Source organism: Triplophysa rosa, linkage group LG15 (assembly GCF_024868665.1).
Source record: "Triplophysa rosa linkage group LG15, Trosa_1v2, whole genome shotgun sequence".
Lineage (NCBI taxonomy): Eukaryota > Metazoa > Chordata > Actinopteri > Cypriniformes > Nemacheilidae > Triplophysa > Triplophysa rosa.
The window spans coordinates 13966168-14096711 of NC_079904.1; the positions used below are offsets into that span (position 1 = coordinate 13966168).

Genomic DNA, 130544 nt, shown 5'->3' on the forward strand with positions numbered 1-130544 from the left:
CTTTTTAAGATTGCCGCTACTGTAATGGGCGGAGTCTTAGTGTAATGCATGGAATGCGATAAGCGTGACGAGTACAATTGTTTTACATCAATGGGTTCAAAAGTTACAGCCGTTTGAAAAGTGCATTTTTGAACTGCTGGTGGCGCTATAGAGTGAGTGCTAGAGACCCCATACTTGGTCACATGACTAATGAGTACCACCTCTACGAGTGTGCCAATTTTCACTATTTTCACAACTCAAAATTAATCTCTCTCATCGATTTACTATTGTACTGTCAGCGGTAGCCTCATCGAAGGCCCCCAGCGTAAGCACGCGTTCGACTTCTTGCAGCATGCGCAGGCAGCGTAGGACATCACAGAACTGCGACCGCTCCGTGATCTTGAATTACTCTCGTGAGACTTGGAAATCTCAGTCTGCATCGATCCAGGAAGTCAAATATACATATCTAATAGGGAAAATCGTCCGACTTTTATTTGAAAATAATAATTTAAAGTTTTTAAATATAATTTTTTAAGATAGTTTAGGTCATCACAGAGGACCTATAGGGCCCTGGGGGTTCGCTACTGATGCAGTGTGAAGCTAATGCCGAAAAAAACATTGTGTTTAAACTTTAAGCACTATACTATTAAGCTCTCCAACAATACTGCAAAGCATACAAAATGTTAGACACAACGTTAAATACGTTTTATCTGTTGTTAGTAGTTATGGATAAAAGATAAATATATGTATCAATGCAGCTTTCATGGAGAAAAAGGACTAAAATCCTTCAGTTCCCGTGCGTTGTTTGAGATATGTGCTCGCCCAGAGAGTCAGAGCTAAACTGAGTTCTCTATACTATATACTAAACTGAGTTCTCTTTCACATCTTCTTACTCTGAAACGGCCATATAAACACAAAATTATGTCAAAATTCCCATATTAGCAAGTATCCTTGTAAAAATAGTAATTCATTTCATGAACGTTTGTGTCACAGTATATTAGATCCGTATACTCGCTCTTAAAGGGGCAGCAGCTAAAGATCTTGTAATGTTCATCAAACAACAAAGAACGGGCCCAAAAACACTCACCGATATTAAAGGAATTGTGCACTCCTTATATGAGTTGTTCGTAATAAAGGAAAAAAAATTGCATACACTAATTTAGTTGTTAAAGATGTGCTTTAAACATGGTAAAGTGTTGAGTGAGTTTATACACAATAATGATTTGTATTAATTTCTAATTGATTTATTAATGTATTAAACACGTTTGGATGTAGTTTTAGTGTTTCTTTTTTCTTGCCTCACCCCCAACTCTAGTGCTACCAAATTAAGGGCTGGTGCCGCCAACTGTATGACTTGGTAGCACCAGCACCACCTCTCTCAAATGTTAGTCTAGAGAGCCCTGTCAGTATTTCCAAATGTATTATGGCCATTCTAGTCAGTGTCTGTTAAATTTAAACAAAATTAAACCTCAGGAGTGGCAAAGTCATCCAACAGCAATGTGAAAGACTGACAGCAAGACACATGAAAACTGTGATAAAAATAGAGGTTATCACATAAAAATTATAATTATCACAATAAAATATTTTTGAGCTTTTTCTAAATACATGTTCAAATATCACTGTTCTATTGCTTAAAAGTGAATATGAACTTGTTTTCTTTGCAGTATTTGAGATCTGAGAAAATCTTTTCTGTTATTGTGACCCGCTTTTTTGGGAGAAATATTGTTAGTAGTTCACTGAATGAAACAAAAATGATCATTTTACCTAAACACATACCTATCAATAGAAAATTCAGAAAAAATAATTTTAAAATGGTCTCTTAATTTTCTCTGTGGCTGTATATAATAATCTCAATAATCTTTATTATATAATCAATATAAAAATTGACACTGACAGATTTGACAGAAATTGACAGATTTGACTTTGTTACCATTAGTAACGAGCAATATAGTTTGTCATTGTCAGCATTTATTAAATTCTATGATTTATTCAATATTGATTGATTAAATGGTAGTTAACCAATATAATTGTTAGTTAAGAGTTATATGTTTTCAGTTTTATTTATATTTTTAATTAGCTTTTATTTGTTTATTTGTTCATTTAATTGTTAGATTAATTTGGGGATTTTTATTTTTTATTGTACATTTACTTTTATTTTAGTTTTTGCTAGTAATTTTAGTGCCACATCTTAAACTTATTTTAGTTTATTCTTAAGGACACGCTTCAAATAATATTTAGGCCAATATTTTAATTGATTATAATAAACAGATATGTTTCAATAGTTTTAGTTTTAGTAAACTGCAACAGTAAACTTTTTTGACCAAATCTCTTTTTTGATCAAATCTCATTTACCTGCCTGTAAAAGGTTGCTGTTGCCCCTGGCACACTGTACTGCTTATCATACAAAAAGCATGTGACTTATAACACAGATAAAGGGCGCAATTATTCACATGCAGTTTTCCGCATTAGCGCACCAGAACACACGTTACGTTTTGCGAGATGCGAGAGCTGATATTTAAATGGTCTGAGGATTTAGAGAGATGCAAATGAATGTTGATGCATAATCCTCATAGCTCTAAAGGGACTTCCGTTGACACTACACTAAAAAGCAAGTGCCCTAATTGAGGTGGCATTCACGACCAGCTTGATTGGTTCCCAAAGCCCTTGGAAGAGCTCTGGGGGGGAGGGTTGACAGGATATTAGCACCGTTGCGAGAATTTCTGCACGTCGAGCCTCCACTCAGATATGGAGAAGTAAGGAAAGCTTATAAGGCTGATTAGAAGGAAGTGAGCAGAAGTATTTAATTAAACATGCACCCAGAACACCATTTCCTGTCAGAATAAGAGTTTGAGTGACAAGAGCAAGATCAGAGCAACACAAAAATCGGGGTTAGTGAATAAAAAAACCTAAAATCCCCTCTTTACAATAAAGAGACAATAAATAGAGCATGCAACCGCATGCATCGCCATTAAATGATAATGTGCCCAATTGTCTCCCTTTCTCCTAATGGGAGCCATTTGGAAAGGCGTATTCAGCTAATATCATCTATAATGAGAGCATTGTTTAATTGCACATCTAATGTATCATTTAGTGCTCAAGACTTTGACAGCAGAAGCTGGCAGCGAGTGTTTCGGTGCCTCTGTTGTCCCTGTGAGAGAAATCTGTGCTCATTCAAAACCTCCGCCAGGATAAGCCTTCTAAAGCCCGGCAAAATTATCTCCCTCCTCCTCCCAAAAGGTAAAGCGAGGCAGCTGTATCTCACCAGTGAACAAAGACAGCAGGAGAACACAGAGACATCTCCAAACCTTGTGAGGATCTTCCATGTTGGGATTATGTAAATTTCCATCGACTATGATTAAATGTTCAAATGTTCATAGCGTGTTTCATATCCAGTGTAGGGAAAACACTAAATGTAGGCATTTTACTTTTTAAATCGCATAGTACTGACACACACATCATTTAATAATTACAAAAGTTGAAAGTACCACGTTAGGCCATGTGGCACCAATGTAATTGCATTTAAAACCAACCACAGACACTAGAAGAGAGAGACCGAAAGAAAAAGACAGACAAAGGCAAAAGTGACAGACAGCTAAAAGGAGATCAGAGGGAGTCGGGGTCGACATGTTCACAGATGGGGATTACTGGTGCAATCAGAGCCAATTTTTTTCAACGCCAAATCGTATTCAGCATGACGTTTCACTAATATCTTTTATTTAACACTACCAGGACTGATACAGCTGATTACCAAAGAGCCACATCTGCAATTTGGATGTAAAATGTACAATGCACAAATGCACACGATATGATGTCTGGTTCAGAAACACACGTTCACCAAATCTATGTGTGAACGAGGCCAAGAAAATGGTCAGATCTGGTTTGCAGCTGAGCTTTTGAGTGGATTGCTGGTTTAGAAAGTGGCTTATAATTTAAACAGGTTGGATCAGACTGCAGAAAAGCAAACACTGTGTTTGCAGTGTTTGTTTACACAGGTTCACGTTGTAATTAAATTAGTAACGCTACATAGATGATAAATGATCGTAAAGAGATCTTTTTCATTAAAGATACTGTATATAAAAATAAAAACTCTGCCATTTACTGCATTCATCATCATCTTCAAAGATGTACTGTACAGCCCATAGACTGTATAAAATATGGACGTAGTGCCCGTGACGTCACCTGTAGGTTTCTGAGGAGCCGGCCGTCGCCACTCGCAGCACACCTCTCCCAGATAACAGAAAATGGGCAAAGAGACGGGACGTGGTTGGAGCTGAGCCGCCTGGTTGCGGAAACCACTTATCACTCAAGTGGCCACGCACCTTATTTGCAGAATTTTAAGGCTTAATATAAGTTAAACGGGTGAGATATAAAAAAATTCACCCTCACATGAAGGATAAAATTAGCTATCTAGACCAAAATTGTTTTTTTTGTACCAGGCTGTAAACATGTTTTTTTTCTGCTGTTAAGTTGCCCATTTTAACATGGGGCTCAATGAGATTCTGCTATCTTTTGGAGCCAGTCTCTAGCGGCCAGTTGATGAATTGCAGTTTAAGTCACTTCCGTGTTGGCTTCACTAGAGAGATCGGAAGGTTGCTGCTTGGTATAACCATAATAGGTCATGTAGCCCCCTATGTGACTTCACTAACAGTCTCAATCACCATTCACATGCATTGCATTTTTTTCATACAATGTGAATGGTGACTGAGGTGACATTGTTTGTTTCACAGAAGTTGGTCATACAGTATACACATCTGTTTAAAGGTTCTGAAACTTATTTATACATTTCCAGATTTTACACGGTAGTAACTCAATTAAACTATTGAATGACACAATTGTAAATATTAGAATTGTGTTGTGACTAAAAGCATACAAAAGAAATCAAAACTGCTATATTGTAGCGTCTTAAAGCAAACAACCCTTTGCAGATGTTTTGTAAAATTGTACTCTTGGCATTTTATCAGACATCTTCGAGGTCTCATCCTGGGATACTTATTGGCTGCTTTTTTGTCATTACTTGGTCCAAGTTATTCGCAAAAAAAATATGAAAGAAATTTGTCACAATTCTATTTTTTGTACAAAGTAAAATCAAACATACCATTAAAATATAACATTAAACATAAATTAGATGTTAAGGTCATTAGAAATATTTCTGTGAAGTATAGTATACATTTCCTTGTTGAAAAAAACAGCATATGCTGGTTTTTTCAACAGGGTTATTCATTTAGCAGACACTTTTATCCAAGGAAAACGAGAAAGTGTTTCAAAATGTTTGAACAGCAGTGTACACATTTACATTTACTTACATTAAGCATTATATCTGTGGCTAATAAAACATATATTTTCCATAACTCAAAAACTGTCTTGCACATAATGAAAGCTTAAGGACACATAAAGGACATAAGTCATCAACATAACGCTGCTCAAACTGTTATATAAATCTGTTGCTGTGGCAGGAAAAGCAATGTAATATGTCATTCACATTCTAAACCTTTCCCGCTGACATGCCTATGTGTCATGTGCCACAGGTTTTGTGGCGTTGAGGCTGTTTTTGTTGACCCAGTGTCAACATAGCCTCACAACGACATATACTGATGACATCATCGGTTCCATCACATTATTCAGCATTGTCATCCTCCTCTCTGCATTGAGGTCAGCTACACACAACAAAAGATTGTAAAGCGAGCTCATCTCTTCTAAGGGGGGCTTGAGATGGCCCGAGTGTTGATGGATGCTGGGATTCTGTGTGATTTCTGAAAGAGCAGCAAACCGAACACACCCACTATCCATCGAAAGGCACATATCATCCCCATCACACACAGATGCACACGTTCACTTGGTCATCAGGGTTTCAGCCAATTAAAAAGAAACCCGATAGGGCGAGTAGCATTGTCAGGAGTTTACTCACCTCTAACACGCACACATCACCAGCTGTGTGAAGCTGGCCCTCTGAGCCAGGTGTCAGTTTTCACACGGATAAATCAGTGTGTAATGGAGAGAACTTGTCCCGTGCAGCACGTAGAGGGTAAAAAGAATGAAGGCCATGCCCAGGGCAGAAGCCGTTCTCAACCATAGATCTGCTGTCTGACTTTGATCAAAAGCCTGACTCAAACATGTGCCCTCCATCTTTCACAGGGACTGTGAACACAGCCACAAGAGTCCAGAACAAAGCATTTTTGAGAGAAAAACTGCGCTTTTGAACATTTTAGCCTGACTTGAAACAGAAGTATTTGCACAGTAATGCTTAAGCTTTTGCTCTGCAATAAATGGACAATACAATAAGGTGACCGATCTGTGGAAAACATTAAGCAGGACATTAAGGATCATGAGGAGAATTTTATATCTCAGCGTTACGGGAATCAATAACCTGTTCTTGCTCAAACCGGTTTAAATCTGGCGGTCTGTCTGTATTGTGAAGAACTCAGACAAGAATGATTCTTATATCAATTTCTTCAATGTCTGCATTCTTCTGCAGATGCGGAAAAAAAGATGGAACAGTGTATTAAAACACTCTGACTTTGTTGTCTTCACATGAATTTACAGAATAAAATAAAACTACAAATATTTTTGAGCTGTGAATATGCATTCCTGTAGCTGAGCTGGGTTTGATTCTGATTACACATTGTACACCTTGAATACAATGTATGTAATTAAAAAATCTATACATGTAAATTATTGTAATTAGAGAGAATAACAACAGACAAACGTTGCTTAAAAAGTACTAAAAGAATCATTAATGGAACGATTAAGTGATAAGTGGAGTAAGATTTTCAGTCCCTCAAGTGTCCCTAAAAATATTGTTGTGAGGTTTCATTTCTTACAGCCAACAGACGTCCATTGTGTAGACACAATATCACTGAGACATTTCCAAAATATTTCCTTTTGTGATTCACATATGAAAGAGTCATATACAGTAGAGGTTCTGAATGACATAAGGGGATAAATGATGACAAAAGTTTCTTTAAAGCTCACAAGAAAGCTTTTTAAAGGGATCATAATAGATGAGGTCTGGAGATTAAAATGTGGAATATGTCACATTTGAAAATCCATTCTGAATGACATTTAATCTTACAGTCAGCTTAAGGCCGTGTTCACACTTGACTTCTTCTATGACAAGAAAAAGTTGACAATGGCGCTATTTTAGTAAAAAACAAACGTTGTGATTACAAATAGCAGCCGGCAATGTTCAAGATAGCATTTGTGCACGAAGGCAGCTCAGAGAGACAGGCTTCATAGGCAGCGTAACGGAAGTCTATTTGAATTATAAACAGAGAGCATCTTTGCAATAACTAATCACATATTTAAAAACTATTCTCGCTAGAAATGCAATCAGAAGTTATTGAAAGTGGAAATTAAACTTACATTTATACAAAACTATGCTCCAATGGGCGTTTCAGCCGGCATTTTATTTTTTTGAGCAAAATCATTTCGTTTTTTTTTTCAGAAAAGTTGAACTTGTTTCAACCTCAAAAGACGCTCTGAGCTGCAGAAAAAGATGCTGCCGCTTGTGTTTAAAAAAGCGCTCAGGACTTTTTTGAAAACACGGTTTACTCCATAGGATTATAATTTAAAACAGACGCTAGCACCATCAAAAAAGAAGTCAAGTGTGAACATGGCCTAAGAGCACTTTTTTAATCATTTGACTATCAATACTTTATTGGCCTAACATAAATTTAACCATTTTAATCCATGCAGGAACTACAAAGAACGTCCATAAACAGTAAGTGTGACCTTATTACTTCAATCGTTCTATTAATTGCATACCTAGTATGGGGTAAACTAAAACTAATTAGAATGTCAACAGCATGTTCAATATTTTTTCTAGCGATTAACCTTCCGCTAACCTCTATGAGCGGTGTCAGACCCGATAATGTCTGTGAACATGGAAAGACTGCATTTTTCTCCTGTATGCTGAGGTGGGCCAATGGTGACAGCCCTGACAAATGGGGCAATGTTTCAAGATCCACAGAGACTGGTGTGCAATACTGCAAACGCCAAATGAGTTAACCACAAACACAACATAGCCTGAGTTTTCTATTACAGTAAATGTATGGAGAGGCACACAGTTTCGACGGTCAGAACTGCAGGGATGAAATAATTAGTCTCCGTGTGTTGAAAGTCTTCTGAAAGTCCTAAATGACTGACTGATATGATCTGTTTACAGTAATCATACTGACAGAATCTGGTTTTCTGATGTTAGGTGCTAATCCCTTCTGACGGCCTTTCTATTTCATATTTAATGAAATATTTTCAGATTTTAGAAGTGCACTCAATACTTTTCCCTCATTAAAAAAGTTTTGCCCCCAAAGAAATGAATTGTACTTTTCAACAACATGTTTTAAATCAAGACACACACATGGGATTAAAAATCCAGTCAAATCAGTAGCGTAAAAAATGTCGATTTATTTTACATTAAATTGGGCTGCACATTTGGGTTGCCATGTTGAGATCACACGAGCAGAGACTTCATTTTCAATAACCCTTCAATATTTGGACACTTTCAATTACCAAATAAATCCTGTCTGACTGATAATAAAGCATATCTGCAATGGTACTAATAATAATTAAAGAAATTCTTTTTTATTTTTGTTCATGCCTGATGCTGCAAAATATCAAATGGTGTTACTTTAAGTCCAATGTGGCTGCAATATCAACCAACTCAAAATAAAAAAGACTATATGAGATTGTGCCACTAAAAAGTCAACAGTTCAGACTATAGGTGACAAATGAAACTGAATACTATTCTATGACAGCTATCACAAATGTATAATAATTCATCAGCACCCCCATCCTCGGAATCCCTGCGTCTTCTCTCTTTCTTCTTGTCCATCTGCAGGTGTTCTCATGCTGTTCCTCACAGATGTCAGCTCTCATGGCCTAAGATGAATGAGGTTTTCACCCTGTCTCTCTGCCTTTCTCGCTTATTCCCTTTCACTCACACACAAACACAAAATACACACAAACTCTCCTACTGGGAGTATGTGGGTGACTATCATTGTGCTGTGGTGGGATGATTCACAGAGCTCTCCCACATATCCTGATTTGCTAAAATGATCATAAAAGAGATTTAAAGAAGAGGCCAAAAGACAAACATCTGCTCTGCCGAGGCACAGCTTCTCAGAATATGTCTAAAGGAGGATACATGGCCCCCGGGGTCTACTATATCTATGACTGTGTTTGTTCCTAATGATGATGTCACCTCAATATTTCACCCAACCAGTCAGATTCTTGGATCTGGAAGTTGAGATTTTAATCATGTCACAATTCTTACTTTGCGGTTTTAATCTGTTCCAAGACAGAAGACACATTTAGAAGACACAAATGACCTCACATGGGTCAGGAAGTTCATAGACACTGGCTTACCAGCGGTGACTGGCCTTGAGTTATAACTGAACTACCATGTAACAATATTATTTGATTCAATTTATTTCTGTACAGCTTTTTACAATTTTGCATTGTTGCATAGCAGCTTCACCATTCGGACCTTATTGCTTATATCCCCCAGAGGGCTTTATTGTAATGTAATATATATATATATATTATACAGACAGGTGAGCTGTGGGGGACAGTGCCCATTCATCTCCCAAACAAAATGCAGCAGACATGACAGCCAGCAGAGCTCCCATTTGCTGACAGCTCTGACCTTCTTCGATTAGACATTTCTATTTTCCTACCATCCCCGTCTCTTTCTCTCTTGGGGATGGGTGGCAGTCTCGGGGTATAATGCGCAGTGTTGACAGTGAAGTATGGCAGTTAAGAGTTCGACCTTGGAGCTAGAGTCACACACACCCAAAGTGGCCGATGTTCTGATGACCTTTATATCATATTTCAAACCTCCAGCGCTCTGCAGATGAGCATGAGAGAAGATTTCATTTCCCGTGGACAGACTCGATTTTTCAGTGTCAGTGGTCACGCGCGCCATATGACACTGCGCTAACGCGAGGCAACATTTACCAGAACAGACAGTGTGTGGAACTTCTGGGACCTTTTATTTGAATACTGAACTGTCACAACACAGAGAACGGTCACTTGAGCTTCGGTCCCTGTGAGCTACCAACAGAAAGAGTAGCTAGGGGTGCAACAATCTATTGTGGAGCGATATAGCACATTACAAACAATTTGCAAAATTGTTTTTACCATACTTTTTTAATCCTACTGGTTAAAGGTATACAGTAGTTCTTCCATTATTTACTCACCCTCTTGTCGTTTTAAACCTGTATGACTACTGCGTACCAATTACGTGTGTGCATGGAGACACTCGACACATGCCGGCACGGGGCCATCCCCGTGGTCTTGGGCCGCGACTGGCCTGGATTTGAGCGGCTGTTGGCCACCCTCGGCTGGCCGAGGGAGGGGTCTGGGGGCCGCCGAAGACCTGACCTCCAAGACCAAAGAAGCGCCAACCGGTCCTGCTGGCCACGGGAAGCGAGAGAGAGGGTGAGTACCAACCATCCTCCGCTAATCTTTATATCGACCCCTTCCAACAGATCACCGGAGGTGGAGCGTTTGGACAGGAACAGCGGGAGGACGAACGTCTCAAACATTGTTGGAGCCAGGTCCGGGTGGTCGAAGACGAAGACCGAGTTCCCACACCTCACCCTCTCCCGCACTTCGTGGTCAAGAACGGCCTACTTTACTGCGCGGCACAGCGGCGGGGGGAGAAGAAACTTCTCCTAGTGGTCCCAAAGACAAAGACCGAAACTGTGTTGGAGTTGGCTCATTCCCACCCGATGGCCGGACACCTCGGGGCGCAAAACACCCTCCAGAGGATACGGGACCGGTTCCACTGGCCTGGAATCGACGGCGAGGTCAAGCGGTACTGCCAGAGCTGTCCTCCCCCTAACCCGCTCATCCCGATGCCCATCATCGAGGTACCCTTCGGTCGCATCGGCATGGATCTGGTGGGACCATTGCCAAAGTCTGCCCGGGGGCATGAGCATATTCTCGTCGTCGTGGATTACGCCACCCGCTATCCGGAGGCCATACCTCTCCAGAAGGCCACCGCGAAGAACATCGCCCGGGAGCTTTTCATGATGTTCAGCCAGGTCGGCATTCCCACCGAGATTCTGACGGATCAGGGCACCCCGTTCATGTCCCTGCTGATGGCGGACCTCTGCCGGCTCCTCCAAGTAAAACAACTCAGAACTTCCGTTTACCACCCGCAGACCGACGGCCTGGTGGGAGAGGTTTAACCAGACCTTAAAACGGATGCTGCGCCGGGTGGTGGCCGAAGATGGGCGAGATTGGGACCTGATGCTCCCCTACGTGATGTTCGGGATCCGGGATGTGCCCCAGGCATCCACAGGTTTCACCCCATTCGAGCTGCTCTTTGGTCGGCAACCGCGAGGGCTACTGGACGTCGCCAAAGAAGCTTGGGAACAGCAACCGGCTCCTCATCGCACCGTGATTGAGCATGTTCGGGAGATGAGAGAACGGATAGACCGCGTCATACCACTCGTCCAGGAGCATATGGCAGAGGCCAGAGGCTTGTCCTCATTCCCACCGCCACGTCCAAGTTCCTGGCCTCCTGGTACGGCCCCTACACCATCACGGAACGGGTGGGGCCGGTCACGTACCGAGTCCATCAGCCGGGCCGGAAGAAGGAAGACCAGATCTACCACATCAACCTACTGAAGCGGTGGGTCGCTCCCCGGGATCAGCTGGTCGCCTACACCCAGGACCCAGTCGTTGATGTGGGAGAGCAGTTATCCGGCCCCCAGAAGACCGAACTGAACGCCCTGGTCCGTCAGTACGCCGACGTGTTCACAGAGCTCCCCGGGCGGACTAACATCATCCAGCACGACGTCCGCACACCCCCAGGAGTCATTGTACGGCAACGGCCCTACCGAGTCCCTGAGGCCCGCCGGCAAGCTATCAAGGAGGAGATACAACGGATGCTCCAGCTAGTGGTTATTGAAGCCTCCCGTAGCCTGTGGTCCAGCCCCGTGGTGATGGTTCCCAAGCAAGATGGCACCCTCCAGTTCTGCAACGACTTCCGGGAAGCTCAACGAGGTATCCACCTTCGACGGGTACCCCATGCCCCGGGTCGACGAGCTCCTGGACCGGCTGGGCCGGGCCCGGTACATCACCACGCTGGACCTAACCAAGGGCTACTGGCAAGTCCCTCTGACCCCGACATCCAGAGAGAAGACGGCGTTCAGCACTCCCAGTGGCCATTGGCAGTACCGGGTCCTCCCCTTCGGCCTGCATGGGTTTCCTGCGACATTCCAGCGAATGATGGATATCCTGTTGGGGTCCCATCAACCCTATGCCGCCGCCTATCTAGACGACGTGATCATCCATGCAGAGACGTGGGAGGACCATCTTGAGCGGCTCCGGTGCTGGACGAGCTACGAAGGGCTGGACTCATGGCCAACCCCAGGAAGTGTCACCTAGGACTATCAGAGGCCAAGTACCTGGGGTACCAGATCGGCCGGGGCCTAATCAGACCCCAGCCGAAGAAGGTGGAAGCCGTCCGGACGGCAGCCCGACCTATCACCAAAACGCAGGTACGAGCATTCCTGGGGTTGGCGGGCTATTACCGATGTTTCATCCCCCATTTCTCCTCGATAGCTAGCCCCCTGACAGACCTCACCAAGAAGGGGCGGCCGGAGAAGGTGTGCTGGACTGCGGAGACCGAAGAGGCGTTCCAGACCTTGAAGCAAGCCCTGATCACGTCTCCGGTCCTACACGCTCCAGATTTTAGCTGCCCCTTTATTCTGCAGACAGACGCCTCCGGGGCCGGGTTGGGAGCCGTTCTTTCCCAGATCCACGAGGGGGAAGAGCACCCGGTCACCTACATCAGCCGTAAGCTCACGCCAGCGGTATGCCGCTGTTGAGAAGGAGGCTCTGGCGGTGAAATGGGCAATCCTGGAGCTGCGGTACTACCTGCTTGGGTGCCGGTTTACCCTCCTCACGGACCACGCGCCACTGCAGTGGATGGCCAGAACCAAAGACACCAACGCGCGGGTGACGAGGTGGTTCCTCGCCCTCCAGGATTTCCATTTCACCATCCAACATCGCGCCGGAGCCTCCAACGGCAACGCCGACGGGTTGTCCCGGATGTGGTCTGGCTGGGCAGGTCTGTCAGGTAACACTCCCCTCCCACCCTTATGTTCTCCCCTATGTTCCCGCAGGAGCGACTGAAGATCCAGGACGACGCTGGGGGGGGGGGGGTGTGGCGGAGGGACAGATCCAGGATCAGCGTCGCCGTGACAACCAGCCCGGCTGATGGCAATGAGCTGCCGGGCATAAAACACACACAGACACAGAACACTGTGAGCTTGTTCTCCAAGAGCTAACTACATGTTTTCTCCATCTGAACAGATACCAGCGAGGACTAAAAGACTGGGAAAAGGGGAAACACTAATCAGCACTGTCACCACAGCACCATCACCAGACACCGGAGATCTCCCACGTGCACGTTTTCACACAGTTGTCAATAAACTGCCCTCCGGGGATCTAAATATCTGCTGTCTTGTGTCTGTGCTTTCTCTTACCACCCCACAATATATATATATATACACACATGTATATACTGCTGTCCTTCCAAAACCGTGATTTTTTTGCCATAAATCATTATTTTTGCAAATATCAAAGCAATAAAAAGTATTTTTAAAGTCCTTGTCAACATTGACAAAACAGTGTTTAATCATGTAAAAAGTGCAGTGTCTTTCTATTATCTGAAAAACAGCAAATTTAGACATCCAAGGTTTCAGAAGGACAATGACAATACGATTTTTGGGGGGGAGCTTTAACCAATATTAAATGTTCTCTCTTTCTTAATTCTTGCCTTAATTTTATGTTCATATTCCTTTTCATGTTTCAGTTTTTCTTTATTTAAATTACAGAAGGCTAAAACAGTTGTCAGTTTCAGTTGTACAGCCTGTAGCACAAAAAATGTAATTGAAAATCATTCCCTGTTTCTAAATAAGTCTGTTATTTGAATTACAGTCTTATTTTTTCAATCTTGTTCAAAATATTACTGTGATCTTATTGTAAACCCTGTATCAAGCATTTTATTGAATTATAAGCCAAGTGTATTGTTATACTAGCACTGCATTATCAACCAACTGTATTTCTGCTTGATCTGACCACTTAATGTTCACAAAATGTTTCTGCCAATATTAAACTCCGGTGCCATTTAAAATCCTTCACCATTTGAGAACCACTCTGAAAAATCAAAAAGGAAATATGAAAGTAATGATTGTGTTTCCCACAAGCAAAGAAATCATATTTTCTCTCTAAAAAAACACTCATATTCAGCAGGGGGTCAAAGTCAAAGTCACTCAAGCATCTATAAACGTTTTTCATATTTTTCCCCATTTGTGTTGATTTGCTTTCCGTGCTTTGTTTCTTCCCGAGATTGCAGTCAAGCAGAGGCGGCTCGTAATTAGACAGTCAGCTCACTCTTCATCTGAACTGTGTGTGGCCCTCCCACAGGGGTCCGTCAGCGCAATGAAAGTGAAGAGACTGGAGAAAGAGACCTTTTGAGTGACAGCAGCTCAGCCATCCCCCCAAAAGACATTCTTCTTCTGGATCGGTTAATGAGGCTTTTATTAGATTCATCACACGAGAGAGGAAGGGCCCACAGATGCCTCTCCAGAGGCTGGGGAGGGAATGAAAAGCAAAAGGTTGCTTTTATTTATATAGAGAATGTGATTCAGTAGAACAACAGAGCTGTTGTTGTAATAACAATGCAGAATTATTTCAGCATTCAGAGGTTATTTGGGTCTTTCATACTATTTACACACACAGAGGAATATTTTATTGTCTAGTGGTTGCTACTATTAGGGCTGGAAGATGAAACGTTATCAGTATTAATCAATGGTACACCTTTATCAATAACGATGGAAAATAACTTGATAAAGCTTAAAAGTATACCATTTAAATTCATAAACACACATAAACGTTGGTTACGCGAACAACCCTCAAGCATGCACTGTCTCTGGATCATAAACAGATCATAAATCTTTTTTTGAGAGTACAGAACAAAGCACTTTTTTCACATCTTATTGCTCTTAAACTGTTCATTTTACAAGGTTGTGTCAAAAACACAAATCCACATCAACCCAGTTGGTTGTCTTAAGTACATGTTAACGGCATGTGAATGTGTCTCGAGTGAATGCGGATCAGCATTAGGTCTTAAAGGGATAGTTCACCCAAAAATGGAAATTCTGTCATCATTTACTCACTATCAAGTTGTTTCAAACCTGTATAAATTTCTGTGTTCTGTTAAACACAAAGAAAGACATTTGGAAGAATGTTAGCAATTTTAAGTTCTGGGACATCGTCCACTCCCATAGAAGAAAAAAATGATTGTGTATTTTTGTTCTGTTGAACACAAAATTGGATATTTTGAAGAATTTAGGAAAACAAACAGTTCTGCACTGTAAAACACGATTCTGGAGCGTGTTAAATACAACCCATTAAAATCAGTTAAATTTTACCTAAAAATATTGGTTAGCGAATAAAATATATAATAATGGGTACATTCTACCTACACTACTTTTTATGAGTAATAATGGCAACTTAAAAAAACAAGGTAGAATTTACCCGAAAATATTTGCTATGACACTGCGAAGTGCGCGCGCATGCATCAACGCTCCGGCGGGAAATTAGGAATCATGAGACGCATCCTCTTCAGATTCGCTGACAGGATTTGTGGAGCAGCCGGTAAGTTTTTGTTCAACTTCTTTATATCATCATGAATGCAAATGTTGACTTACTTAAATGTGAGCTCTACCGTTATATTCTCCTTTGGGTTAAAAGAAGTTACGCTGTTTTGTTATCAGTACAAGTGAGGCGAGTCGCAGATATTAGATAATATAGGTGGTGAATGTCGTGGATTTGTCACAGAGACAGCCCTCACAACATAAGAGGATATGTGAATAATGTTTATTTAACTAATGTAAAAACTGACATGCATTTTATTTTTAACAGGTAGGAGAACTTGAAAGGCAAACAAAGTGAAAGTGCTGCTGATGCATAATCCCACAGCTGAGCGGGACTTGTATGTCAATTGAAATTGATGTTAAGAATAAGAAAATAGCTTTGAGTGTATATTTTGACATTCAGCGAAGACATTGGTTTGTTTTTAAATAGAAAATGTTCAAGAATTTGTAATGTGAGCAATAGTTGTATTTGAACTTGAATAGAAGGGCTCTTTTGTACTTGCATTAGGGTTTAATATTTTAAAGATGAAATGTTTGTGTCAGCAGTCCATGTTTATTTTAAAATGGAAGATGTTCAAGAAGTGATTTGTAAAAGTGAAGTGGTATGTCACTTGAAATTGAATGTAAGAGGATTTAAGTGTTTAAAAAATAAAGTGTGTTCATTGGAAAAATGTAATTACAGTCTCCTTTCACCATTTTTAAGTAAATTCAACCATCTTTGAATAAGTGACATTTAACTATATATTACTAATAACAATTAGGTAGATGAACAATACCTGCTGTCAAAGGGTAAAAATTACCCAATTTTATTAAGTAATTACTTGTATAATATATAAGGTAAAATTTACCCAATTTAATTTAGTTTGTTATAACTTATAAATTTAGGTGCTCTTTACTCAAAAACATGGGGTAGAATATACTCCTTTAAAGTGAGTGCAAACTGTTACCTCAATTTTATCGAGTAGATTTTATAGGTTGTTTTTTACAGTGTGGGGCACTTTTGACTACCATTAATTTTTTCTACTATATTAGTCAATGATGTTCCAGAACTGAACATTCTTCCAAATAGCTTTCTCTATCATCAAAACAAAGTAATTTATACAGGTAAGAAATTACATGAGGGTGAGTAAATAATGACAGAATTTTCATTTTTGGGTGAACTATCCCTTTAAAGTGACAGTAACGTGAAAAAGAATGAATGAATTTCAAAATGAATGAATATCATTATAATTGTTCAACGTATGTGATGATTATGATGAGTCTATTTATGACCAAAGCATTTGAAAGTAATGCAGTTTTGGGGAATGATAAAGTGCTTAAAGTGCTTCATAAAATACCAGCTCCAAATTCCCAAGAAAAACAACAAAAACATCTTCCTTTTCCATGAGATGTGCACAAATAAGATCAAAACACAACAGAATTCAGAGATAGGCTTCAAATAAGTAGATATCCAACTGTGAGAGGCCACCATTGCATGCATCTAATCAATCCCATCCCAGCATCCCACGCCATCTGATTCTCTCCGATTCTCTCTCTCTCTCTCTCTCTCTCTCTCTCAGAAACTGCCTCGCACACTCAATTAAGAAGATTAACATCAACCAAAAGAGGAAGTGTGTATCTAGTCTTTCTGACTGACTGGATGGGAAAAGAGAGAGAAGAAGCCAGGCCAAGCATCCACTTTGGAGAAAATCAATGCACAAACACTCTGAGCCATGGACGCCACACAGTGATTTCTATCGGCCAACGCGGCGGCTACGCATTACAAAAAGATAACACTAATCTTTCCCAGCAAATTGTTGCAAATGTAGGCTTTTGGAGAAAAGACACCCAGGAGTAATAAGGAAATAAGTGTGTTTTCCAGAACATTTGAAATAAAGACGTCATCTAAGATGCACGGCCATTCTGAATGCATTTCCAGGAGGAATTATAGTGTTCATAAGAGCGTTGAGTTGAAAAGCTGTCACAGACACTTTGTTTGGTGTTTGCTTGTCCTATAGCTTCCTCAAACAGTTCAGACATTAGGGATGCAGTCCCAGGTTTCCCAAACAAACTGAAAGTACCTGTAGCATCACGCTCTTCACCAATACATTCATCAATTTCATGTTAACAGCAGGAAGATACGTGCTTAACAGAGCTAGTTTGTTTTTGTTTTGATATGCGTGCTCATCGCCCCCTCTCATTCGTGAGTATCACAGGCGTGTGTGTGCTGAGAGCAGGGGCTAATTGCAAATCAATAGGCTGCAGTTGTTTCGTACGATTAGAGAGTGAAAAACAAGCTTTGCGTCCTCGCCACACGGCAGCTGGCATGTGAAACAGCCATAATCATCTCCACCCTTCCTCATCATGAGCAATTACGCTTGGGATCATGGAGAGATTCTTATCATCCACAGACAGGCTGGCCTATGAGGCCAGGGGCAGTGATACACACACACAGTCTTTTTAGGCTATTACTGTAACAACATTTAAATGGAAATTGTAAGATGTGATTTTAATGGATAGCTAAAGGGATGATAGGGATATAAAGGGTGACCCTCAGTCCATTTCATATGTCATGTGACATATTACCTACTTTTGCACGATGCATGCTGAGAATCTGTTAAAATGGCCTTTTCTAAACCTTATATCAAATGATGACAAATTGACATTTTCTGCATAATTTTACATCATTTTAATTCATTATTATAATCTTATTATTGCAAAAAGGGGACTAAAACACAGACATATGACTCAATTTCACTTATCGCGTGCGGTTCATGTCCGGCATCTTTTAGCGCTGGGACAGCTCCATCTATAAGTTTCAAACGATCTCCAAATCCAGCGTTATATCCACCGTTTATTTAACACCCATCACTAAAATGCCGTGAACAAACAAACACACACCTCTCATTATGCAAGAGTAACGAGCTGCAGCTGCAGGCCCACAGTGCAGCCAATCTTGACGCAGCGCAGCCAATCTTGATGGTAAGCGGGTCTCACTCATCGGTTGACACGTGGGCGAGCTATTTCTTTCTCCTTGCCGAGAATTGCCCAATAAGAGACAAAGAAAAGTTGTTACGAAACGGATTTTCATGTTCAAAAAAAACTTTCCGAAACCTATACGAGTGTATCGAGCACAGAAATACTACGTCAGACGTCCAAGTCATTTTTTTGACAAGTTGACCATGTCAAGCATAGGAAAACATCACGTTTAACATTGTAAATAAGTCAGAATGTATGAAACACCGTTGCATGCCCCCTTTAACGGTTTCCTGTTGTATACTAGGGATGCCACAATACTCAATATAATAATTGAACTGTTCGGTACGACCTCCATGGTTCAATACGTGTAAGTGAACTGCGGTTTTCCGGTTTTGCTTTAAATTATTTCCGTGCGCTCAATTACACTCTGAACTGGCTCTGTCTGTGTTTGTCTGTATCTAATAGCGAGTGGTGGTCGGGCGGTGAAGCGAGGCTGCCTGAAACACGAGAAGCAATGTGCTGTTGAGAGACGCGGGCTGTCTTTTTGTCTAGTAGGGGTCTCTGCAGGCTGGAGAAATGGGCGTGTCGAAAGGTGGGGGCGTGTCGAAAGGTAGGGGAGTGCCGAAAGGTCTTTTCAATTGGACACGAATGCTGCCTGTTCAACATCATCTTAAACGCTATTGGCCTACATCTAAAGCCACTTGTTCACTGTGGTGTTTTTGTATCGAAGATTTTAAATATGAAACGATAATCTGCAGATGATTTATAAAGATACTAGTGCCTATTTTAAAATTGGCCTCGACGCGAATCTAATGTGTGAGTTCTCCGTGATCACCGGGCTGTTAGCGCCGCCAAGAACATCTTGATGGCGGCAAATACACCTCAAATTGGCCGCTGTCTCTAATATCACTTAAGTGGTAATAGGATTATTAGCCTAGTTTTGGTTACATTTCATAATGGGCAATCGTTGGTCTGATGAATCTTTCGAGACTAATCATTTTGACTGAGGTCAGTCAGAGTTTCATAACTATACACAGCCTGGCTGTATGTATTTGGAGCACTGCCTGTGTACTTTTGACTGAATGTTTTTCTCTATTCCCTATACTTATACTTTACAATAAAATGTGTTTTGTATTTGATTAAAATGAAAGTAATCAAATTACCTTAACTATTTAAAATGAAAACGAAAAAAAGCAGGTGTTAATGTCATATTGCGTTTTATTGTAAATGTAAAATGAAGGTACAGGGGGTGCACATATTTGATTTGAACTATTTAGAAATAACTGATATTTAAGGAACAGCTGATAAGTGTCACAATCAAATGTGAATTACAATTATTATTTAAAGGGTGGTACAAGCTCTCTAAAATAATAACACTTACAGCTGCACTAGCGTTTTATATAAGTTCATAATAATTTACTTTCCTTGATGTCATGATAGAATAACAACATGTCATACTGTAAAAGGCATTTCTACCGTTTTACTACAACTATGATTTAGTATATGTAAACAAAAACATGCGGAAAAAGACTGAAATACTCATAAAACATAACGACAGCTGCTTCTAGATGAGTAAGAGCTATTTACTTAGGCCTACCTTCTGTAATTTATTATTAAGCAATTTAGCAAAAACACAGACTTGTCTGATAAAATTTTATTTCGTTTTTAAGGGCTTATGATCACAAATTCACAATTTGAAACCTTTGCATTACACACCTTATTGCGATCTTCTTCCTGTTTAAAAGAAATGACGTATGTGTGTGGTTAACGCTGATTGGTCAACTAAGTTGGGAAGAAAGAGCACTTTTGACCAATGAAAAACCTTTCGACACGCCCAGTTCTCTGACCTGCAGTTACTCCTGTCTCTTTATTGTATGCAGTACTAAAGTGATAATCTCCTAATTTGGCACACCAAGAATGTATTTTTACACTGCATACGAAAACAGCACGATCACGTTGCATCTCACCCAGCACATGCAGAAAGAGCGTATACAGAACCATGCCAAAGTACGTTTAATGAAAGTCATGCCACTCGGCGGCCTTTCGGACAGCTATTTACGTCATAGCAAGAGCACCTCCAGGAAGCTATTTAGCATTGCATTTCTTCCAATTTATTGCAATCGCAGTGGCGCACCTTGTTAATATATTATCTTTGACCTTTCCCATTGAGCGCTAATGTTTGCAGTGTTAACCGCATGTTTACTTCCATTACAGCAATCGCAAGTTTTGTATTACGTTATTTTAAATACTCTGATGTACAAAACCTCTTCAAGAAGCTTATTTTACTGGCATGTTGATGAACAGTAAACCAAAAACTGCTGTGAGCCAGGAATTTGTACAAGTTGATTTTTGCTTAAAGATAATCAAATAAGTAAAGTTAAATAAAGAGAATTTCAGCAAAATAGTTCTTAACTTTTTACTGTTCCTATCACATAAGCATAGAACAATGAAAAAACACTTTAATGTGCCAAGCCATCAGAACCAAACCGAACCGATAACCGCGGGTGAAAACCGAGGTTCGTATTGAACCGTGGGTGAGCTGTATTGTTGCATCCCTTACTGTACTCTGTTTTTAAAGCGGCCCTAACACATGCGGTTTCTGCCAATCTCATGTTAATCTTGAGTACCTATAGAGTAGTATTGCATAATTCTTATCTTCGAAGAGTATTTAGTTTGATCACATTTATAAAAGACAGATACAGCTGTACGATTATTTCCGAAAGCATACGGCGCGCGCGGGGGGGGGGGATGCGAGGTGTGGGCTGAACTAAAGCACGTGCGCATCCATTGCCAACAAAACACAGACATCAGTTTCACTCACCACATGCGGTTCATGTCCGGCATCTTTTAGCGCTGGGACGGCTCCATATATCAGTTTCAAGTTGACCATGTTAAGCATGAGAAGACAACACGTTTAACATTGTAAAGAAGTCAGAATACATGACACACCGTTGCACCACCCCTTTAAAGCTGTATATTTTAACAAAAATAACTTGACTAAGAAGAGGTAGTACTAAATAAGCAGAAAGGTGAGTGACAGGGTGTGACGGATCATGTGTGATGACTGGTGTTAGCCGTGAAACCAATAATGTTGTTGCGGCATCACTTTACTGTTTTGCATCACCACACCACAGTAACCATTAAAGAACCAGAGTTCTTCTCTGGACCATTATTGATTTAAATATGTCTCATCCCATTAGATCCAAGGTCAGGAATGATCGTACAGAATCTGTATATTCACTATATAGAGTACATACGAGCTCCCATGAAAGACCAGGGATGTCACTATGACTACTATCTTGCCTTAGTAGATGCTAATGAAAGGCTTCTCTATCACTCAATGCCTAAGAACCAATCCATTTACTATTAATCACAGTGTTTTATGGGACAGAGTGGACAGGAGCGGTAATCTATCTGACTGTTGCGTAAACAGAAGCCCTCCTACACCATGGAGGAGAAGGACATGTGCATTTTAACAAGGCCTTTAAGTTTATGGGCGATAAAATGTAGCATAAATTATGATGTTTTCTAAAAAATAAAAAAATGAAAAATATTCAAGATAATTCTGAATAAACTATTTAGGTCAAGTTGGTTTAATGAATATATTGGCCACTCCTTTCCATATGAAAGTGAATGGACTCTATGTCTGTTGTCAAGCTCACATTTACATTTATGCATTTGACAGACGCTTTTATCCAAAGCGACTTACATTGCATTGTACTATAAATTTGTTTCTGACTATGTGCAAACCCCTGGGATCGAACCCATGACCTTGCTAGCGCCATGCTCTAACCACTGAGCCACAAGATAGCCTATTTTTTTGACAAAAAAAAAAAAATGTATCAAATTCATTCAAGCTGGAAGTAATGTATGTACCTAATAAATGGACTGTAATTGTTTTTATTTAATTTCCGATTGAGATACCCGTATAGAACCCGTATAGCGTCTCATTTGTGTTGGAATATTGCTAGCCTTATTTATCCATTTCGGACTATGCTGAATGTCCAGCACAAGGTCCTTATCACAGGACATGATTACATCATCTATTCTTATTATCAATGCATGACAGAGATAACACATGACAGCAGCTGCATCTGTAAACACTGTAAGCTGACATCAGGCATAATAAAATATTGGCAGTGACATGATGACACACCCACATTCATATTTTATATCAGACAGTTGTCCGGTGTCCTTTTTAACAGAGGCTGACAATCCTACACAATAAAAAGGTCTATGCATATTTAGGTATTTGTGTAAAAAAACGGTTGTTATTTTTTTTTAGATGTGTTGTTCATCAATGACATATTAAATTGAAATGTTTTTTAGTCTTAACAGATTCCCTCCCGGGTCCACTCAAAAACACAGCTTTTCTCAGGGAAAATGACTCATTTCCTCAGCTAAATCCATTTAATAATGGAAGTGAACCTATAAGTTGGCAAGGGAATACAGTTACTGGCCAAACAATCAAATAAGGAATAGCATCAGCAAAGTCCTGCCCACAGGCTTTCAGGATGGCCAATACCTCATAATCTGATTGCTGTGGGAGCAATCTAACAAATTCAATGTTGCTGCAAGATTCAAAACACTGACAGAATCCCTCCAACATGAAGACTGTGGGCCACAACGAAAAACAATTATTCCACCAGAGCGTTTAAAAGTAAACTGAGTTGGGATTGCTATCATGTTAAGATCACATGACCAGTCAAATAATATAATTAAAACTTATGCCCGTTCACACTATAAAACGACATGATGCCATTCATTTCAATGGAGAGGCGACATCCGGTGACATGAGCACTAGCAACCGTTGGCGACCAGATGGGGCGTGTCTAGCGACACGACAAGGTTAAGAAATGTTTCACTTTAGAAATGCTGATTAAATTCAAATTTGAAATGGGCTCTTAATTGTTTCCGTGGTAACTACTATGGTAGTCAATGGGTCCAAGAACTGTTTGGTTACAAGCATTCGTCCAAATACCTTTCTCTGTTTTCAACCAAACAAAGAAATGTATACAGGTTTGGAACAGCTAGAGAGTGAGTAATTCATGACAGAATATTCATTTTTGGGTGAACTATCCCTTTAACCTCCTCTGTGTAAAAGACGTATTTCCTTTCATCGTCACAAACAGGTCATCTCTTCGTTTTTCTCCCCCATGATCAATCAATGAATATTTTATACACCACGTGAAGCAACACATTAATTATTGACACGGCCTCTCTTGCATAATGTCTCAAACTAAACACGGCATTTGTTGTGTTGCGCTAACTTCCTGTGCCGAAAAAGGTTCTTTTATCACCAATGCAGAATCAATAACATACCGTACATGACAGATGTGCTTCATATTATATTTATCAGGTTGCTCTATACTTAATTCACATCAGGGTACTGTACATTTGTCTAAATATTGTATATTTAACAAAAAACACGTCAAATCTACAAATGCCTAGAAGGGAGAACATTTTTGAATGGGCTGATTTCACGATCGGAAAGGTTTATAAACATGTCAAATATAAGATCACAGCTTATGCTTAAGTTTATTTCATCTAACAAGCTCAGACACATCACACAACCCTTATCCTTGTGAGAGTAGTAAACGTCTGAGTCTTTCCCCATTGAAGCCAGATTGATTGGTTTAAAGATAGAGTAAGTGTGACTGCTTTCCTCATTATAAGTGTATAGTACATGTTAGACACACTGACACATGCCAATTCTCTGCTTCTGTCAAACCAGGCTGCGGCCCCAGGGCAGCCGATTTTCAGCTTTGGTGCACTTACCCACCTAAAGCTCATCTTGCCTCTGGGTATTTTTTTTTCTCAATTATTGCAGACATCAGTCAACTTCTAAACCACCTGAACCCCACATCTTTACCCAGCACCACCTCACATGTAAGACCATCGCAATCCCACCCATACACATCCAAACCTATTAAGTGCTGAGGAACATTTACACGCCAAATTACACGTCAGGTGTAATATATTCATATTTTAATACAAATATTCAGATTGCGCCTCAAATAATAACTTAAAGTGATAGTTCACCTAAAAAAATTTGAATTTCAAACTTGTATGACTTTTTTCATCAGTAGAACACAAAAGAAGATTTTTGAAGAATGTTGTTAACCGAACAGCGACGGCACCCATTCAATTGGTTTTGTGTTCATATTTGACACATTGAATTTGCATTCGCCTGGGACCCTGCTTCGACTTCCGATTCCGAATAGTAAAACTAGTAAAACCCAGCTAGTATTCCATTTGATTCCATATTCATATACATAGTTTAAGTGCATAGTGTATAGTATGTGATTTGGGACGCAAGTTCAGTGTCATGAACAAACGTTTATCACGTCAATATTTATGTGATAGTTCACCCAAAAATGAAAATTCTGTCATTTACTCACCCTCTTGTAATGTCAAACCTGTATGAGTTTCTTTCTTCTGCAGAACACAAAAGAAGATATTTTGAAAACTGTTGTTGACCGAACAGCGATGACATGCATTTGTTTTGTGTCCATACAATAGAAGTCAATGGCTGCCACCGCTGTTCGGTTATCAACATTCTTCAAAATATCTTCTTTTGTGTTCTGCAGAAGAAAGAAAGTCATACAGGTTTGAAATGACAAGAGGGTGAGTAAATGACAGAATTTTCATTTTGGGGTGAACTATCCCTTTAATGTCAGTATGAACAGCTACTCCTACAGATCAGATTGGAAACACAGCTACGTTAACAAAGTCATAGAGATAAATGATGTAGTAAAGGTACATCATAAGATAGTGAAAGATGACCAAACAGCAGCCCTAGGGGCTTCGCACCCGCTGGAGCGACAGTTTTTCAACACCATCAAGCTGCAGATTCATCATTTTTGGCTGTGTGACAGTCAGCACATCTCGGGAAACAGGAAGTCATGTCTGTGCTTATGAAAGACATAAACCTGTGTGAGAGGAACAAACAATAGAGATATATTAAAGGTATATTCTCGAAAATAACTGAAGATTTAATCATGGTTATATGACACGTAAAACCCAAATTTATTAAAGGCTATGGCCTATGGAAAGCAAATTTTTCATGCCTCAAGAGTTATCTATTTATATTAACCTTCATTTGTTTAATTCAAAACGATGTACAGTTTGACCCATGAAAATAGATAAAGCAATAAAGGTACCTTGAAACAGGTTTTTTGTTTACTTTTATGCTAGACAACCCAATTAATTAAGTACTACAAAGTGTAATACAGTTTCTAGTCCCCTCCAATCTTCTGTTTATTTTTTATAACAGGATAAGCGCTATTTACCATTATTATTTGAGTAACTTCCATCTTTTTTTGCAATAACAAACAATTCAAGTACAAAGTTTCATATTTTAACGCTTTTACTTTTTGCTTGTTGTTCAGTTAACTTGCATTTACATCAACAAATGCTAATTAAACAGCGCAGGTGTAATGATGACGCCAAACGCACCTTAAGTTTAGTTGTTTGGCTGCTAAACTGACAGAGAAAATCTAGTTCAATTTGACTCCGATGTGACCAACGGGTAGTCCATCGACCGATTCAGGCCGATTTACGGATTTGTAAAAATGAAATGCGCGGCGGACACATGAGCACGAGCCGGGGTGACTTGAGAACCCAGGAGGCCTGTGCTGAACCTTAAAGGCACAGCGACCGCAATTTTTTTCCTCGCAAGGTGAACGAAACGAAAAAAATCGTGGGAATATTTTTTTATAATGTTATAATGGTTGCAGTGCAGAAAACAAAAATGAATTGTTTATAAGCATTGTTGCCGCTCATGCGCACAGCGAACACCAGCGTTTGTTTGTTTGTTTGTTTGTTTGTTTGTTTGTTTGTTTGTTTGTTTGTTTGTTTGTTTGTTTGTTTGTTTGTTTGAACAGGGCATGCAAGTTTTCATTGTATTGTTAGATGTCTGAATTTAATGTTATACGTAAACACACTAATAAACACATCCATCTCGTGTAGCGAATTGAGTTTGTTTAATTTAAGTCCACAGATGTGTTTTGCGTTTTATATATATTGTTTGAAAAATAGCTGCAGTCTTTTTTACATGGCTTCAATGTGAGGCTGTATGTTACGATACAAAACAAATCACATACATGTATGACAATCTGTAACTTTAGTGCTGTGATGATGTGTTGTCATCATAATTCAGCTGTTCACTTCTAAGACCATAAATATTGTGATTAACAGTTTGTTTTTTCTTCTTGTTGTTTTTTTCTAATTTTATATTGTGACCGTTTTCAGTATACTTGCATGTGGGTTACAAAGGTTGTAATGCTGTGTTTTATATAGGACCGAAATGCTTTAACATGCACAAGGAGATGAATCATGGTTTTATTGGGATACAGAGAGCAAGGCTTTATCACAGCAGGGTGCATACTGTATAAAGACTCATTGTGCATGTTCTGTATGATGTAGCAGTTGAGATGTTTTCAGTGTTCTCCAATACTGTGCAGAAAAAAACATTGATTGAGTTTATTCTTGTGGCTGTGTAGTATCCGGTGAATGTAATAATTCACTGCGTTTGATAATCTCGGATTGCTCTTTTTTTTATATGACATAAATAAATGGTTTCCTCATTTACCATGTATTGCAACAGGGTGACAAGTTCCTTAAAAAATATATATTATTTTAAAAGACATTACAAATTTCTTATATCTTCTACAGTGTATATAAGAAGGGCAAACATTCAAACCAACATTTTCAAAGGTTGACAAGGCATCCGACAGGCTTTTGGGGTTCAGCAGCAAGCAAAGTGTTTGTGTTGAGTCTCATTTCTGCCAAATTATCTATTCAGCCAGATCACAAATTCAAAGTTGCACTGCAGACAGCTCTGATAATTATAATGGGAGAGTTTTGTGTTACAATAACACACATGAAAATGTTACCATAAATATAATGTTTTTTCTTTTATTTGAAAAATGAGAGTTGCTCATAGAATACAGTACAGAATACAGTAATGCGTATAAAAACATTTTGGAGGCCAACAAAATATTATCTAATGCCTTGTGGAGTCATGGGATTGTTATGTTATGTATTCGCATATTAATCAAAACAAAGGTTGATACTTATCAACTCACAAACAGAAAGAAAACTGTAATCTCACTTGACTACATAGCACAAATCTACACGACATTTGGTACCACAACGTAATCACAAGGTCTAGAATTTCATTTGGTCCGGCTGAAATGTGATTTTCAGCTCTACATTATTTATCAGCATTGTTTGGCTTCTATACATGCCACTCACATTTACTTCATCAAAACGTCTGCGCACACAAATCTCTGCCGGTCTCCCTGCCGTGGGCAGGATCCGTCTCGCGCTCCGTCATCTGTCGTATGCGGCATCCTGGCATGCTTCTCACTCCATCCTCAAAGCCAGAGGGAGGGACAGCGGACATCTCAGCTCAGGCGTATCGTGGTTACTGTCACATGCACTGCTGCGGCACGCCTTGCAGATTTTGACAGAGAACGGGGAGAGAGAGTTCGAGAGGATGAGTGGAAAAAAGAGAGAGAGATAAGTGCCGGCTTAGCGGATTCTGGGGAGGTCTGGCATCCCCAGCATGGGCACATGTCCCTGTAGCTGACAGCTTGCCGGCGTTCAGCGTAACCTTAGCAGCTTCACTCAGATTTGTTCTCTACAGGGTTCAGCTTCATTCATACACTTCATTCAACACACCTCTTATTCCGCTGTAAAGGGGATGAGACTGCAACACATAGTGGAACAAATGGTGAAACACATCAATGATAACTGCACATCATGAGTCGTGACTCACATGTGCGTTAGGAGACACTGGCTTGTTTTGGTGTGAGTGTTTCATAACAAAAGTGTTCACACACCCTGCTTGAATAAAATGATTTAAATTGGTTTAAATGATAATTATTAAGTATATATTAAGAATAAAATTATTATTTTAGACTAAATTAGACAGTATTAAGATCTGCTGTAATCTACTCGAGCTCTAATACTGGTTTGATACGTTGCCTTAAGAGTAACCAAAACTGTTCTCTACGTAAAAAGCTTAATCAAAGAAAAAGAAAATGGCATTATGTTTTTAAGACTTGTAGGCAATGATGTCATTTTAAGATTATGTATTTCAGGCGATAGAAATATACACTAGGTGGATCTCGATTCATATCTGAACTAAAACAGATGTGACCAATCATGGACAGACGTTGTCATGGCTCTGCTTCCTTATTCATGTTTTTCTTGGTCCTGTAGCAGAGCCATGGCAAAGTCTTTGGTTATGTGTGGAGAGAAACATATTATTGTCCGTTTGACAATAATATACGTTCTCTCCAGTGTCTTGTCATTGGCCCCATTCCTCTCGTTTCCTCGTTATCTTTCCCTGAGTGTTTAATGTCCCACACCTGCCCCATGTCGTTATCCCTCGTTTGTCTTCCCTATATATACCCTCTTGTTTCTTTGTCCTGTGCTCTTGTATTGCGTGTACTACGTTGTGTATGGTTTATGTGCCTTGTCCAGTGTTCCTGTTCTCAGCCTTGTCCTTGTTCCTGTTCTCTGCCTTGTCCTTGTTCCTGTTCTCTGCCTTGTCTTTGTTCCTGTTCTCAGCCTTGTCCTTGTTCCGTGAGTCTTGTGGTCTACCCTGTTGTGTTTTGATTTAAGACGTTTTGTCGTGTTCTTGAGTTTAGTTTATTTGTCTTGTTTTTGTTTTGCCCCCTCGTGGGAAGTCTTTTGTTTTATTTATATTTCTTAGTTCTGTTTTCCCCCATTGTGGGTGTTTCTGTTCTGTTTTGTATTAAATAAATATATTTGTTAACCCCTTCACTGCCTGCCTGCGCTTGGGTTCTTTCTGCCGTCCGTGACAGAATACAAGAGCAAATTCAGAACCCAGCGGGCAGCAAGATGGACGGCACGGCGTCGTCCTCACGGTCCGCTCAAGCCCGCTTGCTGCTAGGTTTCCGCCAGGGGAACTACGGGAATCGGGAGTTCGCCGGGGCATTCTCGGCGGTGGCTGAGAGGGCTGAGTTCAACGAGGCAGAGTTGAAGACGATCTTCAACTGCTGCCTCACTCAGCGCCTCACCCCGTCTGAGAAGAGGCTGCTGGGTCCCCTAGGGTTCGCTGGCAATGGTCAGGTTCGTGGCCAACCGGGACGATCCCGGGGGTGGGGTTCCACGTGGGACTTCCACTTCGCGGTCGATCACGCCGGAGGGCCTCGACCTGACTGCCGCTGCCGGGGGGTGACTCGGTACCCTCCGGCTTGAGCTCCACGGTCCCCGTTCACTCTGGTGGCGCCGGTAGCGAGCGGGAGGGAGGGGATCCGGGGATGACGTCGGCTGATTCCTCCGCTGCGGAACTCCCTCCGGTCCCCACGGATTCGCCAAGGTCGGCTATGGATCCGGTGGTGCGGAGAAGGAGGGAGAGGGCAGGGAGGAGCGTCCACGTCCGGTGCAGCCGGCGTCCAGTCCGGTGCAGCCGGCGTCCAGTCCGGTGCAGCCGGCGTCCAGTCGTTCCAGTCGTGTCCAGTCGTGTCCAGTCGTGTCCAGTCTGTGTCCCGTCGTGTCCAGTCTTGTGTCCAGTCTGTGTCCAGTCTGTGTCCAGTCTTGTGTCCAGTCTGTGTCCAGTCCGGTGATCCAGCCGGCGTCCAGTCCGGTGATCCAGCCGGCGTCCAGTCGGCGTCCAGCCGGCCATCCAGCCGGCCATCCAGCCGGCGTCCAGCCGGCGTCCAGCCGGCCGTCCAGCCGGCCTTCCAGCCGGCGTCAAGCCCTGTCCAGCCGGCCTTCCAGCCGGCGTCAAGCCCTGTCCAGCCGGTCCCTGGGAGACTCCCAGGGCCAAAGACTGTTCCCCCCGGGACTCCTCCTAAGTCCCCCAGGACTCAGCGCCCTCGAGCGCAGCCGGGGACTGGGACTGTTCCCCCCAACCCTTTTGGTTTTCCCCCCGTGAACTCTTGTTTTGCCCCACCCCCCCTCCCATGTTTGTTGTTCTTGTTATCCCACCCCAATCCTGTAGTCTTGTTGTCCTGTCTACCCCTTGTCATGTTCACCATGTTTGTCTGGTTTTTGTCTTTGTCTCGGTCTGCCTTGTCTTGTCCGTCTACCCCTTGGTGAGCACCTGGAGGTGCTCATTAAAGGGGGGGCTTCTGTCATGGCTCTGCTTCCTTAGTTATGTTTTTCTTGGTCCTGTAGCAGAGCCATGGCAAAGTCTTTGGTTATGTGTGGAGAGAAACGTATTATTGTCCGTTTGACAATAATATACGTTCTCTCCAGTGTCTTGTCATTGGCCCCATTCCTCTCGTTTCCTCGTTATCTTTCCCTGAGTGTTTAATGTCCCACACCTGCCCCATGTCGTTATCCCTCGTTTGTCTTCCCTATATATACCCTCTTGTTTCTTTGTCCTGTGCTCTTGTATTGCGTGTACTACGTTGTGTATGGTTTATGTGCCTTGTCCAGTGTTCCTGTTCTCAGCCTTGTCCTTGTTCCGTGAGTCTTGTGGTCTACCCTGTTGTTTTGATTTAAGACGTTTTGTCGTGTTCTTGAGTTTAGTTTATTTGTCTTGTTTTTGTTTTGCCCCCTCGTGGGATAACCCCTTCACTGCCTGCCTGCGCTTGGGTTCTTTCTGCCAGTGCGTGACAGACCTTGGATCTCCTATGGAAAAACCATACATTTAAATGTTTTATTGTTTAAGTTTGAAAATCAATGGTGCCATCAAATGGGCTTTTAAAGGGACCCTTTTATTCAACTGCATATATTTTTCTTGCCTGTCTATGTCGTCTATACTTGACAAAAAATATCACCAAACCAGTGAAAAGCTTCCTAGAGTAATTCATTTATAGGCTAAATTTAAACTAAAACTAGTAGCAGAGACAGTATAAGGAAGTAGATGGACTATTTTTATAAAACATTAACGGGAGAAATTGCAGTGACAATAAATAACATTATGAATGGAAGTCCCGCCTTTCAGTTAAAAGAGGCCACGACATTTCTATTCACTTTTGAATGTAATGTGTGCTAGCTGGACAAGCCTAAGATATATTTGAGCTAAAATCTGAGCAAGGAAGCCTAAAAATTATGAAGTTGTTGTCCGATTTTATTACTTTTGAAATATAATCATGATGTTCTTAGAGATGTTGGTGTTTTCCTATTGAAATACAAAGGGCCTACCTTGTATGCTTGAGTGTTACTATGGAGACTGCTGTAAACTCATTTTAAAGAAACAAATGAACTGGCAAATAAAATATTAGCATAATATTAAAAACATGGGGGGATAAGATTAGATCAGAATTCAGAGAGATTCTTGCCAAATATGCTTTGCTTTAGGAACCATCTGAGTATTCCAATTACAACTTTTCTTTCCAACATCACCTCTTCTAAAATACTTTTTTGAAAGACGATTTTGTCTGGTAATATAGAGACATGCTTTTTTTCTGCAAAGCTGCAAATACTAATACTGTATTGTAAAAAGAAGCTATATAAATAAATGTGAATTGAATCTGAGTTTTACTTGACTGTTGGGTTTTTCTGCCCATCTGTGCCTGACCAATACTAACAAAAAGTAATGAATTAAGTGAAGTCTCTTGTCCACAGGAAGTCACATGAAACAGATTTCCTTCCGACCTGCGCACCCTTCCATCTAAATCCTCCATGAAAAGAAAACAAACAAACACATTGGCCATGCCACAAGCTGAATAAACAATGCATTGTCAGAGCAAAACTGCTGTTTATCACCTCAAAGGAAGAGTTTGTCGGTGTAAACCTACTTTTCATCAGTGCTGTGTGGTGGGGCTGTTCCAGGAGATTCACCTTTCCTGCAGGCTGAGCTCGAGGAGGCAGGCAGGAGGCGGTATGAGGAGGGAGCACTGGAGGGCACTGCTGGCATTATACAGGGAGGCTGATTCAAGTCTGCAGGGCTCAGTGCCCAAATGCTACCCCATATTGTCGCCTGGCAGCCGAGCGGCAGCAGAAGGCCACGTGCGAACGTAAAAGCGTTTGACGCCACTCTGCTCCTCACAAAGCAGACAGATGTCTTCATTATCGTAAGGAATAATGATGAAGGATTTGGATTATGATCTGGCAAATAACTTCGAAAATACAGATGGATTTGAAACTGCGACACACATAACACACATGCTCTCGCACACACACTACGATTCAATAATGCCATGTGGTTATGATCTATCTAAAAGGATCTTCAGAATTTCATGGCTCACTGGCTGCAACAGAGAGATAAGAATTAGTCTACAAATAAACTCTCATTCTCATGGACTGTAACAAGAAAAAATGCGCCTGAAATTGCAATAAAATGCACTATAGTCATCTTCCATGTGTCTACTTGAGTTGAGAAGAGATGTCAACAATGCCTCAGCTCAGACAAATACCAAATTTAAAATGAAGTGGATTGGGCTGTTAATCAAATCCAAATGGCCCCATGACAACAGCTGAGTTGAGACTGCGCATATACCTGAAACAATAAAGCAGAGAGCAATTGATATTCAAAAGATTCTCAGTATTGCTTCCCATGTAAGCGTCAGAGAGGCAGTGCAGATAACCAAGTTCCCAAATCAAAAAGAAAACCCTTAAGTAGAGCCTATGCTATGACTCATCAAAACAACCACAACCATGTCTTGTTTCCATCCTTCAGCTACAATGCGGAAGGAATCAACATTGATGAGATTCTTTCAAAGAAAATAAAACATCAGAGAATGCACAGACTTACTAAATTGAAATGAAACGTGTGGCGTGTGATGAAAAAGTCATTCCGCTTTATACTTTGTGACCTCTGTATCTGGACATTTGTAAGAAAAACAAAAACATATTTCCAATGTACTCTGAATACAAATTTGTACTGGTCAATAACATCGGAGGCCTATGTAGATACACAAAACTCCTATTATTAACTTCACACAAGCTGTTTAAAGTTAATGTCATATTTCAAATGATAACGATGCCTGGTTTATAGTAGTATGCTAAATTTGATCATAAGTTTTATTTTAGCTAAAATCAGACTAAAACAGTGTTCAAGACACATACAGTTTCTAAAATAAACTGTTTTATTTGTTCACCAAAACAAGACATTTTCTCACCCCAATGCTATTTCCAGTCATATGACTTTGTTTTTTAGTTGAACATGTCATCAAGCTATCTTCTTAAACGGGACCCTCGTATTGCCATGGATACACAGCATATGGACTGAAAAAGCTCAGAATATTATTTTTTTTCTAACAAATGTATCATTCCACTTGAGAAGACATTTATTAACCCACTAAAGTCATTGAAATAAATTGAATGATGGATGTATTTTCTTTCTGTATGTGCTTTGTCATGTTGAACCCCAAGATATTTTATTATCATTTTTTTGGTTTTGTTGAAATGGAAAAACGAAGTGAGTAAATTATTTGAGAATTTTCATGTTTCGGCGAACTTTTCCTTTAAAGTCTGGACTTCTAAACTTAAATCTGTTATACTGAGTGTTGCAATTCCTACCATTCAGGAAGTGTGAGTGGTTTGCCTCCTCCCCAATACGCTCTGTTATGTACAGTATACAGCCATTATTTCTACTGTAGAGAGCACCATGTAATGTGGAACCGTGTTAAGAGATCTACAGACTGCATTATATGGGGAGAGACCATCTGCCTCTCTGCCCCCCGTCTCCATCCTCAATTAAACACTAGCCAATACAGACGCATTTACAGAAACCCGATGAAATCTGACCTTAGTCAGGATGCCATTCCGTGCAATTAATGTCAATTAGTCCAATTCCATGTGTTCCCCGTGAGCCACATCGACCAATAATGAACTATATCATTTGGCAGGAGAGTGACTTGTGCTGAATACAGAAATGACCTTTGTGACCCTGGATGTTCATATTCGACACCAATTATTCCCAGTGCTGAAGTACACCAGTGCTGTTATTGGGATTGTGCCGTTGCCTCCTAAAACTGTACAGTACGTGAGCGATCTTGTGCAGTCTTTCAATCTCTGTAAACTAAGATCACAGCAGATGGTGGTAGAACTAAGCGGACAGCTGGTACATCACATACTCTCAAATGTTAAATAAAGTCATAAATACATTGAAAATAAGTAATGAAAAAATACTATAATACTAAGTTGTATTATAATACTTAAAGGGATATGAGATTTATTTATCAACGCCAAACTTGACATACTTTGTATTCTTTACAGCATAAACAATGCTTGTGATTCTTTGAAGAAGAAGAATATCATTCCATATGAATTTAGTACAACACGTTCAAATTAAGGGAAACTCCCTCTGTGATTAAAAAGAAAAAATAGTGGCACACAAAGCTGCTGTCTTTGTAGCTAAATAACATCTGCCGTTCGTGCCAATACTGAAAATCTGTTCACTTATTGTTCATGTGTGTTCAAAGGTGATCTATGCATTTTTCTGTGAAGATAATCAGTTGGCGTCTCAGCAATTAAAGGGACAATTACGTCGCCACAGACTTGCTCTCATCTGAAAATGGCACGTTGAAGCGATGATGTAGGGTGTGGAAATAAATCTGATGCCAAGGACTTTTATGTCCTACTAATTATTGGTACCAATGAAACATCACATATCTGTGATGCTGTGTGCTGACGGATATGTAATAACAGAACATAGGCTATGTAAAAGACAGATTATGTAAAACTATAAATGGCTATCACAACATAGAGAAAGTGAGCACAGCATTAAATAGATATGATTTAACAGCCTCATCTACGTCATAAACTCACAGTGTAATGATGTGTGACATGATGGATGAGTAAATCTGCCACTATTAAGGGTCATTCTTTCATATACTTTAAATGTACTGTACCTGGATTCTAAAACGCACAAATTTTACGAGGTGGGATAACGATAAAGGGAAAATTGGCGAATCAACAGTTTTAAAAACTTTCAAACCTTATGCACCTTGAGCATTTCCTAATCTTGTTTCATGCATAGCGTGATGTTTTAGTGTGTAGTGTGATGTTCTAACTAAGAAGAGTTGATAGATTAATACCAACAGCATCCAGAGCAGTGGCGTCGCTAGGCCCTTTTTAGGTGGGCTTTAGCCACCCTAAAGTTCTAGCTTAGCCCCCCTAAAAATTGTGAGTAATTATGTCATCTGTACAGGAATTCGAGATCGCTTTAGTCCTCTTTAAAACTCTTATTATGAAAACAGTGGCAGGGTGAGTTATTTATTCGTCAGTTCACAGCGGCACAGAGTGGAGTGAACGTCATAAGCAGAGTACAAGGTGTGTGCATTAACATGACATCTGCATCTGTGCTATAAATGCAGGTTACATAATATGATGCGGGAGCGATACGAGACCCTTTCCCATCCACTGTAAAAAGTTTTGTCTGCGTTCACCCCTCGTCACACTGTTAACTTGTCGTTTACCTCCAGCAAAATGAAAGCACTTCACACCAATGGCGGCATACTTTAGAAAACGACCATGATGATATTGTAGCACACAGAAATGTGTAATTCATGATGATTTTATTTTTCTACACCTAGTTGTAGAGAGCTGATGGTAGGAAAGACGACGGGCAGATAGAGTCAGTTCAGACTGGCGCGGCTGTGTTATTCATTGTTACGAGTTCCGAGTAAACAAAAGTGTACCTTGAAGCTCTTTGTCGTTTTTCAGACGCTTCAGTATTTTTGTTATGAATTTAAAACATTTGTGGATGTGATAGATGAGCACGCGTCATGCACAGGAGTGACAGCGCTCGTGCAGGGAAACATCATATCAAGTTATTCCTCCTACTAAATAATAACTCAGCACAGCAGTTGATTGTGACATTTATTATAAGGCTGCTGTTGTCACTTTGAATTATAAATGTTGCAGATTGGTCGATTAATGTGATATTAATTTTAATAACAATAACTTGTCTTTGTTCTGCATATTCTTTCTTAATTATTTATTTTAGTAATGTATACAGTATGTGGTGCTTAGAGAGTGGCTATTTATATATATAATGTATATATATTTTTTTTTCCTCAGTGGAGGCTGAGCCCCCCTAATATTGAGAGTCACAATGTGGCAATTTTTGTTATGTCTCCTTCTTTGTTGCTATCTACAGTAGAAAAATAGCAAGCTACTCTATCTGCAAAACTTCAAAGGTCAAAGCACATGGTGCTTGTGTAGAGCAGCAGACAGAAATCCTCATGTGACTTGAACCTCACATGAAAGGGCCATAAAACTACATAGAGTGTGGGCTACATTAAAAATGAATTTAAATGTCTATGAAATAATTCCATGCATACCTTTCAGAATTTTATTTCCCCCTGATTTCCCTATATTTTTCCTACTTTGGATGTCTGTAAATAATTGAATGTTAGGACATATATGATATCCTGCCGGACCCCTGTGGGGCGTGTCCATCTGTTGCGTTCTGCCCTCTCCAGCCTCTCTGATCCTGCCAGTGCTTTCCTGTCCACCTGCACTTCATAAAAACACTCCATCTGACCCCTATTGTTAATTTCATGTCAACACAGGGCCGAGGGTCAAAGTTCACCTTGGGTCACTGACCCTTCATCTCAGGAGACACCGAGGCCGAGTCTGAGAGGCCCCACATGGAGTTGCCATGGAGCTAGACTGATCAAAACACACTTCAGTTTTCAGTAGGGAATATGTTTGGAGCCTCAGGTCTGGATCTGACTGCCTCACCCCAACCGTTTCTGCTCACCAGGATCTGGCGACCAAAGAGACACTGTGAAGTCAGTTGCCTCGGGCCGTTTCTGCTGTTGGCCCCTTAATCTATTAATGAATTCAATTACAGCAACCCCAGCATGTGGCGCAGAGGACTGAGGCATTTCTAAAGTAGTCAAGAACTTCACCAGCGAGGCTGAAGAACAGTCAGCATTCTCATACCTCAACAACCAACAAGGGTCAGAGATTTTGGTTAGTGACCGAAAACACAACAGTTGTGTTTTTGAGACTTACATTAAAAACTCCAAATGCAAACTGCACAGCGCAATTTCCGAAACTAAGGACTGCTAATTCACAAGTCTGACTCTTTAAAATGCTGAAAGTGTTTTCACCGCATGTTGTTAAAATGAACGGAAGTAAATGAAAACTGGTGCTACGATCAATGTGAACTGTACATACTATAAACATCTCCGAAATTCTGTTTGGTAACAGCATGACATTAGTTTCGCCAACCCAATAGACCAAAACCTCTGTAATGAGCTTAATTTACATGGAAGAGAAGCTGTACAAAATCGCTTCATTTAAACTGATGAAATACAATTTGAGCATATTTAACACTTGGTTAGGCTGGATTGGTGCTTAGAGAATTTGTAGGATTTTGAACAAAAATATTACACGCAACTCTAAGTGAATTCACCTTCGAATCAAACTTTTCTCACGCCATTCGTTTCGACAAAGACCATGTTTCTATCTTAAAAATATAACAGCAGCTCTGCAGCACCAAGAAATCAGGCCGACACAGATTTGATTCAGTTGTAAATATGTCACAGACTCAGGGTGGCATTGAGAAAGGGTCATTTTAAGAGTGACAGTGCAAAATGGATGAGAGCTGATCCATGGAGATGCCCTCATGGCCCTGGAGAGGTCCTGATTTATAGTACTTTGGGAGGAGGGGGTGTTGGCTGGAATCGATGCTGAGCTCGGCCAAACCTCCCTACTGACACCCCAACCTCCCTCTGGCCTTGAGCTCTCACCCTGCGGCTGGCCCTGCTGTAACAGTGCTGAGAAAGACATGATGGGAAGAGAAAAGGACAGCCCTGAGGGAAGGAAGGGAAGGTTTGGAGCCTGTGTTGATGTGAAGGTGATGTCTCTTTCACCTGGTTCTCCTCCCACATTATTCTATCTCTGCTTCTAAACACCCACACAGACTCAAGCTGGAACACATTTTCAACATGCACAAACGCTATTACAAACACCCCGTACAAAAAAATAAAAATATGACATGCACAGGATTACCAAGTGTCTTTTTTTTGGCACGGTGTAGGAAGCAGAAAACTAAGTTCACTTTTTAAACAGACAACAACATTGACGTGACTTTCTCCCAGTTGGTTTTGAGGCAGAGAAGAAGTGTATATTTTTGACAACATGAGTGTGTTATGTAATGTTAGGCGCATCAATACACAACTAAAACACAGAACTAAAATCCATTGCATGTTTGTGAAGAACCGCATTTACACGTCATAATATTCAAGCTTGTCTGTTAATCACACAAAGCATGCAGCTTCAGGGCATTTGGAATATAGGGCAACTGTTATTATGTGGTTTTGGCTGGTTTTTCATGCTTTTAAAATGGTGACAACCCTTCACTGCATGCTTCAGACACTGAAGGAACTTCAAAGCCACAATCCGTAACTTCTGCCTCACTTTTGACGCTATCTCTGTTTAAAGCTATATTTACATGGTTTAATGTCAAATGACTGAGATTTTCTGCAAAATCAAAAGTTAATAAATAATTTCATGCTTACATTACATGCAAATTGGGGTAAGGAGATTGCTTTGAGTGCTATTTTTTTAAAGTAACTGTTTTTTATTTTTAACCCCAAAAATTACAGATTGCAGCTTTAACTGTAATTTTTTACCATATATGCCGGGCTGGAAATGGAGGAATATGCGGAGAAGAAGTCACGGGAGTGAATTTCAAGGGGGAACAGAGTTTCACTTCAAAATGTAGAGAATATCCAACTTTTATATAAGTTATAGCCGAACTTCCAAATGCAATGCAAATTTTATACATAAATATAGTGAAATTATCTGTATCTGTATAAAATATCTCCCAAACTAGAGTCCTCCCAGTGAGTCTCGGCCATTTCCAGCACGGTATACAGACTGTATATTCCCTTCATACCAGACACCTACCAGCAACCGTTTTGATGTGTTTTCCTATTTCTATTGAATAAAGAATTAATTCACACTCACCGATGCAGATAAATTTGGACAAGAACATGACAGATCACAGAGCTTGAGTATCTTGGTTGCCTAGTAGTTCAAAATTGGTCGCCTCGAACAAGAACAAACCAAATGACAACAGCTATTTCATACCTCTGCTGCTGTCTTCCGTTATTTTCTCACATCTTCACTGAACCGTGAAAACAGCTCGAGCAATTGCCTCGGACAGAATAAACCATAACAAGCCGGTTATTTGCGATCATCACCATTTACTGTAGGAACAAGCAGACAGGCGGTAGCGCTTTTATTGAACATAAGAGATGTTCCTTTCAACAGACAAATTGAAAAAGGCCATGAGTGATTTGTTCCTGATTAGACTCTTTTGGGACAGTGGAGAGGGTAATAAATAAACGTCATGAGAAACAGCGTCAATCACGTTTAACCGCATCTACTGTTACACCTATGGCTATCATTTACATCTACTTATCAGCATTTGGGTGTGGACATATATGGCAGCTTTTCTGACTGCTTTGGATACATGAGCACATTATTGTAGGTTTCTTTTTCGGACACATTGAGCCTTTATGCTGAGATCTATTCTATTGAAATTTGCCATATTTGTATTTTTATTAAGACATCTATTAAGCTGTAGGCAACGTAGGCAAAATCTGAATCACACACAGTTAGACACCTCTGCCAACACCCTCACTGATTCATCAGACTGTTTAATTTAAGTTGGAAGCTTGTTTGTGTTTTCCAATTTCATGTCTGGCTCCAGTTCACCATAGAAATGAGCTTCATTACTGTTTGTCCTTTAGGTCCAAAGAACAAGTCTGTTTAAAGTCTAGTGTAGCCAATTCTTGATGTTTTGCAGCATAAAATGGCCAATAGCTGCTCTTTTGGAAAGAAAGACAACTGTTAAGAGATCAGGGAGGTGTTATCACAATTTTAACTTAAAACCTTTGGTTCAAAAGCTGCCTTAAAGGGGTCATATTGCACGGCTAAAACGAATATTATTGTTTGTTTTAGATGTAACGCAATGTGTATACACCATTTAAAGTTTAAAAAACGTTGTATTTCCACATACCGTGCATGTGTGTATCTCCTCTTTGCCCCGCCTCTCTGAAACGCACGGATTTTTTACAAAGCTCATCGCTCTGAAAAGCGAGGTGTGCTATGATTGGCCAGTTCACCAGTGCGTAGTGATTGGTCGAATACTGCAAGCATTTCACGGAAATGTAACGCCTCTTACCATATTCGGAACATCAGGTTCCAAAGCAATTGTACTGACAGGCGATACAATGAGATTTACAATTACGCCCACCTTAACTACGTGTAGATTTGGGCGGTCTTAGTCAAATCATACCACGAACTGACGTAGATTTGTGGGGGTGTGGTTACATGAGGCGTTTCAGGCCAGTCTGGTTGAGCATTCGCTTTTAGATAGAATGCATCTTTTGTTCCCACACTTTCATTTGTGCAATTTTACGTGTCTAATACATGCATGGGCAACTTATAACACACCAAAAACACAGAAAAACACGTACTTCCGCCATATGAGTTAAATCAGATTGCCTTTACAAGTCACTATTAAATTATTATAAAATAAAGTAGAAATAAGATTTCTTGGGATTTTTTAGGTTATGCAAAATGCAAGTAGATTTTTAAGTCAGACAGACCCCATTGACCTCCATGGACACAAAACCACAGACTTACTAAAAAAATCATCTTTTGTCTTCCGCAGAAAAAAAGAGTCAGAGTCATAGTCAAGGGTGAATAATTGATGACAGCTGTTTTGGGTGAAATATTCCTTTAAGTAAATCTGTTCTGAAGAAACTTGTTCTCCGTTTAAAACGTTTTCTCAGTCTAGTGTGTCAGGCATGTATTGCCATGTCCTGTCATGGTTACCACATCTTGTTTATCACACCACTGTATCCTTTACAGACTTCAAGTGAAGTGTTTGATGGTGATGTGATTGCAGTATACGCTCTGATGATCAAAAGCAACATTTGTTATTATTACCTATAAATAAGGCAAAATGTTTTCTACACAGATGGTGCTGCTGACGACAATAATGCACTAAAGGTAACCGAGTTGCCCATTGCTCATAAGACTTTGATGCGAGGTTAACCATAGTTCAACAGAACCCAACAGACTGTGAGGGTACAAGAACAAACAAGTGCATGTTTAATAAGAATGAAATGCATGACAAACCAACCAACTCATGCAATAGGTGAAAAAGGTTGAGGAAGTCTTTGCTGATATCATTTACAGGCAGCTATAATGACAAGAAGGAAACTTTCCTTTGTCTATGGAAAATCACAGAGCCATTGAGAGAGAGAGTTCTGCCAACGGATGTCCAAAACGCTGGAGCGTCACGTGATTCATGGAGCCTTCAGATAGTTCCAGGAAGTTGTTTTCTCTTTAAATGCTTTATTTCTTTCATTTTTTATTCATTAAATGGCTTTTGTCTTTAAAAGGGTTAGAAGTTTACATCAGTTGGTCTGTTTAGTCGCAGCTCCATGCGTTACTAGTAACTTCCGGGAACTATTGAGAGCCTCCATTGCTGCGAAAAAACTGTTCCATTGGAGTCAACGGAGTTGACGCGACTCTCTCTTTTAATGGCTCTGGAAAATCACTAATGAGATCTCTTAAAGGAGTAGTTCACTTCAAAATGTGCCCCCATTCACTTTCCATAGTAATTTTTACTATGGAAAGTCAATGGGGGCCAAAGTGAACTACTCCTTCAAGTTTTTTATTTGTTTCCCAGCACTATGATTAAATGGTGATTAAGTCTCTTTCTGTTTCCACTCTTTAGTTTCTCTGAATTTTCTAATGTTAAAGCCACCATAAAATCAAAACAGAGAATTCTTATTTTTATGGAGTATTGCATTTTTATTATAAATAATATCTCTGCATGTCATTTTTTAAAATCTATGTGCCCTCATAATGTTTCATCAAAAACATTAACCTCTCATCTCTGGCATGTCTCGGGCTGTGGGCAGGACCAAGGGCGGTGCTAGGGGTGGGCTAAAGGGCTGAAGCCCTGAATGTTTTCAGTAAAGCCCTGAATGGTTTTATTACCATGCCTTGTACGAATCACTCTGGGACCGTTAACATTTTAGATCTTTTGCGTGCACAAACTACTTCATAGAATGCAACACGGACGAGGTGCTCATGTTCGACGCTCTTTTTTCCAGGCGTGTTGGTGCTGAAAAAACATTTATCCTTTGCTGGAACCTTCACATCTTCACGGCTCATGGTTGCTTAGCAGCGGCAGACACCCGACAGCGCAAGCTTACGAGCACTTTAAAAAAAATGAGAAAATTGATGTTTTCAAACGTTTTTTAGATGAGAAGTGTATATTCTAACTCATAAGTGAATGCCTCTGGGTTAAGCCCAGATATCCCCTTACCCTAGAAACGTTCCCTGGGCGGGACTACACTTCCAACGATCCAATGAATTCCCAAAGGACAAATTTGTACACAATTTGAAAGAAATGCACAACTTTCGTTCATGCGACTTTAAAAAGACCCAAGTACACTGGAAATAATGAATTCCTTAAGCATTTTTGTCTTGTTTTCAAGTACAAATATCAAAACAGGAGTACAAAACAAAAGTATTCTATTCTATTCTAGGTCACTTCCTTATTAGGTAGATGTAGGCTTGATTTAAGATGTTGATTTAAGATTTATTTTTTAAGATATATATTTGTATAAGTACAAAATGTATTTCTCCAGTATCTCACATGTCTGGTTTAGTTTTAGAAGACATCTTAACAATGTCTAAAACAGCACTCACATTTGCCAAAATACAAAGGTGTGCCATTGTTTAAACATTTCACATTATATTTTGTGATCTGGACTTCTATTATCACTAGGCTGTATCTACTATTATTGCACCTTTACACTCTTACTGTCAATAAAGTCACCAATTGTCTCATTTGCATTTGTTAGATTTCTTCTAAAAATTTTAGAAGATACAGCTGTGAAAAAGTTATGAAACTGTTCAGATTTATAATGTTTCTAATTAATATGCTCAATAATGCAATATTGCACAAGTAGGAGTGATAGTGCTCTATATCAGCATGGCTAATATTAGGCCAGAGACACGAGGCCAAAGACTGAGTGCTGGATTGTTTGAGACCCTCGCGTCCCAGTGGGAATTTTTTAAGAGACACTGCCAATGTGCGTGTGTTACTTTCAGTTTCACTTTCATAAGTCCAATTTAGCTTAGTGGTGATACTGGTACTGATACTGGTGGAATATCACATGACTCTCAGCCAATCGGATTCGAGAACCAGAAAGAACTGTTGTTTAAAACGCAATAACCATGTATCATTGTGCATTGACATTTGTTATTGAACTACCCCTCACCTCTTGCATTGTAAATGAGAAAGTAATTAGCCACCAATATTAAAAAAAAGTGGAATAAAATAAATGACTGGGCTTAAGCCAGGGGAATGCACAAGTGGCTGAGCAGCAGATGGCTTAGAGGGGGGTGGGCTCTGGCATGTCAGGTTTAAGTAGATCACTTGAATGAGGCCCCGGCGAGTTTGTCTCCTCACGGTTACGGTGTGTTTACCTCATAATGTGCATGTTGCACTCTATTGTCTGCACGGTTGGGGTTTAGTGCGTAATTAAGAAGCATGCGGGACATGGGGGTTCACGATGGAATTTGTAGGTACAGAGAATGGGGGTGTTTTTCAGCTAAACCGTTTCCCAGGAGAACCGAAGTGGATGCGCTTTAGAAAACATGGCGAGGTGCCCCATCATGCTGGCATGACAAATTTGGCAGACAACAGCACAAGACAACACTGCAGGGAAGGAAACGTGTGGAGGATGTTCTATACATCCTCAGTTCGGTTAGTGTGCTGTGATCGTTGGGGGACACGACAGGCTCGCTATGTGCCTGCGTGGGACAATATCTGAACGGTTACATAATTGGTGCACTGCAGGAAAAGAGAGCGAAAGAAGGGTCATGCGTAACACTGGTTTGGTCTGCAGAAATGCAGAGATGCTGAGAGACGTGAAGATGAAGACAGAGTCAGTGACGGGGAAATGAGAGAGAGAGAACATGAGGGGGAACTTTACAAGAGAAATGCAAAACCGTGAGACCTGAACTCATAGGTCTGATGAAATAAAAAAATACAACGTTGCTTCACACGATAGACAAAATGTATTGCTCAGAGGTTGCTTGATGCTTTTGAGACATTATGGGGTTCTTTGATACTGTACGTTTTTAGATATGTCTCATATGTGCAGTGTTGGGTAAGTTACTCTGGAAAAGTAATGAATTACTAGTTACTAATTACATATTCAATAGTGTAATTAGATTACTGTACAAATGACTCTCTCCAAAAAGTATTTAATTACTTATTTCTAATTACTTTCTATATCAGACACGAAACGACTCTTAATTCATTCATATAAATAATATAAAACTATATAACGTACTCTTATTAACTGACTAAAGTATTGCAAATGTGAGAAAGATACATTAATTTGTGCATTTTAAACTTTGAATTTTAATGTCAATTCCACTATTGTATACATTACACAGTATTTAGTTCAATTACATCCGAAGTAACTGTTATTAAATTACAGAAAATAAGAGTAATCCCTTACTTTACTTTTTTAAGGGAAAAGTAATGAAATTACAGTCACTAATTACTTAGTAACTAGTTACACCCAACACTGCATATGTGTTTGGGATGGTTCACTCAAAAAAATATATAAAATATATATACTGTGACTCTCAGTGGTTTAGTGTCCATACAATGGAAGTCAATGGGGGCCAGTGTTGTTTACTTACCAACATTCTTCAAAATGTCTTCTTTTGTGATCTGCAGAAGAAAGAAAATCATACAGGTTTGGAATGACATGAGAGTGAGTAAATGAAGAAAGAATTTTCATTTTAGTGTGAACTATCCCTTTAAGCAAAACACTCTGTCCTCCATTTTAAACAAATCTTGCGATTTTTCCTGTTCTCTATAATCTGCACACACAACCTATATATAGACCTATATATAAATACATATTTAGATTGTCCCTGACCACAGTGAGGTTTAGGGAGGTCATGTTAGCTTTGGCCAGGACGTTTGTGTGTGCTCACCTGAGCCCAGTGGAGTGTGTTTATTCAGATTGGACAGATGAGCTATCTGCCAGCACACAGCATACGTGAGAACAGTCAACCTGTATAAATCACCCAGCCATCTAGCCTTAACCTCCAGGACACATCTTGCCTGCGGCTCACATGCAGATGATTATGCGTTGCTGGCTTTACTGTAGCTCAGAGCAGTCTGATCATAACAGAAGACTTGAGAGGATGCAAACAGCACTGACAATTTTAGCATAAACGTTTAGGGGTTGTAATAATCACTTACTCATTACAAACTTCATCATTATCATCAGTGTGTCTAATGAGTGCCATAAGACATTATCATCCATTATGTTCCACTTATTGTCTATGGACAGCATCTGCAGCATGATGTCCATTATCACAGGCAGTGAATTCAATTAACCCCTTAGTTACAAATGACGAGGAACGAAGGATGTATTTTTGGTGGAAAATGTGTACTGTACATGAATTTGTGCATTTGTGTCCTGAGACTGATTGACAGTTTTATAAGTGGCTAAAAAAGGTGATTTTTCTATATGAAAACTATACATTAAAAGTATAGTTTACCCGAAAATGAAAATTCGTTCATCTTTTACTCACCCTCGTGTCATTTCAAACCTGTATGACAAGATATTTGGGTATCTCGGGAACTAAATAATACTGGCTCCCATTGACTTCCATTGTATAGACACAAAACCACTGAGACATGTCTCATGTTTTGAATGACATGATGGTGAATAAATGATATTTTTTTGTGTGTGAACTATCCCTTTAATATCACAAGACTGGCGGATAAAACCTAACCACTTTATCTAAGCACCCCCAGTTTTAGTAAATGGATCATGGCTTACTGTGAATAAGGGCATTTTCACAATAGTGTTGGTAACTAAAAACCTTTAAGCTAACGTGACGTTGCATCCAATCTGACAAGTGACAGTACCTACTGTACTATAACTCAAAGACCACAGTCATATGACTTAAAGACCATCCATACTTTTAGCATGAATCATGAAGGATAAATCGCTTCAATACTTGAGGCTACAGTTTAAGAAAAATCAAATAATGGAATACTTAAAGGTCCAGTGTATGAATTGTAGCTGTGTCATCTAGTGGTGAGGTTGTGAATTGCAACCAACAATTGTTTTTGCTCATCATGTTTTTGCTTCTTTGCCGAATGAGATAACGTATTTATGAAACGCGCTCTGTAGAGCAGTTTGTCCCTTTAGGGCTACTGTAGAAACAACATGGCTAATTTCATGCAAGGGGACCCTCGGTGTATGTAGATTGGAATGGCTTTCTAAGGTAATGAAAACAAAACACTTCATTATGGAAGGTCTTTATACACCTCTGAACACATAGTTCACCAAGTATGTCACATGGACGGATGTTGGTTGTTGGCTTTGTTCCGAGAGGTCCTTGTAATTAATATAACAGCCCGGCTGAAACCAGACTACTGCAGGTCTATAGTCAGACAGAGTGGGTAGAAATTAGACCTCAATGCTTTGAAGAACTGAACCTGATACAGTTGAAGTATAAGCACGTTGAACCTGCATCGGTGGACGAATCAAATCAAATGAGAGTGACGGGCTGCAGCGCTGCACAACCGAATCATTATGGTATCCTCTTACTCTTCAGTGTGATCACTAGAGCGCTTAAATGGCCCAAAACAAGTGCTTTGAAAAGCAAACACTGGACCTGCGTTCAGGAATTTCCCACTTTAAGGGATACTGCTCTGCTGCGCATGAATTCAGCCTTTCACACAGTTTGACTACTAGTTATTTGGTTATTTAGAGGCAAGCGGTTGAGTTACATCTCTTTGGAGTCTCATCATAATGAGCAATCTGTTGATGAGCTGTGTCATGGCATACGAGATCCATCGCATTCATCTGACCTCGGGCTTATAAAAATCCAATATCATTGGCCATTAAGTTAGTCACAAATTGGAAAAAGTTACTCCAGGTTGCAGTGGTTGCTTTGCGGTTCGTGCTTTGTGCACAAAGGCATCAAGCTCGATTCTGATAATGAAATTCCGGCTGATGAATGTCAGTCTTGAAGCACCTTGACCATGTCTCCGGAAGAAATCTGATTTGAGACATTAGCGACGGTATCAGTAACAGTCGCATGACGTGCTGTTAAGAAAGCAGAAGCTGGCATCATACATTAGCCACATACATCTGAGAGTGTGTATGAGACTGTACAGTAGCAGATTGGAAAAGAGAAAAAAGAACATGTAGGGAATACATAAAAAGCAGTCATGAAAATGAAGTTATAAATTAAGTTGTAACAGCCTGCTGGGAAGTGAAATATTAACTCGAGCCTTGAAAACCAAACCAAAACATCAAAAGGGAAATGGTTGAGAGAGACTAACTATTTTATAGTCAAACACATTCACACAGAGCTGTTATGTTTGCAACTATTATGGGTCAATCGATAAATCCAGACCGCTCACACCCACAAAAGCTTTTGAGGAGCTTAAGGAAGCCGACATCGTGGAGACGATGTGAATTTATTTACATACATTTAAAAGTTCAAATCACGTTTCTCCCATTACAGAAGCTGGTGTTTACTCTGAAATCTGATGATGCTGACTGATTATTCAAATGACAATAAATCTACACTGAGAAAAACATAATTACATTACAGTACAACACAGAGGATCATTTACTTTTACACAGACTGACGAAATATAACACTTGACAAAATACTGTTTTATATACAAATATACAGACGTACACATCATTTGGTCCCAGCAGATAAATACAGCATACAAAGTAAACTAAAATCATACTATTGTACTAAAATAGTAAAAATAAAAAAACTATAAAATGTACAAGTTAAGCAATAGAAAAACTGTGTGGTAAAAGTTAAATTGAAGAAATAGCCTTCTTGTCAGAAGAATATGTCATGAGTTTTGGTGCACTAGTTGTAAATGTAAAATACACATTGCTTTCCATTGGTTACTACTTGTTTTTCAGTCTGAAGCTGCCAGTTGTTCTTCTCACACAATGACTCACTCATCACACAGATACCGCAGTTCAAGCAGGCACATAATAAATATTGAGAAAGGGTGACCTTTTGTAAACGGGCGTCGTGTTATAGCTTTGTCACATGTGCTTCAAACGCTTTCCTCTTGCTCTCTTTGCAAGGCAGACAAAGCACTAAAAGACATCGCTGGACAGACTAGAAGACCTCTTCTTCTTCAACTTCACAGCCATAGTCTGTAAAAAGACAAAGATGTGAATGAATTCTGGGGTTTCTGGATAAATGGTGAATGCGGCAGATTAGATTAGATGGTAGAGTGCAACCCGGACACTTCTGTGATAAGCGAGTATTTGTAGATGTATGACTTTTAGAGGAGAAGAGATAGATGCCGTTTATCAAGATGATAAACACTCCAAATGCAGTCTGCCACAAAGTGCTAGAGAGTTGCGGCCCACTTAACATTAAACAATTTGTCAAAATGAAGAGCCAGACCTTAGAGCTAATCTAGAAAACCCTTGATCGTCCAACCCTTGAACCGCGACTTCATTATCCACAGCTATGATGCGCTGTGACATACTGACCGTGTCCACCTATCAGCTGCACGGCGCTAACACAAGACTCCTCTGGCTCTTCTTCGTTCTCCTCCTCTTCCTCAGCTGGTTCCTCGTACGCCACGGGGCCACTTTCAACCACAGGGGGAGGGGTTGGGGCAACTGAGGGCTCGGGGGTGGCGGGAGGCAACATCATGTGGATGTTGGGGGTGACCTAAAAGAAATAATGGTAATATTTTATAATAAGGTTGCATTTGTTAACAATTAGGTGGGTCATTCTCACGAAACCACTGAAACACCATGGTAGTAAAGATTTGAATTATAAAACATTATAATTCTATAACACAAAACATGATCATAAAAATCATAATTGTGTTCTCTACCTTGCAAAAAGCTTAATTTTAACATAGAAATGATTTTTTTATGTATTTTATTGCTTTTTCTGCTAGCTCTTGACTCTAGTGCACTGCATGTTGTAATTATAACACATCCTGATTTGTCTGGAGTATTTTGTAATTTAAACAACGTAAAATTAAAATATTCTTACAAAACCATTGGATGTTCTACTAGATGTTCTCAAATGACAAAAAAATCACTGACAGAATATTAACGTATATTAAAATTGAGGAAATAGTGAAAAAAAGAAGTGTCCACAACTGATGTTCTCACCCTCCGTAACATTTTTAAAGGGCTGTTTAAACATACACATAGATATTTAAATAAAAGTTCGATTTTATGTGAAGGAACACATCTACCAGTACGTTTCAAATGGCATACAGGTTAACCGATTACTTTTTAATTTTTTCATGGTTAAAAGCTTCATATTCTCTTGTCACGCTGTGTAAATGACTTTTCATTCTCATTACCAATACAGGTTGTTTTCCGCATTTAATTGTTAACCGCAAAGAAAATATATTTTCTATTAAAATATAATTAATTAATGTCTTATTATGTATGATTAATAAAAACGTGCTTGGCCATCATGGCTTCGCTTTTTTTAGCAACACATGCCATGGCATTGACATTTTTAACTAGTTATGGTAATGAGAATTTTTAGGGCCTTTTTATGAAAAGAAAAATGTTCAAAATTGTGTTAAACTGTCAGTATAAGTTTTGAAATAGTGCTTTTAGACATGTCATACCTTGTTTAAAATGAATTACAAGGAAATGTGTTGATGCGAGTGTTTTTAACAAAATCATTTTTGACCTATTGAAACCAAGATTTTGTGAGAATCACCCAGGTAATTAGTTAGCAAACATGAACAAACAATGAACAATACTTCTGCAGCATTTATTAATCTTAGTTCATTTTAATTTTAGCATCATAATTATGTAACTGTTAACATTAGTTAAAGGAGCAATTTTAGCGTGTCACTCAACTCCTCCCCCCTCCCTTTCGAAGCACTACGTCAACTGACAAACGAGGACAAACATTTCGCCAGATTTTTGCTTCTTAGCTGAACGAGAAAATGTATTTACAAAACGCCCTCTGTGGGGCTACTATAGAAACAACACGGCGAATTCCATGTAAGGGGACCTGCGTATATGTAGATAGAAATAGCTTATTCTAAGATAGTAATAACATAACGCTTCATTATGTAAGGTCTTTATACACCTCTGAAAACATAGTTATGTATATTACATTGCATTTCTGTCAATAGACCCTCTAAAAAATTACACACTGGACCTTAATGCACCATGAACTAACATAAATAATTGTATTGACATTAACAAACATTAATAAATGCTGAAACTGCTCCTTGTTTGTTCATGTTAACATATAAAATCATATTGTAAAGTGTGTAAAATGTTACAGAAATAATTATCTAACGAAAACAGCAAAAACCACAAAAATAATGGTATACACTGTGGTGACTTAATCTAATTGTTCACAAACAGAAACAAAAACAGAACATCAAAAGTTGCAATATATTAAACACATATATTGGTATCGGTTGGCACTGTGATGCACTGATATGTGTATGTTGAAATGTGGTACCCATGTTGGTGATGCAGGTTTGAATCTGGCCTGCAACATGATCCATTTCACCTTATTGTAGTAAAAGAAAAACCGAGTAAATCACAAAGAAGTCCGAATAATTCAGGGCAACGTTTCCCAGCAGGCATCTGAGGAAGGAAGTACTGCTCAGGGGAAGCAGAGGCCTAAATCAATTATCGTGTTGTGAAAATCTGAGGAAGTGCATGAGTCTCAGTGGTAATTATAGCACAGACGTGCTGCTGTACCGTGAGGCCACTCTTCAGGCGTTGCCAGTGAAAGGGAAACAGCAGCAGTGGGGTTTTAGTAATAGCAGGAGGCCTGCAGCTCACCTGTGGGTTACACCCTGAGCCGGTCACCCGGGCTGGTGCGCTAATGATCTTCTTAAGAACATGACATGCACTTGCAATCTGTTTAGTTCAGCTATAAAGTAAAAATATGTAATTATAGCAACATCAGTTTTTTTTTTCATAGCTCTTCTGTGTAATATACAGAAACTAAGAGCCCCTTATGCACGTCTCGAACAAAGTATGAAATCGTGCCCTTTTGTTCTTTCTTTGCAGGAAATAAGAGAGCACTGCTAATGATTCCTTGTTAAGAATGACTCTCTGTGAAATGCATAATACATTATGTAACACTTATTAATTTCAGAATGTCCCAGCAGCCAATGACAAAAGCAATTCGGCACCAACCTGTATGAGACGGCAGGGCTGTTGCGTAGCGACAGGGAAAGCTGACCGCCACGATCTTTTCTCCTTACTCGAAAAACCCACTTTGTGAATAAATACAAGCCACATTGTTCTCTGACTGATGAAGTGGGGCAGTAAGCACATCACCAAAACATCAAATGATGCAGCTTTAACATTATCATCACATATATCGACTTCGGATTAAACGTGCTGAAATGTACTATATATACCATATTTACGCTGTGTACCAATTAGCTGGTCTAATATTAGCCACCATGATATTTAGTTTATTATCATGACAGATTTAGAGCGAAGGGTTAAGCAGGGTTAGCATGCTTGGGCCAAGCGATTTTATTTTGGTCTCTAAGTAGATAGTCATGAAATATTGCTCATTAGGTCAATGAGAAAATAGACCACGAGCGCTTACTGATGCAGTAATCACATTAGCTCTTGGGTTATGAAATGAGGTGCATACAAGAACACTGTTGATTTAATCTTTGTAATTGCATTAAGTATTTGAAGATAAGAGCCTGCTAATATTTTTACGCACTGCACTGCTTTTAAAAAGGGACGTGGAGAGCAACAAGTATGGCTTTGCATGTACACCATGAGTATACTCTCATGTCATTCCAAATCTGTATGACTTTCATTCTTCTGCAGAACACAAAAGAAGATATTTTAAAGAACGTTGGTAACCAAACAACATCGGACCCCATTGACTACCATTGCATGGACACAAAACCACCGACACATTTCTCAAAATATCTTCTTTTGTTCCACATAAGAACAAGTCATATACAGGTTTTGAATGACATGAGGGTAAATAAACGATGACAGACTTAAATTTTTTGCATGAACTTTCCCTTTAAAAGTGATAATAAAGTGCTGTCATTTAACCTACCGGTTTGGCTTCTGTCCTCTTCTTCTTGGGTACTGATGATATCAAAGGGCGGAGCCTAAAGAAAGCAAGAAGAAAGAAAAAAATCTGTGAATCATTTTCCACATCACCTCATATAGATGATTTAAAGAGAGCATTAATGAGCTCACGACCGACCTAATTTGCCTTCTAAAAATATGAAAATATGAAGCATACATTTTACTGCAGATTACTGAGGCATATCTAAAGCTCTGGATTCACACTGAGACCTGCACTATTGGGGCTAAAGAAGCCCTGTGGCATTGATGAAATGCTTAGCTTACATTTCCCAGCGAATGGATTTAAACATCAAACACCGGCACTATTTAGGGCTAATATTAAAGAGACTGGCATAAAACATTAATTCGTTTTATGGGGGAAGGGAAAAGAGGAAGTGAAGAACATTCTGAAATTAAGGAGGTTTTGGTTAGGCTACATGTTAGTGTTATTTGAACCTTAAAGGTGCTGTGTGTAATTTTCTGGAGGATCTATTAATATAATTGCTATAAATATAAATGTAATATACATAACTATGTGCTCAGAGGTGTATAAAGACCTTCCATAATGATGTGTTATGTTTTTATGACATTAGAATGAGAGATTTCTATCGACATACACTGCGGGTCCCCTTGCACGGAATTCGCCATGTTGTTTCTACAGTAGCCCTAAATGGACAAACTGCTCTACAGAACGTGCTTCATAAATATGTTATCTCCTTCGGCAAAGAAGTGAATCTTAGTCCATCTTAATCTTAAAAATCTTAGTGCTTATCAGCCGCTGTTGTGCGTTGAATGGGAGGAATGGAGTGAGCCGTTGGTTGCAATTCACAACCTCACCACTAGACACCGGTAAATTTCATACACTGGACCTTTAAAGACAAGAAATGTTATTATTATTTATGATGGGCTAGACGTTTAAAATAGCCTTCAAAAGATTAGAGTTAAATTTAGACACTTGTATTTTTATTGTTGTAACTTACAGACCACTTCGCAAGATGTGAACGTTGGACCAGAAGCACTTCTGATTTCAGTTTTTATTGATTTTCTTTTTTTTATCTGTCCTTCTGAAAACCTTGTATCTCCATATTTTGTGATTTTTATTTTTTGCCATAAATCATCATTATTAGTCGCCCCTATTGTTCGTCACTGGGTTTTGCAAATATCTAACCAATAAAAAGTATTAAAAAGTGCTTGTCAACTTTGACAACACTGTATTACATTTTTGAAAAAGTACAGTGAAAAACAGCGAATTTGGACATCCAAGGTTTTGGAAGGACAGCAACGATATATAATAAAATCTTAGATGTTTGTTTAACATTTTGATTCAGTTATAATTGTTCAGTTGGTTGTATGTGATGGTATTTTAATAACTTGAAGTGCTACAATAATAATAAAAATGTGTAAACAGGTGTAAACAAAGTCTCGCCACTGACATATCCCCTGTGAGGGATCTTAAAGGAACAGTGCACCCAAAAATGAAAATTCTGTCTTCATTTACTCACCCTCATGCTTTTCCAAATCTGTATACATTTATACCATTGACTACCGTATTGGGGGAAAAATACTTTTGAAGAATTTTTTGAAAAAATTACTATTTTGAAGAATGTAGAAAAGCAAACAGTTCTGGGGCACTTTTGACTATTGTCATTTTTCCTACTGTGATAATCAATGGTGGCCAAGAACTGTTTGGTTACAAGCATTCTTCCAAATATCTTTCTCTGTGTTCATCACAACAAAGAAATTTATACAGATTTGGAACAACTCGATGGTGAGTAAATGATGACAGAATTTCCATTTTTGGGTGAAATTTTCCTTTAATACATAAATTCATTTATTATTCATTTGAAACTTGTTAGAAAGCTTGACCAACACAGTCAAAACATAAAAACAGAGTGAATTCTTCATTCTGTGCTACGAGTGAGTTCTGTTGTAACAAGATGTCTTCATTTATTGTATAGCCTCCTTGCAAATATATTGTTGTATTATACTACGCAAAATGCAGCTTCGCAACCAAAGCATTGTGTAAGCATACGCAACAACTTACAGGAAGTGGCACACAAATGCACATACACCAGGAATACAAACACAAGATAAAGTGCAGGAAAACTGGGCAGCAACTGCTGCTCCCTGCTGAGATCTCCCCGGGGACTCTGGGTGAATGCTTTGATAAGGGAGCATGCTTCTAATTAATCTGCTTAAGGAAGTAAGAGACAGAGAGAGAGACTTTCAGGCGAAGACACATTGGGGCTTCCTTTGTCATAATTCTTTGGGGGTGGCGACCTACATTAGCCATCTGCTGTCCAATCAGAGTTGAGTTTTGTCTGTTTTGGCCAGATCTGCTCTGTGCACCAGTGTCCTGGGCCTGATACACACCCTCAACATCACTCTAGCATTAGGATTATCCAACACATTACTGAAAAACACAATCACCCCCGAGCGGTCTCGTAAAGTGAATAGTCTCTGGAAGAGGTGCAGATCCAACAACCCAAGTGTGACTAATACACTTACAAATCTTCAGCCGTAGAAGTGGAATGGCCTCCAGCTGAATCTACAACACAGACTGTGTATTGGATTGAAAAATGTAGCTAATCTTACAACAACAAATGCACGAGAGCCTGAACGGAACTGGAGACGCCTCGTCAAAAGAAAAGAACAGAAGTCCTTGGTAGGAAGTTCAAGCGATTGTTTTCTGTTCTTCAAAGGCAGTCAAGGGCGAAGCGAGTCGAACGACGGCAGAAATCACTGAGATGTAATAAGGACCTCAAAACACTGACATAGAATAAAAGTGTCTGATATTAATTCACATTCAAGTAAGTGTTATTTAAACTATTGGACCACCCCTTCTCCAAAATCCCACCCTTATGTCAGCAAACTGGACCTCTCAAAATGATTGACAGATGATGAGCACCTCAACGTTGTCTGATTGTCACGGATAGCGTGGAGAAGAACCCAATTGCAGGCAGGCAGTGAAGGGGTTAACAAGGAAGACTTTAATGTACACAAAAACAGAAACCAAAACACCCACAATGGGGAAAAAACTAAACTGAGGCTAATACAATAAAACAAAAACTTCCCACGACGGGGCAAGACAAAACAAGGTCCAAATAATAAGAATAATATAATAACAAAATACAAACGCTAGACGGGGAGCAGGAACAGGAGCAAGGCACGAGACTGGGTAAGAACAGCACGTACACGACACAAAGCACACATCGAACGAAATACACGAGCAACAAGACATTGAAACAAGAGGGCATTTTAAAGGAGAGACAATCGAAGGATAACGACACAGGGCAGGTGAGGGTAATCAGACACGGCCGGGAAACAATACAGGAAACGAGAGGAGCGGGGCCAATGACAAGACACGAGAAAACACATGAGAAGTAAAAACATAGACAACTCATGGTTTTCTCAAATAAAACATAAGGCTTTGTCATGGCTCTGCCACAGGACCAAGAAAAACATGACTAAATGAAGCAGAGCCATGACACTGATTGGTTAATCAATAGACCGTCACACAGTTTACAATGCTGTGTGTGATTTCTCAGTGTCATCTGTAATGTAGAAGACATAAAAAAATAAGCTTGCCACACCTTTAAGATTTCGAAATGCATCTTATTTAAAACTAACTACACAATAAACTTACAACACCACTCCTTTCAATACAGCAAGGCACTATAATTCAAATAGCAACCCAATTCTACTTTTTTTTTACAATTATAAGTACATACAATTATATTTTTTGCAGCACTAAACAAGCACTATATTTTAATATAATATAACAATCTAACATATAATAATATAATAACTTATAATAATATAATAAAACAACATATCAATATAATAATATAACAACAGTTTTGAAAAAGTGATTTTTTTTCACTTTACTAGGATCTGGATTTTCATTGGTTGAAATAAAACATTTTCTTGTAAGACACAATTAAAACAACATTGTCAGCATCAAAACCGCTCCTTTCCTAAAAAATATAAACTTCATTTTCAAAACTTCATTTTTAGTGTTGTGTAAACCTTTTTATTATTTATGATGGGCTATATGTTTAGAGTAGCCTATCAAATTAGCTTTACAAGTCATTTTTTCAATTCACTCTTTTAAATTTTGTCCAGGGGTAAGTGTTGTTGTAACTTATAAAAATGAGTTAAGTTAATCTTTTAACGTATTTTAATACCTTGATGTAAAGCAAAAAAAGAATCTAAAAAATTTAACGTAGTTAGTTGAAAAGCCAATTTGATTGCACTTGAAAATTTTCACTTGTTTAAATAAAAGATTTAGTTATTCTATTCTATTCTATTCAATAAAATTGAATTGAGTTATAAAACCACATCGTCAGCATCCTAAACAATTTTAACTTCCGTCTCTGAGTAACATAATTTTTTATTCCACAAAATAAACTTATTTCTGTAAAAAAAGTGTAATGAACGATGCAAAAAGCATTTAAAATGTCTACATCATGTTTTATAATTACCCAAAAATCAAATATGTCTGTCAATTTGGAATATTAAGAACTAAACCGTGACACACCAGTCACTTCACTGAATACATGCTGGCTAAAAAATAAATAATAATTCCTTTACAAACCATCTGTTTTAAAATCCACATCATCTGAATATCATGACATTGATGTCTTTCAAAAAAGAATGTGAAAAAGACACGGAAATATTTACTGTACATGCATTTCCTTCTCAGTTGTTATATAATCTATAATATTTATAAAATTATAATATTTTAATATCTCATCTCCTTCATGGACGGCTGTTTATGATACAGTGTTAGGATGCAGCTTCCTATGTAGACAGTCAGGCAGCTGAACAGGGTTTGGAACGGAGCCCTTATCTCACAGTTTGATGAAAATGTTCAGACATTCTCACTTTGACGCAAACACACTTACACCGGCTCCTACTACTGTAACTACTGACCATCCCCGTGGGTATTCTGTATAAATCACTGATGCAATTTATGACAGACCGTCTGCTGTTCTCTAAACCCATTACAATCAGTCTGCTCGGCACGCGGGCGGCACGGAGGCCCTTTAACTGGACCAAATTTAACAGTAAAATCTCCAGTGTCAGATGGGCAAAGCACTGTAAACACATCTAAGTATTCTACAAGAGCTCTTTCATGTTTTTAATAGTAGGCATCTGTGACATCAGAGAGAGAAAAAGAGAAGAGGACAGTTTAGATACATGTATCTCAGGGACAAGCTCTAAATGTGACTGTTGAACTCTTGTTTTCCCATCTCTGTCTCCACTACACTGCCCTTTATGCCCGGTAGAGGCTGACCACATCACAACACAACCCCCCATGAACCCCTGGGCACCACACTCACATATTACACACACGACTGAGAGTGACACTGAGCTGAACGGCCTCTGACATGTGACCCGGGCCACTGAACAGTGAGGGCTATGTATGTGTACAGAGGTCAAAGGTCAAGATATTGTATATTGAGATCCCAAAGTCTGAGAAATCTGTGATTTCTTTTACTGACCTGAAAACCAACTGAATTACTGAGTCGCTACTCAAATGTACGCATGGAGCATGTTAACCAAGGTCAGGTCTTCTTTCTTCCAATGAAGCACACAAAACGTTTGAAATGCTTTTCAAATGATAATCAAACTGGGAAAACATGGTTCATTTACTTGTGCGTGTTGTTTTCATTAAAAAGATTGTGCACCATATATAAACTTCTTGTATTAGCAAGAGCTGCTGAGTTTGACTATAACTTGACCACTGTTATGCATATAATAATTCTAGAGTAATTCTAGAACGACAATGTTTAGATGATTGGTAAAAAAGTTATATTTGATTGTGTTACCATGACCGAGGAAGAAGTCATTTTCAGTTTTGGTTTTAAGCCAAGTGCATCCTGAATTTTCGGTATCCGCCCAGAATTTTCATTTTGGTGCATCAGTAGTTTATTCATTACTATCAAGTACATGTAAGTATTTCTAACATAAGCCATAACTTATCTTAAACTATCGAGCTGGTGAGGGTGATCTTTTGGTGGGACCTACAGGTTTAAATCAGTATTGAATATGCAACAAAATTCAACTTAATTTTGCTATTAAGACCTAAGACTATCTTTAAATTTAGAGGAAGGATCGGCACATTCACACGTTGAAACATGAGGTTTGCGTCAGCAGCTGTGCACTGTTTCCCCTCTGAGGACTTTCACAGGTGTCTGGAATCAGGAGAAAGTGTGACGTCAAAACCAGTGGATCTGCTGTGGATCTGGAACATAACTGTGACATCTTTACTGTATAATAAATTACAGTAACCAGATGGGTAACCTGCATTATTGAACAGAGTGCTACATTTTGGGTGTCCCTTTTGTGACCTCCCAAAGAGAGGTAAAACAAGGCAATCCACAGGTCAGACGGGGTGCCCTCAGGGCTGAGAGGGTGAGGCTGGTGAGGGCGCCTGGACTCTATGCCAAGCTCCGGACCCCCACTCCCTCGGCTGCTGCTCACGCCCGGGGCCAGATGGTGGATGAGCTGGCTAATGGAGCGAATTCATGCAAGACAAATTTGCCCACTTAACAATCAATCCCAACGCTGCTCTGTCATCAATAATTTCTCAGGATCTCTCCGAACTCTTTCAAAGGCAGACTGAAATACTGATGCCGGCATCATCTTTCAGGATTTTGACTGATAAATAAAGATTTAAACAAGGTTGCAAAGAATCAAATGCATGTAGGATCATTCAATATGTAGTGTAAAACATGCATTCAAGAAATTCCAACCCGGTCTCATGAATTGCGTATAAATAACACGCTGTTGCATTATCGTGAAATACGTACGCCAAAGTTAGATTTTGCGTGCACCTTGCTGGAGAGCAGCCATTTTGAAACGTACATGAAGAGGAAACACTGAAATAATTAAAATAATACTGTTAGGTTTAGGGTTTGGGTTAGGGTAGAGGTTATAATATGCATGCACGCTAACATTAAGTTTAGGGTTTGGGTTAGGGGACAGGTTAATAAGACAAATTGCCGGTTAATATGCACGCGCGCTAAATTGGCGTATCATATGCACGCAAAATCTAACTTTGGCGTACGTATTTCACAATAATGCAATGCGCGTGTTATTTATACGCAATTCATGAGACTGGGTTCGAAATTCACAACGATACCAACTTCATTGTAGGATTCATTAGATTATTAATTATGACTTAGATTATTATAATCATGATATTATTTTGTGCAAAGACTGAAACATTTGTTTAAATAGTCTAAAGATTGGCATTATTCATATTATATTATTTCCACTATTATATTATTCATCCAATATTATATTATATTATACTAAAATTATATTATATTATTGTTACAAAGATGTGACTATAAATTGTATTTTAATGTGCCAAAATGCAGCACTGCTTGCGGTAAAACAACAAGGCTTACTTCTTAAAAATATACTATAAATCACAACATTAAAAATGATGTATGTACAATTTACTTGTTACATTTAAAAAAAGTGCTTTAAATCCTAACATGGCCGTCTTTATTCATATTGTTGTAAGCAACGTTTTTATAAAAAAGTAAAAGAAAGTCAAACCAAAGAGAGTCTTTATTCTAGTGAAAATCACTGTAACACATGGCCACTTATGATGAAAGCTTTGGAACTTTAGGTCTAAATTTACACAGTCGTTTCCCATCCGCCAACTGCACATTAAACACACGTGTAACTCTAGCCACAAAGTATGAATGACTATTTAAGTACCAAAGCAAACAGACTATTCACATATGGGATATATATATAACGTAGAAGGCCGCAAGACGGAAATCAAACACGTCCCCTATTACTACTTATGGGCTTTGTAGCTAGGCAACAAATTTAAGCACCTCTCTATGTGAAAGAAATTCTGGCCCGATCTCAAGCATTTCGTAGGGAGCACTTTTGCTCTGCCGGGCCCATATGCCAGTCTGTCAATAATGCATGTGGATGAAACTTGACGGGGTGGTGGGGGGGGGGGTTGAGTAATATTTCTGTTGAGCCAATATCACACGGCAGCTGGCTTTGTGTAAATAAATCTAAGGGGGGAGAGGGGCTTCGGGAGCCACTATGCAGCTGTAATCCCCGTTCTCCAGCTGGGTGTACCAGCGTTTAAGTTGTAAGAGTAATCGGAGAACAGATTGAAGGGCGGGTTGGAATTTGAAAGGCTTTCATCAAATTTTGATGGTGGATTAAATCACATACATAATTCAGAAGAAATTAATCAAAATAGGAGTGTCACAATATTCCGGTATTGGTGATAACTGTGATTTTAAAAACCATGATTGTCAATATTGTTTTTAATACTACACATATGATAAGCTTCCATTTAATATGTTGCCCTAAGAGCCAGGGTTACAAACTCTCTATCTGCCTCCCTACAAATAAACAAAAATAAAGATGATTTTGACTGATAGAGTAGCATAATCTATTTTTTATTTCAATAGATATAGCGATAAATTCTTTAGGCCACAGTGTAGTCAAAGTCTGATATTGTGACAACCCTAAACCAAAAGCTTTATGCATTTATATGTAAACTAAATCTTAAAGGGATAGTTCACCCAAAAATAAAAATTCTGTCATCATTTACTCCTATATAAATGTCTTTGTTCTGTTAAACACAAAGAAAGATATTTGTAAGAATGTTAGCAATTTTCAGTTCTGTGACATCATCCACTACGATAGTTGGAAAAAAAATGGCATATTTTTTTGTTCTGTTGAGCACAAAGTGAGATATTTTGAAGAATTTAGGACACAAACAGTTCTGGGGCACCTTTGACTACCATTTAATTTTTCCTACTATGGCAGTCAATGATGCTAAAATTGCTAACATTCTTCCAAATATCTTTCTCTAGGTTCATCAGAACAAAGCAACTTATACAGGTATGAAATGACATGAGGGTGAGCAAATAATGACAGAATTGACAACTATCACTTTAATCCCACCTGGCAAAAAAAGAAGGCATATTTGAGCAACAACAAAAAAAGAGAGAGGGAAATAAACAGACATTTGTAAGATACACCGCCTTCTTGAATGTCAGGCACTCAAGAAAGCATAGAAGGGAGGTAAACAAAAGTGAACAGCAGTAAAAGTCACAAGGATTCAAACCAGTGCAGTCTTTAATAACCTATAAAAGCCAATCACTATTTGCCGTTTATAAACAAGGCTCGACCCACCTCAGAAACAGTTGCACAGCTAAAAAACAGCAATAATAACCTTTACATATAATTTTTTAACTTATATAAAACAGTGGGAAACATTGTACTGAGGCACACAGTGGCAGCAACAAACAAAACGTCCCAAACAAAAAGCAGTAGTTTAGTACCGAGCATCCACTTCCTGAAGGACAAAGCCATTATGCATTCAGCTCCTAACAGAACTGGCATGATGAAGGAGATACGGAGGGAAGACATGCAATCTGACCCCAGAGGAGGGAACCATTAAGGCCCAGTGGTTTCCACACCTTCTGGTGACAAGGCATCTTATCACACATCCTGCAGGCTACTGTGAAAAGCCCCCGGAGACCTGACTGGGGGACACAGCTTGGAGAGACAAAGGTCCAAGTAAGACATGATTATCCTTTTAACTGTCCTTCCAGCAGTACAGTACAACAGAGGAGATGAATCTGTGACCGAGTTCACAACAGTGACTGTGTTGGGGGTCATTTCTCAATGCAGTAGGTTTCACTTTGATTTTACGTTGATATATGGTGACTGGGTGCCAGACGTGACAACACAGGGACAGACATAACCCGGCACAGACATATTTTACAATGACAGTATGACTTAAAAACAGATCATGCATACTCGTATCGTATCTTTTCTCAACAACAATGGTCTGGAGGCCCGGGGCCAGTGTGAGAGAGTTTCAAACCATAGCTGACAAAACCATCATTTAAATACCCTCAGTCTTATTTTACCAATAAAATGTATTACTACTAATAATAATTTGCTAATCTAACACTTGTGTTTTTATGTCTTCCTATAAGATTAAGATTAAATGGAGAGCAAATGAAAACGTTCACGTAAATCACTTGCGTCTCCGATATTTTGCTTAAAGTCCCACTGCATTCGATAATTTTATTACTCAAAACTCATCTTTTAGCATTAAAATAGCATATGTAAAAAGTTTTTCCTGGTTCCTATGTAAGTCGTAAGGATCACTCTCGAGTCCTTTTAATTTCAACAAATTATAGCATGTTTTAGTCTCGCTTTCCTTGTTTCTCCTATTGAAAGCAGCCATTTTGCTGAGTGTTTTGCCACCCAAGGGGGCGTGGTCCAGTGTGGTCACATAGGAAAGTGACGTCAACGCATACCCTCTATATAATATACTTACTTATGTTTTCAGAGGTGTATAACACCTTACGTAATGAGGCGTTATGTTTTTATGACCTTAGAATGAGCTTTTTCTATCTACATACACCGCGGGTACCCTTACATTGAATTCGCCGTGTTGTTTCTACAGCAGCCCTAAAGGGACAAACTGCTATACAGAGCGCGTTTCGTAAATACGTTATCTTCTCCGGCAAAGAAGCGAAAACGTGACAACATCTTAAGCCACTGTAGTGCTTCGAAAGGGAGGGGTGGAGTGAGGGGTTGCAATTCGCAACCTCCCCCCTAGATGCCATTAAATTTCATTCACTGGACCTGTAAAGGGATACTTCACCCAAAATTCTAAAATTGTTGTGTGTATGTGAAACTTTTTGTGTAAACATACCCTTGTAGTGGCTGTATTAAAATGACAAAAACAATAGTGGGTTGATAATAGTTTAGCTTGTAACAATAATGTTTGATTTTGTGTTAAGCCCTGGTCACACATGCTTCCATTGACTTCCATTCATACACATGCAAATGTGGCAGACCGGAGACGCAAGCCCGTCCGAAGATATTTCGCATTTGGCTGCGTAGCAAAGTTCAAGTTTGGTGAACTCTGACCTGCGAATTTGCGTCACGTGAGTGTGTGAGACCAACAGAAGATCAAAACGTCACAGATAGACCTCTCGGTAAAGACATTTAAAAGATGGAGGATATCCCGCCCATTTTCGCAGCACCGTCCGAACGGATTTCGCATGCTCAAAGTCTAGTCTGACTGCGGCTTTAGGTTGGACAATTTGAAGCACACAACATTACCACCTCTACAGTGTGCGATTTAAGTTAAGCTGTCTTCATTGGTTCACTGTTGCTCAGGTGCTGGTCAGTTCCTTTCATTTAATGTAAACGTGCTGTGTAGTCATTTCAAGGACGGTCTCCTTGGAGTGACCTGTGGGTTATGCTTTGCTCAAGGCCACAATTATAAAGCGTTCTCTCAGGAACCCACAGTTGACAGATGTCCCCTCAATACTTGCCTCACTGACATTACAGCCCAGAGCCTTAGGCAATAAGCCAACCCACCTCCACACCTTTCCCTCACCTCAGCAGATGCTACAAGGGCTAAGTTTCGCAGGTGATACCAAGAAGGCCTTCTCTAAAGCCCCTCTTTACCATCTGCTCCAGAGTCACAGAGGGAGGTTGACTCAGTCACATCGCTCCTCTCAAGCTGTCTCAGCAGGCGTCTTCTCCCACTCATCATGCCTGACTGCCTCAAGAACTGTTAATAGAAATGTATCTCTTCTAGTAGCATGGAGCAGGTAAGCATGTGCAGATGTTACCAGGATTGCTGGTGATAGATTCTCCGGTGCACTCTTCTCGGCACCTTGAGGTTTTGATCTCTGTCGTACACGAAGCGCCACCGTTTTTGCGAAAGCTGTTACTAAGCAGCAGTCCCTTAGATGAGAAGAAAATTGCTACTTGCTCCATGGAGGCTCAGCAGCATGTCAAATGCTTGGTGTGTGATCGGTTCAGGGCGTTCTCACTCCCACACACTGTTTTGTTTTGGTCGTAGGCAATGATTAAGAAATGGCTTCGACTGCACAATGGATGGTGACTATAAATAAGAGGAGTAGCCTGTGTGAGACGGTTATGTTGAGTTTGGGGATTTTATTACTTTGTACATGCACACTACGAAAACGATCAAAATGTTTACACAGATCCGCAAAAAACATACACATGCCAAAAGTACGTTTTAAATACCATTTGTTGGCGTATTTGCGTGTTTAGCATTTGACATAATTATGTTAAAGGAAAAGTTCACCCAAGATGAAAATTCTGTCATCATTTACTCACCCGCTTGTCATTTCAAATTTGTATGACTTACAGTATATTCTTCTGCAGAACACAAAAGAAGATATTTTGAAGAATGATGGTAAGCGAACAACAACAGTACCCATTGACTTGCATTGGTTTTGTTTCCATACAATAGAAGTGAATGGGTACTCCCGTTGTTTGATTACCAACATTCTCAAAATATCTCCTTTTGTGTTCTGCAGAAGAAGAAAGTCATACAGGTTTGAAATGACATGAGGGTGAGGAAATGATAAAAGAAGTTTCATTTTTGGGTGAACTATCCCTTTAATAATGTTGCCGCCAGTCGAAGTAATGCAGGAAATACTGTTTATAAGTATGTTATTTAGCACAAACACACAGTTCTGTGGGCCGCCTTTGTTGTTTTGGTTATACTCAAGCATGCTATTAGACTGAACACATTATACACATGCACAGAACGTCACCATTTTCACAAATTTGCGTTTTTTAGTTTACATGTAAATGATTCTTTCATTATCAATTTGCTTTTTTTGCATTTCGAAGCACACTTTTTAGGCCGCAAAAACACCATTGCTGTGCACACTGACAGCAAATACGCATCAAAAGTTTTCAGCTTTTAGTTGAAAATGTTGTCGTTTAAACATACCCTAAAACTAGTTTTTTTCTCACTAGTGGTCTAAATGCTTCTCCACAGAACGTGATTCCCATCAGCAGGATGTGGCTCCCTCATTCCTGCCACCAGACATCCTCTGGACTCGAAGATCTCAACCCACTGATAAATGACTTCCTTAAACAAAGGAGCCTTCCATGCTGAGAGACCCAACCAAAAAACATTTCACTGAGCTTTGAGGTCGGGAATCAGGCACAGGATTCTCGCCATTGAGGCCTAACAGATCCTTCCTGGTGTGTCGTACTCGGCTTTAGTTAGATCACAAGTGATCTTCTGTGACAACTCTTCAGAAACCTACTTTACCACAGCCAGCCATGCTGGTCCTGGGTCAGTGTGACGGAGCTAGCAACAAACCAAATGACTCATACCGCAATTCTCGTTGCTAGGAGGTATAAAGGGGTTTTGGCGACAAGGAGCTCCATTGAATTGAACAGAGTGACAAACTCCACAGTGGGTTGCCTTGGTTTCCGGCCATCTAACACACATGTCAATGGGTTCTAACAGTATGAACTTTAAGGGTCCACTGTAATATAAAGTGAAAAGCCATGCTAACGTTGGGGTGGAAACAATGACATTTAGTGTGGGAAACAGGGCATGGTCAAACAGAGAGGAAGGAGGCCGCAATGGGGGTCTGCGAAACGCATTAGGACGCCCCGCTAACTGGCTATTTCTGAATGCGTCTGGCAAAATAAATAAGAGGTGCTGTGTGAACTTTACTCAGCGTTGGCCTGGTAAAAAGCACAACCCAGGAAGGACTAACTTGTGACCACTGACCCTAAGCTAACATTTACAAATCAATTTTCACTCATGCTGGAGTGGAACTAGAAAACCACACTAGATACGTCAAGAGTTGAAATATGTATACTTCTGACTAGCAAGTACCCAGGGTTGATGTTACGTCCCAAATCGTGAGTCTGATTTCAAAGCAGTAGCTGTGTAAACCAAAGATCAGAAATGAGATCAGACAGCACGCTAGATCTGGGAGGCAAAACGTTCTGTCAGGCTGTCACGTTCTCTGAGGTATACAGAGAAGAGATCCACAGGCAGGTCATCTTCATGCGCTGAGATCAGATTTGCACTTCAGAAAGCAAATCTCGCCAGTTCTAAAAACCGTAAGCCTTTAGACAAGTGTAAAAATGGGAGGATGACAAGGATGTCTGCTCTTTTCAAGGAGTGCTGTTAGTTTAGTGGTTGTGCAGAGGTTTAATCTGGTTGCTGTTGTGTAAGGGTGGTAAAGGTGGAGGAAAGTCTATACCAGTATACCAGAGCGAATGGAGGGGTCACTAATTATTACTATTTAAAATAAAACACTACCGTCCATAACATTCATTTAATTTGTTTATTCTCAAAAAGTAGGAAAGAACTGTCAACAAGAACAAACACAAGTGTATATGTACATTCGTGGTATTAACGGTCACTCTCCTTCAGCTGATTCTAATCAGGCGGTTGATTCACGTTGTATCATGGGAAAAAGTAAGTGAGCGAGTGTACAAAATCAGAGTGCATTGTTGTGGTTAAAAAGTAGTGAACGAATGTAGGGAATAAGTTGTTCACTCAGAATTCAGACAACACTACAAAATGGCGGACACCCGATTTAGTGCACTATACGAGATAGGGGCGAATTCAGACACAGCTACAGAGTTTGTTTTAAATGGATGGATGATGAGGTAGGGATGTTGCTGCGGGTAACACAAGACTATGAAGTCGCTGAGTAACTGCGAGTAATTAAATATTCCGTACTGAATTGACATCAAGGCTGCCAAACTAGAAAGCATGAGTGAAAAATGTGTCATAGTTTTTAAAAGCCTCTGTTTTCCTCATCCACACTACAACGCGAAAACTGTGTTCCCTTTCTGTCGGTCGCTCGACGTTGTGTCGAACCGACAGAATGGGGTTTGTCTTGAGAACCTATCATCTTCTGAGTATTTAGAAAAGGCCAATGAAAATTGGCGAATGAAATTTGCATGCCGGGCTCCTCCCCGGATGTCCGGGTATAAGAGGGAAGCCGGCGTGCTCATTCATCCACCTTTTGTTCTTCAGAGCCTACGCATCTGATGAGCTTCTCTACGATCTTGGTGATCTTTCTTTCTGCTGGAATCTACGACGTGGACAGCGGACGGTCCCTTCCTGCAGTGACTCTCCCCTGGGCGTCTCGGCAGTTCCGGAGGTGTTCGAGCAAATTTCCTTTTCTAAAAGAGCAAATTTCTCCAGCGTGTCTTGTCCCGCTGTTCTCATGGGTGCAACACACTCATCGAGGAGGGGGACGGACACAATGCCTGCTTCCAGTACGCTGGGGCAGACGTTGTGGATACGTCCTGCCCGCACTGCGGGCGGTGACGATTCAGACGTTGCGTCACAGGTGGCTGTGTTCCCGCGGGACTCAGCCACCACCTCATTTGCTCCCCGTTCCGTGGCGGCAGGACTACGGCCCTGCCGTCCGCTACGGCAAGCAGCGAGGGTGATATGAGGATTACTGTGAGCGATAATCCGCCAGCCACGGGCTCATGGACCGTTCACACCTCGTCTCGCTCGTCTGACCGTTCCCCAGGAGACGGTCCGCCGTCTTATTCCTCAATCATGTATTCGGACACGATGCGTGATGGTGAGATGTCTCTTGCAGCATCGGGGGGTGACTGCCATCCGGAGCGACGATTCCTCGGGCTCCCTCCCTCGGGGGGTCGAGCCCAGGGAAAAGCGGACGTCGAGATGTCGGCCATGCTTTCCCGGGCCACCGTGAGTGTTGGGTTGCAGTGCCCGCACTGCCTCTCCCGGCGCTCGCGGCTGGCTACATGGCGCCTCGGGTTTGAGCGCGGCTCCAAGTGCCGTGTTTACCGGAAGTGCATGAGGAACTTTGTAAGACCTAGAACGCCCCTTCCCGGCACGTTTCACGTCAAACAAAGTTCTGTCACCCTCTCTTCCCTCGAGGTTGAGACAGCTGGAGGATACGTCGGTGTCCCCCAGGTGGAGTATGCCACCGCGGTGCACTCGTGCCCGTAGGTGGCGGCCACCAGTGGGGGCTCGACCTAGACTCCCGTCCAAAGCATGTGGTGTCTCGGCATCTCTGGTGTCGAGAGCTTACATTGCGGCGGACCAAGCTGCCTCCTCTCTCCACACTATTGAGAGAGCTCCACGAGGGTAAGACCGACCCAGCGCTTATGCAGGAACTCCGCACCGCCACCGACCTCTCTCTACGGGTGACCAAGGTGACCACGCGGGCCCTGGGTCGGACGATGTCCACACTTGTGGTCCATGAGAAACTCCTCTGGCCGATCCTTGCGCAGATGAGTAACACTGAGAAGGTCCGCTTTCTCGATGCACCCGTCTCGCAAGGGGGGGCTGGTTGGTGTTACTGTCGAGCCGCAGCGGCCCCGCTCACCCCCCGCCCGACGGGGGGCGCGAGACCCGCACGCGGCCTCCCCGGAGGGTTCTCGACAGTAAAAAAGCAGTCCTCCGTGCCGCAACTCGGCCGCCTCGGCCGTCGAGTCCCGTGCACTGTCTGCTTCCCAGCAGCCCTGGTCCTCTTCGACGCCCTCCACTGGAGGAGCAGCGAAGAGGAGACCATCGCCCCATCAGCAGCCGCGGCGAAGCGGCTGTCATGGGAAGACCTCAGGGGGATCGAGGCTACCATTGGGCCCGACCCCAGCCACATTGCTGGGAAGTCGGATAGGGACGGATCCTGCCCCGTCTCTCCATCTGCTGGCCCCCTCCGGGGGGCTAGCGCCCACTTACTCTCAAAAAAAGGAGAGTTTCCTCTCTCTCTGGGTTACCTCAGCCGCTCTCACCCTCTGCACGACGGTGAACGGCAAACTCGACTTCGGGCCGAGGTTGCCACCCTTCTGGTGAAGGGAGTGATCGAGCCCGTCTCACCAGCCGAGATGTTCAACGGGTTTTACAGCCTGTACTTCATTGTCCCCAAGAAAGGCGGGGGGTTGCGCCCTATCTTGGGTCTGTGTGTTCTGAACAGGCACCTACACTATAGCTGCCTTTCAGGTTGATCACGCAGAAGCGCATCCTGACGTCCGTCAGGTGTCAGGACCGGTTCATGGCAGTTGACCTGAAGGACACGTACTTCATGTCTCGATCCTCCCTCGACATCGGCCGTTCCGACGGTTCGCGTTCGAGGGACGGGCATATCGGTACAGGGTCCTCCCCTTCGGTCTGTCCCTGTCTCCACAAGTCCTTACTAAGGTCGTGTAAGCCGCGCTCCTTCCCCGTAGGGAAGGAGGTGTGCAGGTACTAACTATCTCGACGACTGGCTCAAGTTTGGCACACTATCGAGATCGGTTGTGTACACACAGGGACCTAGTTCTCCGGCACCTTGATCGGTGGGGCTACAGGTCAACTGAGAAAAGAGCAAGCTCTCCCCGGTGCAGAGCATCCTCTTTCTCGGTAGGGAACTCGACTCTGTCCTCACGAGCGGCCCCACTCATATTACAGTGGGGGGGCGCGAGACCTGCGACGAGGAAGCCCGCACCCTCGCGGCCTTCCAGAGGCAGCGCGACTGACTAGCGCGCCCGATCAGTGTTGAACTGCCTGAAGATCAGACAGTCAGCGGTCCCCCTGTAACAAGAGGCTCCTGGGATTCATGGCATCCTCGGCGGGGGTGGTCCCCCTCGGGTCAATGCACATACGACCGCTCCAACACTGGTTGCAGAGTCAAGTTCCTTGGAGAGCGTGGCACACCGGCAGCAGGCGTATGGTCACACGCTTTTCTGCCGACACACCCTAACCCCCTGGTCTCCATGACCTTCTTGCGGACAGGGGTCCACTTTGGGAAGCCTCCCTGCAAGGTTGGGGTGCCGTGTGCAACGGGCAAGCAGTGTCGTGGCGGTGGACGGGCCCCCGCCACGACACGTAGCCTCACAGCAGCTAACATGACTCGCCCGACGCCTCCTCCTCTGGAGTCAGCAGGTGATCAGCTCCCTGCGAGCCACACACATCCCAGGCGTCCTGAACCAGACAGCCGATGCGCTCTCTCGTCAGTCGACGCCTCGCGGAGAGTGGCGACTCCCTCCCCGCGCAGCCGGCTCATTTGGGGCAGTTCGGCCAGGCACAGGTGGTCCTGTTGCCTCCCCGGACTCCACCCATTGTCCGCTTTGGTACTCCCTGTCCGAGGTACCCTCGGCACGGATGCCCTTGCGCACAGCTGGCCGCGGGACAAGCGGAAGTACGCTTCCCCCCAGTGAGCCTCATTGCACAGGTCCTGTGCAAGGCCAGGGAAGAGGAGCATCAAGTGGTACTAGTTACGCCCCTTCGGCCTAACCAGGACTTGGTTCTCGGAGCTGAGGCTCTGACAACAACTCCCCCCTGGCCGCTCCCCCTGGCGGACAGCTTCCCCAGGGGAAGGGGCACGTTACGGCATCCCAGGCAAAACCTGGTCTCCATGTCTGGACGGGACGAGGAGATCCTGAGTGACCCACCCCCGGTCCGGTTGGGACGTCACTCAGGCTAGGGCTTCGGCCACTGGGCGGCTATACGCCCATAGGTGGCGCCTCTTCTCGTCCTGGTGCTCTTCTCGGCGAGAAGACCCGCGGAGTTGCTCGGTCGGGTACGAGCTGTCCCGTCCTCAAGAGAGACGGGGGAGTAACCTCTCCCCCTCCACACTGGGAATGTATGTAGCCGCTACGGCCGCTCATCATGACCCAAGTGCTGGGTAGCCTCTGGGACAGCACGACCTGGTCATTAGGTTCCTAAGGGGCGCGAGAGGGTGACCACCTTATCCGCGCTCCGTACCCTCTTGCGACCTAGGTGGCGGGCCTCAAGAGGCCCCGCCCCCTTCGAGCCTCTCGGGGTTGCCGCTCTTTCTCAGTCTTGATAAAGACGGCTTTCCGCATGGCGCTCACCTCCAAGAGGGTAGGGGATCTACAAGCACCCTCCGTGTCCACAGATTGCCTAGAACTCGGGGCCGGGATTCTCACGTTATCTTGAGACCCCGCCCCGGCTACGTGCCCAAGGTTCCCACCACTCTCCCGAGAGACCAGGTGGTGAACCTGCAGGCGCTCCCCACCGGGGAGGAAGACCCAACCTATCCGTGTTGTGTCCAGTACGCGCACGGCGCCTCTACTTGGACCGCACGCAGAGCCCAGAAGCTCTGAGCAGCTCTTTGTCTGTTTCGGAGGTCAGCAGGAGGGCTGTCTCCAAACAGAGGCTGGCGCACTGGATCGTGGATGCCCTCGTTAGGGCATACCGATCTCATTTCGCCCCTGCCCGTTGGGGGTGAGGCACACCCCTCATGGGCACTGGCTCAGGGCGCCTCTCTGGCAGACATCTGCGGAGCTGCGGGTTGGGCTATGCCTAACAACTCCGTGAGGTTCTAATACCTACGCGCGGAACCGGTGTCAGCCCGCATCCTGGCAAGGTGTGGGACCGGCAGCCGGTAGGGCGTACGCCTGCGGAAGCCCTTCCCCCTCCGGGGGGAGCAGTGGCGATCCCGCCTCACTTCTTTCCCCTCGGGTAAAGAACAGGCATTCCATCCATCACTAAGCACCCTTCCAGGGGACAGGCTGGGCAGAGCAGCCCTGCCCCCTTAGGCCGGGGAACAGTTGAGTTATCTCCCACATAGCTCTAACCGGACCTAGTGCTCCAGACGTGGTAACCCCCCCTCCGTGGGCTGTTCCGTCTGATGTATCCTCATGAATGGTTCCCACCTTGGCAACCCATGACCTCCCCAGGTGGACTCCCACCTTGCGGTTAACTCCTGCAGTCCGCACATTCTTCCCATGAGTTCTCCCCTGATGGTGAGACCATGTGGTGTCTCCACTAATTCCTCCCTACGGTAGGTAGTGGCCTCTGCAGCGTTTTTTCCCCCCAGGGGGGAATAATGCTTACCCAGTGGCCCGTACGGTGCCGGGCGGCTTCTCGCCATTTAGAGAATCAGGCCTCCGCCCGTGACGGCCGGCGTTAGGGGGCTTCCCAACTTTTTGTGGAAAGCTCTGGGTCCCCCTTCCTCTCCACTGGAAGGTCATAATTTCGCGCTAGCGTGTTCGTCTGACTCGCCCAGGCCAGTCAACGTCGCTCCGCAGAGATTGTGACGCGGCTCAGTGCTGTGGCGTTTTCCATAGGAACCCCATTCTGTCGGTTCGACACAACGTCGAGAGACCGACAGAAAGGGAACGTCTTGGTTACGGATGTAACCTCGGTTCCCTGATGGAGGGAACGAGACGTTGTGTCCCTCATGCCACAACACTGGCCGCCCACCCCAGCGGTCGGGGGAGGATGCTTTAGGCTCCTCAAACCAAAGGTGAATGAATGAGCACGCCGGCTTCCCTCTTATACCCGGACATCCGGGGAGGAGCCCGGCATGCAAATTTCATTCGCCAATTTTCATTGGCCTTTTCTAAATACTCAGAAGATGATAGGTTCTCAAGACAAACCCCATTCTGTCGGTTCGACACAACGTCTCGTTCCCTCCATCAGGGAACCGAGGTTACATCTGTAACCAAGCCATTTTCAAATGTATCTCATTTGGAGTGCCTTTTCAAAAAGCTCTGTTTTCGTCAACAAAAACGCTGTCTCGGTGTGGACAGAAGAACAAAACGGAGAAAAAAAGATGCGTTTCAAACAAAAACGTATTACTGTGGACTGGGCATGAGAATGCTGAACAATTCAATACCTTCAGTTTTCTATAATTTTATAATCGAGTTCAATCCAGAAAAGAAAAATGCTGCTGGTCCTTTTGTATCATTTATTAAGCCATGCGTGAAATATCGCAGACAGTTGCTACTTGCAAGTCGTGAGCAAATTCTGATCAAACAACAAAACTGAAAACTCTGTTCCCTCCTATGACAACTCATTATGAATTTTCTCATGGTTCAGCAGAACTGAGGGAAACAACCTCTCTCAACTGAAGCTGGAACTGAATTCAAGTTTATTGTCCAATTTGTTCCATGGTGTCATCTGCCTTTGATGATTTAATATTTGTACACTGGTCTCCACTTGAGCGCTGTTTGGCCCTTTAGCTGTCAGACTGGCAAAGTATTTTGTCATTTACATCATCCTATGTAATACTAATAGAGCAAAAAGGAAATACACATCTACAAATAGCAAATACAAACTCAATGAAACGTAAGAAATATTTTATTAAAGGGAACAAAAAAGATGATCTTAAAAGTTTATTTCATTTCCACCAAATCAAGCCTATGATAATATTAGCAACTCTCTATTTAAGAAACACCATTTAAGAAACGCCATTTGTTACCAATAAATACCATGAACTTATAAAAGAAGAACAAAAATATACAATGTGAAAGAAAAAAAAACACTGATAATGAAAACAATAAACTCAATTGCAAGAATGTGACAAGAAAAATAGCAGTTTATTTGAAAATCATGTCACATTCTTGCAATTGAGTTTATTGTTTTCATTATCAAAGTGTTTTTTTTCTTTCTCATTGTATATTTTTGTTCATTTTTTTAAAGTTTGCGTTAATTTTTATTGACACAAAAGTAATCCCATACGAATCCTCCCAGCAACTTTTAAATCAAAATGAAAGTAGCGTCATGATCGCTTTCTACAGTATGCCTTCATGGATGTGAAGCCTTATTCGGAGGTAAACAATTGTATGTGTTGATGAGGGGCGAACAGAGTAAAAACTACAGTGGATGAGAATCTATTGTATTGCTCCAGCGTCACATTCTGTAAACTGCATTTACAGTATAATAAAGAACTACACATATGCAGACGTCCCAGCGAATAGTAACAAATGCACACACCTTATTCTCTTATTCTGAAGTCCACTCCGCACTGCGAGGCCGTGGCCTGTGGATTGAAGAATGCGCTAAAAAGACGGGGCGGAGCCGAAGCCACCTACAACCCTAACTCCCAGCTCCCCCCAACCTCCCCCCCCCCCCCTTTAGGGCGCCCCTGAGTATTAGTAATTATAATTGTAAGCTAAATAACATTGTAAACTAATATTACATGGTTTGTTTCAAATGCATTCAAAAGTACATGGTTTAAAAGAAAGTTTCAGTTAATTGCCTTTCGAAGCTCCAGGATATGAGGTCTCCGACAGCTTTCATATGTCTGATTCATCACCATCTCACCATTCAGTATGAAATTAGTAATTATCATTAACGAAATGGACTGGAGGAAAGACATCCCACAATGAAAAATTATCTTTCAATGCCAAAGTGTAGAAGTCATGATCTTGTGCGCCGTCTGTCGTAAATTCATTACTTCTCTCACAGGGGCGTTCGGAGCCCTGGAGGACTATTAATTGGAGAAGGGGCAGGCTCCCAGCATGCACTGCAGGGTGCCAGGTGATGGCAGACAGACAGCACTGGCACTGAATTGATGACGAGCTTTCTCCTGGTGGAAATGACTGTGAAGGTCAGCCAAAGGGGCAAAGGAAAGAAAACGTTGGAGGCAGACAAGAAGAAAAATGTAGTCCTCCAAGGGCAAGGGAACAACCTTTTTGATCATGTCTTTTGTCTGAGGAACAAAGGAGGCTTTCTGCCACTTCGAGTGGACCCGGTTAACCACATAAGGACTTAGTGGTTTCTGGGAATAACTGAACTTTGAATGTTCATGAGGAACAAACGCGCCTCGCTTAAACAGCAGCTGAACACAACAAAAACAGCACAATCTTTAAAAAGTTCTTACCTTTTCCCCATGAGGCTGGCGGGTTTAGCCAGGCCGAGATTGCTCTTGTTTAGCTGCTTCTTGCGGCGAGTCAGCTTCTTGCGTCCAGAGCTGCTGGCGGGCGGATCTTCGGCTTGCTGAGTGGAAGTGTTCCCGCCGCCCTTGCTGTTGAGGTCTCGCAGAACATCGTAGTTAATCTTACTGGAGATCTTCTTCTGCTCCAACATCTTCTCTATGGCCTCTCCTGCAGTGCTGGCCAGGATTGGTTCTCTCTTCTTGGAAGGCTTCTTCGGCTGAGACATCACAAAACGCAGAAGATTAGATAAACTGGGATGTAAGTTGTTATAAAGAGGAAACCTCGATAAGATTCAGGGTTTAAATCAGAGGGAACATATGAGGTGATAATGTTTTACTTGCAATGTTTTTAGCTTTGCATAAACATGCTACATACATACAGTACAGTATACGTGTAAATTAAACATTTTACTTTATAAAAAATTGTATTGTTCGACTTTAAACGGGCGAACAAAGCTAAAATTACGCTAAATATTCTTTAGTCGTTTTGGGTCATCTGGTGTGTCGTTTGAAGGGCACATGTTCCCTGAGGTGTCTTGGCTTAATGATGTCAGACTAACAGCTGTCAACAACAAGGTGACAGAATCCCATAACATTAGCCTGTAAATGCTAATGCTAAACACCCCCGGTAGTGTTCGCTGTGCACCGAACAAGTCTCTTCACAGTCACCAAGTGCTCAACTGTACCCGAAATTGCCATTAGGCTCAAGGCACCTCATTTTGTGCTGAGCAGGACCGGCTAATCCAAGCCCGACTGGGAGTTGCGGTGCAGATGTGAGAGCAGACAGGTTAAGGAGACGTGGCATTAAGAGCCCTTGGGTTGAATCAGAGCGGCAATTGAGGTTCAAAATGGAAAGTATGCAGTCTCGCAGGACCCTCAGGGGCGAAGCCCGGTTCAGTGCTATAAGACCCAGACACATAAACACACACTCACCTTCTCCTTATAGGTCCCTTGCTCCTTTTCTTTAGCTATTTTCTCTTCTTTTTCTGAAAAAAAGGGAGCAAATAAAGTTCAGTGGCTTTATCAAAGTGAGGGTTTTAAAGTAGTCTTAAAAGCATTAAAAAATAAAAGGCTTTAAAAACCCCAGTCCATTAAAAACCAGACAGAGAGATGAAACTCCAACAAAGCAAAGTTTTAAAACTTCCAGCAGATTAACGTTAGTGGGTCAAACTTCCAGTTATCACAGGTTTTTGAATATTTTAGTCAAGCTTAACCCCACAAGATTCAAGGTTCAGTAAAATGAAACTGAAGGACGTTGTCTACAGTGCCAATTTTGTTTTTATAAAAAATTATTTCCTTTCACTGAAGTATTTTTTTGAGCATCGGATCAGTTTTGAGTATTGAATCAGTCCCACATGCTCCTGACATTAGAACACATCGGGTGTATAAATTTAACTCTTCTTCTTCTGTTCGCTTACCTTTTTGTTCCCTCAAATACTCCTCATTCTGCTTCATCCACAGCTCTGTCTTTGCCTTCACCTCCAGCTCGGTCAAAATGTACTGCAGAGAAAAACAGAGCAGGAAGGAGATCATTTGTGAAAATGTGTTCTGGGATGGTGGACTTCGGGCAGTAGTTTTTCGAACTGACCTGATAATTTAATAGCTGTTTAGAGCTAGAAGCTGCATTCTTAAGAAAATAACATAACAAGGTGTTAGAGGCCATTCAGACAGAACACATTTTTTCATTCCAATGCGCTACTTTCCTATTGTAAACACGCGTTTGATGGACGTGCATGACCGTTACGCTGGCGGTCGGTCAGCGTCTTTTGAAAAAAGCGTCTTTTTAAGACGCTGTGTCAAGTAAAAAATGCAGAGCTGCTCAGCAATGTCAGTTCCAAAAGCAGTGAAACAATCAGAAGAATTTGGAGGCGGGGCAAGCATTGCGAGCTTCTGTTTACAGCAGCAAGTTGGCATAAAAACTGTTTTATATGAAAGCAACATGGCGGAGGAGGCACATAGTGGCTGTGTCCGGATACCTGCGTCTCGAGACCCTCGCGTTCTAGGCTGCGCTTTAAAAAAAAACATATCTGAGCGCTGCGTCATGCGTTTTAGGACTCAGAGACGCGTTCTGTCTGAATGGGCCCTTACAGTGTAAAAACAAATCTTTTCTTAATAGTGTTTTGATTAATTTAACTGAGAAGCAAAAAAGACTATACCGTGAAAATAGCTCGAAATCGCTTGTTTTAAGCATGCAGTAAATATAACACTTCAGTGAGGTTTATGCTCACAACAGGAAAAAAGCATTTTGCCAATGGGTTAAGAAAAAAGATTCAAGATATATTCACTAAATATAGCTGCGGAAAAAATAAAACACCATTTCAAATTTTCATATAAACTTGAAATTTCAGACTATTTGAGGTCTGAAAAATACATAGCATCTTTTCTGTTCATTTTCTGCAAATAGAAACAATATTTTCATTGGAAATTTGGGGGAATATTGTAAGTAGTTCACAGAATTAAACAAAAATAATAATTTTACATAAACGCGTATCTATAAATAGTAAATTCTGAAAAACTGAAAATGGTCTTTGAAATGGTCTCTTAATTTTTCCTGCGGCTTTACATTATTATCTTGCACAGCTTCTGCAGTACATTTATCTTGTTGCTGACGTTTATGTTTTTTCAGAAAAACAGAAATGGAAAAATACTAATTAAGAAAATATTCTCAGCAATGTAGATAATGGATTCAATTTTGTTTTCACTTCATCCATTAACCCATTAATAATAGACCACATACCTTTTCAATCTCATCTTCATCAATCCCATTCAGATCTAGTTCCCCACTGTCTGATTTTTCATCTGCTATGAAGAGACAAAGACACATAAATCAATAAACTGTAGTAACAGTAAAACTTCATTGTACATTGAAAACGGTTTGTATTTAGTCACCCTTACAGGTTTAAAAAGAGAGATAGGTGTCTGCAAAATTCTGTTTTAATGACCAAGTGCACTCTTTGTTGTGTAATTGCCATTAATAAGCTCAGTGATGATGTGAAAGGATTGTGTTCCTCAAATATTTTCCCTAATTGTCTTTGAATGCACAGTGTCACACATTATAAAGCCCTAAATTAAAAACACGCATTTGGGAAAAACAAAAACAGCTATGTTATTGTATGATAATGCAATTGACCTGCAGTAACCTTTGATTCACATAAATAAAGTAAACATTATGAACATCGCCTGATTACAATTAGCATGTGCCTGCTGAAATATGTAAATATAAATAAAAGCAGGGTAAGAACAGAGAGCAGATGTGATGAAACAATCACGAAAAAAATATTGTTTCTGCATGTGAGTGAAGAGTATTATTGGACTGTGTAATATGCAAATCAACGCCATATGTGAAAATGTAAAATACATGAATACAGTGCACAATCTAGAAAATTGTCTAAATACAAACGAATCACTTTGATTTCGATCTCCATTTGTGCTATTTTAAATAATCTTAAGAAAACCTTTCGATTTAAATAAAAAATAACCAAATACACATGTAAAACTGTATTTAGTTACTTCCACATGACTCTTCAAACCAGTTTAAAGCTGGTTTTCATACGGCAAAATATTTCCCAAAATACGACCAGCGATTGGACTGGCTAAGCCTCGGTGGATGCAGACCAGATGTTCATTAATTGAACGGCGACAGATCTGAACGGTGTCTCTTCTGTGGCCATCCAGCTCACATTCACACACTCCGAGTTCTGAGTGAGATTGGCAAGGGAGAACAGATTTAAATATCTGAGCTGAGACGAGATAAAATGGGTCGCAATCTGTCCCCCATCTCAGATTCTCATTCATGCACGTGTGAGGTGTAACACACACAGTGCGACTTCAAATGCTCCAGTGTAATCTGAATGAGTGAGATTTGAGATACCTCAAGTACCTTCTCAAAAAGCAACGGCAAAAGGTTCATCGAGTGAAACCAGTGGACATTCAGCAAAACATTTTATATGACATTAAATGTGAAAAAAAAATTTTTTAGCCTGTTGAACACAAAAGAAGATATTTGAGAATGGTTTTGTGTCCATACAATGCAATTCAATGTGGACCAATGTTGTTCGGTTACCAGCGTTCTTCAAAATATCTTCTGTTGTGTTCTGTAAAAGAAAGAAAGTCATACAGGTTTGAAATGACATAAGGATGAATAAAAAACACAAACATTTGAAGGTAACACAATGACCCGCTTAAAGGGGTGGTGCCACAGTGTTTCATGCATTCTGACTTCTTTACAATGTTAAACGTGCTGGCTTCTCATGCTTGACATGCTCAACTTGTCAAAAAATGAGTTGGACCTATGACGTAGTGTTTCTGTGCTCGATACACTCCCCCAGCATTCGTATAGGTTTCAGAAAGTTTTTTTTGAACATGAAATTCCGTTTTGTAACAACTTTTCTTAGTCCCTTATTGGACAATTCTCCCGGAAAAGCACGCCCACACATCAACCCACGAGAGCGAGATGAAAGAGCACGCCCACGTGTCAACCATGGAGAGTGGGAGAAAGAGCACGCCAATCAATGTGCTCCTTCGTTCGTGAAATTCAGCTGTGTTTGTTTGTTCACTGCATTTCGGCAAGGAAAGTTATACATACGGTGGATATAATGCTGGATTTGGAGATCGTTTGAAACTGATATATGATGGAGTGGTCCCAGCGCTGAAAGATGCCGGACATGAGCCGCACACGGTAAGTGAAACTGAGCCATATGTCTGTGTTTTGTTGGCAATCGGTGCATAAGTGCATAAGGTACACTACATGAACTTATAGTGAATCAACAGTATTGTGTGCTCCTGCTGTAGTTCCGCCCCGACCACATCCCAAACCCCCCGCACGCGTTCAGGATGTCGCCTGTTTACGTAAAAATAATCATACAGCTGTATCTGTCTTTTATAAATGTGATCAAAGTATGCAATACTCTATAGGTTCACAAGATTAATATGAGATTGGCAGAAACTGCGTGTGTTACATCCGCTTTAACTCAAGAACACATGTTAATTATTTGCAACAGTGTTGTACAATGGAGTGCAATGCAATGTAATGGAGTTTGCATACACTCTTCAAAAAAAATGCGCTTAAAAGGTTCTTCACAGCAATGCCATAAAGAACATTTCAGTCAAAGTTCTTTAAAGAACCATCTCTTTCTTACGTTTTTATAATCTAAATATAATAACAGAAACAGAAAGGTTCTTCAGATGTCAAAGGTTCTTTATGGAAGCAAAAGGTTCTTCTATTGCATTGAAGAACCTTTTGAAGCACCTCTACACTCTTAAAAATAAAGGTGCTTAAAAGGTCGTTCACAGCGATGCCATAGAAGAACCATTTTTGGTTCCACAAAGAACCTTCTATGGCATCGAAGAACCTTTTAAAGCACTTTCTTTTTAAGAGTGTACATGATTCCATAAAGAAACTTTAACATCTGAAGAACCTTTCTGTTTCACAAAAGGTTCTTTGTGGTGAATAAAGGTTCTTATGAAAAGGTAAGAAAGAGATGGTTCTTTAGAGAACGTTTGACTGAATGACTCTTTGTGGAACCAACAATGGTTCTTCTATGGCATCGCTCTGAATAACCCTTTAAGCACCTTTATTTTTAAGAGTGTACGTACATACTTGCTGAGAATATGTTTCGGGCCAAACCCACAAATGTGCGTCTGTGTCAGATGCTGCCCGTCATAGACCAGTGTCTCACGTGAAATGTTTTGTGGCTGACAGCCTATTCCACACCGTCTGTTACGTCTACCACCACTTCTATTACTTGCTTCTGAAACACCTGGGATTTTTCAAGAAGAGGGGGGATTGAATCCTAAATCTCCAGCAGGGTTGTAATTGAATCCACATTTCTCTTTTTTAACACGGAGATAGGATACTTGCTCAGGCATGGACCGACATGGGCACGCTGGTATATGAGGGAATCGGCTTGTCTGCAGGTAGCTTGCAACGGCTGTCACATATCAAACCCAGTGGAGCAAGTCACAGCATTTCCCTAGAGTGGTCGCACGTTCGGCTTGGAAAACAGGGAAAAGGAGAAACAACATGGCGTGATCAGGTTTTTGTTCTTTGGAAGGTTGGCGTGCGACTGATTGGGGTCGGATAGATGCTGGTGGTCTCTCAGAAGGAGCTCCAGTTTCGTTGGGGGTTGAAAACAGGAATAACGTGACCTAGACGTCACACAGGCTAAGCTGTGTTACAGGTGTATGGGTGGGGGAGCAGGGTATAAAACCTCTAGTCAACCAATTTACTAGAGTAAAGACCATTGCACATTGAGTACGAAATTTGCGTCCAAAATTTCCGCACGTTAAAAATAAATACGACCTCACGTTGTGTCAATCACATTTACACACTGCCTCCGATATTTTCGTCCGTCATAAAAAATTCAAACCGGGTTCAATTTTCTGTGTTTTTCGCATCCGTCAAGCATTTTGAGTGGCCTTTTTTAAAGAGTACATTCCTCGAGATCATAAAAAATACATTTCATGAAGTGTTTAATTTTGCCGTGTTTGAATGTAAGCAATCTGCCAAGTTGTAAATCCGAAGGTGAACGAATAACAAAGTTATTAGCTTATAAAAAAGGTAATCGACTCTGAATCACGCGAACAAGCCATGACCTGTCCGAATCTTTAACCACAATGTACCTACGTCACTAGAAAAATCCCCGCCTACTGACTGCGAAAACTTAACTCTCTCCTCCTCAAACACTGTACTAGCTCGTTCGTGACGTGTGCATCATGTCTAAGAGAAGCTGTGTTCTATGTAGTGAAACTAAGTCAGTCTTATTTTCACTACCAAAGGAAGAACTTCTGAGGAAAAAATGGTTACTATTTATTTTTCAAACGACACCAAAGGAGTATAAACCGAACGTTTTACTTTGCGCGCGTCATTTTACCGAAGATTGCTTCATCAATCTTGGCGCCTTTACTGCAGGATACATTAAACGTCTTTCCTTAAAAGATGTTGCAATACCAACTTTATTTGGACCTGTAAGCTCCACCGAATCACAACCTGTAAGTGTGACTCTTTATTTTTGTCTTTACTTAAAATTAAATTTGTGTGACGTTATCTCATGTCTGTGTTTAGCTAACGTTACCGTTATTTTTGGGGTTGTTACTGTTTGTTTACCTAACGTTAGCTATAAACTCGTTGCGCTAATGTAAGTGTTCAACCATATTAACTCGCAAAGTCTTTATTTCAAGAACTGCGTGGTGTACTATAGTTATAATAACATCTGAAGATACGAACACCGTACACTGTATGCCGTGATAACTAACTGTTACAAGAGAAGTGTCTAAAACAGTCCTTTTTCTTACTGGCATCTGTATAAGGATTAAAGAATGATTCGTCAGACTCGGGCTCGAACTGGTAAGGTAAAATCGACGCCATCTCTCTCTATACACTGTTAATATCCAACCACCTGCAAACCGTAATACAGCAGTAATGATAGGCGGTCCATTTGCGACACATGCTGAACGCGTTTGACCAATCACAGCAGACTAGACCATTTGACCAATCACAGCAGACTAGACCATCTGACCAATCACAGCAGACTACACTATCTGACCAATCAGATCAGACTACGCTGGCGGAAAGGCGGAGATTACACAGATGAATCGCGGAACGAATCATTTGAGAGTCAGTCAAGAAGTAAGGTAATAAAAACTGCTTATTATTACGAAATAATAGTATTTTTACATCATGTATGTACATAAACTTGTTGTCGGACACTCCATAAACCAAAATAAGCCCTTAAAAATATTGAGGAATGTACTCTTTAACAATTCAGAGACACCGTACAAACGAGAGGCAAATACAAAAAAACGCATATACGAAAATTTCGGACTGTATGTGCAAAGACCTTAAGGGTGTGGCAAAAGACAGCTGTTGTCGAACAAGCCATTAGAAGTGATCAATGCTGAGTCATAAACATCTAATTTAACTTTAAATTGTCTATTCTTGTTCATGACAAGAAAGACAAGCACACAATAGACTGTCAGGAGGAGCTACTCAAAACATGACATGTTGGTTGTGCGATGATATTATAAACAAGCTGAGGACTAAATGCTTTTTTTTCTCCATTATTCAGCATTGGAGTTTGGGTTCTTCGCCACAGCAGAGCAGTGCAGTGTTGGCTTGCTCACCGGAAGACTGCATTTATTTATTAGATATTATTTATTATAATGATCTTGCTTGGTCTATAAACACCATGCACTGTGCTGTGTTTTACCTTTCTGTGTTTTTCTTATTTGCTCCTGTAAAGCTGCTTTGGAACAATGCACATTGTGAAAAGCGCTATATAAATAAAATTGAATTGAATTGAATTAAATGCTTAAAGGTAAAATGTGCACCAGCATATTTGAAGGAAAAATGAGCTTCTAACTGACACGCACTTGACTGAACATAATCCAGATTACATAATGAATCATGTGAATCATTATGCAAATAAACATACTGGTTTGATGCTCAACTGTGACATGCCACAGAGATGAATGAACATTTAAAGCATCTCTTGCATCACTATGGTGATCACTTAAAGTGATAATTCCCCCCAAAATAAAACTTCTGTCCTCATTTACTCACTCTATTGTCACACAATATGAAGGTGTTTTGAAGAATGTTGTTAACTGGCCCCCATTCACTATTGGTATTGGTTTTTTGTCTATACAACAGAAGTGAATGGGGGCCAGCGCTGTTTGGTTACCAACTTTCTTCAAAATATCTTTTTTTGTGTTCTGCGGAAGAATGAAAGTCATAAAGTATTGAAATGACAAGATGGTGAGTAAATGATGACTGTATTTTTCATTTTTGGCTGACTATCCCTTTAAGATGAAGTAAAATAAGGTCAAATATTTATACAATTTAATTTCCAAACCTATGCAACAAATGCAGACATGACCTGTGGTCCTTATTTCTATTTAATCAAATTAATTTCAATGCTGAAAATCATCCCCTGTTATCTTCTGTGAATAAACCATCAGATTTCCCATAATGCCATCAAGACAAGCACCTGTTTGGAGAATCTACTGAGAGTTCCTCCTTCACCCTTCATAAAACAGACGTACACTAGCTTCTATTGCTGGATGTGTGAAGATTCAGTCGTTTGAAAGTGGTTTGAGAATATTTCACGCTCATATAAACAAAAAGGAGGACAAGGTGGAAAAAAATCCTGCAATATGGCACGATAACCTCTAAGGGCCTTTTCCAACCTGACCACCTGCTCCTACTGTCTGTGCTATGAGCAAACAGGACAAGGAAGAAAAAATGTGTGTGTGTGTGTGTAAGTTTGGTTTTACTGTATATGTGACAGCCATATTTTTTAACAAATTTAGGACATAGTGATTTTAGGTGGTCCTCCCTAGTGAAAAGGCTCAAATCCTATTTTGCTGTTCTGTAAATCGAATAATGTCAATAGGTTTCTCTAAGGTTTAACTTATTGCTTAAAGGTGTAGCTCACCCCAAAATAAAAAAAAACTTTCATAATTTACTCACCCTCAGGTCATTCTAAATCTGTATGACTCTTTTTTCTTCTGCAGAACACAAAAGAAGATACTTTGAAGAACGTTGGTAACCAAACAACATTGGACCCCATTGACCTACATTGTATGGACACAAAACCATTTCTCAAAATATTTTGTTCGGGTTCCACAGAGTCATATACAAATTTTTAACCACGTGTGGATGAATAAATGATGACATTTTTTTTTATTTTTGGGAACTATCCCTTTCAGGAACAGAAAATACCATTTAGTATGCAAAAAATAAAACTCCTCAATCATATAAAGAAGAGATGTCCTTACTCATACAAAGAAACAAACCTTTGTGTGTGTGTGTGCGTTCATGTTTGTATATCCCGGTGGGGACCTAAACCTGAATACACACCAACACATGGGGACTCGTGTCACCGTGGGGACCAAAATTGAGGTCCTCATGGGCAAAAAAGCTAATAAATTGTACAGAACAATATTTTTTACAAATCTAAAAATGCAAAAAGTGTTCTATGATCTTTAGGTTTAGGGATAGGGGATAGAATATACAGTTTGTACAGTATAAAAACATTACGCCTATGGACTGTCCCCACAGGGATAGTCAACCAAAGCCTGCGCTGTGCGTGTGTGTGTGTGCGCGCGTGTGTGTGTTCTTGTCTTGGGTCACGTATAGTGGTATCTTTCACATCCGACTGCACACCTGTCTCAACACATTAACATTCTACACATGCAGTTAACTATAATTGTGGCAAGACTACAAAGAAGCCTCTTGCCTCCCACTATCCCTCAGCATGTTTTGATCACATCAAACACTTCCATCCATTTCCGCATTGAAAGGTTAAATGTTGCATTTGCCTGCAGATGCTGTGCTTTTCCGTTCCCCGTGCCATGCGTCATTCAGCCAAGGTCCTCTGAGCTTAACTGTCGTCTCCAGCTACACACAATTTACAATCCCTCTCTCTCCTCTCTCTCTCTTTCCCAGAGCTATTGGTCTTTCACTCTGAATCAAGCACAGCTGTCTGAATGCACAGAGGCCACTGGATCAATACTTTACACATGCAAGTAGAAACTGCATCAACACATCCCTTTGGCAGCGCATGGAGGGAGAAAGTGTTCAGATCGTGCTGGGTGTACGAAACAAGCCACAAGTGCATAAAGAGTAAGTGCAGCGCAGCAATGCAGCATGGGAGGACAGGCAAAGTTATCAATCTGCATGTGTCGTGTCCATGAAACTCTGGACATGCGACGTAAATATACGTAAACAGACAGGAAAATGTCAGACAGAAAACTGCATCAACACAACAATTTGGGCCTGGACCCGTTTTCAATGTTTACAAAATTGATGCAATTAATAGTTTTGTTTCAATCTCAGACTCATTTATATTTATTAATATTTATTCAAGATAAACATGTTTTCCGCCATATTATAGATTCATTCTTTTTTTCACAAGTTTTTTCACAAAAGAAGATATTTTGAAGAATGTAGGAAAGCAAACAGTTCTGGGGCAACCATTGTAATTTTTCCTTCTATGGTAGTCAATGGTGGCCAAGAACTGTTTGGTTATAAGCATTCTTACAAATATCTTTCTCTGTGTTCATCAGAACAAAAATATTTATGCAGATTTAGAACAACTTGAGTAAATGATGACATAATTGCCTCGAGCAAGGCACCTTACCCCCACTTGCTCCCTGGGCGCTGCAGTGATAGCTGCCCACTGCTACCAGTGTACGTGTGTTCACTACTCACTGGATGGGTTAAAAGCAGAGGTCACATTTCGGGTATGGGTCACCATATCTGACTAATAGATCACTTTAATGGAGGTCAATGAAGCATCTTACCAACATGCTATGTTGCTTGTAATTGGGATAAATTAAAAATCTGTAAATTATTTTACATACATTTTTATGACTATATTGACATCAAAAAACAAATAATGCTGTGGGTCTGCTAGACCCGCAAACATTGGCTAAGTAACAAATCCGTGAGCAAATAAACATGTCAGATGTGCTGTGCATCTGTTTGCGACTATACACTGTTGTTTTAGTGTCTCGTGGCATTCTGTATACGCTGTTTTCAAGATGCTGCATTAAGAAAAACCAAGAAAATGCACTCAGAATTTTTTCTTACTCTGCTGCGCTCCACCTAGCTGTCACAAGATTGCATCCCATGTGACTGAACCCTTCCAGATCTGTGGAAGCTCACAACCTCAGTGCTTCATAATGCATTAAAACCTACAATCCCACAACTGTGGAATGCACCATTTTTTGTAATTATTAAAGGTCTTTTGCCACGAGGAAAAAATAACAAGGGGATTGGGAAATGTCACATGGCATATTCACAGCTGTGCTGCCTTTGAGCATCACAGATCCATGTGTCAGAACATGTGTGCTAGATCTGCAAGGCCGTGGACCCAAAACAATCACTGAATTTACAGTTTTCTAAAATATGACGAAAATGTGTTGTACATGCACATGAGTGTTTAACTGTCCCTGTAAAGCTATGATTCTTAGCCTTGCAAGCTCAGAAGAGCATCAAAATGTCCCGGTTTCAGGAAAGGCATGAAAGTTCTTCTTTCTTCTCAGCCACGACCATGCTGGCTAATGCCTGCCATTTAAAAAATGGCAAAGTTCAACCAAGGTTCATAAAACCACAGCCAAAAAAATAAATAAATCATGAAAGCTCAAGGGAAAATCCACTCACGCACACACACACGCACACACAAAGTCAATACGAAATGCATTATTCCAAGATCTGGAGGCGAGCTCTGTCTGGGTTTCAAATATTAAATCGCAAAAAACAAAATTGGTAATGGACCCGCTGACTCCTCTACAATCATCAGATAAAATTCATATTTCACTGCACTCAGTGCTCTGGAAGGAAAATATATATTGATTAAATAAGCGAGACTCCTTGAAGGCTTTTCGAGGAAGATTTCTGGGCTAAAACTGGAGTGCCAGTGGGATGTAAAACTGTGTGAAACAGATGCTATTCAGGGAAAGGAGGCTGTGGAGTCGGCCAGCCGCTTTCTACACTGCAGTGAAAGTGAGAGAGTGAATCACAAGTGTCCCCAGAGAACAGAAGAGACAGACAGTCTAAAAGAGTGAGACACTCCGGTACTGACAGCCTGTCAGAGAGTGGGAGGCATCTGCCAGACCTCACACTACACACACACGCACGCACACACGTACACACACACACTGTTGCTTCACATTCTTGGTCACTCCTTTTCTACCTCTCTCGCTGTCTGTCACCCATGTGTTCCCTATTTAGAGTACACAGAGTTGATTCTGATCTACATACTGCAGAGGTTTAAAAAAACAACTTTTTGCTTTATTTTAGTCCCTAGTACCCTGGAAATGCCCACTTATGATATTACATGTGAAACCTCCTAATTTGTTTTATTGAAATGTACAGTATAATAACTTTGTGTTGTTGATGGGCTGGTACACCCACTGAAAATTCTTCCATCCTTTCCTCACCCTCATGTCATTTCAAACATGTATGACTTTCTTTTTTCAGCAGAACACAAAGGAAGATATGTTGAAGAATGTTGGTCACCAATCAACACTAGCCCCCATTGACTTCCATTGTATGGACACAAAACCACTGAGACATTTCTCATAATATCTTCTTTTGTGTTCCAGAGTCAAGTACAGGTTTTGAACGACATGAGGGTGAATAAAACACGACATATTTTTTATTTTGCGGAACTGTCTCTTTAAGAATGTTCTATATATCATTCTTGCCGGACTCGAACCAATGTCCCAATGACCCAACAGCTCTATGTTATTGGCATTAGCACAACCCACCCAGCCAAATCTTCAACATTTTTTCATAATTGTGGAAAACATGTACAAAACAACCAATAAATACAATTAACACTCTTCTTCACATACACAAAGATACATACACAGCTCTATGTGTGGCCAACAGTGAGTCTCTCCAGCCCTCATAGTCTGTTGTGTATTGTGCTTAGTGAGATTTATCCGTGCCGAGTGGAAGCCCATAAAGCAGCGACTCTAAGAGGCTTTGACTCCTGCAGAATCATCACCACAGGACAACGACGGCGAGAGAAACATATCAGCAACCTGGCACTGCAGGAGCAGTCCATGGAAAGCCGCCCAGACAGCAGATCACGGCCCAGACTGCTTTAAAATAAAACGGCTCCAGTCTGATAGACTAAACTGACCTGGGGGGACAAATGCTGTGTCCAGATAAACCACCGCTGATAAGTCGATCAGAGCTGTGGGGAACACCTAGGTCGCGGGGTCATCGCGGGTCAGGGTCAAAGGGTAAAAGGGAATGGCATGGGTTCAGTTTGCGAGCAGGTGCTGAGGTCAGAAAAGTGTTGCTGGGCCTGTGCGATATTCCGTTGAATCCTGTGACATTTTATTTATTTCTGAGCTTCCAAAAGTTCTTTGATTTAAATGCTTTAGTAAATAAAGTGATCTGTAGCTGACCAGATGATGTTGCTTATAATGGGTGTCAGCTAATTGTGGATCGATATGGCTTAACCACATGTGTGTTGGGTATTAGTGTACTGTGAATCAGTATAAGATAACAAAAGTCCACAGTGTGTATTATCTATGTTTAACCTTATTCTTATGTCTACACTTCCATCAAATAGCCTAACCCAAACAGCAGTAAAAAAAAACAATCCATACAATCACAGAACACAATCACATTATATATATATAATGGTAAACAAAGGCTGGAAGTGAAAAAATGCTTTATATTTAGCATATTTAGGTGTGCATAATTATTAAGAAGGTTTTCTTTTTACAGGTAAATTAGTCAAAAAAGCGATTTAATTTACACCAATTTGTCAAAAATGATTAAATGCACTTGAGAAGTATTCAATACTACTGCAATACTAGAAATTGCTCAATTATATACAGAATTAACAGCAGATATTAGGATCGGCGTGGTTTGGAAGCAGTAAAATTAGCTTGGAACAAAATTATAGTCAGAATATCAACTTGCATAATAATTTTGAACAGACTGTATATCCACCATAAAAGATAAAAACCCATATAAATACTATACTGAATATTTTAGAAGTCCTAATATTACGATTTTTTATATTATAAAATAACCTAGCAATATTAATTTTGAATATATCATTATTTACTATAATAATTATTTATTAGGACAACCCATAACAGTTACACTGTTAATATTCGAACATTGTGTCTACACCGGACGACACATGCGTGATGCGACACGACACGGCAACCGGCTTGTTCTTAATGGGTTTGTCGTGTCGTGTTGTCTCTCGCCGCATCCGGACAAAATGTTTAATTAAAATGTGTCCTAATGGGTTCTATTATCTTTTGTCATGTCGTGTCGTGCCACGCCAAGGTGTAGACAAGGTGTAAGACAAACTCTTAACGGAGAGGTTTATATGTAAAGAAATTGCTTTGTATACACAAAGTTGGAATTAAGACCTAAACAGATGTGTTATGTTCAAGCTTACTAAGTATCTCAAGCACTTAACCTAAGAGTCCTCCAGAGGGACTGTCAATGCAATTTGTTTGCTATAAGTCACTTCAGAGTAAATGAGGTTGCATGGCCTTGTGAATAAATGGTCCTGTAGTGATAAACGAAAGGTTGTAGGTTTGAATCCCATAAGGGCCATTTCATAAGCTACCACAACTGTGCACTTACCAACTAACCCCAAGTGCCTCTGGGGATTGTATTTAAATTAAAATGTACTTCATAAAACATATAATTTTGACTTTGTTAAGCAGTGGACTATAAACGTACACCGGTGACTGCAAATTCTATATTAATATGCCATGTTGCTGCGTTGCTTGGCAAACACAGACTACCAAATACTTGCAAAATTTCTGTATAATAATGAATAATACATTTACTCTATAGAAAAATGAGTCTGAACATCCCTTGCAAGTGATGTAACAGTACTTATCAAATTACCAGATGTAAATGTGTTGATGTAAAAGTGGCTACACACAGTAATGTTCTGTTCATTCATCTCACTCACCGGTTGTTGTGTCCTCTGTGATGCATTCACGTATAGTGTCTGTTAGACCCAGGCTTGCTGCGCTGGGCAAAGGGCCGAGTAGTGCCTTTAGGGGTACGTGAGGAGACCGGCCGGAGATCTGTGTTGATTCCTTACTCCGTTCCTGATCCTCCGTCTCCCCCTGTCCGCCCTGCCCAAACTCAGGCAACACCTCACTGATGAACTCCTGGTTTAGATGTTGGGCTGCAGCCTCTATTTCCTCATCCTCTCGGCCTTCATCTCCAGCCAGTTCAGAGGCCAGAGATATACAATCATCATCTGTAATGTTGATAACACATAAATAAAAAGCCAGTCAACTTCAGACATTTCTGTTGGTTTTCGGTACACGCTGGGCAAACGTGCCAGCATGTATCTGCATAATAGCCACAAAAAGAATCCCCACAAAGAGGAGAACAAATATCACGAGAGCGTAATGCTCTGAGGAAGTGCAGAACGCCTAGGTGAACTAAATAAACATGCGGAGCACTTGATTTGATCTACCTTCTCTTGCGTAGGCGGCATAAATCCCTCTCGGTTTGGTTCTGCTGTTCATTGCCAGCTGTGTCTCAATCTCATCCCGGTATGAGTTGATCTCTCCTGCAGACACACGTACACACATACAGATGAGCGATGATACTCTGATTGACGATTCTTTTTTTCTGACAGACAAACAGCATACATCATGAAATGCTTATCATGGATGAGTGTGTTCAAGATTTAGATTATACAGTATGCGAATGGGAAGTTAAGTTATGATATACAGGCCAAACATATGACAGCGTTGGGGAGTAACTAACTAAAGGTGTCTAACAACAGGTAGCCACGCTACTAAGCTAGGTCAATTTTTTAGAAGCGTAACATTATTTCAGCGGTTTTGACAATAGTATTTACAGTTTCAGCAGCAAGAACAAACAAACAAACGTTATGTGGCCCAAACTTAAAGGCAGAATAGGTGATCCTGTCCAGAATTTTTTTTGTCATGCTGGTTGGAAATGTCTTTACATCCTGCAAGCAATCAATAAGTATCAATAAGTAAAGTGGTCCAATTATATTTTTATAATTATATATCGTCTCTGAGAGGCGTTAGACCAAAAAAACGTTCGCCTAAACCTGATTGATCCTGTGTACATTTTCAGTCAACGTATTTTGCATCCCACTGCACACCCTGTTCACGCAGACACAATACGTCAACAGCGAATCATTCCCGCTTGCTTTTCGCGGGTTTCCTGCTCGGTCTGTTCGCGATTGTGTTCCAGAGGTTTCACAGAAGATGATGCCATGGTAATGCCATGGTAACTTCTGGACAGGTAGGTACATGGTAGGGTGACCATATGCAGTCGACAAATGCGACTCCCAGAAGATGCGTCCTTGCCAGGATTTGGGTGCGTCTTACGGGAGTCGTATTTGTCGACCGCATACGTCATCGAGGTTCTCACATTCTCACAAATGCGACTCCCGGAAGACGCAAGTACATGTTATGATTCGATTTTGATGGGTTTTGATTATGTTGCTTCTGTAGTCCATGGACTTTTATGTATTAGCTCAACGACATCGCTACCCAGCGTCTAATGGGAACTATGTTGCATCTTATCCCGTTTTAAAGCTGTTGTTTACGTTAGCTGTTTTCGCTGTAGTAACGTTATTTAGTGAAAGTGAAAAAGTGAAAGTGACCTATTTGTCAGATATGGTGACCCATACCCGAAATGTGACCTCTGCATTTAACCCATCCAGAGAGTAGTGAGCACACGCACATCAAGTCGTGAACACACGTGCAGTGGGCAGCTATCACTGCAGCGCCCGGGGAGCAAGTGGGGGTAAGGTGCCTTGCTGAAGGGCACCTCAGTTGTTACCCGCCGGCCCTGAGAATCGAACCGGCAACCTTCTGGTCACGAGTCCGACTCTCTAACCATTAAGCCACGACTGCCCTTTGTACTGTTACATGTTCTCACTGGTGAATGAGACATGATTTTATTGGAATTGATCCAAGAGCTTCTGGCTTGTGCGCGTTCATGCGTTTTAGAGGAGGTGTGGCTTTGGGCGGCAATTCGCATGGAGGGTGAGATCATGATTTCAGTGCTAGCATGCTAAAGTTAGCACTTAACCAAATCAGCCATTCCGCCTTTAACTTAGGTAGACCATTCGAAAAAAATCTATTAATAAATAAATAATATAAAATAAATATAAAATAAATTGTTATTACAAACACCAGGCATGTGCGTTCGATGAAACAATTTATAGCCCACTTCACAAGATGTAAACACTGGTTCAGAAGCACTTCCGGTTCAATTTGTTTTATTTTATTCTTTTTTTAAATTCACACATATATTTAAAGCTTTAGTATAAAGTAGCTTAGCCAACACTGCATATGAAGTCCATTCATTAAATCAGCTACTGCCAGTAAGCTGTCTTCTCCAGACCACAAGGTCATTTGCAAATCATAATCACAGAAAAAATCTCGAAGCCCTGAACATTGCTGCGATAACGCACTACAGAGTGGTCTTGGTCAAATGTCGTGTTGAGAGTCAAAAGAGAAAATCAATATCTTATTCCAGGAGGGCAGACTAACCTTGATACTCCTCAAGTTTCTTGGCCAACTCCTGCTCCAGCTGCACCAGTGAAAATGAAATTTTACTTTAAAGAACAATTCATCCAGAGTCTCATATATTCATAGCTTCATATCAGCTTATGCACACATAGGCCTCATAAATAAATACCTGCTGTATCTTGACTCTTTTCTGTCCGGCCACAAATGATGGAGGATCACACTCCTCCTTAAGGTCCACTCGCATGAACTCATCGATGGTTAAGTTACTGGTGGGGGTCTCCTCAAACTCTGTCAGCCTGGGCATCAGTGCAGAGGAAGAGTTTGGTGAAATGTAACTGTGTAGACTGCATACGGTTTTGTAAGATTGTTTTGGATATTCCTAATTCTATTTGAGCTCTACACCTTTAAAGCTTTGTTTTTTAACTTGTGTTGTAATTTAAGCAAGTTGTTCATTAAAAGTGTATGCAATGTGCATCATGTGCTAAATGACACCATCACATCATATTTACACTCACTTATACAAATAGGAGTTCCTTTGAAACGTTGTTTAGTACATCATGTCTGCAGGACATGACTGGTGACAAAGCTATCTTAACAGTTGCTAGATTTGTCACTAGACAAATAAAAAAAGGAGTCTTAAGTAGCTAAATTGCAACACTGGTACCTATATCAAACAGGATGTTTTTTTATGTCACTTCCTGAACGATGATGTCATTAGGAACTGCCTTTCGTTATTTAAAGGGATATTATAAACAACAAATATCTCTTGACAGTAGTCTGTATCCTCGTACAGTGAATCACAAAAATGCATTCGACCACTAAAGTAATTAAATGAATGCAATTTTATTGACACCATATTTACTTTATTGTGCTATCGTGAATCAAGAAAACGAACTTAAATGATTGTTTATCTTGCATATTTTCTGTATTCTAAAACATGATAGTATCATAAAAATGAAGCAGTGACTCATGTTGGACATTAAAATATATATTTTTGGAGTGATGTATTTTTAAGCAGTAGCAGACAGTTTCACTTTCACCAGAAATCTGCCTTGACATTCACCTTTTTCTAAGCGTAGCCTCGCACACCTTGACGACAGATATCACCTCCTTCACCGTGCGCCGGAAATCATGCATACGGGACGCCACCAGCAGAGCTGAAGGGGACAAGGGTGAGAAAATGAGGATAAATGTTTCCCTACAAACCATGTTGTTCTCAATTTGTATGACATTTCACTGCTGTGTAAGCTAACAATATATGTGCCTTTCAAAACTGTTGAGAGTGCATTTTCGATACTAAAATAATCTCTACGTATATATTCTATAAGTGCATCTAGTATCCAGTGTAGTAAACATTATTTAAAATATGTTATGTTTAATAAACACAAAATCTCATTTTGATGTTTATAAAATTGGATTATTCTAAATGAGGAAGTGAACCCCCCACAGTTTCTATTGTACCACATGTGTATTTTTTTATCTTTCCTCTAAAATGTTAACTCTGTGAGTAAGAAGGTAAATTGTACTTTTGTTTACCCACTCTGAAACAATCATCTTCAATTTGGAAAATTGACATTTACATTTAGCATCATCACCCGAACACAGTGAATGGTTAATAATGAATGATTAATTATTCAGATATTGCAGGAGCGGATGTTCGATGGGAAAACTGAGACACTCAGAGAAAGTGGGAAGGATGAGCTAGAGATGCAGACAGGAAGTCATCTTTCTATTCCTGAGCACCAGGGCGACTTGCTAAAGACAGAATGCAGGAACTGTTCTCCTTTAAATAGAGGGCAACATGATCCATGTGGTGGTTAAGCACTTGTTGTGATGTTTTATCCCTGTCATGGAACATTATAGACTAGGGATTTGCTTCATGATCTGACAGATGTGCAAAAGTGTAGACCGAAATAGCTTTTTTTATTTTAGGCTGAAAAAGAAAGAATTTTAAAATGGCTAGAAGCTGAATGTTAAAACAAACTGACTTAAGTTTATAAGAATAGTTCCACCAAAAATTAAATTTCTGACATCATTTACTCACCTTCGTGCTGTGCCAAACCCATTTTGTCCATGGAACAGAAAAGATGTTATTCCATGGAAGAGGGAAAGGCATACAGTACATGTCTGGTACAACATGAGGACGAATAAATGATGAGACAATTTTCAACTATAACCCACAGCGTCAGATGGTTTCTCATCTGAACCTTAGACAATTCACCTGCTCCACACAATCCTGATGGTCGTCGTCCGGTGTGCATCCAATCCCGTTTCATCCTCTGCAGCAGTCTGAGAGCCGTCATTGAAACCTCATGAGTCTTATCACCAAACTCCAACATGTGTGCGAATCGAGGAATATACAGACATGGATCTATAGACAGGAATAAACAGTTTGAGAGTCAGCTTTTCAATCAACATTTACAGTATACACAAACTTCACAAATCTGCACCAAACTGATACGTCACAGTGAAGTTTATTAGAAAACCAGGCTAATGCATCTCTTCCTGTGTACCTCTTTCAGATGATGACCTTTCAGAAGATTAAAAAAGCATCCTTTTTAAAGGTTCTCCTTCTAAGTTAAATCTAGAACACAGTCTCCCTGTGGGAACCTTTAAAAGTGGCTTGGCTTGGAGTCACTCCGTGGGAGGAAATATCCCTCACTTCCACCTACTTGTAAGTCCTTGGGTAAACTCATTATGCTGCCCCAATATAGCCCAAACCTCACTGCTGTCCCAATAAGAAGGAAATGAGCTCATCTCAGAAAGATGGTCTGCCAAAGATAGCAATACTTTGGGGAGTCCTTGGGGACACCTTCACTTAAGAGACATATTATTTAAAGAAATTTGTTATTGTTTTTGTATATCAAATTATAATATTTATGCACTAGGGCAGAGTGGTTGACAAAGCAAGTATTGAAATGTTGTTTTAGAAAAAAATCTCTCTACTGATCTATACTACACTAAATTATAAATTGATTTTTAATTATCTGATTTGTGACACTGTGAGTTTGAATGGTGAGAAGTGAAAAATGGATCCAGAGAGAATTAATCAAAAAGATGTGAGGAGAGTTGGTGAGGACAGGAATCAAAACGCATTTTCAGGTAAAAAGAGCCAATGCCCACAATTGGTCATTGCCGAACAATTCAAACAATTAATGGTGGATTTCCAAAAAATTGCAGGTAGGGTTTCTAAAATCCAGAAACAAACAATTGTGTCAACTGTATACACAATGTTAAAGGGATAGTTCACCCAAAAAGGACAGTTCTGTCACCATTTACTCACCCAGTTGTTCTAAAACTGTATAAAATTCAATAAAACAAATGAAGACATTTTATGGAAAACTAAGCAGTTCTGGGGCACCATTGACTACCATAGTAGTTTTATTCCCTACTATAGAAGTCAACAGTGCTCCAGAAATTATTGGATACAGACATTCCTCTAAATATCTCTTTTTGTGTTCAGCAGAACAACAAAATGTAGAACGTTTTGGAACAACTGGGGTGAGTAAATGATGACAAAATTTGAATATGACAAAAGTGATGGATGCCGAACTACAGACTAAGCTTTTTGCTTCCATGCAAAAATGTTCTCTGATCTAGGTTGAACGTTAATCAGTTTGCCTTGCTTTATTTAACATCTTGCAATAAGAAACTACCAAAAACAAAGAGAAGCCATCAATATACAGGATCAGACTCCTCCAAAAGGTTGATGACCTTGTCTTAGTTTTGTCTGTGATTGTAAAAATTATAATTTGCTGGTTGGAGGAAAGCTTGATTTTTACTCAGTGGGAGTACAATCGGAACGTGCTAATCAAGACTTTCACAATTACTACATAGCAGAAGTGGTAGTTGTACTTTTGATCATCGATCATGAATAAATGATCAGCACTCAGTTACATAAGCACAAAATCCACATGAAACTAAGTTCATAATAAATAGAGAGTGCAGGAAAACAACATGCTGAGGGTAAAATGAGTGTGTGAATTCATATTTAAGTGATTTTAACATATCCCATTAGAATTCTGTCATTGTAACATTGACTCATTAACTATGATATGGCTTGATGTAAACACCCTTGATGTGTAAATATGCTACAGCTGTACCAAATTAGTTGCGATTGCGCATATGTAAATTATACTATTAGCTTTCTTGAATTTAATGTGTTTGCATAATGGGCCATTCTACAGAATTGGTGCAAAGTCAAAGTTGGAAACACCTTGAAGTAATGTTCTTCCTCTCCCCAAATTTGGACACTACCGAAACACAATATTATATAATTTAATAAAAATGATTCTATTGACCTATTAAGATTTTGTTTAAATCTAAACACAAACATATTTTTTGCTATTTTTAAAAAAATGTTTTCACAAGTAAATCATTAACAGTTACAATTTTAACAATATTTCAAATGTAATTTATGACTTTTTTTTTTTTTAATTTGTTGTATGTTGAATGCAATCTTTCTTTGTAAAAGGCATAAAATTGATCATACTTAAGGATTAATTCGATTAAATATACATCGAACCAAAGACTACCAAAACATCTTAGTTGATAATTCAATATACTTTATTTTTGACAAAACATTGCATGTTTCGGTTGTGACAGACACATTTTCAGCAGTGTTGGTAATGTTCTAGTAGTGACCACAATATTTAATATGCACAGCTGAATCAGACTACATTTTATGTTATTACAAATAACTAACTACTGTATGTTCTAAATTCTATGGAATAACGCCCCAAAAAGTTTGCTTAATTGCAGAAAAAAGATGATTGGTAGTGAAAGTTACACACAGATTTTTAGACTTCTGAACACATTCACTTCGAATTAATGAGACCGATCTACTCACCATGTGGCTAGAGAGAGGGACACAGAAATTATTCTTGATCAAAAATGCAGGGGTGTGGCTAAAATCAGTCTCAGCCAATGGACTAAAACATACACTGTTTCGGTAGTGACATGAAAATGCGGGACACGTGTTTTTTAATCATTTAAAAATAAAATCTAAAATAAATATTTTTTTGAACTTCACTTAAAAAAAACATCAATAAGATATTTTTAAAAGCAACAATTGAAAAGGATCTTAGTAAACAATTTAGATTTGAATACTTGAATGCAGTTTAAATGTGCTTTTTTATGTGGGACAATAGTTTGCACGAATTCTGTAGAATGGCCCTAATAACAGTATTTCTTTTGTAGTGTACATTGCCACCTTTCATGAGTAATCCCTTTAATTGAGAAAAATATTGCTTCATAATTCAACATACCATTTGAATTTCAGCACGCAGCACCCAGAAGTGCTTCAATGCTTTAAGACATTTTTTTAGTGGAGTTTATTTTAGTTATTCATTTATTTGAAACGTTTCGATTGCTGTACATTTGTCAAAGACTTTAGCTTAAAACAGCATTGTCTAATTTATCGTGAGGCGCTTATCGTAGGCGAGGGATCGAGTTTCCAGCGGCGGAGCCCTCTGTTGGAGATCCGCGAAAACGATGTAAGCCCAACCCCCTCTCTCTCATAGCACACTCTGGATTTAACATGGCTTCTGCTGCCAGCGAGCCTTCAAATATCAAACCTGAATGTATTTCTCTGGCAGCAGCGCTTCGGTCGGCTCAATAAGGTAAAGAATGACTAATGATGTACTGTTTAAGTTCCTCTGTAGCTATTGGTTTATTGAATCGCGGACAATGATTCATATTACTTCGACTAAAGAGTCCGTTTCGTTGGACGGTAGCTCTGTTCTGTAGCTACTTTATCTCTGTTGAACGAACCGGTGTGCGATGAATTCCTGCGTTATGGCAACTGATCGTACATATTAATGGTGAATAGTGACGATAGATACGCTGACAAGACGAAAGATGTGCCTGGTGAGCTGAGCGCTCCGTTGCGTTATCCCCCTTGAGCCAAATTGTAACCCAGCATCAGATTGTTGAGACATTTTAGACTGCATCAGCAAAATTACCCATTCGGTATAGTTGAAACTGCTACTAAAGCTCGCAGAATACAACGATGTTGATTTTGGCCATTGAAAAAGTTACTTTATGATATCCGAAAAAATCCCTTCAAAGCTTCGCGCGGATTTTTACATAACGCTGCACAAAATTATTAGGTTCTTGGCATGTTTCGCATTTGTATAGAAAGAACATTTGTGATTTTTAGCGTCCGTATTTGTGGAAGTGATGACGTGAACATACACTGTCAACAATAGGCAAAGGGTTCATTTCTGCTGAGTGCGAGAGAGGGGCGGGCCGTTTGGATGGAGGCGGCGCTTCAGGGCGACTGACGTCCAACTCTCCCGCAGGTTTGATTTGACAACAGAAAGCTGGGCGGCGTCCTCTCACTACGCACAAGACGGGCTTTACAATACAGAGTAGAAATGCAGAGATAGGTTTGGAGTGAAAACACGGCAGATATGCAGGATGACAACCAGCAAGTAGGACTTGTCGTATTTGACTCTGGCTCTTGACTCGCTTTATTATTTAACCAAAAATCGGGGCTTACTTTTTTGCAACGCTTACCCGTAAAAAAAACACTGTTTGGAGAGAGATCGTTTTTGGGGGAAAATGAGGGAAAAGTCTTGGAGCTGGAATATTTCCGCTGGACGGATACGTTGATCTTTTGTAAATGTTCTCAGTGTCGGTAACAACATCTGCTCTGTTATCCAAAAGTAAAAGAAACATGGGAATGAGTAACCGAGCCCTGTAAAATATAATTAAATTAAAGGGCGCTGTGTTTTTTTTCGCTACACCTGCCTTCTAATCACACGACAGACTGGTGGATAGACTTGCTGATGCCAACAACGCCAGATTGCCTATATGGCAGGATCATGAAGTTTTTGACGTTTATCCTTTTACTTCCAGAAACCTTAAAGAGGACTAAAAAGGGTGGAAAAGAACTCAGCAAGCTGCCAGTATGCTATGAAATCGTGACTTTGTCCTTGAGGAAGAAGATGGCTGCAGAACTATATCCTGCCAGCATAAATACCAACCTCCCGAACAGCAACAGCACCGCGGTAACCGCTGCCAGCAAAAAGACCATCGTTGAAGTCACTCAGACGGTGACCACCCCGACCACGACAGCCACTCAGCAGAACATCAACAATAACAACGTAGAGACCGCCAGCTGGCAGTCAACTCACCCGACACTGCGCGAGAGGTAAATGCACGTGCTGGATGGTGGGTTTGCTTTTTAAAATCTTGAAATCTTAAAACTTGAATATTCTGCTACATTTTCTCTCCAGGAATGCTTTGATGTTCAATAACGAACTCATGGCGGATGTTCATTTTGTTGTGGGTCCTCCTGGTGCCGCGCAAAAAGTTCCAGCACATAAAGTGAGTGCATTCTCTTTTGTCCAAATGGATCTTAGTTGGCACTTTTATCAACAGTCTATTTAATAACTTTGTGTGACGTTTCTTTTTGCAGTATGTGTTGGCGGTGGGGAGTTCTGTATTTGGTGCCATGTTTTATGGTGATCTAGCTGAAGGAGAATCAGAGATTGAGATTCCTGACGTAGAGCCTGCTGCTTTTTTAATCCTTTTAAAGTAAGTCATCCCAATTATATCTTAATAATGAATATTTTTTATTATCAATAAAGACCCTAATGCTTTTAAACACAACTATTGTAAAGAGATTGTAGGTATCTAAATCAAAATAGTCATTTACTGACACTTATTTTATTTAAAACATGTAAATGACTGGGGAAGACAAAAGAAGATATTTCGAGAAATGTCTCTGTGGTTTTGTATCCATACAATGGAAGTCCGTGAAGTCCAATGTTGTTTGGTTACCAACATTCTTCAAAATATCTTCTTTTGTGTTCTGCAGAAAAAAGAAGCTTATACAGGTTTGACATTTTTGGGTGAACCTTCCCTTAAGTTGTTTTTCCGTTTTATCACATCCAGGTACATGTACAGTGATGAGATTGAACTGGATGCGGACACGGTGCTGGCCACTCTGTACGCTGCCAAAAAGTATATAGTGCCTGCGCTGGCCAAGGCCTGTGTCACCTTTCTGGAGACCAGCCTGGAGGCCAAAAATGCCTGCGTGCTGTTGTCGCAGAGTCGGCTGTTCGAGGAGCCCGAATTGACCCAGAGGTGTTGGGAGGTCATTGATGCTCAGGCCGAGCTGGCCCTTCGCTCTGAAGGCTTCTGTGAGATTGATCTTCAGACCTTGGAGATCATAATGAAGCGTGAGACTCTCAACACCCGGGAGGCCATCGTCTTCCAGTCCGCTCTTGACTGGGCCCTGGCCGAATGCAAAAGGCAGGGACTAGGGCCGACGGCTCGTAATAAAAGGGCAGTGCTGGGGAAGGCACTGTACTTGGTTCGCATCCCCTCTATGACCCTGGAGGAGTTTGCGAACGGGGCTGCGCAGTCAGACGTTTTAACGCTGGAAGAGACTCATGATATCTTTCTGTGGTACACTGCAGCCAATAAACCCAAGCTGGAATTCCCACTGCAGAAAAGAAAGGGTCTGACGCCACAGCGCTGCCATCGATTTCAGTCGTCGGCTTACCGCAGCAACCAGTGGCGTTATCGGGGACGTTGCGATAGCATCCAGTTCGCTGTGGACAAGAGGATCTTCATTGCCGGACTTGGTTTGTACGGTTCCAGTGGCGGAAAGGCAGAGTACAGTGTAAAGATTGAACTCAAGCGCCAAGGAGTCACACTGGCCCAACACGTAACTAAATTTGTTTCCGATGGATCCAGCAGCACTTTCTCCGTATGGTTTGAACACCCGGTCCAGGTGGAGCAGGACGCCTTTTACACAGTCAGTGCCGTGTTGGATGGGAATGAACTTAGTTACTTTGGACAGGAGGGTATGACAGAGGTGCAATGTGGAAAGGTGACCTTTCAGTTTCAGTGTTCTTCGGACAGTACCAATGGAACTGGAGTGCAGGGGGGTCAGATTCCAGAACTGGTCTTTTATGCCTGAAGTCCTCAGGACGTCCATATTGCAGTGCATTCCGCTTAGTGGATTAAGATAGACCGAAAAAAGGAGTATACAGGGTCTCATGCCTTCATAATGTAGCAGTGAAGAACTCTATGGTAATGGCTCTTCGATACCACAAACGACTCAGATTTGGATTTTAAAGGAATGTTCTTCAGCTTTATTTATTGCAAAATATAAATATATATATTTGATTTAATTATTGATGCTGCAGCAAGCAGATCTATATATATAAATAAATGAAATAGTTGTACTGCTCTGACAGTGGACAGAAGCCACTAGTATTTCATGTTTTGTACATAACTTGAGGTCAGTTTGTTTTCAGCTTGATTCTGACAGACAAATGAATTGTCTTGTATTAGTGATCAGCTTCCCAAACTGCAGATTATAAACGTTTTTTTTTTGTGACTCAAGTTCAGTGTTTTCTCTTGTCTTTGACAGTCACTCGTGCAATGCATCAGATGCACAGCATTATCGTTTGAATATTGTCTGACATCATTCATCAGCATCAAAAACAAGACAGGTTGAACTTACTTTATAAAATAAACAAGGTTATACACTTATATATGGGATCATTAAGTCATTTTGACTATGATAGCTTAATTCAGCTGCTACTGAGGCTATCCTGTGCTTCTTTTCATGGGAATTATGTACATTATTTTCAAACAAAAATTCGAAAATGAACCTAAATTCCCACACGATAACCGCAGTGGGCTTGTGTAAATGAGTCGGTGATTATTAAGTGTGGATGAAATATTCATCTTGAAAGGCCACAAAGAACCTATTATCCCCAGCAGGCTGCAAGAGGAACTGAATAGGGAGTCTGTTTGAATTGAGCCCATGGAATCTGCTCCACCACCGTTTGCATTCTAATTGAGGGTTTAGTAAATGCAGCAGATGCAGCCTGGTAAAACAGCAGATTTCTAACTGAAAAAAAACAGATGAATATGGACTTATGACACATGGAGAGCTGCTAATCAGACTGCATTCTGGGATAAAGCCTAGTACGTTAACATTGAGATGCTCTCTTGTGTGTACTGGGCATTTGACTCTCTTTCTCTAATCGGATGAGTCTGTTTAAAAAATGGCATACTTGTTTTTCCCCCTTTGTGTGCACAGCCAAAAACGTTGCAGAGAAAACGTCAAACCATATATTTTCTGTCAAGATGCAGCGCCCCCTAGCTACACCCAGCAAAACTGCATGTCACTGAGAATATATTTACACACATTTTCAACTATGCATTAAATATTTTTAAATATCAAATGTACACATTTAAAATGCACTAAAATATGTGGACGGTGCTCCATCAGTTAATAAAATAAAATAAACCACAGGCCAAAACGGATGAACAGGTATACTTGCATTGATCCAGCTGTAGTGTATTATTGATAACCAATTTAGCAAATGAATTGTTGTGAGAGATGCTGCCTGTTTTATTAATGAGGTCCATCTAAAACTAATGTTCTGGTCAGCTGAATTACATTAGGAAAGTCAAAGAGAGGTCATTACACGGAGACTTACCAACGGCCGGAGCGTTGATACAGAGCTCTCTAGCCAACAGCAAGAAGGTCTTTCCCAGAATGTACACATTCACCTGCAAGTACAACATAATATAAAAAATAAATGAAAATACAAAGACTGATGCAAAATCCTTTGTTCTATATAATGGGTTGTACTTAAAATTGGTTAATACATATTAATATAAAATTAATCAAAGGTCACTAAAATGTGTAACACATCTGTAGCATTTAATTTAATATATATATTATGTATGACGTATATTAATATAATTTCACTATGCCACACAAGCTCTGTTGAGTTGTATATGCTTATTTAAAGTTTGACTTGTGTCTGGCAGTGTTGACACGAGTAATAGGCATGAAAAAGCTTGTTATATGAGAATATAAGGTGGTTGCACCAAAACATACTCTGTCGAATAAAACAATGTTCATTTATAACAGCACCTCAGAGAAGAATAATGAGAATGGGTTTATGACCTTGGCACCAGGTTTCTAGTTAGCCTGGCACCCGGGCAGAGTAAACTGGGGCCTGGATTTGGGTGTGGCGGGACTTGCTAAAGATTCATGGCATATTTCAGCCTGGTTCAGCCCTAACCTTTCAGCATCTGTTCATATTCCCTGGACAGCTGGGGGGGTAAAAATAACATTACACCAGCATTGCAGTGTCCACCCCTAAAATAACTGCTAATAAAAACCGCACAGCATGTCTTGTCATAAAGACAATAGTGTGTGCGTAATGCATCTTGTTTTTTTAAATGAAGCAATAAGGCATGATAAGCTGTGCGTTTTAGGCCCGGTTTCATAGACAATGCTTAACCTAAGCCAGGTTTATGCCTTAGTTAATTTAGGCTATTTAAATCGCTTTTATTAAAATGCCTTAGAAAAAATCATTACCGATGTGCATCTTGAGACAAAACAATGGCACTGAAATATTTTAATATATGTCAGGGCAAGTTATTTTCAGGTGAGACAGCTCAAAATTCATTTTAGTCTGAGACTAGTCTTAAGTCTGTGAAACCAGGGCATAGTGTTTTAACTGTTTGATTAGAAGAAAATCACTATGATGTAATTTTTAGCTGTGCAAATCGTTTGAATGTCCATATTTATAAATATATGTGTTATTCAGTATACATATACTGTATATAAACAATTTATGAACAACACCAGTGTGTGCTTACCTGATATGACTCATACAACACTTTCTCTGTTCATACTTGCAGCATTGTTTTATCTTGTTGAAAATAAATTATTTCAAGGTCGAACATCATGCAACAATAGCAGCTTATGAGGTCATGTTATTCAGAGCATTTTCAAACAAATCGTAGAAATTCAAAGGAAGCCAACCTGTAAAAGATCACTCAGGTCCAGAAGCATGTCTGTAGTTCGGTTAAGAAAACGTTCAAGAAATAAAACAAGCTGCGTTCAAATACACACCTAACGGTCAATGCTAGTCACATTGATAAATTAAGCATCAGATGGTTCTGTAATTGAGTTTAGACTTTTATTGATCATCTCTTCACATCAACGGGCCTCAGGGCAGAATCTCCTTATCTCTGAGATAGTCACCCTGCCTATCTGTTTCTCCTCACCTGAGCGGCATGCACGCCTCACCCAGACACACACCTGAGGCATGTGTCTCCATGGTGACTAATTCCCCCTTTAGCGTGGAGATTAGCATCACTACAAGATAAAATAATCCTACACTATTAGGAGTCTGACGGCTTTAATTACAGCCTCAACCCTGACTTCAAAAACACGAGTACTTATACTGCTATGAATGACATTGTGATATAGACAACTGTGTCTAAACAGTTATGAACCATTGATAAAAACTACAGCTGCACTTGTTATTTAAATATTCCTTGTTATTTAGATTTAGGATATTTAGTGCTAAGTTTTATAAAAACATTTTTGTAATAAACAATAACAATCAAACAATGCTTGATAAATAGAAAATTGATAAATACTTATTCTTAGGACACATCAGATGTCCCAGCAGCAGTTATCACACATTGATCTGATTGACCTGATTTCATTTTTCCCAGACACCATACACAGGACAACGAGTCTCGTGAGATCACGACCTGTCAGATCAACAGTCATTCATCACCAAGAAAACAGATGTAAGAGTGCGAAAAATATTTTGGAGATGATGGAAAACAGGTAGAATCAACAAGAAAATGCTGATTGAGACTGATGAATGAGAATTTGAGCTTTTTGCTCAAAAATATTCATATAGATGTACGAGAGAGAAAGAAATTTGTCCAAAGTAGTGCAATGGATTGAGTGTGACAATCTTTGGTGTAATTCGGGGAGTTAGTTCACCTTCAAAATAAAAATTCTGTCATCATTTATTCACCCTGTTGTCCTTTTAAACCTGTGTGCTTTTCTTTTTTCTGCAAAACACAAAATAAAATATTTTGAAAAATGTTGGTCACCAATAACTGTTGGTTTTCTATTACCAACATTTTTCAAAATATCTTCTTTTGTGTTCTGCAGAAGAAAGAATGTCATACAGGTTTGAAATGACAAGAGGGTGTGTAAATAATGTCAGAATTTTCATTTTGAAGGTCAACTATTATTTTAATCTAAAGAATTGTTTTATAAATGTGCATGTCTTGAGTATCATTTAACTTTTAGATAAAGGGTGCTTTGTAGACTACTAGTTTCATTTTTGACCTCTTTTAATCATATCACAAAAGAACCTTGAGATAAATCTGCAATGGGTTTGGCTGATGGTGAAGTGGTAGCTGACTTCTTTGTCCTTCTGTTCTTCAGCATAAAGTAATCTTAGCAACTGAATGAGCCCCGCCCATGGACAGGTAGCAATTGTACTTTGGTAACTCTCCTGTAAATAGCAGAATATTCACTCAGTCAAGCCTGACGCTATACAAAGCAGAGGAGAGATCTGGGTGTGGCTGAGGGCAGATAGGATGGTGCTTGCCGGTGTGCGTGAGTGAGTAAGAGTCTGTCTGTTTGGGAGGAGGAGAGAAAGAAAGCGGTGATGTAACACTATCCTGGCTTGCCGTGTTGTAACACAGGTGTGGCGAGTCAACAAACTATCCACATATAATATGAGAACAGAATTATGACAGGTTGGGAAAAAACAACTCTGAATGATAATTCCCATTATTAAAGGGATAGCCTACCCCCTGCCCAAAAACTCACCCTCATGTTGATCTCCTTATGTACATGAGTCCTTATGTATAACACAATATAAGATATTTTAAGAAGTTTCTCTAAGATTGTTTTTGAGAATCGCTTTTATTGTCAAGTCAAACTTTAAATAAACTGTAAGTATTTGTGTGCCCATACTATGGAAATCGATGGTTCTTAAAAACATCTTCCTTTATGTTCTGCCGAAGAAAGAAAGTCATGCAGGTTTAGAATGACATAAGGGTAGTTAAATAAAAAAATCATTTTTGGATGAACTATTTAACTACTGTATCAGAACTATACTTTCCATAGTTGCGTTGAAAAAGTGCATTCGGTGGGTACAGTAACTTACTTTGCAATTCTTAGTGTGAACACACCAATCACACTATTTAGCATAATAAAATAGTAGCGTCTGAAATCGCATACTGTGACAGTACGTAATGAATTTGAATAAGAATCTACCAATCGACCGTTAAAACAGTACATTCGATATAGTATGAGTGGGAGTAGTATGTATACAGTACAATATTTTATAGTATAATATTTAGTGTAAATTACAAGGTTTTCAATCATTTAGAATTTGGTGGATATAAGTGATACTATTGTTTCTAAACTCTTTAGGTCTTCATTAGGCAAATTTTAAATGTCTTTCTGTCTTTTGCCCTGACTCCTGAGCAGTGAAAATATTACAAACCTCTGAATAAATACTTGGGAATAATAACATGTTTACTGTTCAGTCATTGTCTCTTTTGTTGCGCTAATTCCCCCACATGTATCTCCCATAACTGTAGTTTACTTGTCGTTACTGTAGGCTGGACATGCACACCTTTCTATAATTTGTATGTGGATTACACTTCACAAAGAGTTTCGCCCAGGTTTCACACCCCAGGGATCATACTGGAAAGGATACGTGGCGTTCCCTCTGTCCTGCAGACCAGGTAAAGACAGGCGGCTATGACGTGTGTCATCTTGCGGCCTCGTGTCAGGTGCTTGCTCACCACCATCTTGAAGAAATTAAAGGCCGTGTCCAAACAGTGTTGGTTTAGCTGCAGCTGGCAGCCGAGATTGTGTATCTGTCGTTTCCCTAGAGATGGGACACACACATGTATCAGATCGGCACATGCACTCACACACACAGCGAGTCATGACTTCACACGCAGGTGTTTGGTTTTCCAGTAGCAGTGATGTCATGAGAACTGTGCAAAGCCAGGCGAGTTTTCACGGGGCCTGGAAATATAACTGGGTGGAAAGACAGCTGTTTTATGCCCCGTGCGAGGCCATCTGCAATCTTTCCTTCGCTTTTCTGTAAGTGTCGCTTGTGGGCTTGCTCCCTTTAACAGACACTCTCACAACAGGCCAAATTGTAATTCATTGGACACAGAATAAATCAGCCTGCGCTGAAATCCCATGACAGGCCTGGATGTGTTTAACATATTAAAATCTACATCTAAAACCACAGTCCAGTAGGCTATCTGGCACATTTTAGTGTTTACTTAACACATCATTTAGCAATAGACCTTGTCTTCCCAGACACCACGAGTCTCCCCATATTATAAACAAATGGCAACAGACATCCAGCATGTCATAGAGTTAATGAGTTTGACGTGTTCCAATCGTCCATCATGCATGAAACTGTGCATGCAGAAGTGTTTAAATATAATAAATGCTTTCATCAATCTGTTCTCTAGATTTGTGTAGTTGTTAAAGAGAATAGCAGATGCACAGATCATCAGTCAGCAGTTATATACTGTGTAAAGTTTATGCCATAGTTAAATTAAAAATTCTGTTATTATTTTCTTACACTATTGTTGATTCAAAACTGTATTTATTTCATTCATGGAGTATGAGAAGCTCTCTTCTACACAATGAAAGCGAATTGGGACTGGAGGCCGTCAAGCTCCAAAAAGTTTGACTTGGAAACTAATAATCGAGTCTTGTGAGAGAAGTCATTTGAATTCATAATACAAATATATGACATTTGAGTTTCAACAGACAAAAGGTTGAGTAAATAATGACAGATTTTGAATTTTTGGGTGCACTATCCCTTTAAGATAATCACAGCACCACAGATAATAAAGCGGATATCAGACCTTCTGCACCCTCAGCTGTGGTGCTTATGAAGCAGCAATGTCAAGTGTTGTGTTGTCGAGCCAAGACCAAAAATAATTTATAAGAGGGTAATCCCTCTATTCTGGACTCACTGTGTGCAAACCCTAGCCTCTCTCTCCATTACGTTCTCCAGGCCTGTTTAATCCCAAAGCACTTTCACACTACACATAGCGTTGGATTAGCAGCCTGGACTTCAGTGACCTTCCGCATGACAGATTCACTGCATAACTGCTGCAAACACTGCAGGTACACTGAGGTCTGGACACCTTTGTGTTTATGAACACAGGGATACTTAGACCATTCCAAATGACTTTTAAATGTGTCAAATGTAAATAAAATGTGTATTCTTAAAGGAATAATTTGACTCAAAATGAAAACTCTTCATTTATTTAACCTCATGGTTCAAAATGACTGTTTTTTTTCAGAGAAACACAAAAGAAGATATTTTGAGAAATGTATCAGTTGTTTTGTGTCCATACAATGGTAGTCAATGGGGCCAATGTTGTTTGGTTACCAACGTCCTTCAAAATATCTTCTTTTGTGTTCAGCAGAAGACAGAAAGTCATACACTTTATAGTAAATGATTTACGATTTTGATAATAAGATATAAGATATTATCATTTTTCAGCGCTGAATCATGTTTATACAGCCTATGTTACCTATGTAGCCTTCTTCACAAACAAAGACATCAGGATTTTCCTTAACAAAAAGCAAATGTTGATAGATACATACATGTATATATATTTAGGAAATATTTAGATGTGTTTATTGGTGTATATTTACCAATAATTGAAATTATATATAAACATTTCTTAAATATATGTGTATGTGTTTATAAATACAAAATGAATGTGCACAGTCAACAGACATAAATTATGTAAACAAACTTTTATTCTGGATGCGATTAATCGTTTGACAACCCTATTTATTTATTTAGTGAATTATTCTTTGAAGTACAGTATGTTTAATTGGAGCTTGAGATACAACTGGTTCAGAAGTCATGAACACATATCAAATTTGTTATATATAAATGTTATAATAATAAATGTTATATAATTAACTGCAATTGAACTGCATCAGTTCTGAATAATACAAGATGTCCCTACCATTCTGGAGTGTCTGAGCCCGTGATTCTTTTCCCAAACTTGTGTGAAAGCCAGTGCTCAGGACTGGAGCTTTAGAAGTACCTGAAAATCACACAAAAGACGCAAATTGTTGTAAACAGAATGTTGAAACACACAAAATGTTGTAAATAGAAACATAGTTCAAATTACTACTTGGTATACAGTACATTAGCCACTGCGGCACTTTAACTCACTTTTACTCAACACATTATAATTAAGCTTGACAAGCAATACACAAATAACAGACTATAATGTTTCCAATGGCAGTTTCAAGCCAAAGAATCAAGCGCCCTCCAGTGGCAGTCTGCGCAAATGGCAACTTCAAACATTGCATTGTTCCTACAGTGACCCCTACCGGACACAAAGACCTACTGCATTCTCCACACAACCCATCCTATAGCAACCAAAAGACACTGATTGACACACCTGGCACTGATAACTTGACTAGGAAGATACAAATAAACCACAACAGTATTTGGCTTTGCTTCTCAGCAGCATTTTGCTCAATAATTTTTCGTTCTATCAGGTAGTTTTGGCCATATTATGGCTCTTAATATTAGCTTTTATTTTAGGTAAGTTTACTAGGTCAATTTAAAACAAGTTATACATGAAAAATACAAAATATGTGATCACAGAGTTGACATGCGAAACGTATTATATTCCACAGCCTTATGTTCATCTGCTTTCAAATGTGTGGGGGGGGGACGGACGTGATCCTGTCCCATAAACCATAACATATGTTCACATTCTCATGTCAGTGCATGTTTCTTAAGTTGAAAACACAGTGCATATCATTATTAAGGATCGAGCATCCATGTGGTTACACATTAAACAACTTGGATGGTCGTGTGACTCTTAGGGCTTCCTACTTCTCCTGCCTCACTGAAACCCAGGTAAGACTTTAAAAGAAGCTGTCGAAATATTTCTCGTTGTTGCTTAGAAATTCTATAAATACCGCATTTGAGAAGTCATGAACTAAAATATCTGTGCACTGGCTCTTCTTTCTTGTAACGTTGTTTTATGTTGTACACCTTGTTGCAGAATAATAACCACTTCCTATTCAAGTTGAATGTTGTTTTCACTGATGACAAAGGAAAGGAGAGTAAATACTCTCTCTCAGAGACTTGCACACTGCCTGTGGACTGGTCAGCAAAAGAGGTCATCTGTGCAGAAAATTATGTGGAGGTGAGTTGTTGGGTGGTTGATGTTACCTTTGCTCAGGGAGTCGGCCAATGTAATCCGTTTTTTATGGAGTAGGTAACAGTTGCAAAAGACACACCTTGCACATCTGAGACTGCCAAAGAAAACTGGGTAGCTGCTCTTGCTTTGGTAAGAAATCCTTGTAAATAATGTGTAAACCTAACCTATGAACTTTTCATTGTTGATATCATCGCTCCTCTCATAGGCACGAAGATCTGCCATTTCTGAATGGCAAGTAATGTTCCTGAATAGTGACAACATGGCATCTATGTCTATCTCTGATGCCAGGCGAATGGGTTACATGGTGGATTCCACGCCAAATAGGGTGGTCTTTCGCGCCGCCTACAATCAGCCACATTCAACAATTACACAGGCAGGTGAAACTGGAGTTAACGTGTACAGGTTATATAACGATCTAGGCTTTCTTAAAGTGATAGTTCACGCAAAAATTAAAACAATCTGTCATCATTTACTCGTCCTCTTGTCATTTCAAACCTGTATGACTGACTTTCTTCCGCAGAACACAAAAGAAGATATTTTGAAGAATGTTGGTAACCAAAAACCGTTGGTCCCCAGTGACTTCTACTGTATGGTCACAAAACCAATGCAAGTTCATGGGGACCTATGGGGTTTTTTTAACCAACATTGTTCAAAATATCTTCTTTTGTGTTCTGCAGAAGCAAGAAAGCCATGCAGTTTTAAATATCAGGAGGGAGAGTAAATGATGACAGAATTTTCAGTTTGGGGTGAACTATTCCATTAACCAGTTATATTTTCTCAGATTGATGGCATTGATGCGGAGGTCATTCACATGGCAGTGTTTTTCCGGCAGAAATGGGCTGTAGTGATGCTCGACACATCTGCTGCATGTACAATAGGTAACGCATTTGAATATGGCTGATATTACAGGATTGCTTACTTTTGGTTTGGCTGATTTTTTTATTATTTCTATTTATATATATATATACATATATTTTTTTAACATAATTTATGACACAAAAGACATTTTGACTATTTCTCCGTGGTTTTGTGTCCATACAATGGAAGTCAATGGGGTTCAATGTTGTTTGGTTATCAACATTCTTCAAAATATATTCTACTGTGTTCTGCAGAAGAAAGAAAGGCATACAGGTTTGAAATGACATCCGCAAGAGTAAATGATGGATGAATCAAATGTTTCCTTTAATGTGATCTCACTCTTGCAATCTTGAAAATCTATTTACATAAATGGTAAATGGATCTTTACCAATCCATTTACCAGGCCCTAGCTCTCTTGATGGAGCGAGCTTACACTGGAGAACCCCTAAACTCATAAGCCCGCTGGTGCAGGACCGTTCTGGGTTTATAAGCAAGAACATTGAGCTAGGTGTAGAGGCCCAGCTCTTGGATGAAGCCACCTGGAGCGCCATGGGTTATATCCTGGCAGAAGATGGGAATGTGGTGTATGCATCAGTTCCGTTTGCTGCACCAGGAGGCTACAGAAGGGTATGTATTAAACTACTAATGTACGTTTCTTAAATGTCTCATATTTAGATCATTTTTCTTTTGTTGCAGAGCTTGGTGGAAAATAACACATATAAAGAAAGAAATCAACATATTTTCTCTCACATGTTTACGGATGGTACTGAAATGGAGACCAGACATCGCCAGCAACGGGTTTTGGAGACGCCACTAGTTTCACGGATACCTTATAGATGGTATAAATGTTTTTTACATCCAGTTACTCAATACGTTTAATATCCCAACATTTTGAACCTTCATTCTGAGGTTAATTTTTGCTTACAGAAACATTGACTCACGAAGAAGTGTTCGCTGTGTATCTGGGTCATTTTGCTCCAGATGTGCAGCTCATTGGAGTCAAGCTCAATGAAAACTATTTGGAAGTAACAGATGCCATTCAGCAGCATTACTTTATTACAAAGCTACCCTACATTAATGGGACCCACGGCATCATCATCAAAGTCCCTTTTGAAGATCAAGCTGTAAACGGAGTGGTGGTGAGATGTTCTTTAACTTATCCTGCCCACAATATTGGATGAGATGGAAACTGTATTTAACTTTATAATTGGCAGCCAATATTCTGTATTTCTTTTTTATTTAAAGAGACAGTTCACCAAAATATAAAAAAGTTGTCATGTCTGGCTTTCAGTATTTGGGTGAATGCGTTCTTCAATACTCTCTGGAGATAACCTATATACCCTGAACATCATAGGACACAACAACACATTTTACCACCATGTCTCTGTCGTAGCACACGTTCATGATGCATGTACGTCCTTACCTGACTCGGCAGCTTAAACTCATTGCATGAGTGTGATTAAGAGAATAGTGATGGTGTTTCCTTCTAATTCAGTCTCTCCAGACATTACTGCTGTATGCACAGCACAAAGCATCATATTCGTAATGAATCATCCGACGCGAGCAGGCCTTTGGGAGGTCTGTGTGGGACAACAAACTCTCACGACTGACTTATCCAGACTGGGAGGATACATACTGAAGAACGACAGCCACAGTATGAGTCTGGAGGCCCCGCTCTTCACATCAGGCTACTTTTATGAGGCAAAGTATTTGAAACTCATGATGTTTATAATGTCTTAATTCAAAAGTAGTCTTGCATTAAAACAATGTTTTGGACAAGTTTAAGAATCAAATGGCCTTTTTTTATCTAGTAAGAAAAAAATCAACAAAAAATAAGCTTCAGTTGCCCAGACTGACTTCTGTTAAAGAAATAGTTCACACAAAAATGAAAATTGTCATCATTTACTCGCCCATAAGTTGTTATACTCTTGTGTATATTTAGAAGAATGTTTGAAACAATAAAAGTTCTGGGGCACTATTGACTTCCATAGTGAGAACAACTTCTATGGTAGTCAAGGGTGACCCAGAACTGTTAATTTTTCAAACATTCTTTAAAATATATTTTTGTGTTAAGCAGAACAAAGAATTTTATACAGTTTTGAAACCACTAGATTGTGAGTAAATGACGGAATTACATTTTTTTGGTTAACTAAAAGTGATAACTGACAGAATTCCAGACATGTTATCAGTAGATTTTCCATTGTATTGAACTGGGAATTTTTCTTTTTCTAATTTACTTTTTTCAGAATGTAACACTGCGAAACTTTGTTGGCATATTTGAGCTTCTTATAAGAGACTCAAAGACTCTGGAGATTCACAGCCGAACAGCGAAGCGCTGTTTCTTTCAGATTTATGAACTAACCCGTAAGACGCTAGAAAACTTGACCAGCTTTACTGCCACTCAGCTAAAACGCTGCAAGAGATCTAATACTTCTGTTGTTCTAGTATGTTCACCAGATGGAATGATGACTGTGGTGGCAAACACTACAAAAACCTGGCCAACAGTAAAACCAAGCAGCACAACTCTTCTAGACAGAAGATGCAAACCTAAGTCGACGGATGAGACAAGAGTCATGTTTACGTTTGGTGTGACTACATGTGGGGCTAGATTAATGGTAAACGCATTCATTGACCTAAGGATTTAAAGGAACAGTTCACCCAAAAATTAAAATGCTGTCTTCATTTACTTACTCAAGTTGTTTCAAACCTGTATACATTTTTTTGTTCTGATGAACACAAAGCTATTTGGAAGAATATGCTTGTAGCCAAACAGCATTTGGCCACCATTGACTACCATAGTAGGAAAATTGCTTCATAAATTTCTTTGCCCTTTTGTTCACAAAAGAAGATATTTTGAAGAATGTAGGAAAGCAAACAGTTCTGGGGCACTTTTGACTACCATTGTAATTTTTCCTACTATATGGTAGTTTATGGTGGCCAAGAACTGTTTGGTTACAAGCATTCTTCCTTATATCTTTCTCTGTGTTCATCAAAACAAAGAAATTTATATGCAGATTTGGATAAACATGAGGGTGAGTAAATGATGATGGAATTTTTACTTTTGTGCGAACCGTCTCATTGTTTCTTCTATGTAAAATGCTAAGTATGCATATCTGTTGCATATGGATGTGTAGGTGGGTGATGCCTACATTGCATATGAAAACGAGATTGTTTCAGAACGAGGTGCCATAACTGACCAGGGATCTGCCATTACACGAGAATCAAAATTCCGGTTTTTGTCTTTATCATTGGTAAACCGTGAACAATGCCTTTCCGTAGTGGCAACAAATGGCCTGTCAGTATCTCAAATACATGACATTGAAATTAAACAAAGGTGTTTAAAATTGACTTCCTCTTTTCACCTCTTTGCTTTTTTCTATAAATGTTGCAGACTCACTGTGAGATGCTTTTATCCACTGAACTCAGTTTTTACATCAAGGCTTTTTGAGGAAACTGGCTTTGGCACACAAGTTACAGACGCCACAGGTATAGTTAAAGATATGCAGATATCTTCTATATCCAATGGTATCTTTTATTTATGGTTCTTTCTTTGACTTGAAAGGACCACAAAAAAACCTTATCAGCTCGGACACAGCCTCTGTGTTTAAGCCTAACCCGTGGCCAGACAAGCCCAGCAGAAGCTGTGCTGTAACCGATAAGCACAACACATAACTTTTGCAGAGAGGAGATCCCCACGCTGCTTATTACTCGGCAAATCAAGGCAGAAAGACACCAGAACACAGTTACCATGGGAACGATATTTCAAATCAGCACAGACGTACTTCACAACCCGAGAAATCTGGTCCGCAGACCGCAAAAAATTACTTTTATGAAGGGTTGTTTAAAAACTACCAATCTTCTCTTGTTGACATCCCACAAGAATCTTCTCCTGAGAAATGGAGTGGATCTCAGGAGAATTTAGTGATGACTGGTGATGACAATCGTTCCAATGACTTCTACAAGACGTCAAAAAATGCACAGAGCATCACGGATGACTTTCCTGATTTCTTACAGTCGCCCATACCACAGCCTTCGATTACCAGTAATCCAGCAGACTACCATCTAAATGGCAATAAAGTGAGTGACCGACTTGACTTAAAACAACACATGGACCGTTACACTGCTAAAAGCAGTTTTCAACATTCCCTGGATATGAATGCCTCGTTTAACAATAATCTGTCTGAAGCTTCCTCACATGTGGATCACACAAATAAGACCCAAAATGCTGCAGCTATTGGCAATAACGAAAATATTTTCAACAAACGTACAGCAGGCTTAACCGACCAGGGCCAAAAACAATTGGGGAGATATATTTTTCTCACATTCAACATCCATCGTGAGCAATTTGAAAGCCATGAAAGCAGTGCTAAGCCATTTAAAGAGAGTGAAGTTGTAAATGGACTTCAAGTGCATCGTGCAGGAACGCATAACAACTACAACTTTATGTATGAAGACACTGACTACAGTGCCAAAAAATTATCTAAGATTTTACAAAGGCAAGAGGAAAACAAAGATCGTCACTTTCTTCGATTTAAAAATAAGCCTGTCATATAAAAATCATCTAAAAACCTGAGACGGACTTTCTTCGAAGGTGAAGGCACAAGCCGTTATGGTCCCAGTGTCCATGATGGAATCCTAAGAGGTATTTATTCCGCTATTTGATATTTAAACAAGTTTTCTAACGGAACAAGCCGAAAGCATTGACATTCTGTTCTATATTTTCCTTCCCTACAGGATGACCGTGGTGGCTTCAAAAAAAATGCTTTACTGTTAATAAAATTGTTTTAACAGATTGTACACTTTACTTCTCTTTATTTGACTGCTTTTATAGACTGGCTTAGTAAAATAATTTTTTCTGGAATGCTCACAATATATTTTAGCCCTATGAATGCACTTAATCGCTGCACAGATATGTGATCTTCGTAAACACAATTGTTTACAAGTACGTAGTACTACATACTATCTGTATGTTGAGAGGAGAGTGTAAATAAGTAAGTAAAGCTTGTGTAAGTGAGTTCTATGGTCATTTTTTATGAAAAAAGCAGTAATATGTGTGCTAAATGCTTTGTAATATGCACTTTTTCTATACTGTCTATTCTGTAAAGCTGCTTTGTAAAAATGCTAAATTCTGTAAAGCATAGCGATACGTTTGTTCTGAATTCTGCATAGGATTGTTATAATATAACCTGTATACCTAATTCATCTGTATTTATGCTTTTGATAAACAGATTTATATTTATCCATTATTTTAAAATAACTAATTACGTGTAGTAGTAGTAGTAGTAGTAGTCTCACCTAAGATAAAATTGTCCCCCAAAAAAAGAATCACACACTGACATGTCTACACTTCCAACAGTCCAACAGAGGAAAAAATAGGTTCCCCAGGTCCCACCAAGTTAAGTGAACAGCTCTTACCATCTGCCGACACAAACTGTCCGACAGCTGAAGACACCCCTCCGCTGTTTTCCACAAACTGGACTTCAGATACAATGATGTTATCCTCCAGAACCGAGCCACAGGCCGTGCAGACAGCACTCCCTCGAGCTGGGTCAGTGTCAATGTCCGATCCACCACAGTTTTTACACCGACGACTCATACTGGTAGGAGGATTCAGACCTGATGAGCACACAACATAGACTGCATTACTGAACAAGAATCAGACAACATTGCGAACGTGAATTTATTATTTCATACAACGACACCGAAAACACAACATAAAACTGTGACAACATTTGGCCTGTGGTAAACTCAAGCGACGTCTATTGCGAGTCTTGAACTCGGGTCGCTTGATTCCTGCCCACAGCACGTAATACCGCTCTGCTACGCAGCATCACGGAAGTGCTAAACAAAGCTCGCTATAGCCATATTGCAAGGTTGTTCATCGTTGTTTTATACATCACTATATTTTCAGATTTTAATTGAATCGATTTCCTAGTCGTGTAGAACTTAAATGTATGTTTATAGTATCCAAAAAAAACCTGGCTAGGCTAATATGTTCATATGGTTTTGATATGTACACACATGCTACAAAATGAAAAGCTAGCTTGCATAAACCGGCATAATATAAGTTACCAATAAACCTTACACTTCTTAACCCAGCTGTGTGTATTTTATAGCTTATTCATTATTTTGTGCTCAGACGCGTATAAATGTAAGACATTTAGAATAACCTTTAATAGCAAACCACTCACCAGTCAAAGGAAGTAACGTTAAAGACTTGAATAAAGATTAAACACTTTACAGCAGTATCCTCCAATCCAATTTATTGATTTTTTAATGTTTAAAATTGCAAGCAAAATTCCTCGATGAGCAACATATTGTATATCGTACGTTAAGGTAAAATATTTCGTTCGATACAACACAATACTGTTTTGACTACAACTGGAAGACTTTGGCGCAACGTTACGGGTTGTTCCAAAACTTTCTATATAGGGGTGTCCAAAATGCCACACTGCAGTTTTTAGACAATATGAACAATAGTTATGGTTAATTTGTGCTTTTGATTATATTAGAGGTAGTCATAATAAACAGTATCTTATTATCATCATCATCATTATATTTAATCAATTTAGTAAGACGTTGAAAAAATTCACCCCTCTTTTGATATATACTGAGGCAGCCGCGGACCACTCGGTCTTAAAGCGCGAGCATATGAAGCCTGAAAAAAGTGTTGATTGCACTATTGCTTTCTTTCTCCTATTCATTTGTTAAAATTATGTTTTATTCGTTTTATCTGTAATCTAGTATCTGTCGTTAATGAATAACCAAAAATAGATTTGTTGATGGATCGGAATTAAGACTTTGATTTTGACAGCGTTTATGACATTTGACCAGGAAGCAAATGCTGCATAGTACAAAATGTGTGCAGATAGTTTTTGTGGGTTAATATATTTAACTTTATTAGGCAATGTTACAGTGTTTAGAGCTTTTTAAATGGAGCTCTGTGAGAGGTGATGGATTGGGAACACCTTGACCTGAATCCAAGGATTATTGCTGCTGTTAAAAAAGGTTGACATGAAATCCTTATCCATGCTTGAGTTGAAATCGCTTATTGATAAATTTGTTGTTTAAGTTTGCCTTATTGTTTAGCAAATTTTAGATCCGCAAAGGACATCCTCTGTGTTTCGGGTCCAGATCTGCAGAGGTTGACGCATTTGTCAAAGTCTGACGTTCAGCGATTACACTGTGCCGTCGCAGCTGCTGTTCGCAAGTCCCCCGCTGTTACAGGTGGGCTTCGTTTTACAACTTCTTAAAAGAATACAAATATAAAAACTAAACGCAATAATAATCATTTAATGCTTTCCCAGCTTTACAGTTAATGAAGGGGGAATGTCCTGCTTTAGAGGCCGGACACAGGCTTTCTTTTGCCTGTCCCGTTCTGGACAGACTGATGCGTGGTGGTCTGCCCTTGCGAGGCATAACAGAGCTGGCAGGCGAAAGTGCTGCAGGGAAAACTCAGTTTTGTTTGCAGCTTTGCTTGTCTGTCCAGTATCCACAAGAAAACGGGGGGCTGAGCTCAGGTAAAGTGAACATTTGGAATGTTTCATGTTGTCAGGAAAGCCTCGAGAGTTAATGTCTGATCTTGAATTTACTGTTGTAAGCATATTATTCTGTAATATAACTATTTTATATGGCATGTTGACAGGAGCGGTCTATATTTGCACTGAGGATTCCTTTCCTATCAAACGACTAAGGCAACTGATTACCCAGCAGCCTCGGCTTAGACCAGATCTGCCATCATCTCTGATCAGCAGCATTCGCTTTAGTGACAACATCTACATTGAGCACACAGCAGACTTGGTGAGACCTGTGACCATTCCTCTTATTAAAACATAAAACGGCATAAAGGATGTAATGTTGGTTAATACGTATATTTACAGGAGTCTCTGCAGGCATGTGTGTCTCAGCGAGTGCCCGTGCTGCTCAAGAGAGGTCTGGTCAGGCTGGTGGTGGTGGACTCAGTGGCTGCTCTCTTCCGTAGTGAGTTTCAGGCAGATGAGGCTATAAAGCGGTCACGCCACCTGCTGACTTTTTCCAGTACCCTCCACCGCTTGAGTCATTGCTATGGTGCACCTGTACTGTGTGTCAACCAGGTCAGATGGGGCAACGTATATTAAATTCCCACAGCATCTCTATATTATACGGCATGATCTGCTTACATTATAGATTTTTATCATTTGTATTGAAAAAGCTTAAGGTATACTGTATGCTGTTTCTCTGTGACAGGTCACAGATGTTGTGGATGGCCCAAATCCTGGAAGGTGTGATTATGGGTAAGTGTGCTTCTTTTAGTTTTGACAAAAGATTCCACAACTGACAGATATATTAAACCATAAAACAACACTGGACATATGCTTTTAAACCATATGCAAGGAGTTCCCATCAATTTGGGGCTTTTATTGGCCCCTTTTTCATTATTTGGTCCATCTCATCAATTTCAAAAACACAAATAAAAACAAAATGAATTCTAATAAAATTAATATGTGGGCACCATGGATTTTTCCCACATAACTCTAATTAGACATGTCTTCGGATCAAAATGTTTTAAGATCATAAAAACTAAGTGTCAAGTGAGCCTAATCTTTTGAACAGCAGTGTAAGTATATAGTATATATAAAGTTATTTCTATTTAACATTACATTTATTTGATTGGATTTTCTTTATAAAAGTAATCTATTTGTTTTTATTAATGATAAAAATGCTGGCATGTAATAAATTAAGGAGATTAGACAATCTATTTAAGTTTCCTGTGCTATATGCAGGCCATCTATGATTCTATAAGCTGAACTGTATAAACGCAACCAAACAGATATTGTCATTGATATTTTATGTTATGAAGCACTCAAATATGTCTGTTATCATACACAGGTTGGTGGAGAGTAAGGTGCTTCCAGCATTGGGCATTGCATGGGCCAACCAGGTGATGGTGAGACTCATGCTCAGGAGACTGGAGGGCTGCGTTGAGTCAGATGAACGAAGCAGTGCTGTTCGAAAACTAGAGGTAGTGTTTGCTCCACACCTCCCTCGAGCAGACTGCCTGTGTGGGGTTTGGGAAGAAGGAGTCAGAGGGATTCCTGATGATGGCTTGACACTGCAACCACAGAGCTGTTAGTGATGAATCATTGACACAACTAAATGGAGCTAATGATGAGTTTACCAGAAATATGGGAGTCAACAGTTGCTAATGGACATGTTTGTTAATGGAGATTTAATGGTTTTGTTCGAATGGACAAGACTTTGTAAAGAATGGCTAGATTTTTTTAGCATTATAAACATAAGTTGCTTATAACTTGCATTAAGTGCAGAGGATTTTGTAAAAAAAAATATTATCAAACATTTTTTATTCACAATTTTTTTAAGTTTTTATTATGCTCTTTATACACAGAATAAACCATTTTCATTTGCTTTATTGTTACTGTTTTTATATCAGAAAAAGCACACTATCGCCACCTCACTACTGTTTTGAAGAGTGCTGTATTCTTTCGTAATTTTATAAAACGTGAAAAATATTTTTTTGTAAAGTCAATACATTAGTTGAAAAATCTCTAAATACCATCTTCTCTTGGTTTTACATGTGTACAAGACTTTTTTCCGCTACATGGCACGGTTTGAGTGTGCCGCCGTGCTCCACCCCCATTGTGTGGCATAAAGGGTTAGTTTCATTTTTGTACAGAAAACTAAAGTGGAAATGGCACACATTTGATAAAACTTCTCTATTTTACTGATATTGAAGCTTTAAACCCATAGTCACCAGCAGAGGGTGTTGACATCCAACAAAACTCAGTATGTGCTTGCCACACTTTGTATTTGGACCCTCCTAACAGATTTTATTCACAATCTGTCCCATCACAAAAGTGAGGAGAGGCATGTAAGATGTCACATTACTGTACACATTAGTTTGTTTTATTCTGTGAGTTGGAATGTAAGATGCCCATGAAATATATTAAGGGGTAGGGTCCAAAACAAAACCTCTACACATGAAAATATAACCAGGCAAAAATTCCTGGCGTTGAATAAACCCCTAAGCGTTTGAGTAGGACTATAATCCTGTGAAGCTACTTAACACACACACACACACACAATTCAAGTACACTTATTAGTGAGGGTCTAACTGGTCACTTTATCAACTTAGGTGTTGGCACACATACACAAAATATAATATACTGTACGCACCCAAATGCTGCGCGCAACATCGCTCCCATTTAACTTGTCCTGTCGCCATGGCAACGATCACATGGGTTATGTGTCCCAGTTTGACCACCCCCCCCACCATCACCAAGAGAAGCACCCTCTCTATCTATCCATCCATTACAATCTCAGCTCAACCCCCCCACTCCTCCTGCCACACGCACACACATTCTGCTTCTTCCCCTCAGCTGTTTACCGCTGTGCTGATGAAAACCTTGTTACGTAAGCCCCGGTCTAAACACTCTACACAGACAGGCTTTCAGAATACATGCACAACCGCCCACATTCTGCCACCATATTCAAAACCACCCTCTGGCTCTAAGAGGTCCTTATATTCCAGTATGCGCACATCAAGCGGTCTTAACCTTGACTCTGATTTGTCAGGCGGGCGTCTGTTAGTATGCAGCCCACGTCTATTCGTCTCAGCCAGAGAAACAGAGAGAGCAAGGCAAAGACTGCAGGCTTATCCATAAGCTCTCTCTTTCACACACACAGCCGACTTGGGAATGAGAAGGAAGATAAAAATGGATTGCTGTGTTAAGACCCGATGAAAAATGTAGAGCGAGTGTATTTGAAAATAGGACCCAAAAATGACCCTAGATCGAAAATAGGACCCAAAAAGCCAAACTATTAGCTGTGTATGGATTTTGACTGTCTGCTGCCTTTCACATTTCACAGCCGTGTGAATATTGTGATACAATATTCAAGCAAACACATAAACACTATATAAGCTACAATATATGATATAAAATATTCAAACAATATATGAGCATGTGAGATGTGATGTCATCTTTAGAGCCTTTCCTCTAACATTGGGAGGCCACCTCCTGAATTCTTGGAGCCTATTTGTGCAACAACAACAAAAGTCACAGAATGGCGCATATATGATGAATATGAAATATGAATGGCTATAAAAAAGGCAGCCTGTGGTTGGTTGCTAAGACAACCAGGAGTAGTCCCGCCCCACTGGTCCACAGCTGTGTCGCCAGTTCTCTCTCAAGGGGGTCTTAACTCTATCCGCCATGGAATCTGAAACATCCAGCTCAAATATCATACAGCCTATGTATTTTTGTGAAAATATTCATATAATTTAAGCAATTCAATTAACAAGTGATTATTGATAATGCCCAATTTAAGTTAAGAGGTATGTCATAAAAGCAAAAGTATTGGTGCATTAGGGAAAAAACAGTAAACAAAACAATGCATGGTTTATAAAGAAATAGATTGAATGATTGCCTTACATACATTGAAATAAAAATAATCTGTAGGAGAGAGAATGACATTGTTCATAGTATAAAAGGAGTATGACATCATCTGTCATCTGTAGTGATGCAGAAGGGCGCAATATCAGTGTTTCACCACAGGGGGAGCATTGAGTTTGAGAGAGTACAAGCATGGTTCATGCTAAATATTGTTTTATAAAACCGTCAGTTCTGGTCCTTGATTTTGATTGGTTGAGCTGAGTTCTAACACCACACAGGACGCCACTGGCACGAAGCGACATTAGAAATGCATTAGAACCCATTCAAATTAAAAATTTTGTCCACACTGGATGTGGCGCGTCGCGTCCGGTGTAGACGTGGTGTTAGCCGTTACAAAACACCCCGATTTATAACTTCTGACATAGCCTAAATATCACGGAATCATGGAATAACCGTTTTATAAAAGCAATAAGACCCATGAAGCAGTAGGTTACAAGTGTATTTTATTACATTTTATTTTAGGCGCTTCGCGTCGTGCCCTAATGCCCTTAGCTGTTATAAAATGCACTTTAACCCACTGCTTCTTGGGGCTTATTGCTTTAGTATTTTTTTTCAAGTTGTTGAGTAGCGTCTTTACAGTGTTGGAACACGAGTGAATTAAGTTATTCAAGCCTTTTTATACAGTATGACTGGAATGGAAAATTACACTGATTCCAAGAGTTCCAAGAATTCAAAGCTTTTCCGGTCTGTAGTGTTAGTCACAACATTCAAAAGTGCGGAGTACAGTCTTTTAAAAAAAATTGTGCTTTTACAAACTGAACCAGAACCAGCTTTCTTAATTTGTATTTCAGCTTTAATACCAACAAAACTGGTTTCAGATCAGTACAGAAAAGCAATCCATGGCATGTCACAGCGAACAGGCATGGGAAGAAGTGACTAGGGGTATTGTCCACTTTCAGATGAAACGGTTGGAGATCAACAGTAGTTTTATTCAGCTCGGCCAGAAAAGCAGGCTGGGTTGAGTCATTATGCAGATTTTGTCAAACGGGAGGGCTTTGCACTCTATACCCCCCCCCCAAACACACACACATAAATATACACAGACACAGAGAACTAGGTCACGTTTGTCATGGATGCAAAGTAAGATCATTCTATATACAGCATTTTTTTAGTCCACAAAGTTTTTCTATCTAAATAGTTTGGCGTAAATGTTTTCTTCTTTGTCATAGGCTGAGATAGCCTAACCCTGCTCAGGCTTAATAAGTCAGACAACCTTAGTCAACGTCTCCAAGATGTTTAAGGAAGAATCCGTAATGAGACTGCGGTATTGTGCTGAGGAAGCCATCTTCATGGTAACAGAAAGCCAAGCTGGATGAACACACATTATAAGGATCAGTTGGAGGAAATTGTGACATTATACAGAGAAGGTCTGTTGGTGTGAGAGTGTGCCATAAATAAAACGGATCAACTTCAAAATATCTTATGTTGTTAGTTAATGATGATTGTAAATGACTTTCAAATAATCAAGAAAGAAAAGAACAGAAAAAAAACTAAAAACGACTCTACAGGACAAAACAAAAGGTAATCTTTAAGTATATTTCAGAACAGTTCCTGTTTTTAGCAATGCCTGCACTGTCCTAGACTGACCCCCCTGTTCCCAATAGCGTTACGTAATCCTCCAAAACATACCAATTTTGCATTTTCATTAGACTCACATATCAAAGCGGGATTAGGTGGGAGAGGTGCCAGCGATCTTGACATGAAAACATGTGGAGGCACCCTGAGGAGACAGTCTGAAGAAGTAAATTGTGTTGCATCATAAAAAATATTCAATGGTTTTGGGCAGATGTATAATGTAATTAAAGGGCTCGGAGGGGTTCACAAAGTAAAAGGTCGGTGATCTTAGCATAAGATATGCACTAGGGTGCCATAAAGTAAACTAGGATGATTGATGTGGTGTGTGCGGCAAAATGACAAAATGAGGGATTCTTATATAATTCATGTTTTTTTTCCTTCTATCATTCTATCCTTTATATTTTTGCTATATGGCTCTGTACAACCTGCAATGGACTGTCCATCTCTGGGTGTTTCCTGTCTACAAACCGAGATATTGGATAGGACAAGCAGAGGACAGGACATACAGAGGACAAGCGGATATGGAAAATGGATAGATGGATAGATGGATGGCTCTGTCCAGTTCTATGAAGACTGATGAACTGATCTCTCTCTATGTTGCCTGAAGAGTATATCATGTTTCATGAAAGCTAAAGTGTGACATTTTTGTACCACCAACCTGATCTCATGGGAATTCGTAACTATTTTACAAGGTGGCTAACTGGTATGAAGTCGTACGTTGTGAATCATACGATTACAGTGAGAAAAGCAATACTGAAGCTCCACCCCTATACCCCTAAACCTAACGTTACTGGCGTGGAGGCAAATCGTTCCGACAATGTACGAAAGAGGTTGTACGAATACATGCAAATTTGCCTAAATTTGCCAACTCATAGTTACGTTTTTGCCATGTGTTGTTACCACTGTTATTGCAATAAACAACAAAAATCGATTTTTTTATTGGTCGGGCATACAGGTACTCCCTCCTCAAACTCAGTGCAATCTCACTGTGTTGGGGTGCTCAAACAGAGTAATGTTTTAATAGCACTGTAAAAAAATTCATATTCTAGCAGCTGGGTTGCCAGAAAATGTAAAATATTGTTTTTTGTAAAGTAAAAATACATGTTTTTTTTTAACGTTATTTGTGTAATTGTAAATGTACAGTTTATTTCTGTCATATACCATTTTTAGCCACATTTTAAAAAATACATTTCTGTAAAATGAATCCATAAAATTCCCAAAATTGCAGGTTTTTTACAGTGTACAGGACCAGAGTTTGGGAATTTTGTTATTGAAAATCATAAACGTAGAATTAATTTTGAAATCTATATTAAATATTAAATTTAAGATGATTGTCATATCTCATTCGTAGACATTTCCTGTTTTAAGCATGAATTTACTTAAAGGAGCAATGTGGAGATTTTAGCGGCATCTAGCGGTGAGTTTGCAAATTGCAACCAGCGGCTCACTCCTCCCCTCCCCGTCCCTTTCGAAGCACTTCGGCGGCTCTGATATGACTAATATGTCGTCACGTTTTAGTTTTTTTGCCGAAGTGCATAACAAATTTACGAAACGTACTCTGTAGAGCAGTTTGTCTGTTTAGGGCTACTGTAGAAACAACATAGCGAATTCCATGTATGGGGACCCGCGGTGTATGTCCTGTAGATAATAGCCCATTCTAAGGTAATAAAAACATAACACTTCAAAGCTCTTTATACACATCTGAACACATAGTTAGCAATATATTATATTGCATTTTTGTCAACAGATCCTTCAAAAAATTACAACTGGACATTTCCAAAAAACGGTATCTTAGGTCGTTTTGCTCCTCAAGTAAATGTATCCCAGTTTAAGAATGTTAAGATATTTGGACTAGAAAACAAGACATAAATACTATGTAAGAAATTATGTTCTTATTGCAATATTGCTTTTATTTCCCATCCTTTGTATTTCTTATTCTTATCCACTTTGTCCTTCTGTTCCTTAAAGATAATGCCTTCTGTACTAAATGACCCTGGGATAGAGCACAAAAATCTGCAGAGATACATCAGAGACCATCTGTGAGGTCTGTGTGTGTGTGTGTGTGTGTGTGTGCGTAAGCGTGCGTGCGTGCGTACGTGCGTGTGTGTGTGTTTGTTGAAGGTTATACTGTACCTAGAGGATGAGGTGCTGTCAAGCAGCAAGGCCCAGCTGGAGCTCTTTTCACATGGTTCCCTCGCTGTTGTTCTGAATATTAACACAGCTGTGATTACCTACACTGTTTTACAATAATAACATCACTCTTGCTCTGGTGATATTGCTTAAATATTTCCTGTTTGATCTCTGTTTTGGCGATTCGACACTACACTTCCTGTCATTACATAACTGTGATTCTTAATGCCACCTGCCATGCAAGAAAGATTTAGTGGTGGAGTAAAGCAAAAGCGATTCACTGACCTTTGCATGCTAGGTGCGGTTAACCCAGTCTCCACGATCAGACGGTCATTCGGGCTTATCTGCGTAAGAGCTTGTCTTAACTCCTCAAATAGAACGACAATCTGCCAAACAAACCGCAAATGTGACTTTTAACCAGATGTTTACAAGTGGTTGCAATAAACGTAGACAATAAATGTCGATTTTTTTCTAGTCTGTTGTGTTAATTGGACCCAGCTTTGAAACAGACAGGGTAACCATGCGTTAGTCAGCCGTTCTGGCTGTAATCAATACCTGTCTGGATAGTGATGACAGTGTACCAGTCAAACATTGTCACGGCTCATTGAGCAAATGCCGAATGAAGGTTACTCTAGACTAGAGGAGTGTGATGGTTTTGTCACTTGCTGTGGGATGTATATGGCAGGTAATAGATGGATGTGAATACAATTCTTACCGGTTTAATTGTTGCTCCTATTTTACACAGATTTATATGATTTCTGAAGTCATTTGTAGCACATACGTTCAGGCGCATTATATCAGAATACTGAGAAACACAATCGTAATAAAACCTCATATTTACTATTAATAAAAACCTTCCTTTATTTTACAACACCTGTTCTTCAGTTCACATCTGTCAGTGTATTCATGCGTGAGGAGGGGTATCAAAAAAACTGTTAGGAGAAAAGAAAAGGAAATCCTTTGTGTCTGGAGTGAGAGCCACAGGGGGAATGAAACAGTCTGCACATCCAGAAACCATCTAATATCCAAGAACACAGCAGTCCGACACAGTATAAACTACTAGTTTGTATTAAAACTAACTACATTATTTATTGGGTCGTTTAAATGTAGCTTTAAAGATGTCCGATTGTAATAGCAAGCTACATTTTTTTAAATAGCTTCCCCATCAATGTACATCAGATCCTACATTTGTTAACCAAACCATGAGTTATTATACCGTACTTTTGTTTTCAGTTTAGTTTTAAAATTGTTTTAATGATCTTTTACATTTTTAGCCTTCATGTTCATTTTAGTTTCATTTTTAGCTATGTTGATGCATTTTTTTATTTCTGCTGTATACGTTTCATTTTTTATTTCAGTGTTAGTTTGATTGTAAGTGACACTATTATTAACACACATTTGAAGAAGCACACACAGATTTTATTGGCCTAACGTGGTGTTAATGCACAAATAGTCATAGTCGTCTCCTTGAAATTCTTTAAAGCGTTGATTTTTAGAATTAATAAGAAATCGGTGCAACACATTCAGAGAGAGACGGACAGGAAAAGACTGAACTGAACAGAACATAAACAGGAAGAGTTTGCGATCACATCACATGTCCGATGAGGGGGATAAACGACTGACCTCTTATATTATACAACTGTGCCTAATTCATTGTGGTGCCCAAGTACTGTATGTGTGACACCACAGAACACAACAGTGTCAAACACTCTGTTATAACATACTAAAGATAATATACAGTAGATGTTCTAACAGGGTTTTAAAAAAATGTTCAGGCTATAATTTAACAGAACTAAGCCAGATCTTAGCAAGTATATATTTCTGATAAAACAGAGCATGGGGCTCAGCCGCTGATGTTTGCGCAGTCTAGTAACACCTCTGTCTGCCTGTGTGTGTGTGTGTGTGTGTGTGTGTGCGTGCGTGCGTGCGTGCGTGCGTGCGTGCGTGCGTGCGTGCGTGCGTGTGTGTGTGTGTGTGTGGAAAGGTGTTTGGAGGAGAACTGTGATTCTATGTACGGACCCCTGAGACTGATAGACACAGAACAGATGGGGACAGAGGGGCTGGTAGAGGGAGCCCAGCGGGACTGGCCCGCGCAAACTCAACATAGAAGCTCATGAGGCCCTTCTCCTCTGTAACCTCTATACACACTGTCCATCGTCCACAAGTGCTAAATATTCTCCTCACACTTCTCTGGTGAAGGTCTGAGAAGAGATTTACTATCAGCAACTACCAGTGCAGTAATGAGAAATACTGCATGGCTGTGTACACAGTGATGGCTTATGGGCTATAAGTGATCTCTTCACGAGGAAGATAAAAGGCTCTTTTAGTGTGATAAGGATGTGATGTGTCCCAACTGTGACCACCAGAGCATTCAAAGCAAAGTGCACACTTGAATATTTTATTTATATTTATTTCATAAACAATGCTCAAATGTAAGTTTGCTTCTAAATCATGTGAGAGACTGGATCAAATCAATTGACTGATATAAATATACAACTGTGGCAAATATTAAGAGACCATTCCTAATTTTCATTTCAAATCACCATTTCTAGATGTATTGTGGCCATTCCAGTCCAGTGTCTGTTGAATTTCAATAAAATCAAACCTCAGGAGTGATAAAGTCATCCAACAGCAATGTGAAAGATTGACAGCATGACCAAAAACACGACAACTTTTATTTAAATCCAAGTTATCGCATACATTTTTTTGTACTTTTCCTAAATAATAAATACAAATATTACTGTTGCATTATATTTGGTGAGCTTTGCTCATCAATATAATAACGTTAGCTAAAACCGCTACACAATCCAATTATATGTTTTTGAAAACAAGATAAAAACATTGACAAGAAAAGTGATTTTGCAGCTTCAAGGAAAACATTATAAGCAAATGGCTAATAATCCGTGGTAAATCTAAAGTCGCATATAAGCTAAAAATAATAATGATTCTTGAAGAAGCATTGCTGTCTGGTGCATCCTGGTGTTATTGATTTAAGACAAATGTCATGCCAAACAGATAACCCACCCACTGCCAGCCCATCTGTGCACGCAACCGTAGACTCCGTATTAAAGCAGCATGAATGTGATTTTTATACAGTACATACATCAACCATCTGTCCATCATATACAACCCATTTCCATCTGCTTTCAGCACTCTAACATGAGTGATGCACAGATCACGTTCCATGTTATTCAACATCCATTTTCCATGTGCAAAAAAACTAGCCGATGTCTTAAAACGATGCGTCATATCCCACTGTACAATTAAATG

General features: G+C 40.1%; 3 protein-coding genes across 6 annotated transcripts; 2 read left to right on the plus strand and 1 right to left on the minus strand.

Annotated features, from left to right (window-relative positions):
* Nucleotides 1–48047: 48047 nt before the first annotated feature.
* brf1b (BRF1 RNA polymerase III transcription initiation factor subunit b) lies at nt 48048–118506 on the minus strand. Of its 2 annotated transcripts, none has more exons than XM_057352794.1 (19): nt 118311–118506; nt 117535–117735; nt 110044–110124; nt 107739–107912; nt 105017–105048; nt 103674–103746; nt 95423–95572; nt 94265–94358; nt 93371–93497; nt 93223–93262; nt 91158–91253; nt 90639–90935; nt 77906–77967; nt 76587–76668; nt 76102–76154; nt 75115–75386; nt 52677–52731; nt 49121–49304; nt 48048–48775 (listed from the first exon to the last, which is right to left on the minus strand). In XM_057352794.1, the coding sequence occupies exons 2-19, from the start codon at nt 117713–117715 to the stop codon at nt 48738–48740; spliced, it is 2091 nt and encodes a 696-aa protein (XP_057208777.1). In that variant the 5' UTR covers nt 117716–117735; nt 118311–118506; the 3' UTR covers nt 48048–48737. The 2 variants fall into 2 exon arrangements, with proteins under 2 accessions (XP_057208777.1, XP_057208776.1); XM_057352793.1 differs by having other exon boundaries at nt 77906–77970.
* Nucleotides 98717–102927, plus strand: btbd6b (BTB (POZ) domain containing 6b). 3 transcript variants are annotated; one of them, XM_057352796.1, is made up of 5 exons: nt 98717–98822; nt 100063–100357; nt 100443–100533; nt 100625–100743; nt 101104–102925. In XM_057352796.1, the coding sequence occupies exons 2-5, from the start codon at nt 100152–100154 to the stop codon at nt 102134–102136; spliced, it is 1449 nt and encodes a 482-aa protein (XP_057208779.1). In that variant the 5' UTR covers nt 98717–98822; nt 100063–100151; the 3' UTR covers nt 102137–102925. The 3 variants fall into 3 exon arrangements, with proteins under 3 accessions (XP_057208779.1, XP_057208778.1, XP_057208780.1); XM_057352797.1 differs by lacking the exon at nt 98717–98822 and adding an exon at nt 99501–99635 and having other exon boundaries at nt 101104–102926; XM_057352795.1 differs by lacking the exon at nt 98717–98822 and having other exon boundaries at nt 99496–100357; nt 101104–102927.
* A 272-nt stretch (nt 118507–118778) lies between the features above and the next one.
* On the plus strand, nt 118779–121605 carry xrcc3 (X-ray repair complementing defective repair in Chinese hamster cells 3). Its single transcript, XM_057353211.1, has 7 exons — nt 118779–119127; nt 119209–119346; nt 119427–119639; nt 119765–119919; nt 120000–120212; nt 120346–120392; nt 120988–121605. The coding sequence occupies exons 1-7, from the start codon at nt 119073–119075 to the stop codon at nt 121229–121231; spliced, it is 1065 nt and encodes a 354-aa protein (XP_057209194.1). The 5' UTR covers nt 118779–119072; the 3' UTR covers nt 121232–121605.
* The last annotated feature ends 8939 nt before the right edge of the window (nt 121606–130544 follow it).

Bases quoted from the DNA above. Each gene is read 5' to 3' on its own strand.
- xrcc3 (XM_057353211.1), top strand. From the start codon at position 119,073: ATGGATTGGGAACACCTTGACCTGAATCCAAGGATTATTGCTGCTGTT. The intron at 119,347-119,426 runs GTGGGCTTCGTT...ATGCTTTCCCAG, and splicing joins CAAGTCCCCCGCTGTTACAG to CTTTACAGTTAATGAAGGGG. The intron at 120,213-120,345 runs GTCAGATGGGGC...TCTCTGTGACAG, and splicing joins CTGTACTGTGTGTCAACCAG to GTCACAGATGTTGTGGATGG.
- btbd6b (XM_057352795.1), top strand. From the start codon at position 99,993: ATGCCAACAACGCCAGATTGCCTATATGGCAGGATCATGAAGTTTTTG. The intron at 100,534-100,624 runs GTGAGTGCATTC...TTCTTTTTGCAG, and splicing joins AAAAAGTTCCAGCACATAAA to TATGTGTTGGCGGTGGGGAG. The intron at 100,744-101,103 runs GTAAGTCATCCC...TATCACATCCAG, and splicing joins GCTTTTTTAATCCTTTTAAA to GTACATGTACAGTGATGAGA.
- brf1b (XM_057352793.1), bottom strand. From the start codon at position 117,715: ATGAGTCGTCGGTGTAAAAACTGTGGTGGATCGGACATTGACACTGAC. The intron at 103,747-105,016 runs GTTGGCTTCCTT...TTGTACTTGCAG, and splicing joins ACCTGAGTGATCTTTTACAG to GTGAATGTGTACATTCTGGG. The intron at 90,936-91,157 runs GTAGATCAAATC...TCAACATTACAG, and splicing joins TGCCGCCTACGCAAGAGAAG to ATGATGATTGTATATCTCTG.